The 141,031-nt window shown below is 47.9% G+C and overlaps 4 protein-coding genes, 1 long non-coding RNA gene and 1 pseudogene across 11 annotated transcripts; 1 reads left to right on the top strand and 5 right to left on the bottom strand.

Moving 5' to 3' along the window:
• Window positions 1–39,184: 39,184 nt before the first annotated feature.
• Window positions 39,185–46,259, bottom strand: LOC100994034 (putative serpin A13). The gene is made up of 5 exons (XM_055097558.2): window positions 45,231–46,259; window positions 44,297–44,896; window positions 42,453–42,723; window positions 41,115–41,235; window positions 39,185–39,668 (listed from the first exon to the last, which is right to left on the bottom strand). Exons 1-5 carry the CDS (start codon window positions 45,412–45,414, stop codon window positions 39,459–39,461), a joined length of 1,386 nt encoding a protein of 461 aa, XP_054953533.2. The 5' UTR covers window positions 45,415–46,259; the 3' UTR covers window positions 39,185–39,458.
• Window positions 46,260–47,795: 1,536 nt separating this feature from the next.
• LOC129393853 (uncharacterized) lies at window positions 47,796–72,425 on the top strand. The gene is made up of 3 exons (XR_008620967.1): window positions 47,796–48,052; window positions 67,756–67,931; window positions 69,590–72,425. It is a non-coding gene; the product is annotated as an uncharacterized LOC129393853 (long non-coding RNA).
• On the bottom strand, window positions 52,998–55,656 carry LOC100994619 (adiponectin receptor protein 1-like; annotated as a pseudogene).
• On the bottom strand, window positions 63,467–92,662 carry SERPINA3 (serpin family A member 3). Of its 4 annotated transcripts, none has more exons than XM_055097982.1 (8): window positions 92,611–92,662; window positions 90,614–91,814; window positions 89,262–89,383; window positions 75,054–75,204; window positions 72,432–73,082; window positions 68,052–68,325; window positions 65,029–65,179; window positions 63,467–63,909 (listed from the first exon to the last, which is right to left on the bottom strand). In XM_055097982.1, the coding sequence occupies exons 4-8, from the start codon at window positions 75,118–75,120 to the stop codon at window positions 63,706–63,708; spliced, it is 1,347 nt and encodes a 448-aa protein (XP_054953957.1). In that variant the 5' UTR covers window positions 75,121–75,204; window positions 89,262–89,383; window positions 90,614–91,814; window positions 92,611–92,662; the 3' UTR covers window positions 63,467–63,705. The 4 variants fall into 4 exon arrangements, with proteins under 4 accessions (XP_054953957.1, XP_014203155.1, XP_008956510.1 ...); XM_014347669.3 differs by having other exon boundaries at window positions 90,614–91,216; XM_008958262.3 differs by lacking the exons at window positions 89,262–89,383; window positions 90,614–91,814; window positions 92,611–92,662 and having other exon boundaries at window positions 75,058–75,147.
• A 1,686-nt stretch (window positions 92,663–94,348) lies between these two features.
• On the bottom strand, window positions 94,349–106,974 carry SERPINA5 (serpin family A member 5). Of its 4 annotated transcripts, XM_003832820.4 has the most exons (7): window positions 106,878–106,974; window positions 105,918–106,216; window positions 105,698–105,793; window positions 99,439–100,074; window positions 97,108–97,378; window positions 96,523–96,670; window positions 94,349–95,410 (listed from the first exon to the last, which is right to left on the bottom strand). In XM_003832820.4, the coding sequence occupies exons 4-7, from the start codon at window positions 100,055–100,057 to the stop codon at window positions 95,228–95,230; spliced, it is 1,221 nt and encodes a 406-aa protein (XP_003832868.2). In that variant the 5' UTR covers window positions 100,058–100,074; window positions 105,698–105,793; window positions 105,918–106,216; window positions 106,878–106,974; the 3' UTR covers window positions 94,349–95,227. The 4 variants fall into 4 exon arrangements, with proteins under 4 accessions (XP_003832868.2, XP_003832869.2, XP_008956511.2 ...); XM_003832821.5 differs by lacking the exon at window positions 106,878–106,974 and having other exon boundaries at window positions 105,770–105,793; window positions 105,918–105,988; XM_008958263.3 differs by lacking the exons at window positions 105,698–105,793; window positions 106,878–106,974 and having other exon boundaries at window positions 105,918–106,030.
• Window positions 106,975–117,443: 10,469 nt separating this feature from the next.
• Window positions 117,444–125,903, bottom strand: SERPINA4 (serpin family A member 4). The gene is made up of 5 exons (XM_003832823.6): window positions 125,536–125,903; window positions 123,220–123,885; window positions 120,109–120,382; window positions 119,064–119,223; window positions 117,444–117,955 (listed from the first exon to the last, which is right to left on the bottom strand). Exons 1-5 carry the CDS (start codon window positions 125,627–125,629, stop codon window positions 117,755–117,757), a joined length of 1,395 nt encoding a protein of 464 aa, XP_003832871.3. The 5' UTR covers window positions 125,630–125,903; the 3' UTR covers window positions 117,444–117,754.
• Window positions 125,904–141,031: the final 15,128 nt, after the last annotated feature.

Below are 141,031 nucleotides of genomic sequence, written 5' to 3'. Positions count from 1 at the left end.
TGGGCTCCTGTAATCCCAGCTACTTAGCTACTTGGGAGGCTGAGGCAGGAGAATCGCTTGAACCCCAGAAGCGGAGGTTGCAGTGAGCTGAAATGGCGCCACTGCACTCCAGCCTGGGCGACAGAGCAAGATCCCATCTCAAAAAAAAAAAAAAAGTGAAAATTATAAACAAAATAAAACAGCAGACAGCAGCAAAAAGCACAACCGCAGACACAGGCAACAGCAGGAAGGAACCTCACAGCTATTATGTTGAGTGGAAGAAGCAAGATACCAATGATTTCTTTACAAAATTATAAAACAAGCAACACTAACCTATGTTGATTGATGGTAGAACAGCAGTTGTCCTGGGCCAGGGGTGGGGTGGGAACCTGTGGAGTGTTAAAATACTTCTGATCTGGATCTAGCTAGTGGCTAAAAACTTAGGGAGTTGTAGGTTTAAGACTGTACACTTTACAGATTTTGGGGATGTTATACGTCAACAGAAAGTGAAAACAAAGTAGCAAAGAAAATAAGAGGGCGGGTGTCATGGCTCACGCCTGTAATCCCAGCACTTTGGGAGGCTGAGGCGGGTGGATCATGAGGTCAGGAGTTTGAGACCAGCCTGGCCAACATGGTGAAACCCCATCTCTACTAAAAATACAAAAATTATCCGGGTGTGTTGGTGCAAGCCTGTAATCCCAGCTACTTGGGAGGCTGAGGCAGTAGAATTACTGGGACCCAGAAGGTGGAGGTTGTAGTGAGCTGAGATCCCACCACTGCACTCCAGCCTGGGTGACAGAGCAAGACTCCTCAAAAAAAAAAAGGAAATATGCCCACATGTTAATAAAAGGGGTTACTTCTGAGGGATTCTATTCATGGGGAATTTTCCCATCTTTTTATTACTGTGCTTTAAAGATTTAAAATCAGAAAAAATCACCCTTAAAAGAGATTATCTCAACACTTGTGGTAAGGAAGCACAAATAACACACATATATATGCTTTGCAAAGTGCAAAATGTTTTAAGGACTGTCAGGTTTAAAAAAAAGAGGGGGAAGGTGGCAGGTGCAGTGGCTCACATCTGTAATCCAAGCACTTTGGGAGGCCGAGGCAAGAGGATTGCTTGAGCCCAGGAGTTCAAGAACAGCCTGGGCAACATAGTGAGACTCTCTCCCTGTATTAAAAAAAAAAGAATTGTCAGGTTCAATGTGTGTTTTAGGGAGATTTTTGTGAGTGTGCGTGGGGGAAGGATACTTGGTAAATCCAGATAAGAGCCCACTGGGCCCCAAAGGGCATCTTCCACTTTCCCAGTGGGGTGTGATGCCCATCTGATAGCTTAGAGGGTTCTCCCCGGTAGGGAGAAAACAGGACATTCAGGGCTACTTGATCCCAGCCCCCTTTTCTTTTTTTTCTTTTTTCTTTTTTTGAGATGGAGTCTTGCTCTGTCGCCCAGGCTGGAGTGCAGTGGTGCAGTCTTGGCTCACTGCAACCTCTACCTCCTGGGTTCAAGCGATTCTTGTGCCTTAGCTTCCTGAGTAGCGGGAACTACAGGTGCTCACCACCACGCCCAGCTAATTTTTTATTTTTAGTAGAGATGAGGTTTCACCATGTTGGCCAGGGTGGTCTTGAGGTCCTGACCTCAAGTGATCCACCCGCCTCAGCCTCCCAAAGTGCTGGGATTTTAGGCATGAACCACTGCCCCCGGCCACCAGCCCCCTTCTCCTGTTCCCTTGCCGTGTGACCTTGAGGAAGTCACTTTCCGCCCTCCCCATCTGTCAGATGTTCCTCTCGGAGCTCCCGAGGCTGCAGCCTCCCTTTCAGCCGCAGTGCTGGTGATGACCCCCAGGGGGAGGATCAAGGTTGGCTCCTTCCTAACCTGTCCCAGCCGTTCTCGGGTTCAGGCCAAAAGGGTGGGCCTGTGGGCAGGCTCTTGCCTGAGGGTCCCAGGAGCACTGGCATAAGGGTCGCCTCAGTTGTTGTGGCAGGGGAGGTGAGGTGGCTTAGGGTGTGGGCTGAGTCAGACAGAGCTGGGTGCAGGCCTCAGCTCACCGGTGACAGCCACATGACCTAGGGAAGCCCCTCTCCCGCCTGGGCATCAATCTCCTCATCTGCAAAGTGGTGATGACCGCCCCATCTTGCAGGGCAGTGTGACGATGGAGCGAGCGTCCACCAGTGGGGGTCCAGCCCCTGTGGGCTCTCTGCAGCAGAGGAGACCCCCTCCCTCCCTGGGCTGCTCGGGTTCCCCTCAGCCTAACTGAGTCCCAGAAAGACCAGCCAGTGGCTCTGCTTCCATAGCCCCCCAGTACTCAGTAGGTGCTCAGTAAGTGCTTGCTGAATGTGCCCAGAATAAAAAGCCAGGAGAACGAGCAGAGCTACCGCTGCTCCTTTGTGTGGACCAAGAGGAGGGAGGAAGAGGAGCCCCAGGCACAGAGCAGCCACACATCCTGAAAAGTGCCCTTGGCTTCCCTCGGACCCCTTCACGAGCCAGAGAAAGGGATCAAACAGCAGCTCCCCAGGGCTCCTCAGGCAGAGGCCCTGGAGCTCAGCCCCTTTCTCAGGCTTGAGGAGGCAGGGGCTTGAGGCATCTCCCATGGACTCATGTCTGTCTGCAACCTGCAGTGATGCCCAGGGCCTGGCCTTGTCCCAGGGCCCCAGAAAAGAGCCCGCTGCTGTGCTGCCATAGCCCTGGAGGCACTGCTGTCCCAGCGGAGGATGAGAACAGGCCTCCCAGGTGCCTGGGTCTCTCAGTGCATCATCTCCCCGAGTCCTCATAACCCTGGAAGGAGTCTTAGCACCACCATTTTACAGCAGCAGAAACAGAAGCACAGAGAGGTGAAGCAACCAGCCTAAGTCACACAGCTCAGGTTACAACCATGTATCTCCGGAGCCCATGCATTCACCTGCCTTGCTTTGCCGGAGAAACTCCTCTGGTAGAAGTTAGCTTCAATGGGCACAGACCGTGCTCTCTGAAACACTGGCCTGGGCCCACTGGGAATGTGGGGGAATCCAGCTGGGCCCCCCTGTAGGCCTGGATGTCACTGCCTTTGCTAGGGGTGCAGTATGGCTTTCGTGGGTCCTCTCTCCATAAAACATTCACATTTACCTTTTACAGTATCGTCGGTATGAAGACAAATATAACCCAGGCTACATCACAGTCATCATTTTCTTCTGATTTTAAAAGAAATTGAAGACATTTTGAGGGCCCGCTAAAAGTAGCATGGGCTCTCGGCATGGGGTCTACAGTGCCTAGTGGAGGAGTCGCCCTAGCATCAGGCACCCAGCTTGGGGTGAAGCCATGTGGACCCCACTGGGGTAGGCTCGGTGCTTGCGTGCTCTGCACATTTGTTCAGGTGTTTCATGCGGGTGCATCAGCCCCCCCTCGTGGCTGAGCAAGCAGGCTCTGAACAGTGGAGGGCCTGCCTGGGCCATGCATCTGGCGGCATCTGCTGGTCTCCCGCTCTGTGCTCTCTTCAGACCTGCGGCCCTATAGTGGCAGCTGCTTGCACTTTCACCCGACAAAACCCTGCTGGGGATGAGGCTTAGATATGAGGAACAAGAAGCAAGCACTCTGTCCTCGGAGGTCTGGGTGCCCAGAGCCGGGAGAGAGGCCTGGGGGTTGGAGTAGTCAGGCAGGCTTCCTGGAGGAGGCAGGTCTTGCTAGAGTGGGCAGCCAGCCACCAGAGGAGGGCAGCAGGATCAGTGAACACCTCCCCAGCTAATGACGGTGGGAGGACACTCCCTGGGGTTGCTTTCACCCTTCTGGAAATTAGGAACCATGTTATGGAGAAATACTTTCAACTCTGAACTTGTCCCCAAAGCAAGGTGGTGGGGGTGCTGCTAATTCAGGTAGTGAGTTCCCCGTCATGGGACATTTACTCATCAGGGGTCCTGTAGAACAGAGATTCCCAACGTTGGCTGCATGTTAGAATCACCTGGAAAGGTTTTCTAAACCCAGATGCTCAGGCCCCACCCTAAACCAATTGGATCGAAATGTAGGAGATGGGACCCAGACCCCCCTCAAAGTTTTTTTTTTTTTTTTTTTTCTGAGGCAGAGTCTCACTCTGTTACCCAGGCCAGAGTGCAGTGGCACGATCACGGCTCACTGCAAACCCCACCCCCTGGGCTCCAGCGATCCACCCACCTCAGCTTCCCAAGTAACTGGAACTACAGGTGCACATCAGCACACTCCTCTAACTTTTGTATTTTTAGTAGAGACAAGGTTTTACCATATTGCCCAGGCTGGTCTCGAATTCCTGAGCTCAAGTGATCAATCCACCTCGGCCACCCAAAGTGCTGAGATTGCAGGCATGAGCCACTGTGCCCAGCCCGCAGCAGTTTTTTTTTTTTTTTTTTTTTTGAGATGGAGTTTTGCTCTTGTTGCCCATGCTGGAGTGCAATGGCATGATCTTGGCTCACTGCAACCCTCACCTCCTGGGTTCAAGTGATTCTCCTGCCTCAGCCTCCCGAGTGGCTGGGACTGCCAGCACGCGCCACCATGCCTGGCTCATTTTTGTATTTTTAGTAGAGATGGGGTTTCACCATGTTGGCCAGGCTGGTCTCGAACTTCTGACCTCAGGTGATCTGCCCCCCTAGGCCTCCCAAAGTGCTGGGATTACAGGCATGAGCCACCGCACCCAGCAAATTTTCTGATATTTAAAAAAATAACCTTTTCTTTTAAATTGCTCATAGGAGGCAAGGATACTTCAGAAGCTTTTCCATGCTCAGAGCCTCTTACAAGTCATAATGTGATGCCAGCACACACAAGTGCTAGTGCAAGCATGCCCATGCATGCGATGACCACACATGATGTATATTCAATCAGCGTGGGCTCTCATGTGCGCCCATCTCTGCGTGCACTTGCATGGGGTGTGCACATGTGTGCACGTGTGTGTAAATGTGGTACAGGCAGAGGCGAGGGCCCTTCTTGTGTATTGCTGTGTGTTCCTGGACATGCACGAGGGTGCTGATGGAATTTGTGTGGGTGCATGAGCGTGTGGGTACGTGCTTTTCTGCCTACAGAGAAGAAATCTTTTGTCACTCACCATCTCTTAATTGCAACTGTAAAAGGCAGGAACTAAATTACTTAGAATGAAATACACAATTCTAAAGCTAAGCATGTGTTCCTTAACTCTTCAGGGCTTAGGCTTGGGTGCCTCTTCCTTTGTCTCCAGCCTTATTAATGCATTGGTCCAAACACTGAGAACAGTGAGCTCACATGTAATTGTCAATAAAGCAAACTGTGGAAAGTGGGAATCAGCCATCTCACCATGCCAGAGAGCAGCCTTCCAGACTACTGGGACTGGGAAGATTTGAGACTTCTGGTCGGCTAAAAAAGAATGAACATAACTAAGTGAGAGAGAGGGAGGAGGTTATTCCAGGAGGGCCGGGCACACAGGTGACTCTTCAGCTGGGAGGATCGCTGCCGTCTCAGTGTGAGAGCTGAGCTGTTCTTCCTCAACACTGACCTTTAAACTAGCTCCCTCTGCAGGGGGTCCTCCCTTCCCCTCTCCTCCTGGTGACAACGTTCCTCTAGCCTCATTGTAGGAGGCACTCAGGTGTCTCCTTCTTCAAACAGCTTCTTGAATGCCTAAGTCTCAGTGCTCCCCATTCCCGGTGTTTCCCTAACACCGGGAGAGCCTTCTCGGCCGCTGCCTCCTTGTTTGGCGTGTGAACTGGTGTTGAATGTTCTCAGAATCCAGATGGCTCACAGGGGTTTCGAGCACTGCTCCTGCTGGGGCTGAGGCGACACTGAGAGGGGGGCCTTGGCCTCCCCTGTGGCCGGGCCTGCTCCCTGAGACCTGCATCCCAAGGATTGCATTGCCAGCATGTGGGAGTGTTAGTGATGCCTGGGGCAGCCGCTCGCCCTGACCCGCCGTGTCCCAGTGACTGAGGGAGCCAGGTTGCTCTCTGGGTCTGGATGTGGCCCCCAGACCCAGTTTGTCCACCCCTGGCCTAGGTCGCGAGCATCTGTCCTTTTCCTTCCTAGCATCTCTGGTTCTGCTTCTTTTGGGCAAACAAGTATCCCCCTAGGGAACTACCCTTCCCCTCTTTTTAAGTATCTGGAGTCCATGGACTTCACTTGCCTGCTTGGCTCCAGTTGATCAGCGTGCTCTGCTCTCCTCCACACCCCTCTGCTGGTAATTGGTTTAGCAATGGACACCTGACCCAATGGGTGCCAGTGAGAGTTGGGAACTTCGTTCAGTGCTTGGCAGAAGGAGGCAGTCTTTCTTGCCCTGAGGCTGTAAGATGTGGAACTCACGCAGCCATTTGACTTCCTGAGAGGAAACCCTGGCACTGCCAGTGAGTGGCCACTGTGTGGCACCAGAGGTGCAAGGCAGAGAGAAGAATGGACGACGCCTTCTATCTGATGATGTCATTTGAGCCTCTGGATCAAGCCTCACCTGAAGCCTGAGGATCTTTGGACTTTTCAGTTATGTGAGCCAATAAATTCCCCTTATAGTTTAAGCTATTTGACCTGGGTTTTCTATCATTCATGGCCTCGCCTCTTAACTGATATATCATCCTTACGCTCTCTTGGGGCTGGTGCAGACCCGCCCTGCTGTATGATGATGGCAAGGGGCTCTGTAGGTTTGAGATACTTTGCAGTTGCTTCCTCAATGGTGTCTCCAGCCTCCAAGCCTCCAACACACCCTGCTTTCCTGGGCAGCCCACACATGGGCCCCTCCTGAGTCCCTGGGCCCTAAGCCAAAGCTCTGGTTTTTGCCTCCAACCAGGATTGAGCTTTGCCATGAGTGTTGGGAAGCCTGGATCCTCCAGCCTGTGAGCTCTAAATTCTGCAGCGGAAACATCTGGGCCCTCCGCTGGCCCCAGGGTGCACACCACTAAGTCTGCCATAAGTCACGACAGCATGTCGAGGGTTTTATTGCAGTTATGAATTATGGATATGGCCTGGGCTGTGCACTTCTCATTATTTTTTTCCTGCTGCAATTAAGCCACAAATCATACTTAAGAAATGGAAGGGTGACCGAATTAGTCAGGATTCGTTCATAATAGGCTGACCCTGGAAAAGTCATCCAGGAGAGGTCAGATGTTTGCCAGGTCCCAAGAGCACAAACTGGGAGACAAACAGTGTCTCCTCGCCCAGGTTTCCAGGCTAATGGACTTTGTGCATCTGAAAGGTTCCCGCTGTGTAGCCGCACAATTAACCCACTCGGTACCTTTATCCAGCCTCAGCCAGAAAGCAGAGAGACCCTAAGGAGACTGGATGAGGACTGAGGCTAACTTGGTCCTGCTTCCTGGACCGATAGCTGTCAGACTGAGGATCAGCTTTTTGATTTTGTGAGTGAGTAGATCTGAGGAATGAATGGGACCAGTCCCAAGAGCTGAGACTCTGGGATAAAAGGGTTTCTACCCTGCTGGAGTGAGTAGGTCTTTCCCATTTTTAAATTAACTTTTTATTAAAGTATAATATGTACATAGAAAAAGTGCACATCTGATGACTTTTCAGTCTGTGTAACTGGCAATCAGATCGATGCGAGAGCTCGCTGCTAGGGAGAAGAGGGAGACAGGCTTTCAGCCCTGAGGGGCTCACGTGGGGTCAAAGGATGCATAAATAGTGCTAACCCAAACGAAGCCAGGGTGCGGACGCACAAGCACGCTACCCTGTAGGCAGGACACACCCACACTATCATCCCCTGCTGAGCATCTGGACCTAGCTCTTGCATCCTGGGACCCGGCTGAACTTCCTGGCCCCCTGGCAGTTGTGTAGGTCAGGTGACCTGATCTGGCCAATCAGTGTGAGTGGGTACAACCCGGGTCACTTCTCGGGGAAAGACTTAATGGCTAGTCTGAGACTCTCCAAAGCTCTTTCTCCCTCTGCAATGGTAATCAGCAATGGTTGAAAAGGAGGCCACGGATGGGGGAAAATGTGGAGCAGAGCCCTTGGCTGGCCTCAGGGGACAGACGAATGAGCACTGTTTTCTTTTAAACCTCTGGGATTTTAGGGTTGTTCGCGTGGCAGAACCACGCATGTTTCTACTGACACACATCCTAGTTCTGCTCACCCTTGGGAACGTGTTTTCTGATAACTGTGATATTAGCTGGTACCCAAGGCTGGTCTTTGGGAGCAATAACTCATTGCATTTAGCAATTGCTGAAATCAATAAGATAAGTGGCAGCTGGTATCTTTATCTTCCAGCCACCGCAGTAAACATGCTGATGATCTACAATGCATCATCTCTGAGCCTGCCCCTCCCCATTCCCATGACCTAGCCAGTGATGCTGTCTCTTAGATCTGTTTCCTCTTCTCAATTCTTCATCCCCACAGCCACTGCCTGGGGTGAGGCCTTGCTGAGGACTAACCTAGATGTTGCAGTGGCCAAGGTGGCCTCTGCCTCCAGCCTTGCCCTGACACCTGCCCTCAGTCCCTCCCCCACATCACATCTTCCTAAAACACAAATCTGACCATGGCTACCCCACTCCACTTCCCTCCTTAAGATCCTCTTATGACCGTCTGGGCTTACCACAGACGGTAAGTGAGGCCACGCACCCCTGTGGTAACATAGACTGACTCTAAGGCCAGACAGTCTGTGTTTAATCTGAGCTCCACTGCGTGTCACCTGTGTGTCATTGAGAAAGTTACCCTCTCTGTGTCTCTGCTCCTTCATTTATAAAAGTGAGGCTAATACTAATAATAATGGATAATAATAACACCTACCTCATAGGCCATGGTGAATATTAAATGCGTCAGTTAGTTAAGGCACTTAAACAGTGTGTTCCAGTTATCTATTGTTGCAACTATAAAATACCCCAAAACATAGTGGTTTAAAACAATGACAATTATTTTATTATTGTCCTTCACATTTCTGGGGATCGATGGGGCTCATCTGGGCAGTTCTCATTTGGTCTCTCTTGGGTTTAGTCAGAACGTGGCTGGGGCTAGACTCATTCCTGAGCTTCCTTGCTTATCTGCCTGACAGATGATGCTGACTGTGTACTGGGGTCTGAGCTGAGTGTCCAGACTATAACACCCATACTTGGCCCAGACTCACTCAGCTGCAGCACCCACGCTTGACCAAGTCTTCCTTCCAGCATGGTGGCTGGGCTCTAAGACTGAGTCCCAAGAGAACCAGGCAGAAGTTGCATCCACTTTTAGGACCTAGCTTTGGAAGTCACATAGCGTCACTTTCACAGTAGCCACGGATTCACAGCCCTCTTGATGCAGGGGCTGTCAAGGTCACGTTGTAACAAGAGCCTGTGTGATGGAAGATTCTATTGCGGCCACCTTGGATAATACAACCTGTGGCACAGTGCCTGACAAGTGACAAGTGCTCAGTGAACGGTAGGGGTATTATTGTTGTTTTTTTAGAAATGCAATCTGCATTTGAAAGCTCAGCAGTGTGTGAAAGAGTTAAAGACAGAACAGCTGGGTGTAGGAAGGGCGTGCAGAAGCCCCCACTTCAGCCCTCAGGAAGCTCCATGAAATTGTCAGGTCTCTGCAGCACCCAACGGAAAGCCACTGGGCTCCAGGGTCAAGTCCAGATTCCTAGGGCTGCATATGGATGCTGGCACTTGGCTCCTGTCTGCGTCTCTAGTTCTAGCTCTTGTTATATCCCCACTATACCAATCAGAATTCTTGGTTACAAGCAATAAAACCCACTCTTGTGAGTTTAGAGAGAAAAGGAGATTATTAAAGGGTGTTAGCGGCTCTCAGACCCTTCAGGAGAGCCAGGGGTGCAGGCTTGGAGTCTCCTGGGTAGGAGCAGTGGCCACATTCCAGGCCAGTGGAGGGTCTGGTGCCTCTGCTGCTAAATAGGACGGGAGGCTGGTGTGGGCGATGGTGGACATGGCGGTTTACCCCTGGGATTGCAGCCGCCCTTGTAGGAGGGAGCCTGCAGGGCTAGTCCAAGAGCCGCCTCTGTCATCACACCACTGGCTTCCAAAATGAAGCCTCCCTCGGCTGAATCTGATTGGTGGACCCAAGGTCACATGGCTGTACCTTAGCTGTAGGGGAAGCCGGGAAAGAGCTGCTGGCTTCTACCTTGGGAAGGCTGGGGTTCCTAAGAGGGGAAACCTGAAATACGGGAAGTGTGTGCAAAGGCTCTGGGAAGTTAGGGAGCCGCACACAAATGTCCTCCGTTTCCACGTTGGTCCCTTTCTTGTCCCATGAAAGTTCTAACATCTCTTCGGTGGCCTGGCTCCCTCTCGTGGCTCCTTCTTGGCCTTGTTTCCTGGTAATCTCGGGTCTTCTTCCCTCCTCAAAGCTCTGCCTGCTTCCTCCTCCTGCCTCTCCTGTGTTTGCATCCCACCATCCCTATACAGACCTCCATCCCAGCATCAACAAAAGCCACCTGCTCTTATGCATTTTCATGTCTGTCCTTCCCCCAAACTGAGCCTCTAGGGCAGGCTACATCTTTTCCCTCTCTGAGTCCAGCATGCATAGCCAGGAGCTGGCGCACAGTAGGTGCTCTGCGCATGTGGGCGGAGGAATGAATGATGAAGTCCACATCACAAGGTCTTGTGCTCCCACCTCAAAGCCGGGGACCTGGAAGCACTCACTAGATGTGAAATCTGAGGCTTCTAAGTGAGCCCACATTTATGATGCTGATGTTCTTTTCAGTCTCCACAGAAAACAGTATTCCAGGAGCTTTTTCCACCTAGGATAATACTTGGGGCTCAAACCCAAAGGAAATACCCTGAAAGGAAATGGCAGCTGCTTCCTGGCTCAATAATGGTCTCTCGATTGAGGGGTGACCCTGCTTTTCTGGCTAAACACATTTTCCTCCCGAAGGGTCAGGGAGTAGGTAAGAGGCTCAGGCTCATCTGGTTTCCTCTTGATTCCTTCCGATGTCTCAAAGAGAAGGGCCATGCTGTTGGCAGGAACTAGGAGTGAATCTGGCACTCCATGAGTGATTACAAGTGAGGCCTTGGATATTTGCGTAATGAACCCAGAGTGCTTTCCACGAAGCTGTCAGGCAGTTTCTCCAGTTGACATAGTCTTCACATTTAATGGCAGATGACAGTGTTTATATAAAACAAAGGAGAACAAGGAAGACATATGGACACCCCCTCCCTGCAATCCGTCTCCCTTTCATTCCTTAGCTTCCATCTCCTTTAGCCTTCACTGCTGGGCACTGGGGTGGGCCAGGCAGGACTGAATTTGGGTTGATGCAGCAGATGTTCATGGCCTCCAGAGGCCAGTGATGCCTGCAAGCAGGAGACAGGGTTAGAGGACAAAGGTTGGCCTTAAAGGTGGGGAAGAGGTGGGGTATGTGTGTGTATACAGATGCAGTTATTACTTGTCCTGTAATTACTCCAGTGATGTCTGTCTACACCCTCATCTCAAAAAGTACCCCCTAGGCTAGGCACAGTGGCTGATGCCTATAATCCCAGCACTTTGGGAGGCCGAGGCGGGCAGATTTCCTGAGGTTAGGAGTTCAAGACCAGCCTGGCCAACATGGTGAAACCGCGCCTTTACGAAAAAATACAAAAATTACCCGGGTGTGGTGGCAGGCACCTGTAATCCCAGCTACTAAGGAGGCCAAGGCAGGGAGAATTGCTTGATCTTGGGAGGTGGAGGTTGCAGTGAGCTGAGATTGCACCACTGCACCTCCAGCCTGGGCGACAGAGCGAGACTCCATCTCAAAAAAAGTACCCCCAAATACAAGAACACCTAGAATTTAAAAAAAGCAATAGATACCTTTCAGTATCCCTGCCCCACATTCTCAATCCTTCCCACAAACCACCGTTGAGATTTTAGTAGTTATTTTACAAGACTTCTCTCCACGCCTTTATGCTCTTCTATGAACAGGGCTGCAGGTTTTCACAGGTGGGACTCGAGGATTCCATCCTAAAGCATCTGGATTTGCCCTTCCCTTGTCTCTATTACCCCAGTGATGCTCTACTTTTTTCCCCATCCCTGAGCGCTGTCTCCAGCAGGTCCCATGGCTTAGCTTTTTCTAGTCGCTCTTGGATAATAAAAAGTCCTCTGCCTACTAATAGTTAATTTATATATATATGGTGGTATGGTGAATGGGGTTTCTCTGGATGGATACAGGAATAAGAATGTGAATCAGAGATCATGGCTGCCTAACTGTCTGCAAGTCTTCGTGGGGAGCGTTTGCTAGAAACAGGCTTTGCATTTTGAAAAAAAATGAAAGATTCAGCAAAGTTACAAGAAATTGCCATGGAAGGAAAAGAAGTCTCCAATGTCACAGGAATCTCAATTCGCAGGTCGATGCCCCAGATCATTTGAAACCTATTTAACTGAAGAGGAGAGATTCAGGAAGCAGCTCTGAAAAGTTGACCAGCCTTTGCCTGAAGAAGAGTGTAGCATGATCAGGTTTGCTTGAAGGTCGGTGTCGCTGTGACCAGCCTCAGCCAGAACAATGCAGAACAACAGTGAACTCCTTTACCATCCCAAAGAAAAGTTCAAACATCAAATCAGAGAACCACAGAAGAAGAGGAACAGGTACAAGTTAAGCGTGCTAAGAAACAAGAATGTGAGAGGAGGAAGCAGGAGGGAGAAGCTCAAAGGCCCTACAAAAAGAAAAAGATGGGAATGCTTAAAGTATGGAGCCCAAGGCTGAGTGTAGCGGCCCACGCCTGTAGTGACAGCACGTTGGGAGGCCGAGGAGGGCAGATCACTTGAGGCTGGGAGTCTGACACCAGCCTTGTCAACATGGCAAAACCGCATCTCTACTAAAAAAAAAAAAAATTATAATACAAAAATTACCTGGGTGTGGTGGCACACACCTGTAATTCCAGCTACTTGGGAGGCTGAGGCACAAGAATCGCTTGAACCTGGGAGGTGGAGGTCGCAATGAGCCGAGATGGCGCCACCGATCTCCAGCCTGGGTGAAGGAAAAAAAAAAGAGAGAGAGAGAATAAATGAAGCAAAGAGACTAAAAAGGGCCAACCAAATTTGAATTTACAAATGGAGTATCTTCTTCAAAAAATAGAAGAAAAAAGTTAAATTAGACATTGTTCTTACAGGTGAAAATATCTGCTCTTGGATTTTTTTGTGTACACAACAGGTGCCTCCCAACAAAGAGCTAAATTTGTCAACATAACTGCATTGCTAACTCTACTAAATAGAAAGTGTGCAAATATTTTTGTTCTGGTAAAAAAAAAAAGCTTTTTCTTTCCTTTTTTAAATTTTATGTTTTATATTTTTAATTAAAATTTGTTTTTCTTTTCCTTTTATTTTGTTTTTTAGAGATGGAGTCTTGCCATATTGCCCAGGCTGGTCTCGAACTCCTGGACTCAAGCAATTCTCTCGCCTTGGCCCTCCCAAAGTGCTGGGATTATAGGCGTGAACCACCATGCCTAGCCGAAAAGAAAATTTTCTATATATGTTTCAAAAAATATTATGTGCAGGGTATGTATGAAAGCAGATTGCTGCTGGGGGTTAAAAACAAGTAAATGTTGAGATTTAACACTATGTTGTTATTTAAAGGAAATTTTGCCTACTTTAAAAGACAAAACAGGTGAGTTTTTTTTGTTTTAAACTTTCAACAGCCAACTATGAGATTCTATACATATTTCCTACATAAGCTAAATGTTGTTGGGATGGCTCATAAATAAAAGAGGATATGAATGAACTTAAAAAAATCCTTTGTTTAGTCCCGTGTCATAATGAAAACATTGAATTCCAGCCAAAGATAAACTTTTCTTTCACTCCTCTGGTGGGGGTGGGCCGGGCTGCTGCTTGTCTTTACTCCCAGCGCCTCCCCACTGCTCACCAGGCGTCCTTCCTGCTGCTCTAGGGTGTGGAAAAGCTCTGCCTGAGAGCACTCGAGGTCTGGGCTTGGCGGTGTTCACATGCACCCTTCTTGCAGGTTTCTTAGCAATCCCCGCACCTGAAACCTCCAGGACTTGCCTGTACCCTCCGCCTTCGGGCTCTGTCAGCCTGTGGTCCTGGGACATTCCATCCCTCCAGGTGCCTCTGTGCAAAGTCCCTTTCCAAGAGACCCCAAGCCAGCTCCTCTGGTGGAAGCTAAGTTGGTGGGGGCACAGCTTCATGCTTCCGACCACCCTCAGTGGAAAGACCGCTCAAGCCCTGTCCAGCCCTTCTTCCTCCCGGACACTTCTGCTGTCTGACACTTCAGGCTGGCAGCTGCCCTCTTGCCTTCATGTTTCCCCAGGCATGAGGCTGACACCCACCAGCCTCTGTGTGCACGGACACCAAGGGACACAGCTCTCCCAGGGTTACCAAGGCCCCCTCCCAGGGCTTGGGGTAAGGAGGGAGGATAGTTCCTTCATAGGGGCAGGGAATACCTTAGTAGTCCAACAACTGTCCCCAAGAGGTCCCCTCTCTCTTTGTCTCTTCTATTCAGTTAGATAGAATAGGCTGAGGGTCACCAAATGGGTTTTCTTGCACCATCTTTACAAATCCTGCATCAGTAGTCCAGCATCTCATCTCAGAATATGGGGAGATTTAGGGGCCTACTGTTTTACTATTGGCCCCTGGGGGGCTTCAGTGGACACTTGACACAGTCCCGTTTTAACCTCCTGAACATGGAGGTTAGGAGCTACGTGGCTTGTCCCGTGCACCCACTGGGTACACCACGGCAAGCACCCCCACCACACCTGCCCTTAGCAAAGCGAGCTCACTCATCTCGCTTGATGCTCCCGATCAATGTGTGGGGCATATGGGGACAGTTCATTTGGTCCTCATTTTACAGATGAGGATACTGAGGCTAGGAGAGTCAAGGAATTTACTCACGCACAATGGCTTGACTTGGACTCTGGTTCTCTGACTCCACATGCCTGTTAATGAACATTCATACCGGGCTCATTAGCATCCCCCCTTTTTTTTTGAGACAGGGTCTCACTCATATCGCCCAGGCTGGAGTGCATTGGTGCAATCTTGGCTCACTGAGTCTCAACTTCCTGGGCTTAGGTGATCCTTCTGTCTCAGCCTCTGGAGCAGCTGGCACTGCAGGTGCATGTCACCACGCCTGGCTAATTTTTTTGTATTTTTAGTAGAGACAGGGTTTCCTTATGTTGCCCAGGCTGATCTCGAACTCTTGGGCTCAAGCCATCCACCTGCCTCAGCCTCCCAAAGTGCTAGGATTACAGCAGTGAGCCACCATGCCAGCCAATGCCATTTTATGCCTTCTGTTTCCCAGGAGTTTCCATTGGATTTAGGACAGGACTCTTGGCAGGAATTATCATTGATACCAGAAGTGCCTTATCTGAGCTCTGTTAGCTGAGGCTCCCCTAAATCCTTGTTCTTTTGCAGTGGCACAAAGATATCAATAATTTAATTTATGCTAAATTGCAGAAACTTTAATGAACATGCATTTCAGTAGAGGAATTCAATAGGACATTGCTTAACCAAAAGGCACTTGGAGGCACTGAGGGGCTGCAGATGAACAAGACCCAGTCTTTGTCTTGGAGGAGGACTCTGTGTGACTGATCCTCCCTGAATCCCCTGAAGCAGGGAACCAGGTCCCAGGTTTACAGCTGAAGAGACTTGGGTCGAGAGGGGGTCAGTGCTGAGCGCCTTTGATCTGAATTAAGTGCTGAAGTCCAGCAACAATTCAGGCGCAGGGCTGGGAGGTGGATCCAGTTCTTTCTGCCTGTCCACCCCGGGAGCTCAGAGCCCAGTGCTGAGTGCTGGGGCCGCTCACCCGACATCAGACTGTCCCGCCCCAATTCACATTGCACCCTGAAGACAGCAGAAAAGAGAGACGGAAGAAATGGGTGTCATGTTGGCAGGGGTGGCCCAGCCCTAGCTGGGGGTGTGAGAAAAAAAATGTCACTGTCAGTCATCTCTCACCAGGGAAAGAGCCCAGATCCCTCTCCTGGCCTCTGTGTGAAGACAGACTGAACTGAAGAGGGCTTTGCTTGGGGCTGGGGCCTTGTTCCCTGTGTGACTGTGGCCACCACCGGGTGGCCACAGGGCTTATTGTACAGCTTTGTGTCTAGCCATAGGACATACACATGCACGCATCCTCCAGGCCTCTCTGGGGCTGGCTCTGACCAACTGCCTTCTTTCCCCCTCCCCTTTCTTCAAAACGAAACAAAACAAAAAAAACCCTTGCATTGCTTTTTAAATTCAGATTCCCTAAAACTTGAGGCTCAGAATGTTTACAAAACTGACACATCCGATGAACTTTAGGCTTTAGGAAGCAAATCTTTCTGACAGCGACGGGCTCTGGGCATTAAAAGAGCCTCTTTGGCCAGGCGTGGTGGCTCACGCCTGTAATCCCAGCACTTTGGGAGGCCAAGGCAGGTGGATCACCTGAGGTCAGGAATTCAAGACCAGCCTGGCCAACATGGTGAAATCCCGTCTCTATTAAAAATACAAAAATTAGCCGCCAGTAGTGGCGAACACCTGTAATTCCAGCTACTTGGGAGGCTGAGGCACGAGAATCGCTTGAACCTGGGAAGTGAAGGTTGCAGTGAACCAAGATCAAGCCACTGCACTGCAGCCTGGGGGACAGAGTGAGACTCTGTCTCAAAAATATCAGTCAATCAATAAATAGGCTCTTTAAGGTAATCGTGCCTGGGCAGGGCCTTGCCTCCAAAAGCTCCCAAATTCCTTGGGCATCAGATTGTCCTTATGAGAGTGTGAGTCCTGAAGCTGGAGGTCACACCGGTCCAGCTCCAGGCCCCGCAGAGCTATGTCCATGAGGGGGGCCAGGCACGTCCCCCCTGGCTCCCTCTGCTGGACCTTCATAGCAGGGGCACTATTGCACGTGCTGGCCCTGCCTGGCCACATTTTCCCTGGGTATCTACAGAGCACCCTCTAGGTCTTGGAGAAATGTCACCTTCTCCAACCACCTCCACCATCCCTCTCCCCTCATTCCCCGTCCCTCCCCCGCCCCCCTGCTATGGTTTCTTCATGACAGTCATCTCCATCTGATGCACTGTCTTGTCCTTCCCCTTCATGGTTTTCTTTGCTGCTTGTCACGCCCCACTAGGAGGCAAACACCCTAGAGGCAGAGGTGTTTGGCTGCTTTGCTCACTGCGGTATCCCCAGCTCCTAGGAAATTCCTGTTTTGCAGTAGGAGCTCAACAAAGACCAAAAAGTAAAGAAATGTATGCTATTCCAAGCCCCATAGATTTTCAGCTTTCTTGTGTCACCAGCCTCAGTGGCCGCAGAATTCCATCTTCTCCCACGTGTCTCCTATCTGATGTTCCAGGTGTAGATTCTCGGTGATGAGCACCTCCTCCCTGTTTGAGACAGGCTCTTTCTTTAAAACTGTGGACTTTAAAACGTTCTGTGTTACTTTCCCTTTAATTTTTTTTTTTTTTAGATGGAATTTCGCTCTTGTTGCCCAGGCTGGGTGCAATGGTGCGATCTCGGCTCACTGCAACCTCTGCCTCCCAGGTTCAAGAGATTCTCCTGTCTCAGCCTCCCAAGTAGCTGGGACTGGTCTCGAACTCCTGATCTTAGGTGATCCATCCACCTGGGCCTCCCAAAGTGCTGGGATTACAGGCATGAGACACCGCACGTGACCATCCTATTGGTTTATTAAACAAATTCCTGCAAGTGTAACAGTCAATGAAAGAAAAAACTTAAAATTTTGACAAATATTGTAAAAATTGGCCCCAAGGTCATATCCATTTACATACCCACCCAAAGTTTCTGCAGATGCCTGTTTTCCCATACCCTTTACCACATAACGTACTGCCAGTCTAGCTCATCAGATCTTTATCACTCTCTTAGATGAATCTAGTATCAATTCGTGGATTTCACTTATTGTGATCCTCTGCACTTAAACGCCACCTGTATTTGCTTTTCTGTGAACTGTTCATGTTCTTTTCTGATTTTGTGTTTTTTTCTGTTTCTCAATAATTTCTTAATAATTTGGAGAAGATTCTGTCTATATCAATATCTCTATAAGTATTGCTATAGCTATATCATCTCCTAGAATTGTGTTCTTAAAGTTTGTTACTTGTAACTTCATGCTACTTTTGTCATGTCAAATATTGCAATTTTATGTAGTTCAAATTATTATATTCTCTTTTATAGGTTTTGGATTTAGGATCATGGCAAGAAACACACATACACACACACAAATATATACAAATTTGTCCTATGTTTTCTTCAGCATTTTTAAAATTTCATTTTTTTGCATTAAAATTGTTACTTCTTCTGAAATATATTTGCATAATGAGGAAGTCAAAATTAATTTTCTCTGCATAGTTATATCATCCCAATAATATTGATTGAAAAAATGGATTTTTTTCTACTTTAACATGCCACATTTATCAGAGATTAAATTGAGGACATTTTAGCCTAAAAAACAATGAAATAAATGACAATGTAAAATATTAATAGATTTGACTACTATAAAGTTAAAATTTCTCTGCATCAAAATATGGTGTAAATAAAATTTATCAGAAGTCTAGTGATGCTGTAAAAGAAAAAGAAGAAAAAAATAAAATTAAAAAGTTAGAAAAAATGTAAACTTTTTTGGCAAACTAGGTCAAAGGACTAGGTATTTAACATATAAAGAACCCCTACAAATCAATAAAAATTAGTAATTGCATGGGAAAATAAGCAAAGGCTATGATGAAAGAATTTACTGACAAAATACAAAGGCTAACAAAGTGAAAAATTTTAAATTTCACAAATAATTAAAGAGCAAGTAAAACTTTCATTTTTGGCCTATGAAATTGGTCAACATTGTTTTGGAAATGATCACATTTCTGAGGCGAATAGAGTGAGGCAGGTATATTATTGATAGTGGAGTAAATCTATACATTTTGGGAAGGCAATTTAGCAGTATTCATAAACACCTTCAAAGTGATAGTCTTCTTGGATCTGGAATTCTATTTTTTGGGAATCTGTGTTATTGAAATAATAAGAACTATTAATTTGTGGAATAAGATAATATCCACAATACTTATTTATGATGGTAAAATATCTCACCCAACTCAATGTCCACCAAAACAAAGTTGCTTAAAATCAGTGGTGTGCTGCAGTTGGCTAGCATGGTCTCATGAGAGTTGATGGTGGGTGTTTCTTTTCAATGGTATATAGGTTCAGTGATGTTACATCACTATCTTGAAATTGACCTTGATGGAAGCATTTACACCAAAGAATCTGGCAAATGCTACAAATAGGGCTCCCCAGCCCACCACCCAAAAAGCCTGTTGTCAAACATTTGTCAGAACACTATTGCTTGATATTATATGATATCCATATGATAGACCATTTTGAATACGTAAAATAATTATTTCATGAAAAAAAGCCAAAATTGTATAAACACCATAATCCTAATTATCGCTAATAGCTATGTAATTTGTGTTTTATTTTTTACTTGGAAGCAAACCTGAAAAACATCTACAAAAACATAACAGATTTTGTTTCCAGGTAGTGATATTAGTGATGACTATTTCACCACTCTAATTTTTGAATTTTCCAAATATATACATTTTATTTTAATTTTCATTTTTTTGAAATGGAATCTTGCTCTATCACCTAGGCTGGAGTGCAGCGGCAAGATCTTGGCTCACTGCAACCTCCGCCTCCCGGGTTCAAGTGATTCTCTTGCCTCAACCTCCCAAGTAGCTGGAATGACAGGCTCCCACCACCATGCCTGGATAATTTTGTGTTTTTAATAAAGATGGGGTTTTGCCATGTTAGTCAGGATGGTCTCAAACTCCTGACTTCAAGTGATCTGCCCGCCATGGCCTCACCGTGCCTGGCCATCCAAATATATAAAATTTTATACTCAGAAACCAATTTAAAAAATCAAGCGGTCTCTTGGGGACATGTGTAGATTGTGATTTTGTTGAACTGGTGCTGAGGATTATTGAGGAGATTAGCAGAACTTGAGATAGGGAGGAAGACAAGGGCAAGCTCATTAAAGAGCTGCAGACAAATAGACTTTTGCTTTTTCTTGAATCACTCAAGTACTACACTCTTTTAATTGATATTGATTTATAATGTTTTACAGCTCAATGAAAGCTTAAATGACTATATTTTACCCTTTTTGAAAAATTGTTGGCTATTTTAACTTTTTAAAAGAGTAACTTTGTAATCACTTATGTCAAGTTATAAAAAACTTCTGTTGGTTTGGTTGCTATCGCATTAGATCTTCATTTAATTTGGGATGAATTGATGTCTTTTCCTTATTGAGTCGTCCTATCCGGGATCATGTTCTCTCCATTGTCTCAAATCTTTTATAGCCCACACTAAACCTTTATGTTTCTCTTCATATGGATTCTTCCATTATCTTTTTAGAGCTATTCCTAGGTATTTTATTTTTTATTGTTATTAAGGAGGGAACCTCTTTTTCTCTTATGTCTTCTCATCTGTAGTATATTAAAAAACTATTGACTTTGGCATATTTATTATGTATCTGGCCATATTATTGAAACTTGATTATTTTTAATAGCTTTTCAGATGGCTGTCTTGGGTTTTCTTGACATATACCAGCTGCAAATAACATGAATTTGTCTCTTCCTCCCACAATTATATATCTTATTTCTACTTTATGCAGAAGCGCCTCAGATGGGAATTCAAGGACAATGTTGACAAATGAAAATATCCCCTGGCATTCTTTTCTTTTCCAAATTTAAGCACAATATCTGAAATATGTCACCATGGAATGTGACATTAAGTTTGATGTTCTACTTTTCCCAATTTAAAAAAAAATTAGAAATTTAAATTGAGAATGAATATTAAATTTTATCATGTGCTCTCGTGTCATTTGTCAGGATCATTTTTTTAAAAATGGATTTTATTATATTAATAATTTATCATTAAACCACTTACCTTTCAAATTTCTCTATTTGGTTCTGGAGAACATTGCTATAAACGAATTTGGGTTTTTTTTGGCTTGCCAATACTTGTTTTTCTTTTTCTTTTCTTTTTCTTTTTCTTTTTTTTTCTTTCTTTTTTTGAGACAGGGTATTACTCTATTACCCAAGCTGGAAGGAAGTGACATGATCATAGCTTACTGCAGGCTTGAATTCCTGGGCTCAAATGATCCTCCTGCCTTAGCCTATGGAGTAGCTGGGACTACAAGCATGTACCACACATGGCTATTTTTAAAAACAAATTTTTTTATAGAGACAAGGTCTTGCCGTGTTTCCCAGGCTGATCTCAAACTCCTGGCCTCAAGCAATCCTCCCATCTCAGCTTCCCAAAGTATTTAGATTACAGGCATGAGCTGCCTTACCAGGCCCTTATTTGTTTTTACATTTATATTTTATATAAATGAGATACATGCATGTGGGTTTGTGTGTGTCCAAAGTTCTTTGCGTGTAGGTCTGTCCTAACATTTTGGGACCTATGAGACTATGAATAGAGGCCCTCGGATAAAAGTATAAATAGAAGTCACAAACCATATGTGTAAGCATTTAAGAGTTGTATACTGGCCAGGCATGGTGGCTCGCACCTGTAATCCCAGCACTTTGAGAGGCTGAGATGGGAGAATTGCTTGAAGCCAGGAGGTCAAGACCAGCCTGGTCAACATAGCAAGACCCCATCTCTATTTATATTTTTTAAAAAATTTAAAAAACGAAACAAAAAAAGTTGTATACAAAACTAAGGAACCACTAATTAACATGTGTTTTATCCTACCTTCTCAAATATACTTGTACAATGACAGAACAAATAATCTATAAAGCTGTGATTTTCATATGACTAAAAGTCGGCAAAATATTTAAGAAAAACTGAATCTAATTGTTATAGTTCATGTCTGGCTCTTGTGATGATGGACTGTCAAAGTTTGGATGAAGAATGTAACATATAAACACAAAATTCTTAAATTAGAATGTATTTATTTCAGACAGTATTTTACTCCTTCATTTTAGCAAAATCACTAATTATATTGCCATAATCAATATTACCACATATTATTTTCTAGTGACAGTAATGAGCTAAAAGATTAAAAAATAAAATAATTGAAATCAAAGTATACAAAATGTGAATATATTTGCATGAAAATGTAAATGAAAAATATAAAAATACGGAAAGTTAAAATTAAAAATACTTTCAACTTATGATTTTCCGAAAATATTTTAAATAATCTTTTATTAAATGAAAAATGCAAATTATATTAATATATAATAAATATAACATTTAAAATCAGTATTATTCATATAAAGCAAAATTTACTTGTAAATTTAATTAAATCTTATTAAATATTTTAATAACTATAAAACCACTTGCAATTTTACTGTAGTTGCCAAGGTGAGTAGTCCATCTCACACTTGATATGTGGTTTGTTTAGATCCATATTTATACAAATTTAGGGGTGACATGCATTCTTTAATGTGGAAAAATATTCCTCAGCTGTCATGAGCAACTGTTTGGGAATATTATGCTAATTTGTGAGTATCTCCAGAAGCACAAACTGTAACATAAAAAGAGGCAGGAAAATGAATGTGTGTACTTCTGGAAAATGACACATCATTATGTAAGAATCTATTGCATTCTTGCTATCTTAGAGGAACGACTTGGGAAGTCAAAGTATTTGTCTTTGCTCTTGCCCAAACACTCAAGCCTCCTCATATTCAGATTTTGTCTGCCTCCAAAATCAACAGAGACACAACCCACAATCCTTCCCAGCATCTGGACACACTTATCCTTTGTTTTGATGACACAGGCAAGAGCTGTGGAGGAACGTTTCTGTTTTCACGGGGCCTGAACTATGTTAGTTAGAGGACATGTTTAGGGTTGACTGGGAAGCCCTGAGCACCCAACCTGCAGAGACAGAGATGCCTGCCTCTGTCTTCTGTAATACATTTGTGTGTGTGTGTGTGTCTGTGTCTATGTATAAACACAGATATGTATATATATGTGTGTAGGCATGTAAATACCTATATGTATATATGTGCACGTGTTTTTATATGTAGTGTGTCTTGATGTGTGTAATTTATTTTCACATGGGTTAGCAAAAAAAGTATATACACACACACATATACACCGGGTGCGTACATGTGTGAGAGAGAGAGAGAGAGAGGAGACAAAGCAGTTGTGACAAAATGTTAATGACTGGTAAATCTAGAAGAAGAGTATACGGTTGTTGATTGTGCTATCCTTTTCATTTTTCTATGTATTTGATACTTTTTCAAAATAAAACAGGGGAGGAACATTTCACCTGCTTCCTCCCTCTTATTTTATTTGTAGCATGTGGGAAACTTCCGGTTTGATTTCAGCCCTTGCACTGAACAGAAGTAATGTTGATTTCCGCCAGCCCATGAGTGAGTATCTCTGTCCAAATGTTGGTCAGCCTCAGGGTTGGCCCCAAAGGCCTGGGTCTGGACCACAAGCTATGCCAAGGTACTGGGAACCCTGAGTTCTGCAGGGCAGGAGGAGGCCCCAGAGTGGCAGTGGGGCCTGGCGAGCGGGAGGAGCTGAGCTGTTGCAGATGCCTTGAGAATAGGCCGGGCAGCCAATTCTCCAGGGTGATGGCTTCTTGGGCAACCCGTTCTGAGCCCCTGAGGACTTGTGAGTGAGGCCGCTGCTCCACTGTGCGAGAGAACGCCATTGATGATAGGGTTACCATCAGTATAGGATTTTTTCTTGGTTTGGCAGCTTTTTACTTATTGTTCTACTTCCTGTTGAATTTCTTTGTCAAGACTCAACATTAAAGAAACATTTAAAAACAAACTTTGTATGCACTTGAAGGCATTGCATCAATGTGGCAGGTGGTTTTCCATCACCGCATGGGATAAAAATGTCATGTCATTGTTTTTTGGAAGTCATTTGGCATGTTTACTTTACTTTGGAGGAACTGAAAGAGAACGTGGTTTTTTTTTTTTTTTCTTGAAAATAATAGAAATAAATTTTCTGAGGCAACTCCTGTGTGCTAAGTCTGAGGGGATGGCATAGACATGAGGTAATAATAATAACGATAATAGTAATAGTTACATTTTATGGAGCCTACTATGTGCTAGGTTCTGTGTGAGACACTCTGTTGGATCTCATTTAGCACCCACAAAAACCCCTTGAGTCATGGACTCAGAAGACAGGAGGGGCTTTGAGAATATATCATTCCATTACTTGCCCATGAATAAATTTATAATAGTGGTTTGAAGTGATTAAACAGCCTTGGTTCTGAGATAGTAGTGCCATGAGGAAGTTCAATGTGTTACACAGGAAGTGTCAAAGAAGTTGCCCGGTAGCAATAAATTTTAGTTCCTTTTAGGAAGTGAAGTTTTTGTTTGTTTGTTTGTTTGTTGACAAATACGATAGATTCTGTAGCACTCCTTATTGGTGCTGCATGAGAGAAAGAGAGAGAGAGAGAGAGATGGAGGAAGGAGAAAAGAAAGAAAGGAAGAGAGAGAAAAGGAAAAAGGAAACAAAATGAAAAAAGAAAGATGAAAGCAAGCAAGCTAGAACAAACCAGACACACATCAGAGAGACCAATAAATCAGGCAACACCATCCCCAAAGTTTTAAAAGAGACAAGGAGGAGGCATACAGTATGACGAATTTGCTGAGTGGATGAATGACAGCAGTATGCTAGTGCACTAGGGCTGCCATAAAAAGCCCCATGGACTGGGTAGCTTACACAACAGACCTTTACTTCCTCACAGTTCCGGAGGCTGGAAGTTCAAGATCAAGGTGTCAGCAGCATTGGTTTCTTCTAAGGGCTTTCTCCTTGTCCTGTAGATGTCCATTGTTCTGTAGTGAGTAGGTCTACGCAAACCTACCTCCAAAGGCCGAGGGAGCTGAGAGGCTGAAGAAAGAGGCTGAGAAACCCAGTTTCTCAGGAAAAAAAAGTTTAATAAGGACTTATGAACAGAAGCCATGTCTGAAATGGCTATGAAATGGTGGACCCACACCTGCCCTCCATAAAATGCCCTTTATGTGGCAAGCTTTCAGGGTAAAACATGTGCAGCTGGTCATGCCTCAGACTTTTTTGCCAAACTAGTGACCACTGGGGAGATTATGAGGTTTATCTATGCTATGGGAACACCTTAGTATGCAGGAGTAGTTAAGCATCCACCTTACATGGTTAGTTTAGTTGAGATTTTGGTGCTCCAAGTGGGCAAATCAGAGTCTGTATTACCCTTCTGGACACCATACTGGGTCAAAAATGTCCACAGATGGGAGTGAGTGGGACCAACATAGGGGATGGAACTAAGAGAATGGGGGACATATTGCATCCATAACCAAGCACATATATTAAGTGCAGCATTGACCCAGAGGACCTAGGCAGAAAGCAGAAGGCAGACGCTGAGTAATGGAGTGGCAGAAACGCCAGCTCAGAGCAAGTAGGTTCAGCCTGGTGGATGAAACAACTTGAGAGAGTCATATGGGCGGAGGAGTTAATGTTATGTGAATCAACAGGGTTAGATGTCAGAAAAGCAGCATCTTCTGCTTTGTATCATCATCATCATCATCAATGCAGATACTTATTTTACCCTACCAACTCAGGTATACAAGAAATGTTACATTTTGTTATGTTTTTGAATTTAAATTAATCTGGCTCTGAGTCCCCATCCAATTGGCTGGAAATTCATAGTCATTCATTATCAGGAAATGGGTATGGGAGGGTATCCCTTTTTCCTACATAGTTTAAGATACAGGAGACTTATTTGAGGCTTATTAAATTTTTTGCTTTTGACCAATTCTTCTGTCTTATGATGCTTCTGGGAGGTTCCTTGTCCATATCTTTATTGTCAGAGTTATGCTGCCTGATTCTCCAGTGTCCATTTTAACAAGAATCCCTTGTTGCCATCTCAGCCTCTTGCCAGGGGCAGTTTAAAAATCTGTGTGTCACCCTGCCATGCCTCATTAGAGGGAAAGAAGAAGTCTCTGGGAAAGCTTTCTTTGCAGTTGAGTGCAGTGGCTCCTGCCTGTCATCCTAGCACTTTGAGAGTCCAGGAGCTCAAGAACAGAGACCCTCAAAAGAGAGGGTCCTCTGTTCCTGGATATGGTTGTGTCTGTGTGTGACTGCTGGAGCTGCTGCAGCCATCTGGCATCCACAAGGGGAAGCAGGTTGGCACCCAGAGGCAGGCAGTTATGAGATGAAAAGATTCACCAAATCATTATGCAAGAAAACATCTTTCTATTGTTAAACCAGTTTGTTTTTGGGTTTTCTATTACTTGCAGCCCAAAGCACCCCAACTGGATGCTGTGGGTTCTGTGATGGCAGATGGCTCTACTACAGTTGTGGCAAGCTTGGAAATGGGTGATTTTTCTGAGGTAAGGGAACCCAGGCCATCTGACAGCCTCTGAGTGACCAGTGAGCAGGAAATAGGTCCTCACTCCTAGTGGAGCCACAGAGCACCACCTCCTCCCCAGCCTTGGGAAATCTACCTTTCTTTCTTCCTGCTCTTCCTTCTCCCACCTCATTTCTCCAAGACCATGACTTTCTGAATTCAACCTTAAAATACAAACACTCCTCACCCCTCTCCCCACTGCCAAAGAATAATATAAAACAAACTTAGACCAGGTTACTTCTTGGGAAAGGTTAGGGGAGATGCAAAGGTGGCAAAACCTAAGTTTGTATGTCAAGAAATCACCCTGCCACTCTAACTGTGGTTACAGCTGTGGCTTAGAGCACTACCTGCTTTAACTCTCGTACCAGCTCTTAGGAAGTAGGTGCTGAGAGTGTATCCAGGAAGCTTGCTTTTGACCACGAGCTCCTCCACCTCATTTCGAGCCATCTCTAGTACATCTTCAACAAATGTTTCTTGAGTCCTGGATTGAAATCATTCAGGGAGACCCCAAACTACTCCTTCCTTTGCGTGGCAGCTGGACCATTACAAAGCTCTTCTGCTTCCAGGTCCTGCATCTTCCTACAAGTCCCCTCGAAACCAATCAGGTCCTTCTTTCTCATGACAGATAGTCTGGACAAAGACTTCTCCCACCCAGAGCATCCTCTCTGCACCAGGAGAAGCATTCCCAGGGCCTTATTCTTGCCTCTGTAGGGCTCATGATGCTGCCAATGAACCAGTGTTTCCATAGGAAACTGCCACAGTTCGAGGTTCTCTTGAGGCTCACAGATCAAGAAATCCTTTGAGGTGACCAGTTTCTCTCTCCAGCAATGCGAGATTCAGTAGCAATGACCCTTTCTTGGCTTATGCTTGTCAGCTCAGCAAGGAGTGGGCCTGAGTTGGAGGCGGCCTCTTTAGGGGCAATGTGGGAGGATCTAGATTTGTTCCAGATTCAAGTTTCCCAGCAAAGGGACTGGGAATTTCCCAGCAAAGGCTGATGGGAGCTTGTCAGAGAGCAAGATTACCTGGCCAGGGCAATTAATGAGACACACCTTCCAAGAGAAAGACAATGTAACGACATTTTGAATATGATGAATTCATTCTGGAATGTATCTTGGAAGCTGGAGGCAGGTTGGGAAGGCAAGAAATTAATGAGATGAGGTGCTTCGTGTAGGGTGGTGGATGAGGTGCCAGTGGAAAGTGTATGCAGGCTGCTGCATGATAGGTTTCCAAAAAGATCAACTGCATGATTCAAACCTCATCATGTCATCCACAGACAGGCAGGCACTTAGAGAAGGAAAGAGTTCTGTGTGGGGAGACAGAAATCCCGGGATTCTTTCTGCGTAAATCCCTAAATGAAGCATGGATTCAAATCTAGATCTTCCTGATTTAAAGCTTCTTCTCAGGCTGACCCAATGTACAACTTTCCCAGAATATGCAATGTAGGGCTTGGTGGACCTTTGAGAGGGAGGCCCAATTTTGTCCCCCACCCACCATTGGAGCATCATAGATAGCTGATGTGTCATCATCACCCTTCCCAAGTGATCCTGGGTTGGTAATTCTTACCATGAAATGACTGAGTTTTTGTTTTTGAGACAGTCTCACTCTGTCTCCCAGGCTGGAATGCAGTGTCTCAGTCTCAGCTCACTGCAGCCTTGCCCTCCTGGGCTCAAGCAATCTTCCCACCTCAGTCTCCCAAGTAGCTGAGAATACAGGCATTCACCACCAGGCCCAGTTAATTTTGTTTATTTTTTTGTAGAGATGGGGGTCTCACTATGTTGACCAGGCTGGTCTCGACCTCCCGGAGTCAAGTGATCCTCCTGTCTTGGCCTCCCAAAATGTTGAGATTACAGGCATGAGCCACCATGTCTGGCCTGAAATGAGCAGTTTAGAAGAATAGAAAATTCACCTGGACAAAGACCTTTTTAAGCTTTCTCTGTTGGGAAGGAAGCTGTGAGTGAAATCTTTATAGGATCTTCTAAGATAAGAAGACACAAAACGTGATTGCCATTGTGGAGCAATTTGACGGCTTTAATCAAGGCAGGGAAACCTCTTGGCTGAAATGGAATTAGAGTTGACCTCTTGAAAAAATTTTGGTCTTAAATTTTTCTAAAGAAATGTCTTTCAATTCTGAAATATACAAAACTCAATGCAGTGGGAAATTATGGCCAAATGCCTTGAAACTTCTTGGTATGAGATTTCAATTGCATCTAGGGTTACATAATTGTTTCCAATACTCACAAACACATAAACACTTAATTTCATTTTCTGATGGATCCTAGCTGTGGTCTTGTGCTGGGAAACTCTAGAAGGGCTAGTTACATTCAGAGAGATTTTTCATTCTCTCTCTTATTTAAAGTTGTTCTTTAAATAGGTAATGTAATTTTTAAATAGGTAATGTAATTAATATGGTTCAAAATTCAAAATTCATTAAAGGAATACAGTAAAGTCTGCCTCCAAATCTCTCCCAGGCACCCAGGTCACTTCCCCAAGGCAAACACGTTATAAGCAGCTTGAACTTTTTTTCCAGAAATATTTTATTCACATATAAAAGGTAGCATAATATTCACTCTGTTCTTCACTTTGCTCTTTTGGTGTGTTTAATATTTTACGGTGGTCTTTCTATATAAGATCACAAAGAATCCCAAAGAGTTTACTGATTCTTTTTGTCTGCATCGTATTTCATCATATACATGGACCATTGTTATATAAACAGCTGTTTATTAATGAGTATTTGAGTTGTTTGCTTTCTTTTTACTTTGTTTCTTTTTTAAAAATAATTTCTTACCTTTTTTTCCTGCAATTTCAAATGATGCTGCAATGAATACTCTGTATATATATTATTTCTCACCTGTATAGATTTACCTATGGAATAAATTCTTAGAAATTGAATTTCTGGGACAAAGGGCATATGCGCTTATTTTGAGAGATATAATCAGACATTCCTCTGTGGAGGGATATCTATATACTTCCCCAAGGAATATATGAAAGTCCATGTTTCCCACACTCTTATCCATACAGCATGCCTTTTTTTTAATCTTCACCAATCTGACAGGTAAAACAGGATTTCATTTGTAGTTTAATTTGCTTTTCTCCTAACTTGAGTAAAGTTGAGTATATTTTTATATGTTTGAGAGCCAACTTATTTTCTTTATTATGAACAATCAATATTTTTGCTCATATATATAAATTATATATATATATATACACGTAGGATGATTAATTCCATATATTTGGTTATACAATATATACATATATGCAATATATACTATCAAATATATGGAATTAATCTCTTTTTAAGCTGTAAGTATTTCCTTCAGTTTTTCCTTTTATTTTCATTCTGCTTACCATAGTATTTGTCGTGTAGAATCTTAAAAAATTTATACATACTTAAAAATATTGGAAAAAAATGGCCTTTGGGTTTTATTTCTTACGCATTTCTTACTCCAAGGTTTTATTTTATTTTATTTTATTTATTTATTTATTTATTTTTTTGAGACGGAGTCTCGCTGTTGCCCAGGCTGGAGTGCAGTGGTGCGATCTCGGCTCACTGCAGGCTCCACCCCACGGGGTTCACGCCATTCTCCTGCCTCAGCCTCCCGAGTAGCTGGGACTACAGGCGCCTGCCACCTCGCCAGGCTAATTTTTTATATTTTTAGTACAGACGGGGTTTCACCGTGTTAGCCAGGATGGTCTCGATCTCCTGACCTCGTGATCCGCCCACCTCGGCCTCCCAAAGTGCTGGGATTACAGGCGTGAGCCACCGCGCCCGGCCTCTTACTCCAAGGTTTTAAATGGTTCTCTGGTAACTTCTAGTACTTTTAGTTTACGTTGTCTTTTATTTAAATCTTTGATGTCTATGAAATGGGACTGAAATATGATGCTGTGACTGCATCAGTTAGGATAAGATGTTTTGTGCTGCAGTAACAAAGAATCTCCACATCATCATATTTGAAATAAACAAAAGCTAACTTCTTACTCATGTTCTCTGTTCATTTTTTATTAGCAGGGGGCTTAGGGACCCAGGCTGACAGAACACATCACTGGGAACGTTGTTGGTCACTGCAGGAGAGGCACAGGGAGATGGTGAACCATGCCCTGGCTCCTGAAGGTTTCCTCCTAGAAGTGACATGCTCCCCCCATATTTCATTAATCAAAGCAAATCACATGCTGAGAAGGAGAGGAACACTGGAATCCTTGTAAACAGTTCCAGTGATTACTTACAAAAATTATGGATCCAATATTTCATTTCCACATGACAACTTTATTGTCTCAGTTCTAGTTAATGGCAAATCCACTTTTTCTCCACTGTTTTGAAATAACTTTTTGTATAATATTCTAAATTCTACTATGTATCTGGGACCATTTACAGATTTCTTATTTTGTTCCATTGATCAGTCTTTTTATTCATGTGCCATCTAGTTTTAATTATCCATTATATAATTAATAAATTATAATTTTATGATTTATAACTTATTAGAGGTTTCAGAATATGTTTTGATATCTTATATGTCTAGCCCTCCTCCAATAGTCTTTTTTTCCGATTTTACTATTCTTGCTTATTTTGTTTTTATATGCATTTTAGATACATTTTGTCTAGTTAAAATCATTTCGTCTCTCTCTTGTTTCAGCCTGTCCACCTCCCACCCCCAGTGTGTTTGTGTATGTGTGTGTGTGTGTGCGCGCGCGCGCGCGCGCGTAAGACCAAGAATACTTACTGATGTTTCTATTAAGTTCCTGTTAAGTTTATATCCCAACTTAGGAAGAACTGACGTCTTTACGATGTGGAGTATTCCCATCCAAGGTTACAATGTGCCTTTTTATTTGTTCAAGCATTCCTTTTGTTCTTTTGCAGCTTTTAAAATTTTTCCTCTGCCTAGAGCTTGCATAATTCTCAAGTTTGTGCTTAGTATTTTATTTGCCATCATCACTGCTATTGTATAAAAAGCAGTCCTTCCTTTTTTCTTCCTGCTCCTCCTCCTCTTTCTTCCTTTCCTCGTCCCCCTTCTTCTTTTTCTTCTTCTTCTCCTTTTCTTTTTCCCTCCTATTTCGTTATTTTTTTGTATATGTGAAAGCTGTTAATGTCTCCAATCTTTTAAAAAAAGTATTAAACTGAAGGCAAAGATAGAGTAGAATGGGCATGACCCAGTGTCAACATAAGGGTAAGTCAGAGTTGCCCAAAGACAATTTCTTTCTTGTATTTAACCTATAGATATTGTGGGACAATACATTTCAGCTGTATGGCTACTGTTTACAAAATTAGCTTATTTGAAAAGTTGGCAAGATGGAGACAGGCAGTTTAATATTAAGAAAAGAAAGGCATCGCATTTGAAAACTCCCAGCTGCAGCCACATCAAGCCTTTCCCAGGCAATGAGACGTCACTAGGCCAGGGACCTAACTCAGTGCTCCAAACACATGAGGTGCTTTTCAGAGACTTTTGGAATCAAGCTCAGTCCAGCCACAGAGTTTCAGAACTGGGAAGGGTTTTATAATGAGCTAGAGCCGTGGTTCTCAGTTGCGGTTGCACAAGAGAATTGCCAGAGAACTTATGCAAAACACGGATGCCCTGGCCCGCTCCAGAGCAATGATGTCAGAGACTGTGGGAGTGAGAGCTGGGGTCAGTCTCACTGCAACACCTCCCAGATGACTTCGCTGCGGAGCCTAGGTGGACCCACTGCCTTAGACCCATGTCCTGGCTGAGCACATGACAAGACAGTGGGTGAGTGAGAGAAGGGAGCTGTCTGTGGTCCTGTAGCTAAGCAGCACGACGTCTCCAGGGTCTCCAGGGTCCTCTGTGAAGGACACAGCAGCTGGTGCCTCCCCAGGCTGCCTGTGCCCCACATGCTCCTAAGTGCTTCGGGGTTAGTGACTCGTTTTACTGTATCAACAACCCCATGAAGGAGGCTGTAGTATCCCAGTCCACAAGGGAGGGAGGAAGCCATTTCCGCAGCACGCCCAAGGTTACACAGCTAGACAACGGCAGCATTCAGGCAAGAACCCAAGGCCCCCTGACTCAGAGGCCCATGTTCCCAGGCCAGGTTCTTATCCACCTTGTCATGAGGTCTGGTGACATTAACAGCCACTTTCTGCTCCCTGGGAAATAGTGAGTTATACAATATGATCATAGGATGTTTTAAATTTAAAATATTTTTAGCAGCTCAGTTAAAATCTTTGGCCAGGGTTGGTGGCTCCAGCCTGTAATCTCAACACTTTGGGAGGCCGAGGCGGGCGGATCGTGTGAGCTCAGGAGTTCGAGACCAGCATGCGCAATGTGGTGAAACCCCGTCCCTAAAAAAAAAAAATACAAAAATTAACTGGGTGTGGTGGTGCATGCCTGTAGTCCCAGTTCCTCAGGAGGCTGGGAGGATCACTTGAGCCCAGGAGGCAGAGGTTGCAGTGAGCCAGGATGGTGCCACTGCACTCCAGCCTGGGTGACAGAGTGAGACCCTGTCTCAAAAATAAATACATAAATAGTAAGTAAAATAAAATCTTCAACAACAGATTTGCCCAGCTTGGAGCAGGATGGGGACTTTGATACTCCCAGCAGGCCCCCTCTGCCCCATCGTCCTCCGTGGTCTTCCCCTCAAGCACTGTTTGAAAAGCCCAGGGGCAGATGGTCTTGGGATCTTTCCCCTCTCTAACATTGGGTGGTGAAGACTGAAGGAGAAAATGTATGAGAAGAATTCGTAATCCATTCATCCGCTGACGGGCATCTGGTTCCCAGTCTTGGCTCTTGTGAATAATGCTGCGATAAACACGGGGAGCAAATGTTTCTCCTAGATCCTGCTGTGAATTCTTCTGGATCAATATCCAGAAGTGGGGATGCTGGATCATGTGGCAGTTCTATTTTTAACATTCTGAGGGACTGCCATACTGGTTTTTCTAGCAGCGACACCATTTTACCTTCCCACTGACGGTGTTCAAGCGTTCCAATTTCTTCACCACCCCACCAATATTTTTTAAAATAATGGTCCCTAACAAGGTGATACTTCTTTGTGGTTTGATCTGCGTTTCCCTGGAGATGAGTGATGCTGAGCATCTTTTCACATACCCGTTGGCCATTTGTATGTATTCTTTGGAGAAATGTCTCTTCAAGTTTTGTTTTGTTTTGTTTTGTTTTGTTTTGTTTGCTTTGAGACAGGGTCTCACTTTGTCACCCAGGCTGGGGTGCAGTGGCGTGGTCGTCGCTCACTGCAGCCCTGAACTCCTGGGCTCAAGTGATCCTCCTACCTCAGCCTCCCAAGTAGCTGGCACTACAGGCGTGCATCACCACACCTGACTAATCTTTTCATTGTTGGTAGAGATGGGGTCTTGCTACGTTGCCCAGGTTAGTCTCAAACTCCTGAGCTCAAGTGATTCTCCCACCTCAGCCTCCCAAAGTGCTAGAATTATAGGCATGAGCTGCTGTGCCTGGTCTCTATTCAAGTTCTTTACCCGTTTTTTAATTGGGTTATTTGTGTTGTTTTTTGCTATTGATGGTAGGAGTTCCTTATGTATTTTTGATATTAACCCCTTATCAGATGTATAGTTTGCAAATATTTTCTCCCAGTCTGTAGATGGCTTCTTCACTATATACATATGATCAATTATTATTGGGCCTTTAAAAAAAAGGAAATCCTGAAATATATGACAATGTGGATGAACTTGGGGGACATTATGATGAGAGAAATGAGCCAATCACAGAAGGACATGGACTGCATGATTCCACTTATGTGAGGTTGTAAGACAGCTGAACTCATAGAAGCAGAGTAGAATGCTGGCTGCCAGGTGCTGGAGGGAGGGGGAACTGAGGCAGTGTGATTCAACAGATAAAACTTCTAGTTATACAAGATGAAGAAGTTTTAGAGAGATGCTGTGCAACCTCGTGCATGAAAACAATCCTGTATCGTGCACTTAAAAATTCGTAAAAGGGAACCTGAGCAACATAGTAAGATCCCATCTCTACTGTTTTTTTTTTTTAATTGGCCAGGTGTGGTGATGCACACCTGTAGTCTCAGCTGCTTGGAAGACTGAGATAAGAGGATCGTTTGAGCCCAGGAGTTTGAGGCTGAAGCGAGCTATGATCCCACCACTGCACTCCAGTCTGGATGACAGAGCGAGACCCTGTCTGTGAAAAGAAAAATTATTAAAGGGTAGATCCATGTTAAATGCTTTTACAACAATAAAAGAAAAATCAGAGAGAAATTTGGGGGGATTGCTTTCCTTCACAATGTGTTTCCTCCAGAGCAGATACAAGCTTTTTGTGTTTTACTTTGACCTACCTGGGATCCAGCAGACAGAGCTCCCTTTTGGAGAGCATAGAGTCGGCAGTTCTAAAGGCCACATTTTCAGGGCTCTCGGGTTACCCATCTGGCCTCTCCTAATGAGCCTGTGGGCATCTGGGGCGTGTGCAGACCAGCCATATTGGACCACTTTTCTCTGCCACCCCACCCCCACCCCCCACCCCCCACCCCCCAAGCACAGGGCCATGGGGGACACGGATGCCAAGCCTGGTTTGGTGAGATTTTCTCCAGCAGGCCCTGTCTGCCCTGCCCTGCTTGCCCTCCCTCCACCCAGTCCTGGCAGCTGCAAGGGGACCTCTAGACCTGCTAAGTGACAGGGCTGTAGAGGCGGGAGGGGGGCAGCTCTAAATGGCCTCTGGAAACAATTTCTTCTGCTCCGCTTTGGGGGCCTGTGAAATGTTCTCTCCTGTCTCCCGGCTGCCTTCCTCGGCGCCTCCCCGGGCTCCGCTTTCCCTCTTTCCCCAGGCCGCTCTGTGTGTGTGTGTGTCTGTGTGTGTGTGTCTATGTGTGTGTGTGTCTGTGTGTGTGTGTTTCTGTGTCTCTGTGTGTGTGTCTGTGTGTGTCTCTGTGTGTGTGTGTCTCTCTGTGTGTGCCTCTGTGTATGTCTGTGCATCTGTGTGTATGTCTCTGTGTGTGTGTGTCTCTCTGTGTGTGTGTGTGTCTATGTGTATGTCTGTGCCTCTGTGTGTGTCTGTGTGTGTTTATGTCTGTGTGTGTATCTGTGTCTCTGTGTGTGTCTGTGTCTGTGTGTGTGTGTGTCTCTGTGTGTGTGCCTCTGTGTGTGTGTCTGTGTTGTCTGTATGTCTGTGTCTCTGTGTGTCTGTGTCTCTGTTTCTGTGTCTCTGTGTCTGTGTCTCTGTGTGTGTGTCTGTGTGTGTCTCTGTGTGTGTGCCTGTGTCTGTGTGCCTGTGTGTGTGTCTGTGTGTGTCTCTGTGTGTGTGGCTCTGTCTGTGTCTGTGTGTCTCTGTGTGTCTCTGTGTGTGTGTCTGTGTGTCTGTGTGTGTCTGTGTGTGTATATGTGTGTGTGTCTGTGCGTGTGTCTCTGTGTGTATATCTGTGTGTCTGTGTGTCTCTCTGTGTGTATTTCTGTGTGTGTGTGTGTCTGTGTCTCTGTGTGTGTGTATGTCTGTGTCTGTGTCTCTGTGTGTGTGTGTGTGTGTGTGTCTCTGTATGTCTTACTGTTCCTTTCCTTTTCTCCCCCAATCTCTCTTCTCTGCTCTATTATTAGAACAATCCAGGTTTGCTGGCGTTCCAGCCAGCCAGGCCCTGATCACCCACTGCCTTCGCGCCTAAAAGATCCAGAGGTGGCTCAGACATGGTTCGATCTGCTGCAGGCATGAAAGGCAGAGACTAAAACCAAAATGCATGACAGAGAGGGCTCAGGGCTCAGAAGAGGTGTGGAGGGCGCTATGAGACATCACTTCCATGCGGGAGACTTGGAAGAGGAAGTTTCTTAGCCTCTCTGTCCCTGAGTTTCCCCAATTGTCGAATGCAAGGAGCCCCCACACCGAGTTGCCATGAGGACTGCATGAATACATGTCATGTTCTGTAACAGCACCTGGCAGATGGGGGACTGAGGCTCAGAGAGAGAAAGTCACCTCCTCAAGTTCACATGGCTCATGGTGGCATCAAGTTGCACCTGGTACCCCCCACTGCCAGGGTCTTTCTGGCATGCTACCCTGCTTCCTTCATCCTTTGCGAACTGAAATCTGTCCTCTGGGCCCCTCTGTCACAGCTGTAATTGCCTTGCATTCTGGCTGGTTGTGCACGACACAATCCTCCTCTCTCTGCCATGGGCTCCTTGAGGACAGGGATGGCGTTGGCACTCCTGTGTGCGGCAGGATCTCCTGTTCCGATGTTGCCAGTGCTGCTGGTGTGCTTTCTTGTCCCAGGTGGTGGGCCAGCCTTTGGGCTTCCTCGTTTCAGGAATTTGGAATCACAGGACTGAGAGTCACATTGTCAGACAGCTAACAGCCCCCTCCTGGCTTTGGTATTGTGGGCACCTGGGTTCATGCCAGGGCATTGGACCAGATCATCCCTCACAGTGTGAATGGGGAGCACGGGGTTGGCCGGATCTGAGAGACAGAGGGGACAGAGTCCCTTAAGCCAGGGAGGGAGGAGGAAAGAGCATTGAGTTACCAGCACTTCATCCCCTCACAGAGGCCCAGGTCGTGACTGAATTTGAGCTGTTGTTTTCCTTTTCTAATCACTGCCTACTGCCCACCTGCCCCAATAGGCATTTGAGTTTGGGATCCTTTCATTGGAAACCCTCACAAAACAAAAGGTAAGACACCTGTTTTCTTGTCCACTGGGGCTGCTCACTCCACCTTCTCAGGGGTATTACCCCCAGTGGCTCCAAGACTGCCCCCTTCTGGGGGAGGCTAATTTTATTGACTCATTGGTACTTCATGGGCACCTTCTCATTGGAGAGGAGAAAAAAAAAACAAGTTTTATCTCTTGCAAAAATGTAGAATGCAAAATGAAGGTTAGGTGGGCTCATGCAGGCCTGGCTCCTTGACCAGCACTCAGCATGGTTCCTTGTGCCTGCCTGCTGTCTTTGGTAAGGCTCTAGGAGGGGCATCTAGTGAGAGCCAGGTGCAGGGCATTCCTCCAGGCGGCCTTGGATGATCCAGTTCTCCCCCACTTCTTTCTCATTTGTAGTTCTCAAGAATAACTGTAGCATGGGCTGGGAACACAATATCCTGAGATAGGGAAGGACTGGCCAGAACAGCCCAGGCTCTGTTCCCATCCTCCCTAGAAACATGGTGTCCTTCAACACTTTAGCCCAGCAAGTCCTGTTGCCCCTGGGTGTAAAACCCAGTGCTACGGATTGCATATGGTTTGTCTGGCCCCACCATGTCTCATGTCGAGGTTTGATTCCCAATGCTGGAGGTAGGGCCTGCTGGGATCCTGTTTGGATCATGGGGGGCAGATCCTTCATGAATGGCTTGGTGCCATTTTTGTGGAAGTAAGTGAGTTCTCACTCAGTTTCCGAGAGCACCAATGTTAAAAAGAGCCTGGTGTAGCCTGACCAACATGGCAAAATGCCGTAAGAAATTAGCCAGGCATGGTGGTATGTGCCTGTAGTCCCAGCTACCCAGAGGCTGAGGTGTGAAGATTGTTTAAGCCTAGGAGGTTGAGTCTGCAGTGAACTGTGATCATGCTACTGCACTCCAGCCTGGGCAACAGAGCAACACTGTATCAAAAAAAAAAAAAAAAAAAAAGAAAGAAAGAAAGAAAGAAAGAAAGGGCCTGGTGCCTCCCTCCCCTCTCACTGGCTTCTGCTCTCCCACCATGAGATCTCTGCACATGATGGCTTCCCTTGTCTTCCACCATAAGTGGAAGAAGCCTGATGCCCCAAACAAAAGTAGATGCTGATGCCATGCTTCTTGTACAACCTGCAGAACTGTCAGTCAAATAAGCTTCTTTTCTTTATAAATTACCCAGCCTCAGGTATTCCCATATAGAAAAACAAACAGACTAAGACACTCAGGGTGGGCTGCCTTCTGGGGTTCCTCAGCTGCTGTGCAAATGGAGCCCACGCAGATAAGACCCCATGTTCCCCAGGCAGCTTTCCTGAGCCTTGGGGACCCAGCTTGCAATGAATGCTAGGCTTCTGTTATCCTTTGCTGCCCATCTGTCAGTAATAAACCCACTTCATGTAACTTGTGTGTGGGTCTCACTGGACTCAGGCAAGTTGGTCACCAGTGCACAGTGAACCTGCTTTGCACCAGATGCAAGATTTGGTCTCAGATGTGCCTGGCCCTAAAGCTTGTGTGGGTTCCTTCTTTTGTGCAGTTGGAAATCCAGGAACATGAGCCAGCTGACAGCCAAAGTCACAGTTGCAGTAACTTACATGGAGGATGATATGGTTTGGCCCTGTGTCCCCACCCAAATCTCACCTTGAATTGTAATAATCCCCATGAGTCATGGGAGGGACCTGGCGGGAGGTTTTTCCCATGCTGTTCTCATTATAGTGAATAAGTCTCATGAGATCTGATGGTGTCATAACGGGCAGTTCCCCTGTACACACATTCTTGCCTGCCGCCATGTAAGACATGCTTTTCTTCTCGTTCACCTTCCACCATGATTGTGAGGCTTCCCCAGCCATGTGGAACTGTGAGTCTATTAAACCTCTTTTATATATATATATATAAATTACCCAGTCTTGGGTATGTCTTTATTAGCAGCATGAGAACAGACTAATACAGTGGGTACAGACAGTTACAAATACCCACTGTGTGTCTAGACTGGGCAAAAAATCTTCAGGATACTCATTTTTCCCTTTCTACTCACTAATAGGTAACCCTAAAACAGGCTTTGTCTGTAGGCTTCAAAAATGTGTTGCTCATATTTTTCTCAGCCCCACACATAGATTAAGGGGCCAGTGCCACTTCCCTGCCCTGCAGGCCACACCAACTTAACCTCTCTGAGGATAATGGGGGCAAGTGCATTTAACAACCTGCTGCTTAACATGTAGCCACTCTACCAGCAGCCTCAGCATCACTGGGACCTTGTGAGAAGTATGGGACCTCAGGCCCCATCCCAGACCTGTTGATTCAAAATGTGCTTTTTAAAAAGACCCACAGGGAATTTGTGCATATAGTAAAGTTTGAGATTCATTAATTTAGCAAAATGGATAAGACTGGAATGCAGCTTGCCTGCTTTCTAGCTCAGTGAACTTGAGCACGTCTCTGAAATTCTCTGATCCTCGGCTATGAGAAGGGTTGAATCATAAGAAGTTGCCTTTTTTTTTGTATCTACAAAATATAGGTACAACCCAAATATAAGCAATTTCATATGGTTCAACCAAATACTTATTTTGTTGGATTGTTGTTGTAATTCATTTTAAAATGAGATAAGAGATAGAAAGCATTTGGTACATAGTAGGTGTTTGCTCAATGGTAATTACTGCCTGTGTGCAGGGAGAACAGCCTTGATCACCATTACTATCCTTACCCACTTGGTTCCTGTGGAAACCAAGCAAAAGAACTCAGGTATATGCAACTTTTCCTTAAACTTGAGGCTGTAATAGAAGCTCCCTGCTGTGTAGGCCATTCTGCTCTCTCTGAGTCACCCAGCATGTCTGATGGGGCGTTATCCCAGTGGGTTTACAATCTTCCCCAGAAAAAGCATGCTTCCTGTTTCCGTGTGGAAAGTCATCACCAGGAAGGGCCGACTGAACTCAGTGCCTGGAGTGGGTGGGAAGTCAAGGTCTGGGCGAGGCCCAGGGGTGAGCTGAATGCTGGTGGCTGCAGCAGCTTCAGAGCCCTTCTCATCCAGCGTCATCATGGCCTTATGAGTGACCTGCAAGGAAAATTCTAGAATCATCAAGCCACCCATAGGAAGGACAAACCAGGCCTTTATGTTGGGACCAATTTTTTTTATTCTGTTACTTAACCCCATATGTATCCATCTATTCACTTACCCAGTCAGTGATTCTGCTAACTACCCTTTAAAAAATCCACTATTCATCTACTACTCTTACATACTCCTGTCTGACTGTTGTCCACCCATCATTGATCCATTCAACCAGCCAGCCAGCCAATCATACTCCACACCCTCTCAGCCATCTACTTATCTCTGCATGCACCACTCATGTATTCACATACTTGTCCATGCACCACTCACTTACCCACCCATCCACGCATCATCCATGCACCTTGCTACCCATGCATCTTTCTATCTATGATTCCAGCTATTCGCTATTCACCTATTCATGCATCCAATCACCAATCTCCCCACCTACATCCATTTTTATGGCTGGCATCTGCATTATGCTGGTTGCAGTATATTTTGAATATCACACCAGCATCTATCTGTCCATCCACCCATTTCTCCATCCATTCATCCATGCATTCATCCAACTACTCTTTCACCCAACCATTATTGACTTATTCTTTCATTCACTTCATTTTGCTAATTTATCCTCTCTCATTCCATTACTCGTGTATTCATGAATTTATTCCGTGTGCATTTATTGAGGACCGATGCTGTGCACTCCACTGTGCCAGGGATGGTAGGGGATAGAAACATGGATTGGACTGACTTTGAAGAAGCTCATCATTTGATCGGGAAGATAAGACAGGTAAAGGAAGCAAGAGTGGAAAGTTATCAGGAGAGATTTCTTTCTGCTTTGAGTGTGGGGGTGAAGGATAAGAGCAGAGAAACCTTCATGGAGGAGGTAACATTTGTGCAAGGCCTTGGGGAGAACGTTTTGGGTGGTTTAAAAATAAAAAGTCTGAGCCAAAGTAAGAAGGTGAAAACTGTGGGGGCATGTAGGACGCCGTGAAGTTCAGTCGAGCAGGACACTATGAAGAGTAGGAGACGTAGTCTGGACAGGAGGGTGATGACTAGATCATGGAAGACTTGGAAACCTTCAGTTCCCTGAGGACCAAGCTATTCCCCATGTTCCCTGTCAGTCTTTTTTTTTTTTTTTTTTTTTTTTTTTTTAACATAGCTTGTATTTTAGGTCTAAAAGCATGAGTGACCTCCCCAGGAAGCATCCTCTGCACTTCCAACGTGGGGACATGATTTGCATATTTACTGCCTTCCCTTTCCTTATTTCCTTTGGGATCCCCAGTGTTTTAACAAAGCAGGTTGCAATCATGGAATAAATGCAAGGAAGCAAATAGCAACTTGCAAAGTTAAAGGAAACAGCGTCTCCTGTCTTTAAGGAGGTCCTGGACATCTCCCTCCAGTGTTCGTCAAAAGACAATAAGAGGCCCTCTGAACACACCATCCCCAACTTACTTTAGAAATGTTCAGTCCAGGCTGCCCAGGGAAGCCTCCACCCACAGTCACTCGTGGGAGGAGCATCTCCAGTCTGCAGGTTCTAGAAATGGAAAATTTGGGGAAGTGGAAATCGAGTTCTCTGTGGAGAGACAGAAATTGGGTTGCAGTAGAGATCCTGAAACAGCCTCTCACCTTCTTCCCTGCCTGGGGTCCCTCTGCCCCACACACCCCCTCCATCCCATTCTCTGAGGGGCAGTGGGTGACAGCTTTCTAAAAGGCGTACCATCCCCAATTCACCTCAGTGTGGGAAGTGGGTTGTAACTACTCTGACATGGAAGCCCTATGAGGAAGACACTGTTATTCTCATGTGATGATAGCAGATGATACGATGATGTTCCCAGGAACACTTAGAGGGCACACCTTGCCTGTTCTGGGGATCCGTCAAGCCTTCACGGAGCAAGTGATAGCTCTGCTATGCCATGAATAAAGAATAAGAATCCCAAAGAGGGCTGGGTCAAGAAAGGGCACGCCAGGACGAGAATTTGCACACACAAAAGACCGGGGCTGAGGAACAGCCTGGCAAGTTCAGGAAACTGCAGAGAGCACAGTAGGTTCCAGGAATAAGCATGGGGGAGTTGGGAACACAGAAAAAAAGGCTGAGGAGGGAGAAGGCTGAGACTGGGAGAGGCCAGAGCACCAGGCTCTTAAACAGCGTGAGGGGCCAAGGGAGCCCATGACAGGTGACAGTGTCTGCAGCAGAGGTGGGACTGGAACCAGCCTCCAGACTCCTGGGCCAGTGCTCTCTCCAGTCCTTCCTCCCCAGGACCCAAACTGATATCTTCAAGGGGCCAATGACAGTGTCCTGGAGAGTGACAGAGCCCTGAGGGGGGACAATACCATGGAGGTGACAGCATCCCGGGGGGTGACTGTGTCCCTGCGGTGATAGTGTCATGACAATGTGTTCTGGGGGTGATGATGCCATGGGTGGAGGGTGATAGTGTCCTGAGAGCATTAGTGTCTTGGAGGGGTGACAATACCTGTAGGGTGGCAGTGTCCTAGAAATAACAGTGCCTGGGGAATGACAGTGTTCTGGGGTGTGACGGTACTCTGAGAGGGTGACAATATCCTGAGGGATGACAGTGTCCTGGAGGTCAGATGTCCTGCGTGATGTAACAGCATCCTGGGAGAGAACAGTGCTTTGAATAGGGACAGTGACCTTGGGTGATAGTGCCCTGGAGATGACAGTGCCCTGGGGTGACAATGCTTTTGAGGTGACTGTGCCCTGGGGACACTTTACGGTGGCTGAGGGAGAAGGCGAGGCCCGGCCTCCCCGGGGCTCTGCTGTGTGCAGGCTACCTGGTCCTGAGCAGACTGTCCCACTTAATCAGTGTTTCAGGCAGCAGGGCATCTTCCAGCTGCCTCATCTTGCCCCTGTTGGGGAAGATGAAGAAGGTGGTGGTGTTCCCAGCGCGGTCCATCCGCAGCACAGAGCATTGCAGCTTACGGTAGTGCAGGAAGCGGTGGCTGGCCTTCTCCTTCATCATGGGCACCCACACAGCGCTGTGCTCATCTACAAATAACTCCTTTGGGCTGGTGGCACGTGAGTCAAAGGGCTTCATCCACTCAGCTGAGGGGAAGAGCAACACGGACGTCATCCTTACAGACAACCGAGAACGGGCTTGGGGTTACCCTTCTGGCAGCTTGTGGGAGTGGGGAAAGCACCCTGGATGCTGGAATCTTGGAGTCCACACTCAGGAAGCCAAATCCCACTCACTAACTCCCTCCTGAGCGGTCCCTTAGTACCTGTGTGGCCCTGGGGGCTGAGCCCGGAGCCTCCCTGAGCTTCTGTCTCCTCATTTGAAAATGATCAATACTATTAGAAACTATTACAATAGTGTAGCAAGATTACAATCACATAAACACAAATGGTCTCTCATCTCCTTAACCTCTCCTGGAGGTGGTTAATTTTTAAGAAAAAATGTATCACTGTGGCACATGCTTCTTGAAGGTAGGTGTGGATTTGAAGGCTAGGCCCTGCCTGGCTTTGAAATCTAGGGCAAGTTACCCGACTTTGCGTCAGTTTCTCATCTTTCAAGTGGACACGATAATATCTATCTTGTCAGGTTGTGATGAGAATTAAAAATTAAATATGCACAGAGCCGGCATGTTAATAAGAACTTCGTAGTCAATATGTGCGTGTGTATATGTGTAACCATGTCTACAAATTAACACCATCAATAGTCATAGATGCATATTTGAGTGGTGCCTTACTGGCGCAGGCAAATAAGCTTTCTTCTTTTTAAAAAATGTGTTTTCTTATCTGTAAAATGGGAACATTGATCTTAGGCATATCTGCTAAGATGGTCCGTTTCACCCAAGTGAGAGAGTCAAGGGAGATTGTGGGGTACACACGCTTTGAGACCCACAGAGCACTGTACAAATGTGAGAACTGAGTTCACCTCCTGAGTCCTGAATGAGAACAAGGGGATAACAACACGCGTCCCCCTGCCTGCCCCCAAATGGCCACCATGGTGTCAGTATGGTCTGACTATTAAACTAAGCCAGGCATTAACAGCGGTGGGTTGAATGTCATGACCGTATTATTTAAACACACACAATGGTGGGGACATGCAGCCTGTTCGCTCTCTTGGAAAAAATTAAGGACTTTAAAAAAATTTAGGATTCTTCCTGCTCTAATCCATGCCTCCTAAGGCCTGCCAGAGGAAGGAAATTCAGGTTCCTTAATACAGTGGTGGCTTCTAGAGTTGCTCAAAGGGAAGCTCAGCCTTCCATTAGCAGAATGACCTGTGTGGGGAAGGGAGGCGAGCTTCTTCAAACGCAAAGTCATGGGTCTTGGACTTACTCCACTGAAATCAGAATCACTTAGGATAGGTACGAGATACCTGCATTTAAGCAAACTCTCTAGAGAGTTCATATGCACATTAAGTTTGAAAAAGTCTTCTTTAAAAACAAACTCTTCCAGTATCATTAACACAGAGAAGGGGATGAGTTCCCTGTTACGGGAGGCATTCAAGTAGAGATATCAAGGATTCAGAGGCAGACACTCACCGAGTGTCATCTATATCCAAGTCAGGAGGGGACACTTTCCAGATGCTGTGATGGGTGGGGCTAGGGTGTGGTTGGAGCCTGGGTTCTGGGATTCTGAGAAGGAGATCTGCATTGGGCACACACGCTCTTACCTCTGAGGAGCATGTGATTCACCAGAACCACTGTGGTTTCACTGCCGAGGTCCTTCTCCCAGGCCCCGAGCTTCCCCTGGGTCTGCTGCTCTGTGTATTCGTCAATGTGTTTTTGGGCCTCCTCTAGGCTCTGGTTGGCCCTCGCGCCCAGGCCGCTGAACCTGCGCTGGTCCATGGTCAGGAGGAGCCGGGGACCCTGCCCACGGAGCCTCAGCAGCAGATCCCAGAAGCCTTCCTGGATCTCCGCCTCAGGCACCATGGTGAGGGTGAACCCCAGGCCCTCCAGGAGTTGGGTCCTGCTGGCCACTGGGGCCCCCCGAGAAAGCATGGCCAAGGCCAGGGAGATGCTCACTGGGGAGAAGAGAATGTTCTCCCCGGGGGCGTTCAAAGCCAACTGTCTGTAGAGGTTGAAGGCAAAGTCTATGTTGCTCACAGAGATTTTGTGGCAGGGCAGGGCAGGCCCAGGGCTGCTGTCCTGGGGGCCAGAATGGATGAGATCAGAAGCTTCTTGGTCAACCAGGGCCACACAATGAGCCCCAGCCATGAGCACAGTGACCAGCAGCCACCACCGAGAGGCCTCCATCCTCTGGGGTCCTTGGTCTGAAAGCGGCGTGGCAGAGAGGACAACAGCAATGTCAATGGTAATGATAATGATAATGTGTGATAGTCACCAAGTGTCTGCCCTGTCCCAGGCACCCCGCAAATACTTCAAGGCTCCCCTTGCGTCTCCTGGGGGCTCCCTTCCCATGCCCTCCTCCCCACCCCTCAGCTTCCTGCTCACAAACAGACACGGGGGATCTCTGGACAAAGTCAGAGCCCCTCCTCCAGAGGACCCTTCTGTGAATCCTGGCTGCACCAGATCCCAGATCTATGACCTCGGGCGATTCACTTAGCCCATCTGAGTCCCACTTCTTATCCCTGACCTTAGACTTACAGGAAGCTGTGAGGAGGGGAGGGCCAGGAGGTGACTCATGGTACAGGGAGGAGTCCAGGGCTGGGCTCATATAAGCCCAGCACCTCAGGCAGGTGGCCTTGCCTCTCAGGACCTTGGCTTCCACTCTGTGGCATGCTGCTAAGAATCCCCACATCACAAGGTTACAGAAATTCAAAGCAATCATGCATGGAGCACACTCAGCCCAGGACCTGGCACAGAGAGCCCCAGGAGTGGCAGCGGACTTGGGGCCTCCCTTCCAGTGGTCTGACTCAGCATGCCTCCATGGAGTCTGGAATCCATTTTGGCAAGGGCCTGAGCTGGTCCTGGGCCCCACTTAGGGAACCATTGTGATCCTTTCAACAGGTAAATCAGATGCTTTCACTCCCTGCTGGAGACTTCCAATGACCCTATAGCAACTAAGAGAAATCCTGTGTTTCTCACCACATCTTAGGAGGCCCTACATGACAAGGCCCTGCTAGCCTTTCTCACCTCCTCCTTTTTTTTTTTTTTTTTTTTTTAACAGAGTCTTGTTCTGTCACCTAGGCTGGAATGCAGTGGCATGATCTAGGCTCACTGCAACCTGCGCCTCCCAGGTTCAAGCAATTCCCCTGCCTCAGCTTCCCAAGTAGCTGGGATTACAGGTGTGTGCCACCATATCCAGCTAATTTTTTTTTTGTATTTTTAGTAGAGATGGGGTTTCACCATATTGTCCAGGCTGGTCTTGAACTCCTGACCTCAGGAGATCTGCCCACCTCAGCCTCCCAAAGTGTTGGGATTACAGGCGTGAGCCACCGCACCTGGCCTCTGACCTCCTTCTGACCATCCTTTCCCTCCCTCCCTCTGCTCCAACCATCCTGGCCTTCTTGCTAGTCTAGAACTTACCAAGCTTCTTCCTGCTTAGGACCTGCGCTCTTGCCATTGGCTGCCCGGAGCAGCCTTGCTCTCGCCCTTTCCACAGCTCGCTTCCTTCCTTCACTCAGTTGTCTGCTCAAAGGTCACCTCCCCAGAGAGACCCCACCTCTGCCCTTGCCACCCTCACCCTGCCTGGTTTTTCTGATGCCCATCTGGCATGATAGGACATGTTTGTCTGGTTTCCCCACTAGAAGATAAGCTCCGTGAGAGCAGATACTCTGTCTCATGCCTGGTTCATTCCTAGTGCTCACTCAACAATATTTGTTGAAAAAACCAATGGTTCATGGGCTAACCTTTGGGGGGCCTCCTTCTAGGGCTTCAGCCTTTACCTAGAGCACAGGCATTTTCCTGCCTCTCTGGGACCTTAACACTGGAATTCCTAGCTTTCTCTGCCACAAGTGCTTGGCCTCGCATGTCCAGTCTAGGCTTGGGTTAATAACTGACAGAATCGACCATCATCACGACCCCTTGTCCTGCCTCTGATTTTCCATGGGACCTCGGACAGCCCTGGGCCTTTCTGAACCTGAGCTTCCTCATCAGTGTAAGAAACAATCAGCTCAGCCTCAGCCTCCAGGAAAGCCTCCGTTCCCCGTGATTTACTTATCGACAGAGAACCAACCATCTCCATTTGCCCATTTGCCCATTTGCCTGGTAATCTGCTTTGGTGAATATCTTGGTTTTGCTGAAGTTTGCACTTTCATTCTCTTATTATATTTAACCTGCGTTCATTCACTCATTTATTCATTGAACAAACATAGACAAAACGTCTGCTACATGTCAGGACTTGAATTGTATGCTGGGGACACAAGATGAGTGAGACACAGTGGCTCCCTTGGGGAGGCTCAGGTCCTGTAGGACAGACATGCAGAGACCTGCGCAGGGTGGCGTGTGCTCCATGGCCAGGCTGGTGACAAGCTGTCTCGGGTCCAGTGTCCTGTCCACGCTCACATTCTTTAGGTGGGGTTCCACTGTGCCTTGCTGGTGAGGGTGTAGATGGAACCTAGCAGCAGCAGAGGCTTCCTCTGAGGCCCCAAAACTATGGAGCTTTTGAGCAGAAAGGATGCCCTGGTCCAACCTGGGCTCTGGACAGACAGGAACACTGAGGCCCCAAGAGAAGCTCGTTCATGTACTCGCTGACTCACTCACTGAACCAGTATTCAGCAGTCAGGGCAACAGGGACTGGCAGCCTGGGCCCTGCCTGGAAGGAGCATGCCGGTGATCGCAGGGAAATGTGGGGAGCTGATTACAGCTCAGTGAGGAAAGGGCGATGGCAGTTAGAGGTGAACTGCAAAGGGTGAATGAGGAGCCTGCAGGAGGCATGGAAGGTGGAAGTTCCTGGAAGGTTTCCTGGAGGAGGTGGCACCTGAACTGAAACTGGAAGATGGACCAGGAGAGAGGCAGGAAAGGGGTTTGGGGGTTTCAGCAGAGGCAAGAGCATGCTTGAGGCCATGCAGGCAGGGTGAGTCAGCACCACTCCAGATTGTTGCCTATATGCACAGCGCCTGGTGCACAGTGGGCATGTGAGTGTGTGTGTGTGTGTGTGTGTAGGTGTGTGTAGCATGATGATATAACTTGTGAAAAGTTCAGCAAGTCAGCTGGGGAGCTGGGGAATCTAGCTCCACCCACAGCCCCCAACTCACCTGAAAGTCAATGCTTTCCGTGAGCTTTTGGAGGAGCTGGGGAGATTCGGCAGGTTTAATGGCCCTTGAAAAAGTGCGTCCCTGCAGGGAGGGTTGTGACGGGCTGGATTTCTGGGAGTAACACAGACTGAATAAGGCTGCCCTTGGCTCAATGTCCACCCTTGGCAAAAACCAACAGAGGAAAGCAATCTGCCCTCCATTAGGGTGATGTGGAAATCCTTGAGTGGAGAAGAAGGAGCTGCGGAAAGTGGGCGGTACCCTGGAATTGCGGTGGGTGCCCTGGAATTGCGGTGGGTGTCCTGGAATTGGGGTGGGTGTCCTGGAATTAGGGTGGGTGTCTTGGAATTGGGGTGGGTGTCCTGGAATTGGGGTGGGTGCCCTGGAATTGCGGTGGGTGTCCTGGAATTGGGGTGGGTGCCCTGGAATTGCGGTGGGTGTCCTGGAATTGGGGTGGGTGTCCTGGAATTAGGGTGGGTGTCTTGGAATTGGGGTGGGTGTCCTGGAATTGGGGTGGGTGCCCTGGAATTGCGGTGGGTGTCCTGGAATTGCGGTGGGTGTCCTGGAATTGCGGTGGGTGTCTTGGAATTAGGGTGGGTGTCCTGGAATTGTGGTGGGTGCCCTGGAATTGGGGTGGGTGTCCTGGAATTAGGGTGGGTGCCCTGGAATTGCGGTGGGTGTCCTGGAATTGCGGTGGGTGTCCTGGAATTGGGGTGGGTGTCCTGGAATTGGGGTGGGTGCCCTGGAATTGCGGTGGGTGTCCTGGAATTGGGGTGGGTGTCCTGGAATTAGGGTGGGTGTCTTGGAATTGCGGTGGGTGTCCTGGAATTGGGGTGGGTGCCCTGGAATTGCGGTGGGTGTCCTGGAATTAGGGTGGGTGTCCTGGAATTAGGGTGGGTGTCTTGGAATTGGGGTGGGTGTCCTGGAATTGGGGTGGGTGCCCTGGAATTGCGGTGGGTGTCCTGGAATTGCGGTGGGTGTCCTGGAATTGCGGTGGGTGTCTTGGAATTAGGGTGGGTGTCCTGGAATTGTGGTGGGTGCCCTGGAATTGGGGTGGGTGTCCTGGAATTAGGGTGGGTGCCCTGGAATTGCGGTGGGTGTCCTGGAATTGCGGTGGGTGTCCTGGAATTGGGGTGGGTGTCCTGGAATTGGGGTGGGTGCCCTGGAATTGCGGTGGGTGTCCTGGAATTGGGGTGGGTGCCCTGGAATTGCGGTGGGTGTCCTGGAATTGGGGTGGGTGTCTTGGAATTAGGGTGGGTGTCCTGGAATTAGGGTGGGTGTCCTGGAATTGGGGTGGGTGTCCTGGAATTGCGGTGGGTGTCTTGGAATTGGGGTGGGTGTCCTGGAATTGCGGTGGGTGTCCTGGAATTGCGGTGGGTGTCCTGGAATTGCGGTGGGTGCCCTGGAATTAGGGTGGGTGTCCTGGAATTGTGGTGGGTGTCCTGGAATTGCGGTGGGTGCCCTGGAATTGGGGTGGGTGTCCTGGAATTGGAGTGGGTGTCCTGGAATTGCGGTGGGTGTCCTGGAATTGCGGTGGGTGTCCTGGAATTAGGGTGGGTGTCCTGGAATTGGGGTGGGTGTCCTGGAATTGGGGTGGGTGCCCTGGAATTGCGGTGGGTGTCCTGGAATTGCGGTGGGTGTCCTGGAATTGGGGTGGGTGCCCTGGAATTGTGGTGGGTGCCCTGGAGTTGGGGTGGGTGCCCTGGAGTTGGGGTGGGTGTCCTGGAATTGGGGTGGGTGCCCTGGAATTGCGGTGGGTGTCCTGGAATTGGGGTGGGTGCCCTGGAATTGCGGTGGGTGTCCTGGAATTGCGGTGGGTGTCCTGGAATTGGGGTGGGTGCCCTGGAATTGCGGTGGGTGCCCTGGAGTTGGGGTGAATGCCCTGGAGTTGGGGTGGGTGTCCTGGAATTGGGGTGGGTGTCCTGGAATTGCGGTGGGTGTCCTGGAATTGGGGTGGGTGCCCTGGAATTGCGGTGGGTGCCCTGCAGTTGGGGTGGGTGCCCTGGAGTTGGGGTGGGTGTCCTGGAATTGGGGTGGGTGTCCTGGAATTGCGGTGGGTGTCCTGGAATTAGGGTGGGTGTCCTGGAATTAGGGTGGGTGTCTTGGAATTGGGGTGGGTGCCCTGGAATTGCGGTGGGTGTCCTGGAATTGCAGTGGGTGTCCTGGAATTGGGGTGTGTGCCCTGGAATTGCGATGGGTGCCCTGGAGTTGGGGTGGGTGCCCTGGAGTTGGGGTGGGTGTCCTGGAATTGGAGTGGGTGTCCTGGAATTGGGGTGTGTGTCCTGGAGTTGGGGTGGGTGCCCTGGAATTGGGGTGGGTGTCCTGGAATTGCGGCGGATGTCCTGGGGGCAGGTCCCAGTTCCACCACTTTTGTTCTGCCTGACACTCCCAGGCCTCAGTTTCTTCCCTCGCCCTCCTTACTGCTCAAGGTTGACAGGAAAGTTAAGCCTAGTGATATACATAGAGGTTCTAGCAAAAGGCTAAGCAAATTGGAGCAATGCTCTGCCCTCTTCTGGTCACATTCTTTTGCCCAACACACATTATGGACACTTAACTGTTGTGTCAGACACTGTGCTCATTACAGGAGCACAAAGATACCAAAGTCATAGTTCTTGCCTCCAAGGAGCTTGGGTTATGATATTTTTAAATGTCATAATTGCTTTTTCATTTGGGCTCTAATACTTTTTAAGTTGTAATGGCTAGTTACAATGTAATGATTACTTCTTCAGGAAAGTCAATAGAACTTTCCCCTTTAATGCAATGTGAACAGAAAAGTTAATACGTACTCAATAGAAAGTGTTTGCAAAGCCTTAGCAAATCAAACGCTTTGTGTTTCCTGGGCTGGCTTGGAGGCAGGGATGGCACAAGGTGACCTGCAGATTGAGTGCAGATAAGATTCACAGGAGATAACAGGTTTGAGCCAGAACTAATTTTCTTCCAGCTTTGCTTGTTATTACTATATTTTTGCTCTGCTTATCCACTGTCTTGACATCAATAGCCACACAGTCACCTCTTGTTGACTTCCTAAAACCTTCAATTCTTGATGTTCACATCAGGGATGGCACAGCAGGAGTCTATTATAAGATTCATTGTATTCATTCATTCACTAATTCATTCATTCATTATGGAATGCTTACTGCATCTGAGGATGATGCATTAAATACTGGGGAATAAGGCACAATCCTGCCCTCAAGGATTTTTTTTTATTTTAATGGCTTTATTGAGATATAATTTATATATTATACATTTCACCCACTCAAAGTGTGCCATTCAATATTTTTAGTATATTGACAAAATTATATAACCATCAACACAATCTAATGTTATTTATTTACTTATTTACTTATTTATATTTCAATAGGTTTTGGTGGAACAGGTGGTGTTTGGTTACATGAATAAGTTCTTTAGTGGTGATTTCTGAGATTTGGGTGCACCCATCACCCAAGCAGTGTACGCTGCACCCTATTTGTAATCTTTTATACCTCACCCACCTCCCGCCCTTTCCCCCAAGTCCCCAAAGTCCATTGTATCATTCTTGTGCCTTTGTGTCCTCACAGCTTAGCTTCCATTTATAAGTGAGAACATACAATGTTTGGGTTTCCATTCCCGAATTATTTCACTTAGAATGATGGCCTCCAATTGCTGTGAATGCCATTATTTTGTTCCTTTTACAGCTGAGTAGTATTCCACTGTATATATATACCCCAGTTTCTTTATCCACTCCTTGACTGATGGGCATTTTGGCTGGTTCCATATTTTTGCAGTTGCTAATTGTGCTGCTATAAACATGTGTGCAAGTATCTTTTTTGTATAATGACTTCTTTTCCTCTGGGTAGATACCCAAGAGTGGGATTTCTGGAGGATTTTTTTTTTGTTATGGAAAAATGCAAACATACACAAAAATAGAGAGAATGGTATAATGCACCCCTATATACCCACCAGCAGCTTTAGTTATTTTCAATATAAGACCAATATCATTTTTTGATACCTCCCAATCTCTTTCTTCCTGTGGAATATTTCAAAGCAACTCCTATAAAATATTTCATTTCATGTGTAAAAATTGGGAAAATATCGTAATTGTAATAGCATGTCACACTTTTAAAAACAATAATTTCTTAATGTTATCAAGCCATTAACTGATTCCTAATCATTTTTTTCTTTGAATGCCAAGTGTATTCTGTACTTTCTTTTATTAACATCACAGTCTTTGCATCAAGATACATAGCCATGATAGCAGATTTCTTTTTAAAGCTTAGTATTAAATATTAAATATCTTTCCCCATTTAAATTTCACATTACTCTGCCAAGAAAAAACAAATTAAAACTCAAGTTACTTCAAGCCTGGACACACTTCCGTGATTATCTGGGTTGTGTAAGAGTTGGAGGCTTTATTTTTCCTGCTATGTAAGCAGATTCAGGCCCTAGAAAGATGGGATCAGGTTATACAATTGCTTTTGAAAAGTGTGCTACAAAAATGGATGGCCTGGTATAAGCCAGGATACAAAGTAAGGATGAGGGTAAGGGAGGGACATTTTCTTCAAGAAAAAAAGCAAATTTCTCAAGAGTTCCACTCTATAATTTTCCCAAAACGGTTGGGGTAAAATCTCAACATGAGGTTCAAAGTACTGTCTCTGTAGGGGCTGGTAGTTGCTTTGCCAAACAGAGCGACTGCCGAGGAGGGGATGGCTAAGTTTCACCATGCCCCATCCTCGGCTAGGAGAGTGGAAATGGAAAGTGTATTGCCCAGTGGGTGTGAAAGTGGGCTGAAGCTTGGTTGGTACTGAAATCTCTAAGAGTTTCTTCTAGAAACAGACAACTCAGACTCCTCCTCTCACTTCAGTGAAGAAGTTATTTTTAAAAAGCACCTGGGCTGGGCACAGTGGCTCATGCCTATAATCCCAGCGCTTTGGCAGGCCAAGGTGGGTAGATCACTTGAGGTCAGGAATTTGAGACTACCTTGGCCAACATGGTGAAACCCCATCTCTAGTAAAAATACAAAAATTAGCTGAGTGTGGTGGTGCACACCTGTGGTCTCAGCTACTCAGGATGCTGAGGCAGAATTGCTTGAACCCAGGATGCAGAGGTTGCAGTGAGCCGAGATGGCACCACCTCAGTCCAGCCTGGGTGACAGAGAGAGACTCTGTCTCAAAAACTATAAATATAAAAATAAAATAAAAGCACTTGGGAAGTTCCTCCTCCACCCCTCAGATGGGAAGGCTCAGAGAAGGGAGTCATCAGTGCAGTCACCTTCTCGGCTGTAATGGAATTCCTGAAGGTTGGAGACCCCACAGAAGTGGACAAAGGCCACCGTCACCATGAGGACATGGAAAATCTGCTGAGACTGGAACCATATGTCAAATTTTCCAGGAAAGAAGCGCTCAGGAATTTAAGCAGCATAAAGGCCAGCTCTGGTGATGTACATCACAGCCACGAGGAAGAACCAGCCCATCTGGCCCACTGTGGTGGCCTTGACGAAGCCCTCAGCAATAGGAAAGTGCATGGTGGGCACAATACCGCTCAAGCCAAGTCCCAGCAACACCCCTGCCCTTGTCTGTCGGTGCTTAGGAGTGACAAACCGGTCCCACTGTCACAATGATGGCAGAGATGCCCAGGACGCAGACGATGGAGAGGTAGATGAGCCGTGGCTGTGGCGAGCAGTAGAAGGAGTAACAGAGCCAGGGGACGAAGCTCCTTATGAGCAGTGGAGCAATCCCTGAATAGTACAGTTTGGAAAAAGTCTGAGAGACTTTCTCTGAATGACAGTAGACAGTGTGGATGAGCCAGGAGAAGCTGAGGCTAGAGCACTGCACCCAAAAGGAATATCCTCCAAATCACCTTCTTCTGTAGAGGGGCCGTGAAGTACATATTTGGTCTGAGCATGGTCAAGATTTCCAAAAAGAGAAACAGCACGAAGCCAAGCAGATGTGTCCGGCTGCTGCCGGTTTCTGTATGGATATAGAAGATGCTCTTGAAGCAAGCCCAGAAGGAGGACACGGGTTGTCTATGGCCATAGAGCAGACAGTCATTGTCCTGCAGACAGTCATTGTCCTTCAGCCAGTCAGGGAGCCCATCATATTGATGGTGGCAGCAGCTTGTCTGGAGCTGCGGCTGCCGGGATGCCAGCAGCACGGGGGCGGGGCGGGGCGGGGGAAATGCCCGGCCAGGGGTGCATGCTCTGTGGAGCCAGTTGGGGCTGGTAACAGTAGGGAGCCCTGTCCCCTACTGAATTGGTGGGGTGGGACCCCCATGCATTCAGGTGCAGCTGCAGCCGCCCATCCTCAACTCCAGACCCAGGCATCTCTGTGCTCTTGGGGACCCAGGAAGCTCCTTGCTCCAACAGGCTTTAAAGTGCCTGCTTCCACTCCTGGTGTCCACTCCAGGGTGGAGCAAAGTTGTGGCCGAGCCCAGGTGCTGTCACAAGCCAGGTGGGTGTGTGCACACTCAGAGCAGTGCTGACATGCCAGCCCCCTGCCGCCTCAGCACCCTCCGGACTTTGAGCTCCAACAAGCACAGGAGGGAGGTCAAGGGGATGCTGAGGGAGGCTTGAGGTGGGTCTGCAGACACCTCTCATCACAAACAGCTGGAGTGCTGTGGACAGCATGTTAATGGCAGGAGGCAGACAGTTTGCTGGGCTGAAAGTGGTGGATCCCCAGTGAAGCCCCACCTTCAAGCCAGGGACAGGCTGAAGCCTGGGGACTGGGCTGCCAGTTCTGAGTGGGGTTCCGTGGTACAGAGTGAGAACTTATGGTGCTTTTTCTGGGCCTGCCTATGACCGCCCATGGACCAATTCGCATGCACTTCCTCCCTTCTGAACCTGTACAATTCCTGGGCTCAGCCAGACTCCAAAAGATGTCAGGACAACCTGTCTGTGGAAAGCAGCTACCCACTGCATGTCTCCTGAGAGCTGTTCTGTTGCTCAGTGAAGCTCTTCCATGCCTTGCTCACCCTCCAGTTGTCCATGTACCTCATTCTTCCTGGATGCAGGATGAGAACTTGGGACACACCAAATGGAGGGACTAAAAGAGCTGTAACACAGAGCTGAAACACTTCCCACTGCTCACCACGTTGTAGGCAACAAGAAGGAGAGAATAGCTGATCCCTTTTGGGGAGCCCAGACCTAGGGGCATTCCAAGTCAGGGCTGTGACACCCTCTTTGGGGCTCTTTGGTTCCTCATGTCTCCAAGCTTCCGGGTGCCACCATGCTCCCCTTGTCCAGATGTGGGCGCCCATAACAGAAGCCACGTGTGGTACATCTGGTCCAGCCACAGCCTTGCATGGAGCCATCACCTGTGCCAGTGCCTAGAGCTGCCCGCCCCGCCACAGCAGCCAGCATGCCTGGCTGTGTGCAATGGCCAGACCCTGCACTCACTAACTCACATGCCCTTCTCCACTCTGCTCCTGGCTCGCCCTTGGCAGGTGTGGGATCCAGGCTGATAGTGTGAGCTGAGTGCAGCCTGCTGGGTTGAGTGGATGGAACGAGCCCAGCAGACACAAACAATACTCAGGCATTAGGTGCTGCTGGCCACAGAGGTTTCTGGCTGGCAAAGCAACCCCTTCCCCCCAAGGATCCCATGACAATATGGGATGACCCTCCAGCATCTGTCCCACTCAGACCTTGTACACAAACTCCTCCATCTTCTCCATGGTGTGGTGGGCTTGCAGGGGAATTGTCAGTGCCCGCACCTCCTCCTCTTCTTCCTGGGGCACTGGGCATGTTTGCTCTTCTTCAGCTTTGTTTGGGTTGGTGATTACCCATTTGCCCTTCTCTTGTAGCAGGGGTCACAGTTCAGAGTTCAGCCAGTTCCACCATGTCAGTTTCCCTGTTACTGGCAGGAGCCCCATTCCTATGCCACCACAGACCCTTTGTGAGAAGACATCTGGCTGGTACCTCGATACCCTGCAACTTCATCTTGGGGAAAGGTTGGGGTCTCTCAGCCCCAAGGGGCAGATATCTCCCTGCGATGGTAGAAAAACCAGGCCAGTGGGCATGAACCGGGTCATGATGCCCCACGCTACATCCCGTGACACTGGAGGTGGCCTGCGGCTGAGATACCCTGATCCTCAGTGTATCCCCATGCCAGAAGAGGTGTGTAACTGTGACCCTAATTGTTTTTTTATTGTTGATTTGTTTCAATTAGAATCCAAATAACTTCTATATATGACATTTAATCTCTCTTTCTCTCTAATTGAGGTAAAATTCACATTACCTAAAATTAACCTTTGTAAAGTGTTCAATTTGGTGACATTTAGTACATTCATGTGTTGTGTAACCATTACCTCCATTTGGTTTCAAACTATTGTAATCACCCTTAAAGGAGATTCCTTACCCATTGAGTAGTCATCCCTATTCTTTCACTCCTTAACCCTGGACAACCACTAATCTGCTTTCAGTGTCTGTGAATTTACCTGTTCTGGATGTTTTACATAAATGGAATCATACAATATGTGGCCTTTGTGCCTGGCTTCTTTCACTTAGCATAATGTTTTCAAGGTTCATCCACATTGTAGTGTGTGCCCGTGCTTCACTCCTCTCAAACAAAGCTGGGTTTGTTAAACTCTCTGAGCAAGGGAGAACACCATCTTGGCAGCTCAGTAAAGTCTTGAAAGAGGGTAGTTAAGGGAAATACAGGGTCTCATGGGCTGAGTTACTCTATGGTGGTTTCTGAGTGATACTTCGAAAGCATGGCCAGGATTTGTAAACTAAGCGAGTAGTCAGTGTTTTTATCTATGAAACCCATGAGTCTGTCTGGAATTACTCTTAGAAGCATTTGCTGTGGCCTTGCCTTGGAGCACATGGGTCTGAACATGCTGCTCTCAATACATTCTGGACCTAGGCAGTACCTGTAACAAATCATGGTTGGGTATAGTTTACCTGTTTTGCACATACTGGTTCAGTTTGCTTTGCAAGTTGTGATTTTTGTTTCATTTCTTATTGGGATCAACAATTTTGGCCAGAGAGGATGCTCTGGGTATCTGGGGAGAGGATGGTCATCAGGAAAGGGCTGTTGAAATGCACAATGGTCAGTAGGGTTTTCTTTGTAGAGAATTGAAGCTTAATTCCTCTGTGCCCTTCTTGGCCACATCAATCACAGCCATAAGCAGCACCTGTGGGCCCAAGAGGGCGTCATGCATGTTTCTGGTGTGGCAGAGGCTGTGGGCGGTGGAGCTGGGGTTGTGGAACCCAGCCAGGTCTTTGACGTGTCTTGTTATTATTATTCTTTGTAATCCACCTGATGGTCCTCTAGAGTAGACGCTCTCCCATCATTCAAGAGCAGAGGCAGTAACAGTGATGCCAGGTAATTTGGCTAAAGTCATGTGACCAAGATCTGAACTGGACCTTGAAGGTTTGCTGACTGAAAGTCACTATGGGGAGCTGTGTGGCAAGAGGAAGGGCTCTGAGAAGAAAGGGGGAGTAAACAGGAGAACCAGCTGCATGGAATTTGTGGGCATTGTTTCCCCATTTCCCAACTGGTAGATCTGTGTAAAATGGATGTTGAGCAAGTGGAAGGAAGCCTTTCAGCAATATATGAATCATCCCATGTCTTCAACCTCAATGCACCATGCTCTATTCAACTTCAAAGTACCATCTTATTTCCAGACACCTCTATCACCCATCAGCTCCTCTTGTTATGGCTCCTTGATGTCCCCAGCCTGGAATATGAAAATCCCATCATTTGAATGACTCTCTGGTCAATATTTTCAGATATATTTATTTTTCCTTGTGTCAGCCACTGATGGTCCCTCCGTCCTGTAGCCAGGGGAAATTTTGGCTCCAGTAGCCACTTGCAGTCTATCCCCTTTTTGTCTATGTCTGAACTACCGAGTATACCTAGAAGCACACAACTGTACAGGCTAGTGACACAGTAGTCTCCAGCCCCCAAGGGACCCTTATTAGTGACTGCTAGAACATCGAGGTTTCCTGATGTGTCCTTGTCTCCCCTCCTCCAGACTTCTGGGTTTTATGCTTCCCCATGGTGGACTCAGCAGATAACATCTCTTTGTATGGCACAGGGAAAAATAGAAGTCATTTGCCAGGGGTGTCCTCACATTTTTGACAAGAAGAAATCCTGAAATCCATCCCTCCTGCCCAAATTTCCCTACTGAAGTTCAGATCCATAGAGCCCATTCTCTATTGGACTTCTCTTCTTAGATGGCCTACAGACATCTCCAACTCCACATGCCCACATGAGGACTTATCTTCTTCCTGCACAAAACGTTATTCATTCTGTAATGCTTAGCTCATAGAATGGCATGTGGATTTCAGTTCCCCAAGTTCCCGACCCAGCAACTTTGCTTCCTTTCTGTCCCCCACACAATCAACCATGAAGTCTCATCAATTCTGTCTAATAAATATCTCTCCAATTAGTCTCCTTTCCTCTCTGTCCTCTCCCAATTCCTAGCTAAGGCTGAACCTCTTGGTCATTCTGCTTCTCTTCTTTTCACCAAATCCACACTCAATACTGTATCCATCCTTCCCTGCTCAGCCACGGTGATCTTTCTAATGAAACTTAATCAAAACAGCTCCCCGTGTATAATATTCACTGTGGCTCATCACTCTTTGAATAAACTCTGAGATCCTTAACATGATTTACAAAGCATGGTCTTGTTCATGTTTTTCTCTTTAGCTCCACAGATGACCGTGGTTCCCTCAAACATCAGTTATCCAGAACATAGGATCTTCTTCTAGCTCCGTGGACACACTGCACTCCCTCTCCTTTTCTGCTGGTACATCTCCCTGGTGTCTCCTCTTCACTGTACTGGATTTTGCATTTGAGGACAGCTCTTCTAGGAGACCAAACTTGACTCTTCTAGTCTGGGGTTGATTCCTGCCCTCTCTGGGCGTCACGTACCCCACTCCTGAGGGCTGCTGTCACATCCGTGTTCAGTTTTCTGTCTTGCTCAACAAATTGAACATTCTATGAGGGCAAATTCCAGGTCCACTTTCTTAACCTCGGAATCCCCAGGGCCAGCTCCGGGCCTGCATTAGGAGGGTTGGCAATTTGCGTGGGCTGAATGAGAGAGTAAGTAGGTGTCTTTTATTGGGTAAGTGCCTCTCAGGCTTGGACTTCACTTCTGGTTAGTGAGGGAGGTAGTAAATCAGGACAGGTGCTGTCTTGTCCCTGAAGCTAGCGTCAGGAAGCCATTTAAGGGCAATAGCTAGTGACCAGCAGGTGGATGGGCCCTCAGCCCCCAGGGGAGGTGGAAGAATGAAACTAAGCCCCACCCTCACAGATCTGGGGCCCAGACGCTCCCTTAAGGGAGGAACTCAGTTTTCAGCCAGCAATTTCCAGACCTAAGTCACAGAAGGGAATGAATGCTGGGCTGTGGTAAGGCTCCTTAGACACCTGGACTGAGGTCAGGAGGGACCGGGGGCAGGAGCTGGGCAGGTGGGCAGGTCAGAGCCTTGTCCAGTGCAATGCCATCCAGCCTCAGCTGAGTGACGAGAAGCCATGCCAGCCTGGAAGAGGAGTTAGTTCACATGGAAAAGATCATCTCAGGAGTCTTTAAATTGCTGTCAAGGGAACGTTCAGACTCAGGAGCAAGCATTTCAGTGACTTGCTGACTTCTTACACACGGATGCACACAGGCATGCACACACTGTCATGGTTTCCACTTTACGGTTGAGAAAACTGAGAGTCAATGTGAAAAAATCCTCTTTGGGGGGAAAAGTAGCCTTTATAGTTCATATGGCACTTCTAACAGGTCATTCTTGGACCTCCTAGGGACCCCATCTCCCCATCCTCAGTCTTCCTCAGTGATCAGCTCCCTCTGCCCTCATCTGTACCCCCCAGTGCTGGTCTCAAGTCCATGACGTCAACCCTTCTGTAGTCTGTACCTCCAGCCCCCTTGACTCCTGTCCTTCTGATCAGCAGTTGGCCTTCTTGAAGCCCACAAAGGGGCTGGTAAGAATGGAGAAATATTCCACAAGCGGGGGATTCCACAACTGTCTGTAAAGCCTGGAACCACCAAGAATTCCTGCAGCTGGATCTCCAAGGCGCTCATCAGTGAGCCTGGCTGAACTGCCGTGACACCGTGGCCCACTCTGTGTCCCATTTTGTGCCTTTTCCTGCCCCAACCTGTGGCAAATATCACTAAGCAGGTGACTTTGCCTCCTATACTAGGAATCATCAGAGTCATTGGAGGAGAGGAGGTCCCACCCGATCCTACCAAGAAACACACACCCTCACCAGCCCCCTCGCCAGGCCCTGCCTGCGTTCCCATCACAGTGGAATCCTTGATCCTTGATCCTGGCCCTCCAGCCCTCCACCTGTTCCCTTTCCAGGGATGCTTCATGCAGCCTGGCCCACTGCTAATTCTGCAACTCCAAGTTGAAGGCGATGTCAAACCACCTGTGAACTGTAACTTAGAATGGTGTCAAACCACCTGTGAATTGTAACCTGAGGAGTTGTGCCACTCTGCGACCCTGGTTGCTTGTCACCCTGCCTCCTGAATCCTTTCCATGGTTATGAAAGCTTGCTCAAGGCTCTCACATCTGTCAAGCACTGCAGCTAACTTCAGCCTAGCACTCACTACCAACCACCCTCTCTCTCACCTCCCCTAAAGGCCAGTCTCTAAATAGGCATTTGCACACTGTGAAGGGGTGGCCTGCCCCTCCACACCTGTGGGTATTTCTAGTCAGGTGGGACGAGAGACTGAGAAAGAGAAATAAGACACAGAGACAAAGTATAGAGAAACAACAGTGGGCCCAGGGGACCGGTGCTCAGCACACCAAGGACCTGCACCGGCACTGAGTTCCCTCAGTTTTTATTGATTATTATCTTCATTATTTCAGCAAAAAGGAATGTAGTAGGAGGGCAGGGTGATAATAAGGAGAAGGTCAGCAACAAACATGTGAGCAATAGAATCTATGTCATAATTAAGTTTAAGGGAAGGTACTATGCCCGGATGTGCACGTAGGCCAGATTTATGCTTCTCTCCACCCAAACATCTCAGTGGAGTAAAGACTAACAGAGCAGCATTGCTACAAACATGTCTCGCCTCCCACCACAGGGCGGTTTTTCTCCTATCTCAGAATTGAACAAATGTACAATCGGGTTTTATACCGAGACATTCCGTTCCCAGGGGCAGGCAGGAGACAGTGGCCTTCCTCTATCTCAACTGCAAGAGGCTTTTCTCTTTTACTAATCCACCTCAGCACAGACCCTTTACGGGTGTCGGGCTGGGGGACGGTCAGGTTTTTCCCATCCCGTGAGGCCATATCTCAGGCTATCACATGGGGAGAAACCTTGGACAATACCCTGCTTTCAAGGGCAGAGGTCCCTGCAGCTTTCCGCAGTGCATTGTGCCCCTGGTTTATTGAGACTGGAGAATGGCGATGACTTTTACCAAGCACACTGCCTGTAAACATTTTGTTAACAAGGCACATCCTGCACAGCCCTAGATCCCTTAGACCTTGATTTCATACAACACATGTTTTTGTGAGCTCAAGGTTGGGGCAAAGTGGCTGGGGCAAAGCTACAAATTAACAACATCTCAGCAAAGCAATTGTTCAAAGTACAGGTCTTTTTCAAAATGGAGTCTTTTATGTCTTTCCTTTCTACATAGACACAGTAACAGTCTGATCTCTTTTTTCCCTACACGCTGTCTTGCCTTCCCTCTCTCCCTCTCCTGCTCACTCTCCAGCCCACTGTGGTCCTCCCTTAATTCTGCTAACATTGCACTTGTGATCCCCGAGTGGTTTTAGATCACTAAATCCCACAGACCCATTCATTCCATTCATTCATCATTTGTCTCTAGGTTTTCTCCCCTCTCCCCTGGATAAGTATCTCCTCTTGTTCCTGCGGCGACCGCTTTCGTCCTGTCCTCTTGTCTCCTGCCCCACGCTGGTGACTTTCCTCGGTGGGCTGCCCTTTCTTAGCCAGTCATTGAGGTTCCCCTTTTCTTTTCACTCCATGGCACTCATTTGAGGGGACACCCTCAATACTCACTTGCCCATCCCAGGGGAGGATCCTGAATGCTTCCCTCCAGCCCAGATTTCTTTCCTGACTTCAGCCTAGCTGCTTCCTGAACAAGCCCCTGGGGTGTCTCCCAGGAACCTCAGACATGGGAGGTTCAAATCTGAATGTATCGACTTCCCTTGCCAGCAAGCCCCTGCTGGGTTTCCTATTCAGAGAACTGGGGATCACCCAGGTGCCCAAACCCAAATACAGTTATTCTCCCTTCCACCCCACCTGCAATCATAAATTCACACCCACTCTCCTCAAAGCCTTCCAACAGAATCATCCCTGCTGTCCCTCCTCAGCTCTGGCCTATTTTGCCCCAGTTCCCACAGAGCCCCCTCGATGTCCAACCCACATCCTTGTCCTGGGCTATGAATCACTTTTCTACTCAGCAGCCAGAGTCCTTCTCTAGTGTGTAAAGCTGCTTCCATCACCTCTGTGTTTAAACTCGCTTAGAGCTCCCTGTGGCTCTAAGGAATCACTTGGGAATCCTTGCCAGTGGCCAGCCCTTCTGCAGCCCACCAGCTCTGTCATGGCACCTTCCTCTCTGTAGCCCCTCAGCCTCTCTGCTCTTTGCCCCAGAGCCACCCAACTTCTTTTGGTTTCTTGAATGCTACCATTGCTCTTTTTCCCATCTGAAGCATTGTCCTCTCTGTTCACTTGACCACCTTCTCTTTCCCTGACCTCAGCACAGAAGTTGCCTCCTCCAAGAAGCCTTCCCTGACTTCCCAAACTGAATTTGGTGCTCTCCCTCAGCTTCCACAGACTTGTTTCACCATCTATTTGCCATCGGGTTGTACGTTCCATGAAGGCAATCCCTACGGAAATCACTTTGTGGTTAAGAGGGCGCCTCTGGTGTCAGGAGGGTTGGGATAACATTCTACCGGCAATAATTACTAGCTCTGTAGCCTTGGGAAAATTACTAAGCCTCTCTGCACCTCAGTTTCCTCATCCATAGAATGGGACTGCTGAGAGCATTTATCTCATAGGGACGTGAGGAGGATTCAATCGGCTATTTCAGGGAGAGATCTTAGCGGATTGTCTGGCATCAAAACCTCAAGTATTGAGCTGTTGTCAACATTATCATTGTTGCCTTTGTGATAGAGATTGCAAGGTGCCTGGCAGCCTCGGTTAAATGCCTGACTACACGATTGCTTTATTGCAGTTGTGCGCGGATGGCTCATTTGTCCTCAGCCCTGCATTCTCGTTGTTGAGGGAGATCATTCACAGAGCCAGGGCTAGGAACTGGTGAGGCAGTTGAGGGGCTCCATCTGGAAACCCAGAAAGTAGCTACTTCCCCCAAATTGGGGGTGCTAAAGGGCAGAAGAAGGATGTCACATGATAAAGCCCTGCACAGCTGCAGGAGCGAGGAGTCCGGGGGCTGTGCCAGATGTTGTCAGGGCTAGGAGCTCTGGAAAGAGCCAGGTGGAGCCTGGGCCCTGGGGGTGGAAGGAGAGAAACTGAAAGTGGGCACCCAGAAGCCTGGGGGGCAGGAATTGGCCTTAGAGCAGCAGGGTCCCCTCCCAACCCTGGGCCTGAGGTCTGGGCGAGCTTGGCCACAAGCTTAGGTGGTCCTGGGCAGGCTGCTGCAGCTGAAGGCAGAAGGAGCCCAGATCTTGGGGTGGAGCTGAGCCTGCATGGGAGCTCAAGGGGCTTGTCTTTGGGGCACAAGTAGCCTCAGGGGCGCAGAGTCTGGTAGTCAGCATGGAAAGGCACAAGCAACGTGTCCAAGGAAATTATTTATTGCTGTCAGGAGGCGCAGGACCCTCCAGACTGAAGAGTCCATGGGCCCCTGTGCATGTGGGAGCTACACAGGGAATCACTGTCACCTTCCAAGGATAAGCAGACAGGACCACACATGCCATGGTCACTCGGTGCACAGGGGCCAGGCTGTGCCCAGAGACCCAGGCATCCAGCTTGCATTCCAAGTTCCTTACTGAGAGCCCCACTGCTTGATGGCAAGCTCTAGGCTTGCTTGGGATTGGTGACTTTGCTCATGAAGAAGATGTTCTGGGTGTCTGTAGGGACAATGATCATCAGGAAGGGCCTGTTGAAACGCACAATGGTCCTTGTCTCCACTAATGCGGAAAGGAGGGTGATTCTGACTGCTGTGGCAGCAGATGCTTCTGTGCCCTCCTCAAATACATCAAGCACAGCCTTATGCACCACCTGTGGGGACAGCAGAACATTACACATGGGAAACACAGATGCGCAGGAGTTCAGCGGCCTGCCTGTGTGCCACTAAGGGGACTAATGTGCATTGAGCACCTAGTGCTGGCCTGTCTTTGTGCTGTTGAATGTTTGCTCCTCCCAACTCCCCTGCCAACTAGTTTTGCACAGTCCTGATGCCTAGATGTGCAAATGGAGACCCAGATGCTGAGTATGATTTGCCCAGAGCCATCGAGGTAAAGAATGGAGCACCTCATATGCATCCCTTTCTGTCTGAGTTGAGAGTCTATTTTGCCCCCAAAACAGCCACTACTGTTGGGAGGAAGAGCAAGAGCAATGTAAAGCATTTTTCTTCCAAGCAACATCCCGGCAGCTCTTGACCACAAGCAGCTGCTGCAAGAAACCTCCTCAGCCAGGCCAGCATGGCTTTCAGCATCTCTCGTGCTGTAGCTTAAACATCCTTGGGGCTTTCAAGTACTTTTCATGGCCTTGAATTCCTGAACCATACGGGTCTGCTCCTCTACACACAACCCTCTCTTACTTTGCTGTTTGAAAGGTGGAGTGCGGACCTCAACCCAGTGCTGTGTGAGCACAGAGGGCAGACAAGAGCAAAAGGCTGCATGGCCACCCTGCCTTGGCACCTCTGCTTTTAGTAACACAGGCTGAGTGTCCCAAGTAGTCTTCTCTCATACTCTGAGCATATTTTCATTACAATTGCCAGATAATCATTGTTATTACCTATTGGCATTCCCTGTCCAGCCAAGCACTGGATACTAGCCAAGAACGATCACTACATTTTACACATGAAAAGCTGGGGGTGGAGGACTTTAATTGTTTGCCCCCATGGATAGTAAATGGTATAGTGTGGAATGGTGTCCATGGCTCTCTGATTCCAAGCCTGGGTGACATTATGTTGTAGAGGCTCAACCCCTAACACGGCAGGAGGAGCTGGGCTGTAACCTAGCTCTTCTTGGCTTGGGGGTGTCCCAAGCAGGGTGAGTACATAATAAGAAATGCACGTGCATTAACCCAAGTTCAAGAGTACCCAAAAGTCCATCTGGCCTTCACCAATTCAAATTCGGATACAAAGGTTGAATTGACCCAAGTCTAAAGACTCACCTGGGAGACTACTAGGTTCCTGGCCCCTGTGATCCCTGACAGGTCAGCCTTGCTGGTGAAGGCTTCCTCAATGCCCAGCTGGAGAAGTATGTCTTTCAGGTTATAGTCCCTCGAGATGGAAAACTTTGGCAGGTAGAGCTCACCTCTCTCTCTAGAAAATGAGAAAAAAAAAGTATCTGAACCTCTGCTGATCAGTACCTACCTGCCTCCCACCTCGCAGAATGGTCTTCCCTGGTTTCCTCTACAGTCACCCCCTTCTGATTGGAAAATAAATAATCTGTTCCTCAATTTCTTAACCCCTGTCTTTACTCTTCTTATTCATTAATTATTCCTTCAGATCTGCAAGTGTGAAAGTCTCCAGGCAGCACACTAAGCCTGGAGTTGTGGCCCTGCTCGAGCCTGGCCCTGCCCTTTCCCTACAGCTTGCAATGCAATTGAAGCACCTTCACACCAGCAGGGACCCCTGAGTGTGTTGAGAGCCTGGGCTGGGCCAGCTGCAGTGGCTGCATGGCAGCCTGCTTCACGGGGGCACCAGGAGGGCTTCCTGTAGGAGGTGGTGTTGAGGCTGAGTCCCAAAGGCAGGAAAGGAGCTAGCTAGGTGAAGAGGTGGGCAGGAGGCAGGTGGAAGAACCTGGAAGAAGGTGGGAGCAGGAGGAGTTGCTCCACAGGGCAGTGGGTGATCTCAGTGTTTCAGGGAGGAGAGTAGTGAGGGATGAGGTGGGCCAGGAGCCAGAGGCAGGTCAAAAAGGGCCTGGGGGCCTCTGAAGAGTCTGATTGCGTTAGAAGAGCTTTGGGGATCCTGAAACAATCAATTGGAGGTTCCCATCTTGCCTCACCAGTGGGCACTGTCCCTCAAGCCAGGTGTGGGCTGGCATAGAGCAGGTAGCAAGCTCCTAGAGGCCCAGGTCACACCCCCCACCTGCAAACTCCCCCTCCCTTAGTTTATAGCCCTCTTAAGATGCCTGTCACTGTCTGCCTGGTCTTACAATTATACAGGAGGCTGTGTCTTCCATTAAACTCTGAGTCCCATGAAGGAGGAAGGTGTCCTATTTCTATTTTTATTCATTCATTCATGTGTTTGTCCGTTCATTCCATCCTTCATTCAACAAGTATCTATTGAGCATTCTCTGTGGGCCAGGAGTGTGTGGACACATGTTTCCTCAGCATTTTGTAAATCAAAAGTGTTTGGAGAATTCTTTCCACTCAAAATTATTTGCTGAGCCCCTGCTCCCTGGTGGCTATTTGGTGCTAAAGGAGGAAGGAGTCTGGGAGTAAACGGATGGGTTGGGTAGGACCCCCACGTTCTGGGGTCTCCTGGGATCTAGAGTGAGGAGGAGCTGAGGGTCAGGCAATCCCGAGAGGTGTCCGGCCTTCTGGACAGTGGTTGGGGCAGGGGTTGCAGCCTCAGGTTAGTGTTGAAGCAGCTCCCTTGGCCTTAGTGGTTTATTATGGCTTCAACATACAATACCTCACCGGACTCTCATAATCACCCAGTGAAAACAGGGGTGGTGGGGAAAGGACACTCCTTTCTCTTCAGGAGGTAGCTGAGCTCCAGAGAAGAGCAGCGACCTGCTCCAGGTCACACCAGCCACCACGGTCTGAACCCAAGGCTGGTGCTCCTTCCTCTCTACCCCACACAGCTGCCCACATGCACTCCCTGGGCCCACTGCAGGGTCTGGGCCCGGAACTACTGCTCCTCCTCACTGTGTCCCCAGGAAATCGGTCAGCTCAATTCCGTGTGTCCCAGCAAGTTCCTCTACCCTCAGATTTATCCAGAACTCAATGACTTCTCACATGCAAGCCTCCCTCCTGGATCCCAGCCACAGTGGGCTCCCACCTCATGTCTGTGCCTGGTTCCTGCGGGTGTCACTGACTCCATACCTGCTCTACAGTTATTCTCCTCTCAGCAGCCAGGATTAGTCTTTTAAAACAACACTCGGATCGCAGCACTCCTCCAAACCTCCTGATGGCTCTCCATTTCACACACAGGAGGAAGGGCAAGGTTTTCTAGGGGTCTACGTGGCCCTACCTAAGCTGCTCCACCCCTTTGGGGACTCCTGACCTCTCTCAACTCTCTCCTCACTCTCTCTGCTCCTGCACCATGGTGGAGCTGAAGTACACAGGCAATGCCAGTGCACTCTTCATCCTCCCTGATCAAGACAAGATGGAGGAAGTGGAAGCCCAGCTGCTCTGGCCTGACTCTTCTTTGACCACATCAAGCTCACTTCCACCTCAGAGGCTTTGCGCTGACTGTTCCCTCTGCCAGGAATGCTTTTCCCTAATATACCAACATGACTCCACCCCTCCCCTCTGTTATATGGATGCTCAAACATCACCTAATGGCTACTCTATTTAAAATCACGAACTAACACAAGTTCCAGTTTTCCTGATCCTTTCATCCTCCTCTACTCAATTTCTATCCCCTTACTCAATTTCTCACCTTCTAACATATCAAGTAACTTATTTGTTATATTTATTTATTGCCTGTCCCCTCTCCAATTACAAATTAAGCTCCAGGAGGGCAGGGAATCTTGTGTTTTATTTGCTGATTTACTCTCAGGGTGCACATTAGTGTCTGACACATAGTAGGTGCTCAGTTAATCATGCAGCAAATGCTGAGCAAATGAATAAATATAGTGGTTCACCAGTGCAGAACTAATTCTCAGAGTCCATCTCACTGCAGCCCTCAACTGATCACAATTCCTTCTGTTTCTCTCTCCCTTCAAGAGATTGAGACCAGGAGAAACCATGCATGAGTGTTTGGGACTGTGCAGAAGATTTCTCATGACTTAGAACATGCTGGAGTCAGAGGAAGCCTCAGCCCCTTGTCCTGTCTGATGTCATCGTCTTAAAGAAGAAAAAGAAAAATCAAGCCCAAAGCCATGCAGGCAGCATAGGGCAAAGTAAGTGTAAATTCCACCTGTCCCTGTATGAGTTCTCCCACCACCGTGCCCTTGTCCCTGGACACTGGTGAGACCTTGATGTGGAGAGATGTGGGGTCTTTGGGGGCCAGGAAGAATCACCTGAACTCCAGTGAGTCTCTCCACCGCTTCAGGGTCTCTGGGAGCAGCATGGCTTCCACTTCCTCCATCTTGTCTTGATCAGGGAGGATGAAGAGTGCGCTGGCATTGCCTGTGTACTTCAGCTCCACCACGGTGCAGGACAGCTCCTCGTCCCGGAAGTAAGGTATAGTCAGGTGATGCAAACTCATCATGGGCACCATTACCCACTTTTTCTCGCTCAAGTAGAACCTTGACTGATGAGTATCTTGGGGGTCAAAGGGCATCTCCCATTTGGCTGAAGGTGGAGCAAGCAGTTGGAGAAGGTGTGAGTGCAAGGGTCACCCTGCTCGACCCTGCTTCCCCAGCAGTGGAAGTGCCCAGAGTCCCTCATAGGAGTGACCCTGCTTTGGTTTAGAGAAGTAGCTTGGCAAGAGTAAAAGTTATTGGGGGTGAGGGAGAGCCCAGCAGGCTTAGATTGGGAAAAGGGCCACAAAAGAAAGACCTAGTTCCTTGTGCTAAATGAGAAATCAATAGGAACTGGGGAATAAGGAGTGCAAGAGAGAAAGAAGGTTTAGGGAAAGTGGGGGAAAGAGGCATGACAACACGTGGGAGGCTGGTGCCTGAGGAGAAATGGGACAGCCTTTGTTCCATAAAAGGAAAAATGTCTCATTAGCAATTATTACTCACTGGTATTACAGGGATGTGAACATATAACAGTGGCTTGTGGGAGGGCTTTGGGTGGAAATAAGAGGAAAGAGACTGGGTTCTGTATGTGAGTTGGTGAGGGCAGACAGAAGAGATGCCAATCAGTGTGAATGAGGGGAGGAACAGGAAGAACCTTAATGGAAGATAGAACTCAGAGCCAGGAGAGACCATGGGAATAAAAGCCTAGGGACACTTGTGACATCTTAGAGGATAGCGGTGTTGGACATCACAAAAGCCATGAGCTAGCTATGGTCCTTAGCTCATATCTAGCTCATGTCCACCTCTACAGACCATGAATATTCAGCTAAGACTTGCCCTGGATTCAGTGTCTGTCAGGCCGAGGATTCAACTGTGGGTGTTCTGACTCTGAGGCTGCCTAGGCTCTCAGTGTTGCAAAGGTAAAATTCCATGAAACTGCCTCTGGTACCTCTAGCTATCACAAACATGAAATGCAGCCTGACTCCTAGCCAGACTGACATAACTCCTCTCACTAAAGGCCTATTTACCATAGTAAAGAGAAAGAGAAAATCTTCAAAGAGGTAGAGGTAGAGGCAGAGGGAGGAAAACTCCACCTTATCTAAAAAGGAATAAGGATGAAAATGACAGCAGACTTCTCATCAGAAACTATGCAAGCAAGGGAAGAATGGAGTAAAATATTTAAAATGTTGAAAATTCCATGAAACTCATTCTTTGGGAATCATGACATAGGCCCATGATTTGCACGCATTTAGTTGGGTACAATTATTTTCCTCCCCTAGAACAGGGGTCAGGAAACTATAGCCTGTAAGCCAATACAGCCATAGCTTATTTTTGTGTGTACCTAAAGCTAAGAATGGTGCTTATATTTTTCAAAGGTTGTAAAAAAAATGAAGAGGAAAGAGAAGATGAAGAAGATGCAGAGGAGGAAGTCAAAAAGAAGAATCTGCCCTCATGGGGACCACACAGCCTAAAATACATACTACTAGGCCCTTTATGGAAAAAAATTGTCAATCCTTTCTCTAGGTTGTGGGCTCCACAATCTTTCACCTCCATTCTTGGTTTTAGGAGATGCTTGGTAAAAGCTCATAAAGTCACAAACGGCTTTACTTTAGGGGTTAAAATGAGGGAGCAAAAGGAATTTTCAAATGGGCCCAGGTCAACTTTGAATGTTTAATTATTTGCTTTTCTGGACTTCATGTCTCCTACCTAACAAATGGCAATACCACCATCCACCTTTCAGAGCTGCTGCGAGAATTAAATGAGGTATTACATGTGAATGGCTGGTGAGAGTAGGTGCTCAATAAATGGGAGCTTCTTTCCTTTCTTTCTTTATTTTGGTTTTTCTTTCTGTAATTGCAATGAGAGCCAGCTTCTGGGTGGCCCTACATTCTCTTGTGCCCTCATCTTCCTTCTTGACACTTCCCCACCTTTGGGCTTTCTAGGACCAAAATAACTGTCCATCATTCCTTTCCCCTCCCCAAAGACCATCTCAGCTTCTCTGGTCCCTGCAGCCTCCCAACATGGAATGACTGGGGACAAATGTAATTGTAAAGATCCCTTGGAGAAAGGACCCATCTCAGGGTAGGAGATATTTCAGTTGAACAGGTGTCCCCGTTACCAATTGCAGCAGCCATTCAGGGGCTTCTGTGGCCTCCATGTGAGGGCAGTGCCATGGAGCACCGTCCCATATTACCCAGGGCACCGAGCTCCTTTGGGGCCTTTCAGCTGGCCAGATCTCCAGCATGGGTCCCTGCCAGGAAGATGGGCTGCCTCTGGGGACCCTGACTGCTGCCTTGTATGCCAGAATGGGGAGAGAGATAGGTTTGGTGGATGAAATCACCACCCAAGCTCTACAAGCCTTTAAATCTTCTCACATCTGCTCCCATCTCCCCCCATTTCTGTCTGCCAGCCACCAAGTTTTCCAATTTTGCCTCCTTAACATCTTCTGACATCCTCAGCTGTTCAACTGAGGGCCCGAATGTCTGGTTAGTCTAGTGTCTTTAGTATCTGATCTCTGCTTGACTCGACTTTCTCTCTGCTGTAACGGCCTTCGCTTCTTATTCTATCTGGATTTAAGAGAAAAGACGAAAACCGTTTTCTAGGGAAAATCTTCCTTTCTTGAATTCCCATCTTCTGCCCCTGGTTGGATGCCCCCACCCCCTTACTTTCAGCTGAATACATAGTTCTAGCATCACTGGGTGAGTCAATCCTTGCATGCTCTTGGGTCCAGTGGGTGCAATGGAAGAGGAAGAGCAGAAAGGGAGGGAACAAGCACTCCAGGGTTCTGAGCTGGGACTGTCTCAGCCCGAAGCTCTTGCATGCTCGGTCCCCTCCACCTTCCACAGGGCGGCCCCAGCAGTGACCAAGCCCCATCACATACACTGTATGTAAACCAGGCTGAGGCAGGGAGCAAAACTGGCACCTGGAGAGTGAGGAGAGGTCAACAGAGGAAGGGGAGGGGCCCTGCAGGTCTCCACTCCAGGAGAACCAGAGCACTGAACAATGAGGGGGGTGGGAGCTTCCAGGGGAGGCTGGAGACATGGGGCCACCTCCACTGCCCACCTGTTTACCACCTGCCTGTTTCCCATTGTTAGAGGCAGGTGGGGAGGGGAAAGCTAGGCTGGCTACTGTGTCCTGGAGGGGACAGTCCTAGCATAGGGCTAGGTAGTAGGAGGCGAGAACATGGGAAACTCAGAGAACAAATGGCATGTGAGGCGTGGAGTAGTCTTAGAGGGAGATCTGGATCCACGCCTTCATTTACAGATGAAAACCCAGGCCCAGGAGGGGAAGCGGCTTGCCCAGGAATCAACCAACAGCTTCCAAGCAGGACTCTGCCTCCAAGCAGCTCATGTCTCCAAGCACCTTTCCACCCTCTGGCTCAGTGATCACTCTTTGTGTCCCTATCTCTTTTTTTGTCCCCATCTGGACTGTGGGCTCCAGGAGGCAAAAGCTACCTGCTTGCACTCTGCCCCTTCGGAGCTTGCAGGCTGAGGTTTGCATTGGTTGAGTTTCTATCAATGGGATTGGGCACTGGACCAGTTAGAATCTAGCAAAGGGTCATGTTTTGTATACTGCCCACCCTTGAGGCTCTTCCCTAGATGGGAACAATGCCATTTCTGCCCTCATTTGTTATGTGTCAGTGACATATTTTTTAAAATAATTAAAGATGATAGCAGAGTAGAATCATAGAATCTTGGGGGTGGCCAGGCTCCTTGGGGATTATCTTGCCCTGTGAAGATGGCCCCAGCCCCACCTGGCCACCTCCAGACACCAAGGCCCCTGGCTGGACCATGCTCCTCCCACATGTGCAGGGCAGGAGCCCCAGGTGCATCCAGACAGAGGGGCTTCCTGGCCTAGTCTAGCAGCACCCCTGCAAGGAGGGAGCTGTAGCTCCTACGCGCCCTGGAGTGGTTTGAAAGGAGAGCTCCTTCTTTCTGTTTGCCGGACAAGTTTAAATCAGAGTGAAAAGCACCACACTGACTCAGACCAGAGGCTGATGGGCTCCACTGCATTATGTCTTGGAAGGACAAACTGTAATTTGGAAAAACCCCACAGAAGACGTCGATGCCTATGGGCAGGGTGGGGCCTTGATGCTCATGCTGCCCCCACGCCATGGGCACTTTCCTCTACAGTGGTTTGCCTAATAACACCATTGTTGAGTCAGGACCGAAACAGCCCTCAGATCCAACTCTTCTGAACCCCAAGCCAGGCACTCACCTTTAAAGAAAATGTAATTCACCAGGACCATCATTGTCTGCGAGTCAAGGTCCTTGATCAGATCTGTGATTTTCCCCCTAGTTCTATTCTTCACGTAGTCGTTGATGAGCTTTTTAGCTGCAGCTGAGTCCTGAAAGTCAGTGGCAAAGGCCTCGGAGCCATACAGCCTCTTGGCATCCTCCGTGAACCTGTCCAGCAGACTGAGTTGCTCTTCGACAAACATGGCATTTCCCATATTCAGCTGCAGCTCGTCGCTGGACTGGTTGAGGGTGCGCAGGAGGTGCTGGAAGCTCTGGTGAATTTCTGCCTCAGAAGTCTCTGTGAGGTTGAACTTGAGGCCTTTGAGAATCTCTGTCAGGGTGGTATTATGGGCCCCCAGAGACAGGAAGGCCAAGGCGGTGGAGATGCTCAGTGGGGAGAAGATGACATTCTTATCAGGGGCCTTCAGGACTAACTGCTTGTACAGGCTGAAAGCGAAGTCCACGTTGGCGGAGGCTAATCCGAGGTCCACATGTGTCCCTCGGTCTTGGTTCTCCTGGGTCGGATTCTCCTCGTCAAGTGGGCTGTTAGGGTGGCAGAGGACAGCAGGGCAGAGCCCAGCCACCAAGAGCCCCAGAGCCAGGAGAGGTAACATTCTCTCCATTCTCAACTCTGAAAAGCAAAGCTCCTTTAAGTCTCAGAGGGCCAGATGGAGCCCCGACCACCTCCCGCTGCCCTCCACCCAGCCTGCGTCCTGGTCCCTGTTCTGCTGCCTCTTGCTAGCTTTGGAGCCTCCCTCAGGTAGGTGCTCTCTGGGGCACCCGACACACATCACTCTGCTTCATTTCACCCTCTGAGGTAAGTACCATAATTGTTGCCATTTTCTTGCAGTGGAAAAGCTGGGCACAGAGCGGTGAGGGGGCTTGCCCAAGATCATACAGCAAACAGGTAAAGGAGCCCAGTGGGCAGCCAGGTTTGCCTGGCTCCTTGGTCTGTAAGCTGATGGGGGGTCCGAGGTTCAGTCCAATCAGAATGCCTGCTCCTCTCCTCCTGCTTGGTGAGCAGATCTCATCCTAGGGGATTAGAAAGCAGGGGCTCCCTTCCTCCATTCCCCCAACTGCCACCAAAGTAGAACCCAGGGATGAAGGAGCCCCGGGAAGAGACAGAGGCCACAGTGACTCTCCCAGCCTCTAGATGTCACGTGGTGTGGCCTCCGCAGGCCTCCACGATGTGGTGCTGGGTGGCAGTGAGGGTCGACTGAGAGAGGGAAATGAAAGTCCCTGGTACAGTGTCTGGAGCCTCGATGGCCCTGATAATGGTTGGCAGCAAGACCAAAGAAAGGCAAATGTTCTTCTCTGCCCCTGCCAGGTTGCCACGTGGTGTCTGTGTCCACCATAAGCCTGGAAGGGCCTCTTAGTGGGGAGAAGGCAGAGAGGGCTTTGGAGTCTCCCAGACTTGGACTGGGATTTTATTTTGGCCACTTTTGATTGCTGTGTACTGGCAAGCAGGTGACTGTACATCTCTGAACCTGTTTCCGTCTCTGCACAACCTGTTAAGTGGCTCGGGTGAGATAAATGATGAAGGCACCTGGTTCATATTAGATGTACCGAGCAGTCACCACCTCCCATACTACCCCTTTCCTGAAACTACAAGCCAGAGAAGAGCCATGAGCTACTGCACAAGAGACCCTGGAAGGGCTGAGTTCCAAGCCGGTGACCGCAGCAAACAAGATTATTCACCTTCAGCCTCCGCCCACTCAGTCCTAGAATTCAGAAGAGAAAAGGGGCAGCTTGGGTGCTGGGGAGAAGAGTGGGGAAGAGAGGCGATTGGAAGGGAGGGGAGGGGAGAGAGGTAGAGAGAGGAGAAGAAAAGGGGAAGAGAGAGTGGAAGGAAGGGAAGGAGGGGAAGGAGGGGAAGGAGGGGAAGGAGGGGAGGCCAGTGGAAATGCCTTTGGCCAAGCCCAGGGACAGAGGCACCTTGTTTGCTTCAACTGTTCACTCTCAGGCTGATGCAATCATTTCTCTGGATAAATGTTAGACAATATTTTTCTCCAGAATTATTTCAGGGGCAAAGGCTTGTCTTTTCTGTTTGGGCAAGTTGGAGGGCTGGCTGTTTCCCAGCAGTTTGTCTTTTCTGTTGCTGGACAGAGACACAGCCCATCTGTCGACTTGGCCAGGGGTCCTTTTGGGGAAGTGGAGCCCCCGAGGCAGCCCCATGGAGACCCTGAAATCATGGTGAGGCCTGTGGCCTCTGCTCAGAGGGACCTGCTGCAATAATCACATCTGCCACATGTTCTGAGAGCTGCACCCTGCTCCAGGCAAGGGGACAGCACCTCTTCCCTGAGGGTCAGATGCACAGCTGACTCGAATCTGAATCTGTAAGTATCAAGGCAGAAATGACCATAGAGGCCCCAGGGCACCTCCACCCTTTGCAGGTGTGAAAACCCAGACACAGAGGATGCCTCTAAAAAAGGCACAGGGAATCAGCGGCAGCCGAGAACACACCCCTGGCCCCTAACGCCTGAGTACACCTCCTCCTGGCCTCTGCTTACCCCTCACACTCCACACACTCCAGGCTGCTGCCTAAAACTCTCCTGGAAAAACAGATTCCTCCGCTCCCAGGATGTAAAACATCATGGATTACCTGCCTCAGGGAGCTGGATGTAGCTGGTGGATTCCAAAGCCGTCTGTCTGGAGTAGTGGATTTTCATGAATGCTGAGGCTTATTTATTCCTGCACAGAACTCCTCCCCCTGCTTGGGAAATGCCAGGACAACCAAGTGTTCTGTTCTCGGACTGGAAATGACCAGATGATAATTTCTGGTAATATGGGCTTGTTAGATCTACTCAAATAACCTGGTTATGGGAATAGCTCTAATCTCTTCCTCCAAAGGTCAAAAAAACACACAGAAAAAATCCTTTGTTGTATTAGTTTTTATCTGCTTATTAAATACTCATTGAAGAACACGGAAAAACTCAGAGAATGTAAAGAAGGACTTTGGAAAATATCCCCCAGCACTTTACTACCCAGAGAGGACCCCAGCTAACATTTTGGTGTATTTCTTTTTTATTTCTTTTTATTTTTTATTTTTATTTTGAGACAGTCTTGCTTTGTTGCCCACGCTGGAGTGCAGTGGCGTGATCTCAGCTCACTGCAACCTCTGACTCCCGGGTTCAAGCAACTTTCTGCCTCAGCCTCCCGAGTAGCTGGGACTACAGGCACACACCACCACGCCCGGCTAATTTTTGTATTTTTCGTAGAGACAGGGTTTCACCATGTTGGTCGGACTGGTCTCGAACTCCTGACCTCGTGATCTGCCCACCTCAGCCTCCCAAAGTGCTGGGATTACAGGCATGAGCCACCGCACCCGGCCACATTTTGGTGTATTTCTAAAGCACTTTTCTTTGGTGTCTCTGTGTGTGTGTGTGTGGCTGCATGTGTGTCTGTGTGTCTGTGTGATGTGAATGTCCGTATACAAACCTAGATATATTTTTAAAATACAGGACTCTATTTCTCTGTGGATCAGTTTGCATTTTTGGCACCCCTTCACCGACCCCAGAGAGTAGGGCACCTAGAGAGGGGTGTGGAGGGGAGCTTTCGGGGAGCACAGGTGTTGTGAGGAATCCCTTGTCCTCAGGCTCTGTTTCTCTGTGGGGGCCTCCTCGCCTTGGCCTCTGTCCTGCTGAGCCTCTGCGATTGGTTCACCCCAACAAGTGGTTGTCCCTCCTCCCCGGCCTTCAGGTATCCTTGGGCCTCTCTCCTAGCTAGTCTGGGGTCTTTCTTTGGCTCATGAAAAAGAAAAAAAAAAAAATCCTGGCCGGGACTAGTGGCTCATGCTGGTAATCCCAGCATCTTGGGAGGCTGACGTGGGCAGACCACCTGAGGTCAGGAGTCCATGACCAGCTTGGCCAACATGGCGAAACCCCATCTTTACTAAAAATACAAAAACAAAACAAAACAAAACAAAACTAGCAGGGCATCATGGCGCATGCCTGTAACCCAGCTACTTGGGAGGCTGAGGCAGGAGAATCGCTTGAACCCAGGAGGCAGAGGTTGCAGTGAGCCAAGATCACGCCACTGCATTCCAGCCTGGGCAACACAGCGAGACTCTGTCTCAAAAAAAAAAAATCCTTCCTCTTGATTCCTCATGGTCACAGTCCCCATCCGGGATAGCCCTGACAGGCCTCTCTAGAGGGCGTGCTTTGGAGGCCACCAGACCAGTGGCGAGGTTCTAGCTCTGGCATGAGCTGACCTGGCTTGAATCTCTGATGTCTGACTCACCAACTGACTCACTTCAAACAAATCATGGGAAATCTCTGCAGCTTAATTTCCTCGTGTCTAAGATGCAAGGCAATATTCCCTGACAGAGTGGTAATCAAGATGAAATGAAATGATATTAAATGTACACTCTACGAGGACAAGATTTTTTGTTTGTCTGTTGCGATAGTGCGGCATCTTTAGAGGACTTACATATTTGTTGACTGTAAGGCACTAAGATGACCAATAACTGTCTGGGCCCATCTTCCTTAAATGACTTTCAGGCTCCCAGTTTCAGAATTGAATATGTGTGTGTGTGTGTGTGTGGGTGTGTGTGTGTCTTTATATATATCCCTCTCTCTCTATGTGTGTGTGTATATATATACATATATACGTATACACATATATAATATATTATATATATTTTTATATATATTTTATATCTATCTATCTATCTATCTATCTATATATATATAGAGAGAGAGAGAGAGAGAGAGAGAGAGAGAGAGAGACTTGCTTTGTCACCCAGGCTGGAATGTAGTGGCGCAATCATTGCTCGTTGCTTACTGAAGACTCTGACTCCTGGACTCAAGATATCCTGCCGCCTCGACTCAAGATATCCTGCCGCCTCAGCCTTCTGAGTAGCTGGAACCATAGGTGCACAACGCCATGCCTGGCTAATTTTTAAATTTTTATTTTTTTGTAGAGGCAGGGTTTCATTGTGTTGTCCAGGCTAGTCTTGAAATCCTGGCCTCAAGGGATCCTCCCACCTCAGCCTCTCAAAGTGCTGGAATTACAGGTGTGAGCCACTGTACCTGGCCAATACATATGTTTAAGTTACACAGAATCCTAAATAAATAGTGGCTAAAATGAGACTGAAGTTCATTTCCCTCTCCTGCAGGTCCAGCTAGAGGCAGTGGGTTGATATGGTGCCTCCACGTTGTCAGAAACCACGTCCTCCTGTCTGGTTGCTCAGCTGCCCCTCCACGTCTGTTTGTCTAGGCTAAGATGGCTCACTGCTATGTCCACCTTCCAGTCCATAGAAAGGGCCACAGGGGAAGGGAAGGGCACACCCTTTCTTTTGAAAGGAATGCCTTGAACATTGCCTGTTATTCCCACTTGTGTTCTGTTGGCTGGAGTTTTGTCCCATGGCCATACCTAGCTACAAAGGAGGCTGTGTAGTGCAGTCAAGATTCTAGGTAGCCACCTCCCAGCTAAAAATTCAGAGTTCCATTACCATGAGAGAGACAAAGAGAGTGGACACTGGGGATGACTAGTCATCTTGCCTCAGAGCATTACCTGAGTGTTCTCAAGTTCTCCGGCCTCAGAGCATCATTTTCCTTCTTTCTTTCTTTTCTTAAATTATACTTTAAGTTGTGGGGTAGATGTGCACAATGTGCAGGTTTGTTACATAGGTATACATGTGCCATATTGGTTTGCTGCACCCATCAACTTGTCATTTACATTAGGTATTTCTCCCAATGCTATCCCTCTGCCAGCCCCCAACCCCCCAACAGGCCCCAATGTGTGATAGTCCTCTCCCTGTGTCCATATGTTTTCGTTGTTCAGCTCCCACTTATGAGTGAGAACATATGGTGTTGGTTTCCTGTTCCTGTATTAGTTTGCTGAGAATGATGGTTTCCAGCTTCATCCATGTCCCTGAAAAGGACACGAACTCATCCTTTTTCATGGCTGCATAGTATTCCATGGTGTATATGTGCCATATTTTCTTTATCCAGTCTATTATTGATGGGCATTTGGGTTGGTTCCAAGTCTTTGCTATTGTGAATGGTGCCGCAATAAACATACATGTGCATGTGTCTTTATAGTAACATGATTTATAATCCTTTGGGTATATATCCAGTAATGGGATTGCTGGGTCAAATTGTATTTCTAGTTCTAGATCCTTGAGGAATCGCCACACTGTCTTCCACAAAGGTTGAACTAATTTACAGTCCCACCAACAGTGTAAAAGCATTTCTATTTCCCTGCATACTCTCCAGCATCTGTTGTTTCCTGACTTTTTAATGATCCCCATTCTAACTGGTATGAGATGGTATCTCATTGTGGTTTTGATTTGCATTTCTCTAAGGACCAGTGATGATGAGCATTTTTTCATATGTCTGTTGGCTGCATAAATGTCTTCTTTTGAGAAGTGTCTGTTCATATCCTTCGCCCACTTTTTGATGGGATTGTTTGTTTTTTTTTTTGTAAATTTGCTTAAGTTCCTTGTAGATTCTGGATATTAGCCCTTTGTCAGATGGATAGATTGCAAAAATTTTCTCCCATTCTGTAGGTTACCTGTTCACTCTGATGATAGTTTCTTTTGCTGTGCAGAAGCTCTTTAGTTTAATTAGATCCCATTTGTCAATTTTGGCTTTTGTTGCCATTGCTTTTGGTGTTTTAGTCATGAAGTCTTTGCCTATGCCTATGTCCTGAATGGTATTGCCTAAGTTTTCTTCTAGGGTTTTTATGGCTTTACGTCTTACATTTAAGTCTTTAATCCATCTTGAGTTAATTTTTGTATAAGGTGTAAGGAAGGGATCCAGCTTCAGCTTTCTACATATGGCTAGCCAGTTTTCCCAGCACCATTTATTAATTAGGGAATCCTTTTCCCATTGCTTGTTTTTGTCAGGTTTGTCAAAGATCAAATTGTTGTAGATGTGTGGTGCTATTTCTGAGGCCTCTGTTCTGTTCCATTGTTCTATGTATCTGTTTTGGTACCGGTACCATACTGTTTTGGTTACTGTAGCCTTGTAATATAGTTTGAAGTCAGGTAGCATGATGCCTCCAGCCTGGTTCTTTTGGCTTAAGATTGTCTTGGCTATGCAGACTCTTTTTTGGTTCCATATGAACTTTAAAGTAGTTTTTTACAATTCTGTGAAGAAAGTCAGTGGTAGCTTGATGGAGATAGCATTGCATCTATAAATTACTTTGGGCAGTATGGCCATTTTCACGATATTGATTCTTATTATCCATGAGCATGGAATGTTCTTCCATTTGTTTGTGTCCTCTTTTATTTCGTTGAGTAGTGGTTTGTAGTTCTCCTTGAAGAGGTCCTTCACACCCCTTGTAAGTTGGATTCCTAGGTATTTTATTCTCTTTGTAGCAATTGTGAATGGGAGCTCACTCATGATTTGGCTCTCTGTTTGTCTGTTATTGTATAGGAATGCTTGTGATTTTTGCACATTGATTTTGTATCCTAAGATTTTGATGAAGTTGCTTATTGGCTTAAGGAGATTTTGGGCTGAGACAATGGGGATTTCTAAATATACAATCATGTCATCTGCAAATAGAGACTTGACTTCCTCTTTTCCTAATTGAATACACTTTATTTCTTTCTCTTGCCTGATTGCCCTGCCAGAACTTCCAATACTATGTTGAATAGGAGTGGTGAGAGAGGACATCCTTGTCTTGTACCAGTTTTCAAAGGGAAGAGCATCATTTTCTTTACAGTTGAGCTGACTTAGTCTTAACCTCCATCCAATGTGAAAGCAGAAAATTTTTGACCTTCTGCAGGTCCTACTGAGGATGCTTTGGAGGACCTGCAGAGGGTCAAGAATTGTTCTGGGTGCCACTGGTCACCTGGAGCTCCAGGCGGATGCCCCAAGGCCACATTTACCCCATTCCTGACCTTCTCCCAGCCTCTTTTCTGGGCTCTTACAAGTCTTCATTGGTCTGCTTTTCCCCAGGCATCGGTACAGGCCCTTCCTTCGGTTCTGCAAGCACCATTCATACAAGGATGGCATGTGTCATCGTGGACTCCCATGACCAGATGAAACCACAGGGCAATTAAGACAGAAAAGTGAAGCAACACTAAGGCCAAATCATACTCTTCCAGGCCCACTGCTCTTCCTTTTTGGAACAGCCCCCTGTGGGTCATCTCCCCACCAGCCCGTGGGCTGCAGGATCACTGGAGCCTGTTTGCCTCCCAAGTCAGCAATCCCTTGAGAATGTTCTCTCGTCAGAATCCAGGGCACTCCTACTGTTTTTTGGAACCCCACAAAAGGAAGCAAAGAGGAAATGAGGAGGATACTAGGGTCTGAGGAGATGCTCCTGCCTTTGAGGAAGAGAGCTTTGACATCCTTGCTGTACAGCAAGTGTGATTCAGGGACCAGTAGCTGCAGCAACACAGAGGAGCTTGTTAGAAATGCTAATTCTTGGGGCCCAGCCCAGGCATGCTAATTTAGAATTTGGATACTAATAATAACCCCAGGTGATCTGTGTTCACCAGAAAGCCTGAGAAGCTCTGCTTCTTAGGCTAAGCAGAAGAGCAACCTCTGTAGGAGGTTCCTGCCTTTAGATTTCCTCTGTCTCCAGCTCCCTGGGTTGGGATCTGCCCTGCCTCTGCATAATGTGGCTTCAAGCCAGGCTCTCCCAGAACACACTGAGGGCCTTGTCCAAGGGCAGAGTTCAGCATCCACTCCAGAATAAGAACAGGTGCAGTGGATTTAAAATAGTATGTAGGCCGGGCACAGTGGCTCATGCCTGTAATCCCAGCACTTCGGGAGGCCAAGGCAGGTGGATCACCTGAGGTCAGGGCTTCAAGACCAGCCCAGCCAACATGGCAAAACCCCATCTCTAATAAAAATACAAAAAAATTAGCCAGGCATGATGGCACATGCCTGTAGTCCCAGCTACTCAGGAGGCTGAGGCAGGAGAATCTCTTGAACCCAAGAGGCAGAGGTGGCAGTGGGCTGAGATCGTACCACTGTACTCCAGGCTGGGCAACAGAGCAAGAGTCCATCTCAAAAAAAAAATTAAAATAAATAAATAAAGTGTGTATTTTTATTTGTCCTATACTTGGACTTTATAGGTTACCAAGTGCTTTTCTATACATTGTTCATTCATTTATTTTTTCCTTTATTCCACAAATATTTACAGAGTGATTTTATGTGCCAGGCATGATCCTAGGCACTGGGCATCCAGCAACAAGCAAAACAAATAATGCTCCCACTCTCAGGGTGACACTGTCTCTGCAGTTTTGGGACAGTGGCCTTAATGGAAGGGAGCAGGGCCTACATTCCAGGGGTCCGCAAACTTTTTTCTGTAATGGGCCAAATAGTAAGTGCTTTAGACTTTGATGGTCGCATATGATCTCTGTCTCCTCTTCTCCCCCCACTCCTCTTTGTCTTTCTCCTTTTCTTCCTTCTTCCTCATAATCTTTTAAAAATGTATGAAGCTTAGCTTGTGAAATATATAAAAGCTATCTGTTTTGGGCCTGGGTTTGGCCAGTAGGTCTAGTTAGCCGACCCCTGGACAATCTCCTTAAGCAGCTCTGAAGTGATCAGATACATATGGAGTCCAGAATACTGAATAAACACCCTTACTGTTTTAGCTCAGGCTCACATTATAGCTTCAAGCCTATGCATTGCCCCCAGAGGTTTGAAATGCAAGTTAATTTCGTTGCTTCCATCCCACCTCTCAACTCCATCCTGCCCTACTTGAAATTGCAGGGAGCCCCTTCCTGATTGAAATCTTCTCTTTCTTCTCTCTGGGAAGCAGAGTCCCACGCAATGGTTATCAATCTGGGGGGAGGACTCCCAACATGTCCCCAACACTGTGCACCTGCCTCACTCCTCAGAGAGGACTCTAAGCATCTTGCTAATTTCTGCTTAATTTCCTGGATGTGGGAGGAGGTTTTACACAAACCCAGTTGCTAGAGTATGAGTTTGATGTGACAGAATACTATGCAAGCCACGCAAACCAACTTCATTACAGATATAGGCAGCAAGAATCAACAGACGCCTAGGATCCATGGTGAACCAGTCCCCCAAGGCTCAGGAAAGCTGCCCCAGCAGATGGGGTCTTGTTTGCATGTGCCTCACTTTGCACCACAGCTAAGGGGCCTCAAAAACACCCCTCCCTGGGTTTTATATCTCAGAAGTCACTTGGATGGCTGAAAACAAGTTTTAGGAGGAATGAAGACAAAGCTCAGATTGTTCCTGATATTTTCTCCTTGTCTCAGGGCACTGCATTCTTAGCATATTCTACAGTTATCCTGAGAGCTAAGAGTTGGAGGAAGGAGAGCCAAGGCCAAGGCCATCTGGGGATTGCTGTCCTGTACTCTGCATCCCCCACAACCTCTTGATCCTGCTAAACCCTGCGTCCTTTCCCCATACCTCCCAGTAGGTGCAGAAAATTCCCTAGGCAGAACATGTGCTGGCTAACGAGTATTTTGACATTGCCATGGCTGACTGTCTCCTCTCTTTGTATAGCTTGTATAGCTCCCATCTCTGATGATGTTGAAAAAAATCTCTGCCCTCTTTTTTTTTTTTGAGATAGGGACTCACTCTGTAGCCCAAGCTGGAGTGCAGTGGTGCAATCTCACCTTATGTGCAGCTTCAACATCCTGGGCTCAAGTGATCCTCCCCCCTCAGCCTCCCGAGTAGTTGGGATTACAGGTGCACACCACCATGCCCAGCTAATTTTTGTAATTTTTTGCAGAGACATGGTTTCACCATGTTGCCCAGGCTGGTCTCAATCACCTGGGCTCAATTGATCCACCCACCTTGGCCACTCAAAGTGCTGGGACTACAGGCATGAGCCACCTTGCCCGACCTCTGCCCCTTCTTTTATCCTAAGTTTTCTTACCAAGCTTTGGTCTGTGTCAACCTCCAGGAAGGGTAGTAGGAAGGAGGAAAAAGCTTCCTATGTCTAATCATGTGATTTGCCCACATACCCCTAGCTGTTAAATGCAGGAGCTGTTGGAGCTTAGGAAAGACGAATCCAATGCCAAATCCAGACTCTCACCACCGTCCCCTGCTCCTTCTTTAAAAATGAAGGAAGGCATTTCCATTCTTGAACACAGGAGAGAAAATGACATTTTCACAGGCTTTAGGGTTGATGGCTTTTTAAGGCTTTGGTTGTCTGTAGATCTGTGTAGGGAAAGATTTTCTTTACTGATTGGGGTCTCAGCTGAATGGGAGTTTTGTCCACATTGGTCACCACCCTCTTCTTTGACTGTGGATGGGTATAGTCCTCTGACTTAAAATGGACACAGGGGGTCAGCCTATGGTGAGATTGAAAGTTCACTCTGGCTTTTGGGAGGTCAGGGCCAGGGGCTCCAGGGGACTATTTCTTTTCTTTTTTTTTTCTTTTTGAGATGGAGTCTCACTCTGTTGCCCAGGCTGGAGTGCAATGGCATGATCTCAGTTCACTGCAATCTCTACTATCTCTACTTCCTGGGTTCAAGCAATTCTCCTGCCTCAGCCTCCTGAGTAGCTGGGATTACAGGTGACTGCCACCACACCTGGCTAATTTTTGTATTTTTAGTAGAGACGGGGTTTCACCATATTGGCCAGGCTGATCTCAAACTTTTGACCTCAGGTAATCCGCCCACCTCAGCCTCTCAAAGAGCTGGAATTACAGGCTTGAGCCAGCAGGCCTGGCCTCCAGGAGACTATTTCTAAAGGTCAGGGAATCTGGTGGAATGCAGGAGTGGAGATGGCAGAGGTAGTGGGTGGCACTGGCCTTTGGGACCTGTGTGAGTGTGGCTGTAGTGCCTGTCTCAAAAGTGAAGAGACTAAAGATCCACATCAAATGTTCAGCCTGGGACCTGGGACAAGCAGATGCTTAGTCCAAGGCCTAGTGACTCTCACTGTCCCTGGACTGGAGTCACCTTGGTACACACAGAGTCCATCAGACAATGGAATTCTGCAAGCTTGATCACTGTGATGCTGCTTGTGGTCTTCACAGCTATTGCCTTTGTGGTGCCACTCTTGATTCCTAAATGCTGACTTGGTGCAGTGGGCTAAGGAACACCCTAGGAAATGGGTTGTGTCCACACATGGGCTGGGACTGCAGATAGGGAAGAGTGTGCTTCTGGGGCATAACCAGCAGGAGCCCAAGCACAAGCGTGCCCACCTGCATGGGAAGGTGAGGCGGAGAGAAACCAACGCTGGTGCCTTCCAGAGAGGCAGGGGCCATCCAAAGAGTGTCACCCACCAGGGCTTCTTTTGCAACATGGCTTTGCCACATCTACTTGCTGGGTGACTTTAGGGCCATAACTTTACCTCTCTGAAACTCTTTTGTCAACCGTAGCTCCTTTAAGAATTCTTAGGAGGCTGGGCTCAGTGGCTCATGCCTGTAATTCTAGCACTTTGGGAGGCTGAGGCAGGTGGATCACCTGAGATCAAGAGTTTGAGACCAGCCTGGCCAACATGGTGAAACCTTGTCTCTACTAAAAATACAAAAATTAGCCCTGTGTGGTGGTGGGTGCCTGTAATCCCAGTTACTCGGAAGGTTGAGGCAGGAGAATCCCTTGAACCCGGCAGGCAGAGGTTTCAGTGAGCTGAGATTGCGCCATTGCATTCCAGCCTGGGCAACAGAGCAAAAACTCCATCTCAAAAAAAAAAAAAAAAAGAATTATTAGGAAGAAGAAATAGATACTGACTGACACCAGCAGATCCAGAGAACCCTGAGAAGGCCCCACCTTCTCTGTGGAAGGCCAGAGGACTCTGGTCTCTGTTAGAAAAGGATGGAGTCAATAGCCTGTTTTTGCCCAACACCTATGCTGCTCTCTGGCTGGGTTCGTGCTGGCCTGGTTTGGAGGCTGCTGGGGGAGATACTGGCTGCAGATTTGAGGCAAGATTTGCAAATTTCCTTCAGCACAGCTAGGCCTTTGGCTGTGTCCCTGTATGGATAAGAGGTGCCTGCAGAGGGTTTGGCAAAAGCAGGGAGAACTCCTGACTCTGTTTTGAGGGTTGCTGAGTCATCCCTTCCTCCTTGGTGTTGGGTCCGTTCTCCCTCCGGGAGGGAGTGGCTGCTATAGCTTGCCATCCCTGGCTTCCATTTCAGAACAGCTGCACGCTGCATGCTGCATCTCGGAGTTCTGGCAAACCAGGCCAGCCCCCACCCCTTACTGCCTAGAGAACCTCACACATGTCCTAATTCCTCTGAGCCTCAGTGCCTTTTCTGCATGTGAAATGAGACAGAAATATCCTGCTCACTCACTCGTTCATTTATTCCTTCAGCTAGTCCATCCATTTTTTAAAACATTAATAATCTACTATGAGGGCAATTACTCTGCTGGATTCTGAGGTTCTAACGCTCTGGTCATTTTACAAATGTGTCCACAAATGTCTGATACCACTTCCTTGAAGAGATAGAGCTTAATTACCTTCTCTCACATTGGACTGGACTTAGTGACTTCTTTCTAAGGCAGAAGGGGTGGGGTGTCATTTCCGAGATTGGGTTATAAAAAGACTGATGCTTCTGGCCAGGCGTGGTGGCTCAGACCTGTAATCTCAGCACTTTGGGAGGCCGAGGCAGGTAGATCACGAGGTCAGGAGATCGAGACCATCCTGGCTAACACAGTGAAACCCCGTCTCTACTAAAAATACAAAAAATTAGCTGGGCGTGTTGGCGGGCGCCTGTAGTCCCAGCTACTTGGGAGGCTGAGGCAGGAGAATGGTGTAAACCTGGGAGGCAGAGCTTGCAGTGAGCCTAGATCACGCCACTGCACTCCAGCCTGGGCGACAGAGTGAGACTCTGTCTCAAAAAAAAAAAAAAAAAAGACTGCTGCTTCTGCCATGGGTTCTCTCTCTGTGTCCCCCTCTCTCTGTCCCTTACTCTCTCTGTCTTTCTCTTTTCCCCTCTATTTTGTGCTTTCTGTCTTTTGTCTCTCTCTTGGTCCTGGACATTCAACAACTGTCTGTGTCTCTGTCTCTATCTCTCTCTCTGCCTTTCTCTTTTTTTCTCTCTCTCTTTTGTGCTTTCTCTCTATATCCTCTCTCAGTCCTGGACACTAAACAAACAAGCCTCTCTCTCTCTCTCTCTCTCTCTAAGTCACATTTGAGCAGCCCTGTGAGTAGCCCACATAGGGAGGAACTGAGACCTTCTACCAACAGCCCCACAAGTGAGCCTTCTGGGATTGCCCTGGCCAACAGCAATCCTGGATTCCTGACCCTCAGGAACTCCGTGAGATAATCATGGGCTATTTACTCTGCAGCAGTAGATGACTAACACATTCCACAGCTCCCGTCCTCTTGACTCTCAGGAATCATGGGAAGTGGGTAAGGAGGGAAATTTGAGGACGAAGTAAGAAAACCAGTCAATCTCATAATACAATCTGTGCCACATGGCTGACGCCTTACTACCTTCCTCCGCCTTCCTTCTACTTAAGCAAATCTGCCTCTCCTTCCCTCACTTCCGGAGGCCCAGTGACATAGATGATGGTCATCATAGCTGCTCTGTTCTTTATGCTTAAGAGCACATGGAATCCACATGAACACCCACTGAGGCGGGTCCCATTACTCCCTCAATTTTAGATATGAGGAAACGGAAGTACAGGGAGGCGGAGCTCATTCCCAAGGCCTCACCACCACTGCTGGTAAGTGCCAAGCTGAGCCAGGATTCTGAACCAGGCAGGTTGGCTTCGACGTCCACCCTCGTTCCTTCCCTGCAAACACAGCTCCACTCCCAGCTGACCTGTGCCCAGCCTGGCCATGAAGACACAGTGACCCCAGAGATAAGGAGACACCCTCTGAAGTTGCCCAGCTGGGGAAGGTGGAGGCCTCCTGACTCCTCTGGCAGTCCTCTGTGCCAGCCCTGGAGGGAGCCTGGGTTTTGCATCAGAAATAACGGGCTTGCGTCCTGGCGGTGTGGATGATCACTCGTGCTTCTCTCCTCGCCAGGACACAGATAGGCTTCTGATTTTAGGGTCGAGGGGTTGTGCCTGCTGCATTTTACCTGTGGCTCTGTCTTTATCAGAGGTCTCTGGTAACTAACATTTTGACCTGGGATTTTGACACAGGGGCCTCCTTGGCACCTGTCCTTAGCTACCCTCACATGGAGCATTGCCCCCAGATAACCCCCTTGACTTCCTCGCTTGCTCTTTTGCTCCTTCTCCTGCTCCTCACAGTCATTCAGCAAGCAGGAAGTGAGTGGGTGGTGCCTCTTCTCCTGGCTCAGCCTCCACCTCCCCTCGGGGCCCCCAGCGTGGGGCTGGGTCTCCCCCTCCACATCCCTACTCCCCACCTCTGCTGCCCACGTGGGTCCCAGCCTGTCTGGCTGCACCCTCAGTGACCTCTGAGCTGGTACTTACTTCCACCCTCACCCCACCTGACTGTTTTCTACGTGGCCACCAGGATATCCTTAAGAATATGAGTCCTTCAGGTTACTGGCCAGTTTGAAGCACCCCTACTGGCCTCCCAGTACCCTGAGGCCCAACCGCATCATCCCCAGGTCCAGAAGACCCCCCTTTCTGGACTAGCCCCACCATCTCTGCAACTAGGATGCCCAGGAGCAAAGTCCCCTACAGCCGGACCCTCCCTGCAGAGCTCACCTTTGGCCAGGGGAGGGAGAGGAGCTCTAGGAAAACCTGCAGTAGAAAAGCCTCTTTGTTACTCCCAGGCTGGCTACTCCTGGCACAGGTTGCAACTTCCCAGACAAAACTGTGTGAGTCAGCTCCTCTGCAGTGAACAAGGCGACCTCACAGAATGTTCTGTCTCAGGCTTCAGTTTGATGCAATCATGGATAAGGCAATCCTTTGTTATGCTCCTGGCCCTCATATTATGTAGCAGGAAGCCTCCCAGGGTCCTTCCTTGTGGCCCTGACCCTCTTCTGACCCAAGCCCCAATCCCACTGCCAGTGCAGTGCCTGGACTTTCCTGCTGTCCCTGGGACTTCCCGCATCTCTGCAGGGAAGGCTGTTGGCTTCTGGCCATCGGAGCAGCTGCTTCTCAATCATCCCTGTTCCCTACAGGTAGAATTGTCAGATTTAGCAAACAAAAATACCTCACAATTCAAAGGCCATGGGTACTTTGCTAAAAAGTTACTCATTATCTGGAATTCCCACTTCACTGGGTGTATATGGCCAGCACTTCTCCGCCTGTGGGGCATGCCCAGCGCTTGTGTGTGGTAGGGGTCCCAAGCTCAAGGACTTACAGAGTCCTAGGCAGCAGCTGAAGACTTGTAGAGTCTGAGATATCAACGTGGGGACGAGCATGGGGAACTCGCCTGGGCGTGCGTGCTTGTTACCTGGTGAGTGCTCTGCAGTGATTGGAGGAATGAATACTTACATAGCTAAGAGCCTCTGGTCCTGTTCTAGGAGGAGTCTGAGGACCACCCTCCAGCACGAAAGCTAGGTGGGTGGCACCACAGGGAGCAGGGGGAGTAGGGGAGTTCCTTGGGCCTGAGCGTCCGGGTCACAGTGCACTGAACAGGACAGTCCTGCCCTCTCTTGTACTGTAGGTGGCAAAGCACCAAAAATCTGTGTGCATTTGAATCCCGAGGGGGAGCTTAAAGACTCTGTGTCAAATATTCTGATTTATCTGATCAGGGCCAGGAATACGTATTTTTAACAAGCTCCTCAAGTAACGTTAATCAGAGTTTGAGAAACACTGCTATAGGGAGGTCTCAGGTCATAGCTTTTTTTTTTTTTTTTTTGGCCTGGTCTCCCCTGAGCCTTCAATAACGCTGTAACATCGGCCTCATTACATTCATTCCCCCTGCATGGCCCGAGAGGTGGTCATGTGTGTGTCTGCTTGCGATCACCCAGCTTAGGACACGGGGCAGCAGAGACTCCACCCACTCTCCATCCCCACAGCCTTGTACCTTAACATTTGTGATGGATCAAGATAAGGATCATTTACCTTGATTATCCTGATCAAATCCACATGCTTCAGAGCAGCCCTTCTGGGAGAGGCCGGGAGAGAAACAGAGACTTCTGCTTAGTGGAGACACCGCTCTGGGGGTCCTGACTCAGGTTCTTCCTCTGTCCATCGGGGACAACAGGGACCACATGAGTGGGGCAGAGAGGGTTAAACGGGGTCGCGCAGGGAAAGTGCCTGCCCTCTCCCCACCCCAGCAGGCAATGGGTGCTCAGCTCAGCACAACCAGAGGTGGTAGCTGTGTTAGCCACCCAGAAGCCACAGTGCTCCAGGAGGCTGTGTGTGTGTGCACAGATGTGTGAGTAGCAATCCAGATGTGTGCAGGAACAGCTGGTTAACTGCACTCTGCATGTCTACATAAAAAGTCACCATCAGGAAGGGCGTGTGGATGCCCATACTAGGTTCTCCTGGGAGTCAAAAGTGTCTTGTGTCTTGTGTCTGTGGCTCCTGTGTGTGTTGTCACCTTAGAGCCCCTTACTCCCACCAAGGTGGTCTTGGAGAAGGGTGGCAGAGAAGGATCAGTACTGTAGACCTGCTCTAAGGACGCTGGAGAGGACTGGAGATGTCACCTGCTTCCTGTCCCCCAGCCCCTGCCCCAGGTGCCTCTCAGTTCACCTCTGCATTAACTCAGCCAATGTGCACAAAGGGCTTAGGCGAGTGCCAGACACACGGGACGCAGCCTCCAAGTGCTGCCTGTTATTATTACTGTTACTCCCATCTCAGCACCCTACTCAGTGTCCTTGTGGCCAAGGAAGGGATGGGCCTCCCACCCCACCTTCTCTTTCCCTCCTCAGCTGCTGCCACAGGCGCTGTCTCTCAATTTTGTGCACAGCACTCCCATTTTCCCACTTCTGAGACTCACAGTGTCTACACCTGATTGTCCCTCAGAACTCCGCTTCAATGGCACCACCTCAGGGAGCCCCTCAGGGCCCTGGCTGCAGAAGGTCCTCCTGATTGTCTCTCTTAGTGCCCCGTTTTCTTCCTTAACTGGTCTCCTGCTTCTGCCTTTGCAATTCCCAACCCCACTCATGTGCCCTCCCCTACTTGGCTGTTTTTCTTTTTGAAACATTTTCTTAAAAAAAGGGGGTGCAGCAAACCACCATGGTACATGTATACATATGTAGCAAACCTGCATATTCTGCACCTGTACCCCAGAACTTAAAGTATAATTTAAAAAAACTATTTTAAGACAGTTTTGGATTTACAGAAAAGTTATAAAAACAATACAGAGAGGTCCCATATACGCTCTCCCTGCTTCTCCTAATGTAAATGTGGACAGACCACACCATGTTCCTCAGAACTGGGAAGTGGACATTGGTACAGCCTGGACTTACTTGGGTTTCACCAGCTCTCCCACTAATGTCCTTTTCTGTCCGAGGATTCTACATTGCATTTAGTCGTCATGTCTGCTTAGTTTCCTCCAGCCAAAGATGATTTCCCAGGGTTTCCTTGTCTTTCAAGACCTCGACACTTTTAAGTAGGAGTGGTGGGCTATTTTGCCAAATGTCCCCGAACTTGGGATTGGCTGTCACTTTCTTGTGATTAGACTGAGGTTCTGGGTTTGGGGGAAGATCCCACCAAGAGGAGGCAGCCTGCTCATGACGCCATATCGAAGATAATAAGATGTCAGCACTGCTCACAGCTGGCGATGCCAACCTCGATCCCTTGGCCAAGGTGGTGTCTGCCGGGTCTTTTGGCTGAGATGTCGCCATGTTCCACTTTCTGTGCTCCGTTTAGATGACAGCCTCATTCCACAGTACTTGTCATCAAGTGACATGCAATCCATTTTACTTTTCTGTTTTATTCTTCATTCTTTTTCATCATGTTATCTTGCCACATTATAATGTCTCCTCTACAAGGGCAGGGATTTTTGTTTTCTTCATTTTTCTTCAGCACTTGGAAGAGTGCCAGGCACACAGTGGCCATTCAGTGAATATCTGTGGATGGATGAATTGTTGTCATCATAGTTTGTAGTTCTGTTTATTTGTTTACCTGGTTATTGCTGGGGTCAGTGTCTGCCAGGCTCACTCTTATCATTGTGCTTGCACTAGCTCCATGCCTGGATTTCCACTAGGCAACCCAGGAATAGCCTTTGGATGGATGAGGTAAGTAAGCCCCACAGTCAAGTGTAGGCTGGCCATGGCTGTTCACTGTGGTGGGAAGTTCTTCCCCCGAAGACCAAGGTCATTTTGTAAAAAAATCTGAGTCTCTGCAGGGAGAGGTGGGAGAAGGAGTCCTGGGCCCTAACCTTGTATTACTTCTCTGCATTCTGATTACAGCTCACAAGAGGAACTTTTAGAATCCATATGGCTAGAGAGGAAAATAATGGTGGGCTTTCTAAGAACAAGAATGATCTTGGCAAGAGCTGCAAAAACTCAAAGGGCAGAGGGGGGCTGAGTGTGGCCTCTGCTGCAAGTCATTGATGCGTTTCCTGCATTGAAGCACCGTGCTGGGGGTCATTGCAGCCTGTTTAACTCAGCATTTCTTTCTTCTTTTTCGTTTTTGCAGCCTGTTCAACTCAATTGTCACACGTTCCTGGGTGCACAAAATGATAGAGGAGTTCAGAGAAAGATCGACAGAAAGAGAGAAAGAATGAAGTTCTGAGAGGTCAGGACATTTTTTTGTACAAAGGAGGACACTGAGCTGGCTTTGAAGCATGAAAAGGGCCTCCCAGACAGTGGATGTGGGAACAGGTGTGGGATTTCCAGGCAGACAGACCGACTGGAGACGAGTGTGATGTGATGAGCTGTGGAGTGTAGGGGATGTCACAGGACATCACTCTGGATGGATGGCTGTTCCTGGGGTGTCCACTGGGAACCAGGCATGGCACTAGTGCAGCTGTAATGATAAGAGTGAGCCTGGCTGAGTTGCGTCCTCCCAAAATTCATACACTGAAGTCCTAACCCTCAGTATTTCAAAATGTGACTGTATTTGGAGATAGAGCCTTTAAAGAGTTTATTAAGTTAGAATGAGGTCATTGGGGGGCCCTAATCCTATAAGACTGGTGGAGATGAGGAGAGGAGAGGAAGTTAGAACTCAGGCACATGCAGAGGAGGACCATGTGAAGACATAGGGAGAGGAGAGCCACCTGCAAACCAAGGGGAGAGGCCTCAGGGAAACCAGCCCTGCACTTGCCTTGATCTTAGATTCAAGCTCCAGAATCAAGCTTGAATCAATTTCAGCAACGCTAGCAAATCAATTTCAGCAAATCTACTGCAGCCTCCCAGACGAGGACACTGTTTTGGCAGCCCCAGCAAATTAATACAGTGGCTGTGAATGAGGGTCCTCAGGGGAGTAGTCAGGCCTATGTGTGGCCGTGACCTGATTTTACCTTGCAGGTGAGCTCGTTCCATGGGAGGGCCTGGTGGGTTTTGGAGAAGCATCTGTGGATAGAGGTGAGCGTCCTAGGAGGGCTGCATGGAGGCAACTACTCATGTGCAGACAGGAGGGTGAGGGAGAGAAAGGGCCCAGGGGACACTTGGAATGTGGAATGGATGACCAAACTACCCTGAAATTGGGATGAAAGAGATCAGACAAAACACTGACCTCCCATTTAGGATCTCTGTCACTGAACCGCCGGCACGGCCACCTCCCTCCTCCTTGTCTCCTCCACATGCCCTGTGCAGGCCCAGACTGAAGTTCTGTGGGGACCCATACACTCCATGGCTCACCACATCATGCTCATCTCCAGCCAGTCCCTCGGCCTGGAGGTCTCACTCCTTTCCCACATCTGCTAGGTGAAGTCCTTCTCACGCTCCAAAGCCATCTTAGTGTCCCTTCATCCACGAAAACCTGACTCCTCAGAGGTTCATGCTGTCTGTCCATCTCTCTCTGAGCTGCTCTACCATTTTGTGCACCCAGGCTTATGTGACAATTGAGTTAAACAGCCTGCGATGACCCCCAGCACAGTGCTTCAATGTGTGACACGCAGCAGAGACCACAGTGAGCCCACCCCCGACCCCCCACACAGGAGCTGCTTTGTGACTGTTTGCTGAGTAAAGTTTGGACAGTGCTGGACGTTGACCTTCTGTGTGAGACACAGACAGGGCTTCCCTGTGACCTTGGACTGGCTGGGTAAATTCCAGAGAAATATTTGCCAAGACAGGCAAGGCATGATGCAAGGGAAAGCACACAGGAGTGCATGACCCCACGAAGGGGCCCCGTCGTAAAGAGCCACCCTGAGCCCACAGCACAACTGCAGAGAAATGTCTGAGTCTGATTGCTGCCATCTGCCCTGCCACCAGCCCGCACATGTGCGATCTGGGCTCTCAGACCCTGGGCCCTCACTGTCACCAGCGTGGGACCCTGGGAAAGCACTTATGTTATTGCCTGTAAAATGGGAACAATAATAGAACTTGCTGGGTTGTCAAGGGATGGGTGATATCACAAGTGCAAAGCATCTGTCATGGGCTGGTGCATGGTGGGGGCTCAGTACTTTGGGGGATGGACAAGGTTTGGGGTCCTGACCTTGTTACCTCTAGTAGGCACTCATCTCTGATACAGTCCAGACTCTAGAATCAGAGGGTGGGGCACAGCCTTATGGAAGCATGCTTAGAACATGCAGGGTGGGGTGAGCAGGCGCACAGAAAATCAGACTTGGGTGCAGCAAAGGACTCACTCACCCACTCATTCCATTCTTGAGTATCTAATCCTCTTCATTTGGCACATGAGGAAACACATGGTGCTTGGTGAAGGGAGGGAGGGAACTTACCTGGCTCATGGGGGAGCTGGTGCCTGAGATGCCCCTGAATGAAGTTTCTGCTCCTGGTCATCTCTCCTCCACAGCACAGAGCACAGGACTGAGTGTAGGCCTCTTGGTCGCACTCCCCCTGCCAAATTCTGGCTGCACCACTTAGAAGATATGTGGCTGGGTAAGCCACCTAGCCACTTCAAGCCTTGCCTTTCCCATCTGTGAATAACAGATGGGATAACAGTGGTGCCTTTCTTCATGGGAGTCTTATGAGGGGCAAATGCGACCATCCAGGTGAAGGGCCAGGCACCCGGCCTGGAGCATGGTAAGCTATCAATGTCACCATTCCCAGAGCTGCCTCCATAAAGACAGTTATAACCAGTGTTTGCAAAATGCTTTATTGTTAATGCCAACATAGAATTCAAAAAGTTAGTCATTGGCACCTGCAACTGATACTCTACTATTTGCAAAAGGCTTCCCTTCTTCCACTCCCAGCCAGGCCCATCAGATTATAACTATATCCACAAAATGATATAATCAATCATTAAATGGGCCATTTCCACCTTGATATCCAGATGTTTTTCTTAAAGGATGAATGGCACTTGAGTGTATTGAAATCAACCACGAATGACAGGGCCCACCCCAGCCTTTCTATATGATTTCAGGAGTTCTTGGGTCACAGCAAGAATCTGATCCTTGTATACAGAGGGAAACTGAGGTCCAGAGAGGGAAAGTGTTGTCCCAATGTCACACAGCACGTTAGGACTGAAACAGTAGCCCCATTTCAGACTCCCATTCCAACATTTTTCCCATGCAGGATGAATTGACAGTTGTTGCTGCTGATAAGTGTGGGACCAGCCTTGGACCTGTGCTTCCTGGTGGCCCTCATCCACTGGAACATCCCTCCTACTGAGCTTTGTGGCACTGAGCTGGGCATCAAGGGCCAGGACTCTGGACCTCTCTTTGCCACTACCATGCTGGTGAACTTGAGCAAGTCATCCAGCCTCTCTGGATCTCAGTGCTAATCTTCATTGATGAATAGTGACGGCAAGATTGAATGTTCTCCACATTTCCCCAAGGCACCTGTGTGTTGCAGTCGTGTGGGTGGAAGCAATCATCATAGAGTAATATTATTTGTAATGCCTCATTAGTCAACTAAACCTGTGTAAATCACTAGCTACCAGCATACAGATGGGCCATAGCATAGCCCCCTTCATCTCCCACCCTGAGGCCTGTAGATTTCAGGAGAAGCCCCACCTCAGGGGCGGTTCACTTTGCCAAGGAAGAGGATGTTGTTATCCACAATGAACATCAGAAAGGGCCTGTTGAACACTAGCCTCTGAGAGTTCAGGCGGGCCGACCTGAAAGTGAAGATTGTCCCCGTGGCTGCCGCTGCTCTGGTTCCCGACTCGTCCACCTCCACCACAGCTTTGTGCACCATCTGCAGGGGAGACAACAGGCGTCACCAGGCCACCAGGGGCGGGTGAAGTCATCATAGCAAATGGCAAAGCTTCTGCCTATGGGCATCAACCTCTAAGTATCTGTTCAACTGAGCCATGGAGCAAGTAGGAAATGGAACAATGGAGCAGCTACTCTGCCCCAGGCACTGTGCTGGGGGTTGACTTCGCATGTGTCTGTCATTGAATTCTCATGGCATCTTTGAGCAAGGCGTAATTCTTCAATTTTATAGAAGAGAGAAAGGAAGCTCAGAGAGTCAAGTATTTTTTGGAGATCACATAGCTAGGAAGTGCCTTCTTAGTTTTGATTGTTTAAAACAGGACTCCTTAACTCAAGGAACAGTGGTGGATATGGCTTCCCATTACATGAAGGATAAGACACAAAGTGAAACTTTCGCTACTTGTGGGAAAAGAGAGGGAGAGGGAGAGAATAGAATAGAATAGAATAGAATAGAATAGAATAGAATAGAATAGAATAGAATAGAATAGAATAGAATAGAATAGAATAGAATAGAATAGAACAGAACAGAATAAAGGAGTGGAGTGCAGTGGAGTGGACTGCAATGGAATGGAGTGGAGGGGAGGGGAGTGGAATAGAATAGTAGAGAGTGGAGTGGAGTTGACTGCAATGGAATGGAATAGAATAGAGTAGAATGGAATGGAATGGAATAGAATAGAATAGAGTGGAGTGGAGTGGAGGAGTGGAATGGAGTGGAGTGGAAGAGTGGAGTGGAGGAGTGGAATGTAGTGGAATGGAAGAGTGGAGTGAATGAGTGGAGTGGAGGAGTGGAGTGGAGGAGTGGAGTGGATGAGTGGAGTGGAGTGGAGGAGTGGAGTGGAGGAGTGGAGTGGAGATGTGGAGTGGAGGAGTAGAGTGGAGTGGATGAGAGGAGTGGAGGAGTGGAATGGAGTGGAATGGAATAGAGTGAACTGGAGTGGAGTGGAGTGGAATTGAATAGAGTGAACTGGAGTGGAGTGGAGTGGAGTGGAGTGGAGTGCAGTGGAATGGAATGGAATGAAATGGGGTAGAGTAGAATAGAAAGAATAGAACAGAATAGATCTCGGGAAGCAGATGCATAGGAGCTTCTGAACCCACCTCAGACACCTGGATATTTGAGTGGTTGCTGATGCCGGACAGATCAGCATGGGAGGTGAAGACGTTACTGATCCCCAGATTGGGGAGGACTTTCTCCAGCTGATAGGAGCCCTCAATGGAGAATTTGGGAAGGTAAAGCTCGAGCTGCCTGGAAAGGGAAAAGGAGCTTTCTTAGACTGTTCTGGGGCATTGGCACACTGAGCCTCACCCCTTGGCTTCATAATGCACTGGATTCTTAGTTTTGATGGTTTTAAAAAAGGACTCCTTAACCCAAGGAACAATGGTGGTTATGGCTCCTCTGGCCTCTTTTCTAGGATGAGCCTCCCCTTGCTCTGGACTTGGACGTGGGCTGCCCAGAGGTCTCTGCCCACTCTGGCACCACCCTAAGGAACCCAGTTTCCAGCTCTTGTCCCTCCAACTGGGCTAGGCCCCCAGGACCTGGATGTCAAAGGATGCCTCTGGGCCTGGAGGCAGCTCCTTGGCTGGGTGAGTCCTTCCCACCAGTGCTGTGTGGCCCTGGTAGGGCGTGTGTGTCTCCCTGGGGCTGTGTGGGGTTAGGCTGGCCCTGGGGTAGTCTGAAAGTACCTCTTTTTGAACATCTTAAGCCACTTCCTCAGCGTTTTCTCACTCAGTCCATTCTCCACCTGCTGCATCTTTCCCTCACTGGGGAGAATGAACAAAGCCGTGGCATTGCCTTGGTAGGGGACCCCCACCACCCTGCAAGAGAGGTTCCGGTCCAGGAGGTAGTGATAGTGATCCTCGCGGCTCATCATGGGTACCCGCACCACAGTCTCCGAGGTCACGTAGAAGTCTTGCTCTTGGGTGCCTTTGTGGTTGAAGCTTGTCTCCCACTTAGCTAAAGATGAAAAAAGGGAAAAATGAAAAAGAATTTTGTGTCAGAATTAGAAATTCTCAGCTGCAAATAAAAGGAGTGAAGACAGTAAAGATAGCCAGCAGAGACCATCTTTATGGCAGCCTCAGAGCAGTGACTGTTGAACCTCTTGAATATGAAGGCAAGTCTCTTTATAACATTGGGCACATTCTTGGACTTTTCGTGGGACTTTTCCTTCCACATTTGCAAAACAAGGAGGTTGGTTTTCACATCTTCAGAGGCCCTGGACCCCTGATGTTCTCTGATTCTCTAACGTTTTACTCAAGACCAAATCTCCAAGTGAAGAGGGTGAAAAATGTGGCTGGCTGTGAATGCTACCTGATATCTGGGTGAGCTTCTCTGTTTGCACTTTCATTCCAATATTTTGATTTAAATTTTAGAAAGAAGTTAGTATGGATCCTGGAAATGAATGGTTTTTCCCATTGGGAAGTCTTCAATGACCCTTCTCTGACCTTCCTATGGGAATTTCTGAACAAAACGCTACAAGTGATTGTTTCCAACTTCTTTTATTTTATTTTATTTCTTTTTTCTTTCTTTCTTTCTTTTTTTTTTTTTTGAGATGGAGTCTCGCTCTGTGACCCAGGCTGGAGTGCAGTGGCGCAATTTTGGCTCACTACAGCCCCCACCTCCCAGGTTCAAGTGATTCTCCTGCCTCAGCCTCCCAAGTAGCTGGAATTACAGGCGCCCACCACCATGCCTGGCTAATTTCTGTATTTTTTTAGTAGAGATGGGGTTTCACTATGTTGGCCAGGCTGATCTCGAACTCCTGACCTCAGGTGATCTGCCCATCTCGGCCTCCTAAAATGTTGGGATTATAGGCGTGAGCCACCACGCCTGGCCTGTTTCCAACTTCTTAATCGTTATCGAAGGAAGACCCCAGTCAATACCGTCCTTAGCTTATTTCCCAGCTGCCCTCAGCAATCTGGTGTAATGGGCACTGCCCTGCACCAGGGGATAGGAAATCTCAGAGTCCAAGTTCGACACTCACTGCTGTGGTCTCAATGTTTGTGTCCCCACATTGTTCATATGTTGAAACCTAACCCCCAAGGTGGTGGTATTAGGACAGGGGGCCTTTGGGAGTTGATTAGGTCATGGGGGTGGAGCTGTCATGAACAGGATCGGTGTCCTTACAAAAGAGACCACAGAGAGCTGCCTTCCTCCTTCGAGCAAGGATATACTAAGAAGCCACTCTCTATGAACCAAGGAATGGGCACTGCATCTGCCAGTGCCTTGATCCTGGACTTCTCAGCCTCCAGAACTATGAGAAATATATGTTTGTTGTTGCTAAGCCACCCAGTTTATGGTATTTTGTTATAGCCACCCAAATGGCCAAAGATACTCATGATCTGTGACCATAGGAATGGGAGGTGTTAACAATTTACCTTCCTTCGCAACCCTTCCCACCCTCTCCTCTCCTCTCTTCTCCTCTCTATCCACTCTTGCTTTCCCCAGGGTCAGCAACTGGCAGGAGCTGCAGAGGCGAGCAGGAATGCTTACAAGGAGTGTCGGGGAGATAAGCAGAGGTCAGCTCTTGCTGAGGAGTCAGGAGGAGGCATTTCAGAGGAACAAGCATTTGTCTGAGGGAGTCTTGGCCTCTATGAGGGCAGAGGGGCCAGGATCTGGGGGATATGGGGGACTGGGAAATGCCCTTTAAGCCCTTCTGGGGTCCGTGTCCTGCCCTGAGTGGCTAAGGTGTTGGTGTCTTTGCCATAGTGGCCACAATGGGTTCATGCTTCAGAGCCTGTGTGAAAGCTGGGGCTTCAGATGTCCCCAGGGGCCCAAAGACAGCAATCAGCTCTTCCTCCATGGAGGAAACAGCATCTCAGCCTCACTAATCCCATCCACAGCAAGAAGGCATTCATCTTACCTTCTCTGGCTGCTTGTTTACTTAATTTTTCTCAACAGGCACCCAAAAGAACTTAATGTACTCCCTGTCTTTTATGTATGTGAGGGAATTGGGTATTCTTTAGATAAAAGCAGCAGAAAAGCCAAAGAAAGTGCAGGTTTGGGCCCAAGGGCCTTACCTTTAAAGAAGATGTAATTCACCATGATCACGACCGCATTGCTATCGAGGTTCTTAAGCAAGTCCACAATCTTGCCCTTCGTTTGCTTTGCCACATAATCATTGATCTGCTTCATGGCCCCTGCAGAGTCCCTAAAGTTGGTGGGGAAAGTGTCTGCCAGGTACAGCGTCTTCATGGCACTTACGAAGGTGTCCTGCAGGTCCACCACCAGGTCGGTGAAAAGGGCATTGCCGAGGCTCAGCTGGAAGCCATCTCTGGGCTGGTTGAGTTCCTGAAGGAGCTGCTGAAAGCCTCTGTGCAGCTCCTCCTCTGAGCTTTTCTGGAGGTTGAGGCCCAGGCCCTCCAGGATCTGCATCTTTGTGCTGGACCCAGCCCCCAGGGAGAGCATGGCCAGGCTCATGGAGATGCTCACAGGGGAGAAGAAGATGTTCTGGCTGGGGGCAGCGGAAGCCAAGGCCCTGTAGAGGTCGAAGGTAAAGTCCCTTCTGCTGCTGGGGGCCACCGTGGCACCTACATGGAGGTCCTCGACTCTCTTCTTCATCTCCCGGGGGTGGTGGCGGTGAAGGGAGGCCCCCTGAGGGCTGAGAAGCACCAGGCACAAGAGGAGGAAGAGCTGCATGGTGGCTGTTCTTTGTTCTGAAAGGGAAAGAAGGTGTCCTCAGAGAGGGGTGGAGCTGGTCCAGGTGCTGACTTTCCAGAGATGTCCCCACCCAACACTCAATGGGTATGTTTCGTCCATTCAGCTTCAAAGAGAAGGGATGGCACCCCCAAGACTGGGCATGAGGGTTTACACAGGGTGGCAGTGGCTCGAGGACAAGATTTAGGGATGACGGGGAGAGGAAGGAGGGAGAGGAGGTGCAGACCCAAGGCAGGGGTCTGGCTGCCAGGGCAGGAATCCTGTCTACCCATCCACATCAAGGGACACATTTTGGAGGATGGGATATGGAGGGAGAGGGTTCCCTCTGCTCTGCTCTGTCTCATCAGCATCTCGAGGTTACCAGGGAACTAAGCTGCTTCCATGTGAGCTTCTGGCCTTCACTCTGGTGTCCTGGTTTGGCACATGGCAGGGCGCTGTGGTCCTTCTATGAACTCAGACCAGCTACATGCCTGGGACCATCAGCACTGCTGGCCTTGCCCTGTTCATTCAGCAAATGCTGAGTGAGTGTCCACCCTGGGGTAGGCAGAATACCAGTATGCAAACTGTCCCCTTCTCCTTCCCCCAGGGGCTGCTCCATGCCACCCTTGTCCCACAGAGAGACACCTTCCCCTCCTAAAGGAATTCTGCCTGAACCTCTTCATGTGGACATCCCCACCGTCCTCCTGTTCTGGCTGAATTGTGCCCCCAAAATGCATATGCTGAAGTCCTTACCTTCAATACCCCAGAATGTGACTATATCTGGAGATAGGGCTTTTAAAGAGGGGACTGAGTTAGAATGAGGTCACTAGAGTGGGCCCCAACCCAATATGACTACGTCCTTACACAAAAATTAAAAAGAGGAGATCAGGATAGAGACATGCACAGAGGGAAGACCAGGTGAAGACAGGGAGAAGGCAGCCACCTGTGAGCCAAGGAGAGGGGCCTTGGAAGGAACAAATCCTGCTGGTGCCTTAATCTCAGACTTCCAGCTTCCAGAGTTGTAAAGAAAGAAATTTCTGTTGTTGAAGCCCCCTAGCCCCTGGGACTTTGTGACGGCAGCCCATGCAGGCAAAGACATCTTTTCATCTTCCAGATAAGGAGGCACTCATCTTTGTCTCTAGCGCTTCTCAGGGAGGCCTTTGTGGGGTCTCCCATCACTCCTGACGTGGCCTTCGCCTTCAGTCCTCCTTTTCCTCCCTCCACTTCACCCAAGAGCCGTTCCTGTGCCCGTGCCTCCCCATCTGGCTACGGGTAGAAGTCTTGCCTCCTCCCTCCGCAGTAGGAAACAGCCCAGGCTCTGAAGCCGCTGCCTGGGTTCAAATCTCAGCCCTGCTGTGTCCTTGTAGTGTGATTTTGGGCAAGTCAGTTACACCTTGAGCCACTGCTCCATAACTGTAAGATAGTGATAATAACAGCACCTACACCATGGGGTGCTTGGGGGCACATGCTATGGAAGTGTGAGCAGTAGGCATGGCAGTTTCCAGCAAAAGCCCCATCTGAGGCCTCCATATTCTCAACTGTACCATAGGGTACATGCTTTACACACACACACACACACACACACACACACACACACGTGTCAGCCTGACAGCACCCGGGCCGGCTAATTACCAGGTGCAGAGGGCCTGTCTGGCTTCTGATGTGAGCTTTGCCCTGTGTGTCGCCTTGGAGGGAATCCCTTTCTGCTGGGCTCTCTCCATGGGCACAATGTCATCAGTGACCCCAGATCCCCACCAGGCAGGGGCAGCCTGTCACAGCATCCCGTGACCCAATTAAAACCAAACTCCAAAGGGCCCCAAACAGCTGGGTGGGAAATCCCTTGCAGAGTGGCCGTGGGGCTCAGCAGTGGAGAGAGAATGGTCTCAGGAATTGGGCAGTCTTGGACTTCAGGCCTGTCTTTAAGTGAAGTTGAATAGCTCCAGCAAGTCACCCTTGCCAGCCCAGCCTCCAAATTGCACCCTGAGCTCCCTCCAAGAAGGAGGCTCATGTAGAAGTTTCTGCTTGCAGAATCGAACCCGGCACCAAACCCAGCAGCCACAGCAGTTGGGCGCATTGCCCGCACCCTCTTTCAGGCACTGTGCCAACTCCTTCAGCCCTGCACCACCCAAAAAGGTACATCTTGCTGCTAGCTCTATTTTACAGATGGGTAATCCGAGGTTCAGAGAGATGGAGTCGCTTGCTAACACTGGCAAAGCTTGGACTCAGACTCGGTTATCACTCCGACTCTGCAGAGTCCTGCCTGCTCTGCAGAGTCCTGCCTCCTCTTTTCCTGGCTGCATCTTCCTGATTTTGAAATCCCTGACTTAGTAGCCACCAACAATAGCCCTAATCTGCAGATAATGAGTGAGCAGAGTCTGGGCCTCCCCCCACTGACACTCCCTACCTGTTCCCACCGTGGCACTTGCCTGGAGAGCTTTGAAGGACATGGGTGGGTGGTTTAATCTCCGGCTTCTCTAAATGAGTCTATTTTATAGCACAATATGGTCCCTCCTGCCAAGGGTTGGAACCAGCCATGTATGGAGATGCTGCTAAAGAAACAATGTGGCTCAACCCCCCGCAGGGTCACACTGAGCTGATAATTTCGAGAACAGCTTCAGAAGCAGAGGAGTTTCCTTATTGGATACAGCCCAGAGGCAGCTGACCAGAGAGTCTCAGTGAGGCCCTGGCCTCCATTCTCCCATCTATGCAGCTACTAGGTCACCCTGGGCAAGCCTCACCCCCTCTGGGCCTCAGTTTCTTCATCTGCAGTCTGCCATGTGTTGTGGACACCCCCTCAAGACCCCGCCCCCTGCCAAGCACTAGAGATCCGATGGGGAGGAGCTGCTTCTCCGGGTGTGCACTGAGTCTCCCCCAGGATCTGTTTGGAGAGGGCCCCAGGTTCACTTAGGCTCTCCTGGGCTACATGTTTGAGACCCAGAAATCTTGCTCCCTCTGGGCCAACTCTCTCTACTTTTCAGTAAAACCACTAATTATTAAAGACATACTAGACACTCCATAAATATTACTATGTTTAACCTTCACCAAAAGTAAGCTCTCTATTTTACAGAGTTTTCCAAAAGTAAACTCACTCTATTTTACAGATTGAATAGACTGAGGCTAAGTGAAATGGAATAGCTTGTTTCAGCTACTGAGTGATGGAGCCGGAATTAAAATCCAGGTTCCTCTGACTCGTGCACAGCCTGTCTCTGAGTGGCTCTGAGGAGTGATACCTCGTTCCTCCTCGACCTCACCTCCTGGTATCCCCAGGCGGTTCACCTGTATTAGCTCATTTATACTTCTCTACAACAACATGGAGTTAGTATCATTATCCTAACAGTGCAGAAGAAACAGAGGGTCAGAGAGGTCCCTTCAAGAGGCAGTGGAGTCCTCAGTGCTTGTTTTACGTTTCTTAGTTTCAAACCCAGGGTTTGCCATCGCACTCTTGGGCCTCTGGTGGAAATATATGGCTTTGACAGAGACAGGTGAAGCCCTGGGAGCCTCCCATCCCCCAGACCAGCCTCTACTGAGTGCTTTGAAAGCTTGATTGGTTTGCCCCTCTCCTGGTCCCTGGCTTTAGTGTTTCTGCAGAGGGAAGAGAGAGGATCAGTCATGTTCATCTGTCATCTCAGGCCAAGGTGAATTGAGGTGGGAGGTGGTGGGGATGTGATGGGTAGGCCCTGGTCAGTCTTCCCGCTGGCCCCCCACCATCCCTGAAACCCAAATCTGCTGACTGATATTTCCCGTGTTGGGCAGTGAAGTCCTGCCCAGTTCTACCCTGGACTCAGCTGTGGGAATTGTGTTAGTGAGGACGGTCTGTCCAATATCTTCTAATTACAAAAAGGGATGTGAGGCTTGGAGCCCAGGCAGAGATGAGAGACAGTCACAGCTTCCTCTAGATCCTAAAGACCCAGGAACAGAACTTCCCAGAAGAAGTAATCTTGACTTCCTGTTCCACTCCAGCCCATCAGCAAGGCTTGTCCGTTCTATCTCCAAAACAGGTCTTAAAGCTGCCGCCTCTCCCTGGCTTTCTCACTGCCCCCAGTGGAAGCTCCCACCATCTCCCCCAGGGCTACCCCAGCAGCTTCCTTTCTTTGCCCTGCAAGGCTTTCTATATACAGCATATAAAAGAATCTCCTTCAATCATAAATATGGTCACAGCGCTTCCTCGCCTAAGAAACTCATGGCCAACTCCTGTGTTTCAGATAAATGCTAAACTTTGATTTGTGCTCTAACCCACTAGGGCTGCTGTGACCTGGCTGCACCTGGCCTGGACCTGCTCTGCCCTGGATCACGTGATACCCCCAGGCTCACTCTTCTTTTCCCAGTTTCTCAACCACAGCAAGTTCTGTCCTAACTCTGGGCCTTTGCATACCTTCCCTCTCTACTGGAACCCTCCCCCAACCTTTCTCACTGAGGCCAACTTCTGCATAGGCTGCAGGCCTTTGCTTAAATGTCACTTCTTTGCAATACCTTATCACACTGGACCTTTTCCCCTTCCACGGCTATGCTCTGGAACGGTCCCTTGACTCTTTCTCTCAAAGCTCTTTCAATTACACATGTGCCTTTATATATGCATTTGTCATTGACATTTTTCATTCCGGCCTCTCTCTCCATGGGACCCTCATTTGTGCTGCTCTCACCTTCAAGAGCTTGCAGTCATGAGAGATGCTCCATAAACCTTTGTAGAATGAATGAATGAATGAACTGACCCGTCTCCTTCTCTGTAATTCAGAGACGTTAGACTGCAAGCTGGACACTGAGCAGTGGAAAAAGCCAGGCTGGCCACCCAGAGCTGAGCTCTCCCCGCCCCGGGGCTCACTTGCCAGGTGACCTTGAACAACTCCCTCCCTGTCTCTCAGCTCTGGCTTCCTATTATTTCTTTATTAAAACCACTTGATTGAGACATGACTGCTATTCATAAAGTTGCACATATTTAATGTCTATATCCTGACAAGTTTGGAGGTGAGTCTACATCTGTCACTTATCATCACTGTCAGCACCATGAACACGTCCGTTACCTTCAGGCATCTGCCGCCTGTATTCTTCACGCTTCGGTTTCCTGATCTATGAGCAAGGACACTGGCCCAAGGAAGCAGTTTGCTCTTGTATTGCTGCATATCTGGCCAAAAGCCCTACCTTCAGAAAAACTAAAAATTCTGCTTACTTTATTTCTACATTTTGTTCATTTAACAAACTGCCAAATGGTTACTGTCTCTCATGAGCAGCTGTCATGACCAGCCTGGGTGGCAGCCTCCAGGCAAGATGCCCTTATCTCAGGGAAGCAGATAATATTGGATCATTGTTCCTGATTTCTAAAGACTCCAGGCACAGAAAACAACAGAAGCTGCCACTTACTGAGCACCTCCTATCCAGCCGACATTTTGTCCCCATGGCCTTATTTCAGGGTCTCTCAACCTTGATCCTGTTGACCTTTTGAACAGGATGATGCTTTGTGATCTTGTCCTGGGCATTGTGGGATCATCAGCAGCATCGCTGGCCTCTAGATGTCACTAACCCCCACCCCCCTTCCAGTTGTGGCAACCAAATGTGTCTGCAGACATGGCCAGATGTGCTGAGTGAGAGCACTCGCTGTATTTAATCTTCAGTCACACCATCCAGAGGGTGTAATTATTTCCATCTTACCTATGAGGAAACGGAGGCTCTGCCAGAGTTAGTGTGGAGCATAAGGTCACAGAGCTCGGGGGACCCACTCACCTCTGCTGCCTTGGATACCTGAAACTGCAGAGATGAGACTCCTTCAGAGCTTTGCAGCCCCCAAACCCCAAAACTCTAGAGTCCATCCTCTCCTCGCCTCACATGCCCTCAAGCCCTCGGGACCTCCCGTTGAGGCATCGGTACTTACTGTGTCCCGTAGCTGAGCGTGCACACAGTGGAGGTGGCAGTCCCTCGGGCTCAGAAAGGGCAGAGGGCTGGCTGGATTGCAGCCAGCATTTGTCACTGACCACAGCCGGCCCTGTCTCCACCCCTCCCTGGCCCCGCCCCGGGACAGCCCCTTCCTTTCCTGGCAGGTTTCCAGGCAGCAGGCCTGCCTGCAGAGGCAGCTGCCTGATCCCGAGGCTTTGACCACGATGCCCACTTGCTGCCCCCGAGGCCTTACGCCACCAGCTGGGCCATCATTTTCCTGGAATGGCATGGGCACTCCTGAGAGACAAGACCAAAGAGCCTCCCTATTGTTGGCATTCCAGAGACAGGGAAAGGGACAGCTCTACCAAACCCTCTCTTTTTCCAGGTTCTATTCCTTGGTTTTCTGCAGCTAATTTCTTGTAGATTAGGGGGGGCATATGCTTGAACCTGAGAGCTCCCCACAGGCCTGCTATGCTGACTGGGTCATAGATCCCAACAGTTAGATTCTAGTGGAAATGAGAGGGATTGAGAGTCTCACCATGCCTGCAATGAATGGGTCACTGTAGCCAAGCCTGTGATTGCACCAATCACTGAATTGGGGCTCAGAAGAATGAAGGGAATTTTCAAAGTCATGCATTTAATTAGGGGCAGAGTGGGGTTGGTGCCTAGGTGGCTGACTCCCAGGCCAGTGCTTTTTGCTGAGAAAGGAGTGGATTCAGGATTTCTATGGGCTTGGGTAGATTCTCCCTTTCTACTTTGAAATCCTGGTTCCCTAACTCAGCCATACACTCTTAAGAGCATTTCCAAGACACCAGTGCAGAGTGCTTTCTCAAGCCTGGTTATGTTTCTAAGGTCCCCTTGCCTGGGGGACATGGTGTGTTGTGCATGGCCATGATCATGGAAGGTTGTGTGGCTGCAGGTGGGGTGCGGAGTTGGTAGAGCAAATCAGAGGTAATACCTGGAAAGTGATTTTGATGTTCAGCAAACACTGTCCATTGACAACCTTTAAGACATTTCCTCTTCCTTCTTCATGGTTTTGGGGCCCAATTATGTGGCTGTTGGATATCCACAGAAATAATAAGAACTAGTATTTATTCACACTTTTAAAAAGACCACCTATTACACCAAGTGCTTTAAACACATTATCTCTTTTCATCCTTACAATAACCCTTCAAGGGAGACACTGATCTCAGCCCAGTCTAGAGATGAGCACTGGGTGTCTAGAGCTAAGTCCAGCTACTACTACATCTCTAGAAGCAAGCACAATACCTACTGGGTATCTAGAGGAAACACAATCACTACTGGGTATCTAGAACTAGGCATGATCATTTCTGGGTATCTAGAAGCAGGCAGGATCACTACTGTAGGATATCCAGAAACAGGCGGGATTGCTACTGTAGGATATCCAGAAACAGGCGGCAGGATCACTACTGGGTATCCAGAGGCAAGTCCCACTACTACTAGGTATTGAGACCTTAGTTTTTGCTCAGTGCCCTCACAGTTCATTCCCATTGAATTGGAGAGAAGACAGAACCTAGCAGGTCAGGGAATCAGCCCCAAATCCCACAGTTAGTAAGAAGATGCTCTAACAAGGGAACCTGAGTCCCCTTTTTCTAGGTTTGACTTTCTTCCCATTACGCCATGTAACATGAGCAAGAGTCCATTATCTCATTGACCTAGAGATCCCTAAACCATATCTACAGGATGGAAATCAGCACTGCATACCAGTTATGGGTGAGTAATGGAACCCCGAAGATATCCGTGTCCTAATACCCAGAACCTGTGAATGTTATCGTTCTATGACAAAAGGGACTTTGCAGATGTGATTAAGTTAAGGATCTTGAAGAGATTGTCGTGGATTATCCAGCTGGGTCCTAATTACAATCACAAGGATCCTTGCAAGAAAGAGGCAGGAGATTGGAGTCAGAAGAAGGTGATGTGATGGTAGAAGCAGGAAGGGAAAAGTCAATGTGATGTCGGAGCCAGGTGCCAAGGAGTGAGGAAGCTTCTAGAAGCTGGAGAGGGAAAGGAATGGATCCTCCCCTAGAGCCTCCAGAAAGAGTGGAGCCCTGCCAATATCTTCATTCTAGCCCAGTGAGACCTCTGGCCTCTTCAACCATGAAAGAAGAATTTTGTGTTGTCTGAGCCACTGTTTGTGATAACTTCTTAGAGCAGCCATCAGAAACTAGTGTAACACCGCCCAAATGGGTTCCAGATGAAACTACTTTGGGAAAGGTGGTTAGCCCACCTTTCCTGTGGGCCGTCTCCAGCCTGTGTGTGCTGTCTGTGCTCTGACCACCCACGAGGGAAAGACATCACATGCCGTTTCCCAAGCTTACATCTTAAGGAATGTCTTGAGAATTGGGGGAAAGTCTGAGGTAACTCATGACTCCCACTGCCACGCAGAAAGAGCTCTGAAGGAATCAGGACTGAGAGTGGTGTGTTTTGAAAGGAGAGATTTGGAAGGAGTCTCGGGGGCATGGCACCCCAGTGTATCAGTCTTCTCTGGCTGCTGTAACAAAATACCTCACACTGGCCTGGCTTAAACACACACTGGATGTCTTAAACAATAGAAATATATTTTCTTACAGTTCTGGACGCTGGAAATCCAAGGTCAAGGTGCCATCAGGGTTGGTCTCTGGTGAGGGCTCTCTGACACTTGTAGATGGTTGCCTTCACTCTGTTCGCCCATGACCTCTTCCCTGTGAGCCCACACTGGACACACACACACACACACACATACACACACACACACACACCCCAAGAGAGGGATTGGGCAGAGGAAGAGAGCGAGCTCTCTGATTACTCTTCCTCTTCTTAAAAGGGCACCAATCTTATCAGATTAGAGTGCCACCCTTATAACCTTATTTAACTTTAATTACCTCCCTAAAAGCCCAATCTCTACAGTCACACTGAGGGCTAAAACTTCAACATAAGAATTTGCGGGAGAAGCAATTCAGTCCATAACACCCAGGGTGACTGCCTAGGGTGGGCCAGTGGCTAGAATATGAGAATTTGGTGTCCTAGAGCCTAGCAGGGCATGGGAAAGGATCAAAGTGGGGAGGTGGTTTCTGGGAGAAGGGCAGGGAAACCAATGTTGGCCCCTGTGATGCCTTGCCCTGCTGAGCACAGGTGCTCCTCTGCTTGGCCCTCAGCCTCCCTGCCCTCTGTTCCATGGTACTGGGCCTCATGGGGATTGAGTGAGACCAGTTCAAGAGCCTACAAGATGTCACTCAGGGCCTGGCTGATGCTTCTGCTCTGAAGTGGGGCACTGGTCTTAATTACTAGTAGGGTGACCAACCATTCCAATTTGCTGGGACTGAGGAATTCCCGATGGTGTGGGATATTCAGTGCTAAAACTGGCAAAGACCTTGGCAAACTGGGATGAGTTGGCTACTCGAGTCATTAGGCTCTTGCCTTGTTCTGGGATCCAGCCTCTAACTCCTGATCTAGGTCTTGTGTCTTAATAACTTTCCCATTTTTCTTGTCTTCTCTTCTCAGTCTTTGTGGGGCTGTCAATCTTGCCTTAAACATCTGCTATGATCCTCCTGTAATCAGCCACCATGCTTCCCTCTGCCCATCATCTGTTTGCCTGCATGAGCTAAAGCATACTGGTACTACCTTTCTTCTACCATCCTTCCTTCCTTCCTTCCTTCCTTCCTTCCTTCCTTCCTTCCTTCCTTCCATCCATCCACCCATATATTCATCCATCCATCCATCCATCCATCCATTCATCCATCCACCCATCCATCTATCCATTTTTCCATCCATCCATCCATCTATCCATCCATCCATCCATCCATCCATCCATCCATCCATCCATCCATCCATTTATCCATCCACCCATCCTTATAGCCTTCCATCCATCCTTCCTTCATTTCATCCCTCCAGTATCAATGTTTATTGAGATCTAACCATGTCCCAGAAAACACCCCTGGCCTCAAGAAGAGAGATCAATATCTCACTAGATGAACTAAAGATAGAGAGCCGATGCTCTGACACATGTCTCCACAATAAAGACACACAGGGAGGAATGGTCCATTCTCCCATGGTTGGAGAGAGGAATGGAATAGGAAAAGCTTTGTGAAGGTGGTGACCTTGGATCTGGGTTTTTGAACCTTGTCTAGGTTTTTATCAGCCCTGGCTGGGTGGAGAGGAGTGAACAGACAGAATAGCTTACAGCACAGCAGTGGGAGGCTGCATTTTGGGCTGAGAGAACCACAGGAGTGATAGCAGTACAGGCTAAGGGGGTGGTGGGTCACCGGGAGCCCGTCAGAGAGGAGGAAGGGAGGACAGCGAGAAGCAGATCAGGGCCAGATGGAAGGCTTGGAAGTCCTGCTGGGTTGGGAACCAGGGTTGAACTTCATTCTGTAAGTAAAGGAGGGATAAATTATCTTGGGCTGTCACGGGTATGGTCACCTGGAGATCAAGACAGGACCAAGTGACACTGCTGTGATAATCCAAGCGAGAGATGATGGTGGTGTGGGCCAAGGAAGCGGGGGTGAGGCTGGAGAGGAGGAGACACATTAAGGAAGGAGAATGGACCTGGTGTGAGCTGAGGGGTAGGTTTTGGAAGCCTGTATGGAGTATGATGAGTTCAGTTTTGGACCTAGTGAGCCTGAAGGGCCTGTGGTGCCTGCTGGCAGAGATGACACAGGTGAATGGGTCTAAAGAGAGATTTGGAGGCAAGAACAGAGACAGGAACTAAAATGAAGGAAGCACATGGGATCAGGGGTGTCCTGGGGCAAGGAGAGGACAAGAGAAGAGGATGAAGCATAGAACGCTGAGACCCTCGGCATAAGCCTGAGCAGAGAGGGAGAGAGCTCACAAAGGTGATGATGGCTGGGAAGGAGGAGGACCAGGGCAGAAAACAAGGGAGGACAAGGGATGTCACTGTCAGTGTCAGATGCAGCAGAACATTCAAGTAGATGAGGATGGTCACTGGTCCATGGAATCCACCAGGGTGATCTGGGTGGGAAGGTGGGAGCAGGAGCCCAGGGCCAGCAGGCTGAGAAGTCAAAGAGATGGTCAAGGCAGATTGCTTCTTGATGAGAAGGCTGGGAAGGAGGTGGGGCAGAGGGAGCTGTGGCTTGGAAGGAGGGACTTCCCAGGTTTGGGGGAAGAAGCTGAAAGGGAGGTTAAAGGTGGTTATTAATGGAAGGAGACTCCCCCAGGGAGCAGGAGGCCAAGAGAGCACACAGCTGTGTGTCAAGAAGAGCAACACCTGTTCTTATGAAATTGGAGGAAAAGAGGAATGTTAGTTTGCTAGGGCTGCCATAATTAATCACCACAAACTGGGTGGCTTGAAACAATAGGAATTCACTCTCTCACAGTTCTGGAGGCCAGAAGTCTGAATCATGGCAGAGCCACGCTCCCACTGAAGTCAATCACCCCAGGAGAGCTAAACACTTGAGCGGGTTGCTCTGAGGATGTGCGAACTTGGCTGGCCCCATTTGGTCTGTTCTCCAGCCCTGCTCAGCAACTCTGCAGCCAGAGAGCCAGCCAGGGCTGGTGAGGGCTGACCTCCGCTGGCTTGATGGGGCAGCCTCATTAACTCAGTCTTGATAGGCTTAGGCCTTGGCTTAAAGGCAATTGTGTCCTTTCTAGACCACATGGTTGGCTTCACGCCCAGTTCTTGTCAAATCAGCATTCTTCTTTCAGAATAGCTGTTAACCCCACCTAAGGACCAGGTAGGTCATGGTCAATTTTTTCCATTGACATCAAGAGCAACAAGGAGCTCTCGCCTCCATAGGTGAGTTTCATGCCATAGATTATTATGTAACAATGTTGAGCAGAATGCCTTTAAATGGGGGCTCTTACTGTCTCACCTGCCTGGGCCCCATCACTGGCAGCCCACTTCGTCTGTTTGGGTGACCTGCCCAGCTCTGGCAGGCATACCAGTCGTCACCCTTGTTGCACAGCACACAGTTGTTACAAAAGATGAATGAGATAACAGCAGTTAACATTTGTAAGGCACTAATGCTGAACCACTAGCTTAAGTGCTTTACGTACAGGAACTCAGCAAACACCCACGATAGGTTTATGAGTTAGGTATTGTCATCTCCATTCCATAGGTGAGGGAACTGAGGCACAGAGAGACCACCCAACTCCCTCACCCAGTGTTATGGGTTGAATTGCCCCCAACCCTCCAAATTCATGTGTTGAAGCCCATACCTGGAGCACCCCAGGATATGACCTTATTTAGAAATAGGGTCCTTGCAGACGTAATTAGTTAAAATGAGGTCATAACAGAGTAGAGTGGGCCCCTACTCCGATATTACTAGTGTTCTTTTACAAAGGAGGAATTTGGCCACCAGCAGTCACGCAGAAAGAACACCACAGGAGGAGGAAGGCAGAGATTGAGGTGATGCTCCTACATTTAAGGGACATTCAAGATTGCCAGAAAACCTTCAGAAGCTGGGGGAGAGGTGTGGAATAGATTCTTCCTCACTGATCTTAGATTCCTGGCCTCCAGAACTGAGAGACAATGTATTTCTGTTGGTTAAACCACATCATTTATGGTCCTTCCTTAGAGCAGCACTAGCAAACAAATACACTCAGTAATTGCTGGATTTCAGATTCAGATTTAAGCATCCTGGCTCCAAAGTCCAGGTTCTATACTTGGATGCTTGCGGCCTCTTCATACCTCCTGGCAAGCACTCGGCACCGTGCCTTGCTCATTGCAGGTGCTCAGAGCACAGGAGCTGTTCATATTAGTTCTGCCTCTTCTTCGATAAAGGCCCACTCCCAGGCAGTCAGGGATGAAGCAGACTGGTGTGCCCTTCACCCACTCCATGGAGTCAGAAGCCAGGGGCTCCCAGGTCTGTGTCTTCAGCGGATCCCATGTCCATCCTCCCATTTCCACTGCCGCAGCTGCAGTAGGTCTCTGTGCCCAGAGAACACTGCCATGTACAGGTGAGGAAATTAAGACCCAAACAGGTAAAGCGATTGCCCCACAGCGCATTGTTAGTGAAGAAGCTGAGACTGCAGCCTTGTCTGAATCCAAATTTTACACTGGGGAGGTCCCTCTGGCTTCCTGGCTAGCAGCCTGTGAAACTGTGACATATTAATAATAAGAAATATACATTTAGTCTCTGGCTCGAGTACCTGAGACAGTGCCTCTAGCATCCTTGTAGATAGGGGTACTAAGAGAATCGTTTGTTTAATATTTGGTCTTTGACCTGATTCCCGAGAGCTTAGTAATTTCCAGAGTAACAAGAGCATCTGATGAAGAGCTCCTGGATCCCTTGCAGTTTCTTGGGTGACAGGAACATCTTTTTTCTAGTGAAGCAAGTCTTGGTGGGCTCCTGGGTAGGCTCATAAAGAATCTGGTTACCAGGGAAACCAACCATGGAATTAGAGGGTTGGAGCTTTCAGCTCACCCCCCTCCTCGTGACCTCCTGAGATGGGAGAGAGGCTGCAGGTTGAGTTGGTCACCAGTGGCCAATGATGTAATCAATCATGCCTATGTAATGAAACCTCCATAAAAACCCCAAAAAGGACAGGGTTTGGGCACTCTGGGGCAGCTGAAAGATGGAGGCTTCTGGAGGGTGGCACACTGAGGGAGGACATGGAAGCTCTGTGCCCAGTACCCTATACCTGGCCCTCTGACTCTCTTTTATCTGGCTGTTCATCTGTGTCCTTTATTAATAAAATAGACCAGTAAGCGTAAGTGTTTCCCTGAGTTCTGTGAGCCCTCCTAGCTAATGAACTGAACCTGAGGAGGGAGTTGTGAGAACCTCACTTTATAGCCAGTTGGTCATAAAGTATAGGTGACAGCCTACTACTTGCAACTGGCATCTGAAGTAGGGGCAGTCTTGTGCGACAGAGCCCTTAACCGATGGGATCCGACATTATCTCCAGGTAGATAGTGTTGGAATTGAATTGAATTGAGCTGCAGGACACCCAGTTAGTGTCTGCTGGACAATTTGGTGGTTGGAGAAATCCCACACACATTTTGGTGACCAGAGGTGAACTGTAGTGTTGAGAACTTGAAAAAAAGTTTGTTTTCTCCTATCTCAAACATGGCCAAACCCCACTCTGTAACTAGCTGTTGAATGAAAGAATGAAAAACCGAATAAACCCACGCTGCATTTCTCTACACACCAATTTACTAGAGTCATGCAAACTTGTCACCTACCACTAGGCTACATCACTGCCACTCACATTGGCTTCCTCTGCCCTTTCCCCTAGTTGCAAAGTACAGAAAGACTTTGTTTTCCTGCTGGAAGATAACTTCTGAACTCACAAACAGGCACGGTTCCTCCGAGCACTCACTGCTGCTGTTGAGAGGCCTAGCTCTCTAGTGGTGTAACAAGGGCCACACAAATGACAGACCCCACAGAGGAGCAGCAACGGGAAAAGTGGACTCAGGCACTGCTCTAAAGAGGCAAGATCTCCTGCATAAAGTCTTTTTAATTTTTATTATTTTTTTTAATGCTCCAAAAGGGCATTTTGAAATCTGAGGAGCTGAACTAAATATTTGCCCAATCAATTCCAGGGCCATGTCAAGGGGTGGTGATGCAGAACAAATAGCTCGGTGACCTTGCTTCTGGCTTAACCTTTTCTATTCATTCATTCATTTATTCATTCATTCATGCAACAAATATCAGTTGGGCCTCTCTCATATCCAGCTGGCACTGGGGCCAGGTGAGCTGAAGGAATGCAGGGTCAACAGGTCCCCACCTTTGAAATGTCCTATCTAATAGGGATGGTGGGGGTGGGGGCAGACATTCTTATAAGGTCAACCACGTTTGATGGTGGTATGACAGTCTGCCTTAGGGAGGTGAGTGGTATCTGTGAGATCTTGAGAGAGTGCAGACTCTTAGAGGTAGGACGCTATGGGAAACCTGGGAAAACAAGACTTTCTGTGACTGCAGCCACTGGGTACATGAGAGCAAGAGGAGGAACTGAGGCAGAACAGGCAGGGGGTGACCAGATCAGGGAGGGCCTTGACTATAAATAGAGGCCTTTGAACCTTATTTTGTAGGCAATAGGGAGCCATCAACTATTTTTGAGTAGTGGAGGGTTGAGCTTAATCAGAATAAGGAGGCTTCACTCTCAAGGCTGAATTGAGGAAGACCTGCTTCCTTTCTCTCTCCTTCATCACTTCGGGGCTGCGGTCATTCAACATCACCACGCCCTGCCATGCTGTTGCCATAGTAACCCTAGACCTTGGCCTTCTTTCAGGTTTGTCTTCCACCCTGGAATCCACTCACCCATGTACCTCTTTAGGGACAGAAGAGGGGGCGAGTCAGCCTGGGCCTTTCTTCATTTCTTGCCTGGTTGTTGAAAAACAGAATCCAACTTCCCAGAAGGCACAGGGGGAAATGAATCACTCTTTGAGCTAGCAGGCTTGCTTTTGGGCCAACAAAATCAAGGGGTACAAAGGAGAGCGTGCATTCCCCTGAGCCCCAGAGGCCTTGGGTGCCCTCAGGCATTTACTGGACAGCTTCCCTGAGTGAAGCCCAGAGCTGGTATAACTAACTCAAAATGGCCTTGCCGGGCAATTTCCTGTATGGAACATTTCCTCGTCAAGTTCTCATGAGGCTGCACTCATGTCCAGCTCAGGGCTATATTTTAGGGGCAGGAAGGGAGAGGAACGCTTTTGGGCTTTCCCCTTCCATCTTCCTCCCTTCCGCAAGGACTTTTCCACTGTACAAGAGTAGTCTGTCTACTGCTCCAAATATCAGTTTCCTGGTTTCCTGGCAGTGAGCCTATTCCTGTGGTTGCAGCGTTATTTGGGCCAGGGATCCCCATGTCACACAATTACTGGAATATTTTGGCTCTTAAACAGTCATCAACACTGGAGGCCGCTCTCCGGCCTGTTCCCCTGGTCACCTTCTCCTTGGTGAAAATTCCGTGTTTGTGACAGTGAGATATCCTGCTTGCCAGAGCTAAGAGCCTGAGACAGCTGGGTCTTGTTCTGAAGCCCATGACTGAGTTTTCAGTATCGGCCCTGGGCCTCCTGGACACTGAGCAAGCACCCTGGAGTGGACGTGGCGAGCAGCCATGATTCCCAAAGCCTAGAAGATTCTTTGAGCTGGTCCTAAAGTAACAGCCCCTAATCTTTCAGTCCAGGACAGACTCTGAGGGGAGATTCTGCCCCCAATGGATCTACCAAGAGAGGAGAGCTGAGAGCTGAAGTCTTATTTGGAAACTTCTAGAAGATCAGTTAGGAACTTCAGGCGCCAGTGTGGTGAGAAGGGCCTATAAATCTTCTGCCTTTTTGGAACTTCCCCTTGCGGGGACTCAGTGTCAATTTTCCTGAGTAGCGAAAGTGGCAATGTGAAAAAGGTTTGGGGTCCCCAGATGGCAGTGGGATTTGGTGGAGAGAGACCCCCAGCTCAGAGCCTGTGGTGGCAGCACTGACTGTCAGGGCTGCAGGAATGAGGGCAATAATAATATAGCTAATGTTTGCACAGCACTGTTGTGAGACTTGACATATACAGTCACTGTTTAATCCTCCCAACAGCCCTATGAGGTCAGTAGCGTTATCATCATCCCACTTTATAGATGAATATACTGAGGCTCAGAGACGTGAAATGACTTCCCCAGGATCACACTACTAAGGAGCACAGCTGGGACTTGAACCCAGGAATTCTGGTTTTGAACATGCTGGCAACCTGGACGCCACCGAGTGGGAGTGAAATGGCCTGCCTGGGAGGAGGATGAGCAGCTGATAGGAAAGCGTGTGGAAACTGTTGCCCTGGCCCTGAAAGCACAGGGTGAGCTAGGCCGAGGAAAAGGAAAGGAGATGTCCTTCCTGGCTGGACCGTTCCCAGCTCTAACTGTCCCGAGAACTCCGTGTCCATGGTCAAGGGCTGGAGATAATGCTGGAGCCCAGCTGCCACTGATGTCCTGGCCATCAGTGGCCAAGAAAACCACAAGGTCCTACCCAGAGAATTGCATTTGCCAGAAATCACCGAGGCTAAGGGCAAACAGAACCACATCTCATCCACCTGCCTTGCCCTGTGGAGGGGGTGGTTTATTCTCACAGACTCTGGGAGGATCCACCCCACATACTCAACCAGTCTGAGCTGGACCACCTGGGCCAGAAAGGTGGGGAAACTGAGGCCCAACAGGGTGAGGATTTGCCTGAAGATCCAGAGCACAGAGCCTGGATGTAAAAGCAAGAGTCTCTGGGTCTGCAGTGTGCTCTTTGGCCGCAGCCATTGTCCTGGGAGAGACACGGGTCACATCTCTGTAGCCACAGGAGGGGACAGTGCCTCACTGGGCTCTTCTGACCAGGTCCCCGTGGAAGCCGCCCTGGTGGTGTCTGCCCTTCCGTGGCTTTCTCAGCCCCTGCTCTGGAGCAAGGTACCAGCCCTGCCTGAGGCAGCTGACTGCCCACACCCAGTCTCCTTTCCATAAATCTGGATAACCTACTGGAACAGGACTTGGAGCTCTCATACCTTGTGTCTGGGACCAGGTCTGCCAGGGGAGTCTGGGGCAAACCCAGGAGGGCCAGGCAGAGGACGCATTTACTGAGTGTCTACCACGTGCGAGACACAGAACCAGGGTCTTCATGGCATCGTGTTGTTTACTCGGTACAACCACCCTGTTGTGAAAAGGGCCCGCCCCCTTTCCAGAGGCAGAAACTTGCTGCAAGAGGTTGGATGCTCTGCCAGAGGCTGCACAGCACCAGGGTGTGGAATGTCCAGGCCCTGCCCATCTCAGTGCCGCTCCCCGCTCCCTGCCGACCAGCACCTGCTGTCCTGGACTCCTGGACCTTCGGTGTCATCCTTGTCCCCCACTCTAAACACAGAGCTACTCACTCCCAGCCCTCCCCTGCCGCACCCTCCTGCTTGCAACAGATGAGCAGCCCTGGGAGGGCTATGGTTTCGTGGGGTCGACGACCTTGCCCAGAAAGAGGACACTCTGGGTGCTGGTGGAAAAGATCACCACAAGGAAGGGCCGGTTGAATCGCAGGATGTGGCGATTGGTCTGGGCAGAGAAGAATTTGATCGCGAAGCTGGTGGCTGCTGCAGCCTCAGTGCCAGCCTCATCCACGTCCAAGGTGGCCTTGTGGAAACTCTGGGAGGAAAATTACAAGCATTATCTCCAAGCCAGCAAGAGAGGGGGCCTGGACAAGACTGCGAGAGCCAGAAATTGCTAGGGAATAACATTGCACATAACAGCCTGCAAGGCCATTTCTTGGGGATAACACAGCAAGAATTTCATTTGGGCGGATTTTTGGGCTAGAGACCTCCTGCCACACACAATCACGGTAGCTCTCATTAAATGAGCACTTGCTCTGTGCCCGGGGCTTTGCATGCATCTTATTTGATCTTCATAGCCATCCTAAGAGGTCAGCAGTATGCTGTCCATTTTAGAAGTGAGGAAAATAAATTCGGAAACTAGTACCCCTTCAATAACCATAAGAGGAAGAACCGGAATTCAAGCTTGAACCCAAGGCTCTACCCCCTCGTGCACTTTTCTTATCAGAAGTCTTGAGTCTCTTTCTCTTATCTGCAAAGTCTCCCTAATACAGACGCACCCAATGCAGCCTCACCTGTGTCTCTCCTCTCTGTTTCCTCTTTTTTTTCTTTTTTTATTTTTTTTGGAGATGGAGTCTCACTCACTTTGTCACCCAGGCTGGAGTGCAGTGGCCTGATCTCTGGTCACATTGCAACCTCTGCCTCCCAGGCTCAAGCAATTCTCCTACCTTAGCCTCCTGAGTAGCTGGGATTACAGGTGCCCACCACCCGCCACCACACCATTCTAATTTTTGTATTTTTAGTAGAGTTGGAGTTTCACCATTTTGGCCAAGCTGGTCTCGAACTCCTGACCTCAAGTGATCTGCCTGCCTTGGCCTCCCAAAGTCCTGAGATTACAGGCATGAGTTACCATGCCCGGCCCCTCCTCCATTTTCTATCATTGCGTTTATCTCTCTATGAAGACGTTGTGTCCCTGACTAGACTGGGAGAGCTCTCTGAGGGCAGGGGCTGGTTCAACACTATATCTCCAGCACCTAGCACCACGTCCAGGGCTGGTTGATTGGTGGATGCTGATGCCTGTAGATGACTGAACACACTCAGGCTCTGAGACTCCATGTGGCAGCTTGGGAGCCCCATCGCCTGGCAGCTCCCATGGGCACTGCCCTACCGAGTTCTCTAGGGATTGCTGACTGTTGACGACTTACTTTGGATGCCTCCAGTTTTTGCTGTTTGGTGATGCCGGATAAGTCAGCCCACTTGGAGAACAGATCCGTGAAGCCCAGCCTGGGCAAAATCTGATCTAATACATAGGAGCCAGAAATGGAGAACTTGGGAAAATGCAACTCTAGCTTCTTGTAAAAATTCCTGAAAGGGGCATTGAGTTAGAACATTAGATTAATGAACAAGCCAGGATCCCTGCTGGGCAGAGCCCTCCTTGGTGGCCCTCTCTAGCTGGCTCTATTCCATCTGAGTTCTGTCCCCACAAACAGCTTCGGCTCAGACCACCTCCCACAAATGGATGTTGAAAGGCCAGGTTCCTTTGTACCCAGGCCCTGCTGTCTGTGGGATCTCCTGTCCTTGGGAACCCCTCTTCAGAGGTTGCTTCCTGTGGGTGTTCAGGTGCCCAGGGAGACAGATGTAAGCCTCGCCAGGTGGCAGTTTTGCCTTTGCCTCTGTTATAGCCCTGTGGGTTTTATTCTTTTTGAACCAGCTAATTTCTTTGGATTGGAGTCTCTCCATCATGAAAGTTGTGTGAATTTTCTATCCACATGTGCCCTTGGGCTAGGATCCTTTTCTTATATATGGTTGAAGACTTTTTCCAATCATAACCAGAGTGATGGGAAGCCTTCCTATTAATTCCTTGGGTAGGTGGATGGAGTTTTTTTGAGTCCCACTATGGCAGCTTAGTCAACCTTCTGGGCCAGAAGGGCTACCTCTTCATTGCACAGAGGTAACCCCCCAGAGAGGAAGAGTCACTTGACCCAAGTCTTGTGCAGTGGAAGAGCTATGTCTAGAGCCCAGGACTCTGAACTCCTACTGTGGTTCTTTTTTGCCTAATGAGGGGGAAGTCATATTTTAAATATAACAGGAGAGTTCATCATTTAAAGGAAGCCCATGGAAGGTCTCAGAGCAAGTGAGAATTCTCTCATAATTTGGTGATCACTCTCTATTTTGGGGCACTGTCTTTCATTAGAAAGGTACATTTGATGGATAGTACTGTAGATTCAGCCCCCATAGCACACTGGTTACCTCTTCTGCAACAAGTTGTTCCACCTCATTAGCATCTCTGGAGTCAAAACCTCCTCAATCTCCCTCATTTTGCCTTGGTTAGGGAGAATGAAAAACACGGTTGCGTCTCCTTTGTAATCCATCCGTAGCACCGAGCAGGGCAAGTATCTGTCATGAAGATACCAGTGATGCTCCTGGTCCTGCAGCATCATGGGCACCCGGACTGTTGTGTTCTCATCAACATAGAAGTCTTTGGGAGTGGTCCTTGAGGAAATGAATGGTTTCTCCCACAGGGCTGAAGGGAAGATGAAAAGAAGGTACAGGACATCTGCAGGCCACAGAGCTAGTCCTCCAGCCAGGGAATGCCATCTGGTGTTCTGAGCTACAGAAACAGTTGCTCCAGATCCTGCCCTATGAGCCCATCAAGGTGTCCCATTTTGATCATTCAAAACCTGACATGCCTGGGGAATGGATCCCTTAGGCCTCATTTAAATTTTAAAATGAGAGATAGCAGAGGATGTTCATTTTCTAATATGTGAGTAGGATTGATAGAGAAGAAACAAGAGGTGCTGGAAAGAGGGGTTCATTGTTAGGTGAGCATCCTTGAGAAGGAGAGAGGAGATGGCAGAGTATGAGCAGAGGGGTCAGCCTTCCATAAGAGGTGGGTCACTACTGCCATGATGAGAGGAGGGCATCTGAGCTTGTGGGTTCAAATGCAGGGAGGTGAGTAGATTTGGAGGTGAGAAGATTTGGAGGTGAGTAGATTTGGAGGTGAGAAGATGAGAGATTTCCTGTTTAACTGATTCCGTTTTCTCAATGAAAAGTGAGACAAGATTGTTAAGTGAAAGTCATGAGTGGGGAGGACATTTGAGAAGGACGAATCTGTTATTATAGTTGTTTTGGAGAGTGGAGATATGTAGGTAGGATTGCTGGACAGTGTAGAGATATCAATGAAAATTTGCATTCACAAATATCAAGTGAGACCATCAGCCCCGTTGGATGTTTTTCCTCAACCACATTCAGCTTCTGGGTGCAGATGTAGACTAGTTAGACCTTTAGGTTTAAGCAGGTTTGCAGCTTTGGAGGGTAAGTATGATAGAGGGAGGGAAAACCAAGGAAGTTAAGAGTTCAGAGTGTTTGCAAGGAAGTGACCATAATGATGGCCATGGAATCGCTGCAGTGTGAGGAGGGAAGCAAGGACAGGAGGCGATGTGCAGTGAGGTGGTGGCAGGTAGGGTGAATGGACTAAGGCCTCCATGCCAGGAATTTTAGTCCAGGGAATAGCAAGGGATCTGGGATTCTAACCAATGTCTTCCTGACAGTGAAACCCATACTACTGTTTCTCTTCCTTCCTTAGTTAATTTTTTTTTTAAGTTTAAAAGTTTTGTTATTTCAAAGCAAAACTTTTTTTTGGAGATAGAGTCTCATTTTGTCACCCAGACAAGTGTGGTGGCAAAATCTCAGCAACCTCCACTTCCTGGGTTCAAGCGATTCTCCTGCCTCAGCCTCCCAAGTGGCTGGGATTACAGGCATGTGCCATGAGGCCTGGCTAATTTTTTTTTTTTTTTTTTGTATTTTTAGTAGAGGCAGGGTTTTGCCATGTTGGCCGGGCTGATGTTGAACTCCTGATTTCAATATCCACCTGCCTTGTCCTCCCAAAGTGCTGGAATTACAGGTGTGAGCCACTACGCCCAGCCTCAAAACAAAGCTTTTTTAAAAAAACTTTTCAATGGTGCATGAAAATTCCACATGCAAATTACATGAGATGACTAATTTGGCTGAATCATTAGGCTGGGATTTGCTCCCTAGAATTTTGTTCCCTGTAGATTTTGGGTTCACGCTGGTTAGAACTGTGAGATTTCGAAGTAGATTGCTCTCTGAAGGCCCTGGTAGTCAGATATGATGATGGTCAGACTCAGCAGTGCTCTGTGTGCTCCAGTTTGCCCTGCTTGTCTCCAAGCTCATTTCCCAAGTCTAACCCCACTAAACAACAGCAGCCCCAGGCTACCACCAGAAACTATGCAGTGATGCTCCCCTCCATGGCAGCACTCTGATGGCTGGTTGAACCTGGCATATAGATTCCCCTCTAAGCTCTGACTTGTCCGCTTACATTGGCAACTTTCTCTCTGTCCTTCCAACTCTTCTTTCCTCTAGACCTTCACTTTCCCAGCCGCAATTGTGTGGGGCCTAATTCCTATAATGATCTCCTTACCATTGACTTGAGGTGGGTCTCCTTCTCTGATGAAACCCTGGCTAATACACACTGTACAAAGTTGTTTGCACACTGCAAAATCAACTGTGTGGACATATATGTGTGTGAATGGAAGGTGAAGAAAAGATGCTAAAACATTAACATTTGTTGCCTCTGAGTGGTAGGACTAGAGATTATGTCTACTTTCTCCTTTATGCTTTTACATATTTTTAAAGCTTCAAAATGAGCATTGTTATCATTAGATGAATTATAGTTGCTATTTATTGAGTACATAAAATGGTCAGGGGTCAAAAAACCAAAAAGTTTATAGAGATATTAACTATTTTAGGCATTGCAGGTCATTCAATCTCTGCAGTAATGAATCAACCTGCCATTGTAGCATGAAGTCAGCCACAGACAATACATAAATGAATGGGCCTGGCTGTGTGCCAATAAAACTTTATTTACAAAACCAGTGGCTGAACACATTTGGCCCATGGGCTATAGTTTGCCCATCTCTTTAGACCCTTTTCTAAGGAGTATATACATGGGTTAATCATTTGATCCTCAAAGCCAACCTTTGAATTAGAGACTTGTCTTATCCCTGCTTTGAGCAAACAAGCTGACTTGTTTGCACTGTTGGTAGAGGCTGAGCTCAGATATGAATCCAGCAATTCAACTAATGATCACTGGCTATAATGCATTTTATACATTATTTTTATGAAGAAAATATGTCTAAAGATAGGAAGGAATGGAAACCTCAATACTACAGAGTCTTCAACATACAACATTCTCACATTGCATTCCCTGAGGGTCGCTCAACCCTATCAGACACAACGTTTTTACTTACATTTTTGTAAAAATATATTTAACCAGTCAACAAATTAGTGGGTTGGAGGCGGTGGTGTGGATTTAGCATATACCAATGATCTGACTCTCACCTTTGAAGTAAATGTAATTCACCAGCACCATCAAGACGTCCTTCTTGAGCTCACTGACCAAATCCACAATCTTCCCTCGAGTTTCCTTCTTGACGTGGTCGTTGATAAGCTGGATTGTGCCCACAGTGTCGTAGAAGTTGGTGTGGAAGAGTTTAGCCTCATAGACGGCCGTGGTGTCATTCAGGAATTTTGCAAGGAACTTCAGGTTGTGGCTCAGGAACAGAGCACTGCCCACGCGTGTTTCCAGCCCATGGCCGGGGAGGTTGAGAGTGTGCAGGAGGTGCTGGAAGCCCCTATGGACATCGGACTCAGACAGCTCGGTGAGATTGAAGCCCAGGCCCTCAAGGATCTGGCTGCGGCTGTGTGAGCAGGCCCCCAGGGAAAGCATGGCGTAGGCCGCCGAGATGCTCAGCGGGGAGAAAAAGATGTTCTTCCCCGGGGTCTCCGAAGCGATCAGGTAGTAGAAGCGGAAGGCAAAGTCAGCATTGGCAGGGGCTATCTTGAGGCTGGGGGAGCCCTCACCTGTCTCCAGAATCTGCTGGTGGGAGCTGTTACTGCAACTCTCACCATCATGCTCAACGTGCAGCTGGCCATGAGAAAGGGCCAGTAGTCCAACCAGCAGGAGGAGCAGGTAGTCGATAAGATGCATCCTCTGCACTCTCAGGCCTATGGGAGGGAAGAGAATGCCCAGGAAATTCCCCCAGCAGAACACCTGGCCCTACTGAGAAGGCTGGCAGTGGGCCAGCACCCGGAGATCGTGAGTGACACCCTCAACTCCTGCAGATGGGCTTGTGAAAGGCAATGTAACACCCACCACCTTCCACATATATGGTGACAGCAACACTATTGGATGGCAATGTTTTAGACTTACAAGGCACACTCCTTGTGTCCATCATGTCATTGTGTTTCCCACCTGTGTGAGCTCTGCACAGCACTAGACTCCATTCTCACCCAACAGAGCAGGAAATGAAGACTCCCAAAGTGACTCACCCAAGTCACCTACCTAGCACATATCCCAGCCAGAACCCACATCCCCAGACTCAGGTGCTGCTTCTCCCACACTTGTCGTTCAGATGAGTTGATTTCATTAGTGCAGTGATTTTGCATGGAGGATGGCAATCATCAGAGTTTATTTTAGGGTCTGCTCCACAAACATCTGTGGAGTGCTTTATATGGTTTACAAACCACTTTCATGCCATTTAGTTTGACCCTCCCACCCCTGTAGAGGTCAGTAGAACTGGTCTTTGTATTGTTACCCCGTACAGACAAGGACATGGATGTTTAATAAGTGACCTGCCCAAAGTTGCGGGGATAGAATTGGTACCCGTTTCATAATGAACATCTGTCCAAGAAAGGATACTCCAGTTTCTCCCCCAAATCTGCTCCTGCCCCATCAAATGGTCCCACCAGTATCCGGTTGTCAGGCCAAAAAGCTTCTAGGCTTCTATCCACCCACAATCCATTTAATCCACTTCCATGACCTGCAGGGTTGGGTTTTTTTTTGTTTGTTTGTTTGTTTTTTTGATACAGGGTCTCACTCTGTCACCCAAGCTGGAGTGCAGTGGTGTAATCATGGCTCACTGCAGCCTTGACTTCCTGAGCTCAGGTGATCCTCCCACTTCACCCTTCCAAGTAGCTGGAACTACAGGCATGCACCCTTCCAAGTAGCTGGAACTACAGGCATGCACAGCCACACCCAGCTAATTTTTTATAGAGTCGGGGTCTCACCATGCTGCCCAAGCTGGTCTCCAACTCCTAGACTCTCCTGTAGGTTCTTCAGCCTCTCACCCCCTCTATTGCTATGATCGTCAACCAGGGCTCAGAAAACTTTTTCTGCAAAGTGCCAGATAGTAATATCTGCGGTTTTGCAGACCACACAGTCTCTGCTGCCACTACCCAACTCTGCTGTGGCAGCTGGAAACAGCCACAGACCGGACATGCATGAACAGGCGTGGCTGTGTTTCAGTGAAACTTCACTTACGGACACTGAAATGTGAATTTCATATTATTTTCCTGTGTCACAAAATGATGTTCTTCAATTGATTTTTCAACGCTTTATATATTTATCTTTTATACTTATCACTTATATTTTATATTTATATTTTACATCTTGCATTCTTAGCTCATGGACAGTAGGACGGATTTGACCTACAAGCTGTGGCTTGTTGACCCCTGACCTAGACCCTTGCAGAAAGCTTCCTAGTCTTTCTGCTCTCTGTTCTCCACTCAGCAGTTGGAGGGATCATTTAGAAACATACATAGGACCGCATCACTCACAGACACACCTCCCCTCCGGCATGAGCTCCCCAAGATCACCTGGATTGGCAGCCAGAAGACCTTGGCCCTCAGTCAGTGCCGCCCTGTACCAGCTGTGTGTCCCTGGGGGAGGCTTTTCTGGGTCTCCGGGCATAGTCACCCACCAGTGCCCATGGACCCTAGGTCGGGGCCTTTCTAGCCTGAGTATTTCTCACCTCTAGCAAGAGTGACCAAGTGTCCCAGCTTGCCTGGGACTTTCCTGGTTTTAGCACTGAAAATATATCCCAGAAGAATTCTCAGTCTTGGGCAAAGTGGAACAGTTGGTCACCCTCCCTCTAGAGTCTCTCGTCTCCATTGTCTCAGGGGGTTACTCACGGCACAGTCTGTCCTGGAGTGGACCCCCTGGGTGGCTGTCTCAGCTCTGTCTTATCAAGCCCAGGAGGACTGGTCAAACCAGGCCTTCTCAGTACCACCCACTCTCTCCCGACCGGGTAATTATTAACAAACAGGCTACGGGTGCAGCATTGCCTCAACAAGGAAATCTCACCAGAAGTTGGTTCACCCCCTCCCAAGAAGACACCCCACTTCCCACCTGGGGAACCCCAAGAGGGTTCACTTCTTCATGTTTGTGCAGTGCATGGAGGTTCGCCTGGCCCTTGCTGCTCCCCGAGGGCCCGGGGAACCACTTGGAAAATCTGGTCTCCAACCAGCCCCTCACTAGCTGTGTGAAGTTGAGCTCATTTACTCCCTCTCTGAGCTTCAGTCGCCTACCTCCCTCCTACAACATGAGGGGCTGGATCAGACAGGGGGCAGCAAGCTCCAGCACCTTCATAGATCAGGTAAGGAAGACTCCATGGTGCCATGGTGGGGAATGGTGGGGATGTGTGGAAGTGAGAGAGCCAGCTCTCTACAGGCCAGGCAAGACCCACCTGTGGGCAGGGCCTCCAGTTTGCAATCCTGGACTCTGTGATTTCTGAGGTTAGAGTCCACTGAGATCTCATAGGTCAGACCATAAGGACAGTACATCCCAGGGCAAGGGTGGCATGGGGTGGGACCAGGAACCTCCTTGGGCCGGGTATTCAATTTGCATTTTTCTTCTTTAACCATGGAATTGAACTTGTTCTCTCCCCAGTAATCAGTGAACCCCTGCACCCTTGTAACCTTGCACCCTTGCACCCTCCTGGGGCAGCCATTTCTCAAGCTATGTGGGGAAGGACTGCAGGGAGCAATGTGGCCCTGGGTGCCCTGACTGAGATGACCTTGACCATTCAGGCATCCTCTAGCAGACTTTCTGGATGTGTTTCCAGGTCGTTGGGCCTTAAGGTAAGTGAAATATACACCACTGAGCAGCATAGTGGGCTGGGAGCCCTGAGCGATGTAGACACGGGGATGGCAGAGCAGGCACAAGCACAGCCCTGGAGCCAGCTGGCCTGAGGTCCAAAATGGGTCAACACCAGGACAAGAGAGGAAGCTAGCAGGTCAGGCAAAGTGAGAGCTACTGTCTCAGTGGATTCTCGCTTTCCCTCACTCATCTCTCTCTTTCCCTTGCCTACACACTCTAGGTGTACTAAGCTTGGCCCATTTTACACATGAGAAAATGTAAGCCCGGAGACATTGTTAGCTCAGATTCCAGAGTCAGGGTCTGCACCGGGGCCACTGAACATGAAGCCCATGTTCCTTCCCAGCATCTGCTGCTTCTCCACGTGGACAGACTTTTCCTGCCACCGGAATAGCAGCTGCTGCTTTGCTTACTGCTGTACCACGCGCTAGGGCAGAATGTGGTGCAGGGGACATGCTCCATGGATGCTGACTGAGTGAGTCAATGAGTGAAAGATGGCCACGGATTTTTGCTCTGATGGATGTGAAAATACATTATTCCCCTTACAATGGTCTACAGTCTGGGGTTTTGCTTTTTTAGTCTTGCTTCTTCAGTGAGTTGGGGGCTGATGCCACAGATTCCAGGGGTTAGCGTATGCTTGGCTGCAGCCCAGGGGATGGACAGCTTGTCCCTGCCATGAGCACACAGTCACTGCCCTTTAGTTTCTGGCGTCTGCCCCTGGGATGTTCTGGACAGAGGTTGGGCTTTGGCGTCAGACAAGCTCCCTCACTGCTGAGATTTGTGACTTTGGGCAAGTCACTCCACCTCTCTGAACCTCAGTTTTTCACGTGTCAAATGAGAAGCAATAATCACTAATCAGAAAACTGATATTAAGGGCAGGGGGGCAGCACTCTTAAATGTTCTGAGCCCCGTATTAATCTTAATGGGTGCTTCCTTCTTCCCTTCCCATCCCAGCAGTGGTGGACAGCCAGACTGTCTGGGTTGAATCTGGACTCCACCACTACTTAAGTTACTTAACTCTGCCTCAGTGTCTTCATCTGTAAACTGTGGGTAATAATTGCCCCTAAATCTCAGGGTTGTCAACAAGATCAGTAAACTGACATCTGTAAAGTCCTAGAATAGCATCTGGCCATAGTGCGTGCAGTGGAAGCGTGAGTTAGTCTGTCGTATTATTTCAGATGGGTTGTACATTACTCATTTATCCCCAAAGGTGTACACATGGCTGAAACCATGTTGTTAAACTTGTTTTGAGTTGTGGTCCTGATTATCTCAAGAAAGCTTTGAACTCTCCCTGAAATATGCACAGATGTATGTTTTACAATTTAGGGAGATTCTTCAATCCCATGAAGTCCATGCAGTCCCTGTGGGCTAGGGCAGTTATTTTTTCCTGCAAAGAGCAGGCCCATATAAAGGAAAGGTGGAAAGAACACTCAGGCATGTAGTGGGAGCTACTGACTTGGACCCTGCAGGAGAAGGAGGGAATGACGGCAATTGGTGTGGCTGCAGGCTGGGCTCAGTTGCTAGCTCCAGCCTCAGTCCTGCCTAGCAGCCTGGCTGCTTCTTGTCTTAAGGTCTCTGGGAGGGCTTCAGGATTGTTGAACCCTTGCCTGTTACAATTTGAAGGCCAAGTGTTTCTTGTTAATCATCTGTAAGGTCCCAGAGGACAATAAATTGTGTCACAGTCATATCTGGGCACATTAGAACAGGCCTGGCCTATAGAAGATGCTTAACAGAAGTCAGTCATTGAGTGAATGAATGAATGAATGAATGAAGAGATGGCAAAGGCCCTGCTCAGAGGTGCTGCTCAGGTGTTCCAGTGGCAAGCTCCTAAAATCTGCAACACTCTTGGCAAGTACTGATTTAAGGAAGCAGGGATAAGTTGCCTGACCAGGAAGGCCAGGGTGGATGTGGGGAAGCAGAGGGCTTGACTGCTTCTCTTTGCCCCTAGGAAATACCACTGGGCCAGATGGGGCAGCTGCTGTGACACCATTGATGTCCCCGGCAGGGAGCCGCTTTTTCCAGCATCCCAGAAACTGCCTGAACTGTGCTGTAGGCATGAATCCCACTCCCTGACACCCTCCTCTGCTCCACTGCATCCTAAATTGCAACCCAGCCCTTTCTCAATGGCTGTCTTGGTCTCCCATTCCAGCACAGGCCCCACTTATGCTGCCCTCCTGCTAACTGCTCCCAATCCCCTTCCCATTCCCTGGATTCCAAATGGAGCCAGGAATTTAATCTGCCCTTAAAAAGGCTGTCCTTGTTTTGAATTTGATTGGAAATGTAATAATAATGGTCATCATGGAAAATATGGGAAAGTAAAAAAAACCTGGAGAAGAAAATAAAATCATTTGCAAACCTGGTGTTCAGCTTATGACTAGATATAATTGGTTTCCTTCCAGTCTTGTAAGAAATGGGTATGTGCTCATACAGAACAGCAACAACAAAGCTCTTCCAGTCTTGGTTTGGATGGATGTAGGAAGACTATAGATGCTACAGTCCAAAGAGCGCTCCATGCAAAAATTCCAGAGTAGATGGTCAAGAACAGGTCTCCTGATTCTTAAATGCTTTACTCATGTGAAAGAGGACTGAAAGGTGTTGAGAGGTGGAGACTGAGAAGGAATTACAAAGAAGAAGGAGAGAAGTGCTTCCCCCATGTTATCTTAAGAGTGCAGAGCTTCAACAAAACACTCATGCAACACAATATGTATCCCTGGAGTTAGAGGGGCTCAGGGGACTGGGGCTTGATGCTTGCCTGGAAATGCTAAAAGGTGTAGGTGGGCTGTTTAGACTCTCTAGGAACTCTACGTCTAATTATCTGTCCCTCTCTTAAACTCATGATTTTCTATCTGGCTTTTAGATACATAGTTACACAGGATACACATACGTCCTACTTATGTATGGCTGGGAAACAAGCCACCCCAAATTTAGCGGCATAAAACAATGGCAGTTGTTTGTCATTATTATTGCTATCTCTACAGTTCTGGGGGTTGACTGGGCTCAGCTGGGTGGTTTTTGCTCAGGGTCTCTTATGAGGTTGCAGTTGGACAGGAACTGAGACTAGAGTCATCTTGAAAGTGGATATGCTTTCAGACTACCACATATGATGTCCCTGCTGGACTATGGGTTTTTAGGAAGCAAGCACAGTGTTTTATTCCTTTTTCTTCCTGAATTTGTGTCCTTCCCTCTAACTTTCACAGCTTAGCACATTGCTTAGCACAGAACAAGTCCTATGTTAGGGTCAGTTGAATAAAAAACAATAATTAGACTTCATTCAGGATCATCCTGGTGGATGGGAGGCAAGACTAGATTGCAGCTCTGACTCGGATGGACAGAGCAGCATGCGGAGGCTTGCATGGTGAATTTTAGTGTCAGAATGACTTCAAGAACAAACCAGGAATCCTGAGAGGACACACAGACCCTCTGAAGGAAGTGGACTGCTTCTGCAGGACCCAGGAGACCCCCCCCAAATACTGTGAGTATCCAAACTGTGGAAATGGGAAAGGGAGACTTTCTGCTATGAAACACACACCCCCACTGGGGAAAATGAAGGTGTAGTTTGTGGGAGAAGTTTCTGACCTTACCTGGAGCTGAGTCAATTTAGAGAGCCAAGCGAAATACAGGGGTAGAGGAAGCAGCGGGAAAGGCCCTGGGAGCTTGCTGGATCTCAAGCAGGCCATTCCTGCGTGGCTCCACAGGAGCCCTTTGGGAGGGTGGCCAGAGGTGTGGGGGAAAATGCCACAGGAAAGAGGAAGTCTCCAGCTGAAATTTGTAACAATGTGAACAGGGCAAGAAGCTTGCTGGCCAGAACTCGGGGAAGGGTGCGAATCCAGTGTGCCGACTCCACAGGTGCGGGAAGAACCAAAGCCCTATTCTTTCGCAGTTGGGAGGTGAGTAACCTGGGGCAAGTTCCCAAGACCTGCTCGCCCACTGCCTGGAAACAGACTCAGGGCTGTTAGCAGGGGCATGGTGGGAGTGAGAATGGCCCTTCAGATTGTTTGGGAGCTGGGTGGGGCCTGTGACTGCTGGCTTTCCCCTACTTTCCTGACAACCTGCATGACTCAGTAGAGGCAGCCATAATCCTCCTAGGTACATAACTCCATTGACATGGGACCCTCACTCCCATCCCCCACAGCAGCCATAGCAAGGCCCACCCAAAGAAAGTCAGAGCTCAGACACGCCCAGCCCTGCCCCTCGATGGGCCTTCCCTATCCACCCTGATAGCTGAAAACTAATAACATATACTCTTGGGAGTTCTGAAACCCCACCACCACCAGTTCCTTTCCATACTACCACAGCTGATGCTCTCTGGGAAGCGCCACCTCCCAGCAGGAGGCCAACCAATACAAAAATAGAACGTTAAACCACCAAAGCTAAAAACCCTCACAGAGTTCATTTCACTCCCCTGCCGCCTCCACCAAAACGGGTGCTGGTATCCATGGCTGAGAGACCCACGGAGGGTTCACATCACAGGACTCTGTGCAGACAAACCCCCATACCAGCCTGGAGCCGGGCAGACTTGCTGGGTGGCTAGACTCAGAAGAAAAATAACAATCACTGCAACGTGGCTCACAGGAAGCCACATCCATAGGAAAAGGGGAGAGTACTACATCAAGGGAACACAGTGTGGGACAAAAGAATCTGAACAACAGCCTTTAGCCCGAGACCTTCCCTCAGACAGAGCCTACCCAAATGAGAAGGAACTGGAAAACCAACGCTGGTAATATGACAAAACAAGGCTCTTTAACACCACCCCCCCGCTCCCCCACCCCACCATCACCAAAATCACACTAGCTCACCAATAATGGATCCAAACCAAGAAGAAATCCCTGATTTATTGAAAAAGAATTCAGGAGGTTAGTTATTAAGCTAATCAGGGAGGCACCAGAGAAAGGTGAAACCCAATGCAAGGAAATCCAAAAAACAATACAAGAAGTGAAGGGAGAAATATTCAAGGAAATAGATAGCATTAAAAAAATCAAAACTTCAGGAAACATTGAACACACTGATAGAAATACTGACAGAAATACAAAATGCTCTGGAAAGTCTTACAATAGAATTGAACAAGTAGAAGAAAGAAATTTAGAGTTTGAAGACAAGATCTTCAAATTAACCCAATCCAACAAAAACAAAGAAAAAAGAATAAGAAAATATGAACAAAGCCTCCAAGAAGTTTGGGATTATGTTAAATGACCAAACCTAAGTATAATTGGTGCTCCTGAGGAAGAAGAGAAATCTGAAAGTTTGGAAAACACCAGGTAACATTTCCAAACTTGCGGGAATAATCAAGGAAATCTTCCCCAGTCTTGTTAGAAACCTAGACATCCAAATACAAGAAGCACAAAGAACACCTGGGAAATTCATTGCAAAAAGATAATGACCTAGGCACATTGTCATCAGGTTATCTAAAGTTAAGACAAAGAAAAGAATTTTAAGAGCTGTGACACAAAACCACCAGGTAACCTATAAAGGCAAACTTATTACATTAACAGCAGATTTCTCAGCAGAGAAATCTACCAGCCAGAAGGGATTGGGGCCCTATCTTCAGCCTTCTCAAACAAAACAATTTTCAGCCAAGAATTTTTTTTTTTATTATTATACTTTAAGTTCTAGGGTACATGTGCACATTGTGCAGGTTAGCTACATATGTATACATGTGCCATGCCGGTGCGCTGCACCCACTAACTCGTCATCTAGCATTAGGTATATCTCCCAATGCTATCCCTCCCCCCTCCCCCCCCCCACCACAGTCCCCAGAGTATGATATTCCCCTTCCTGTGTCCATGTGATCTCATTGTTCAATTCCCACCTATGAGTGAGAATATGCGGTGTTTGGTTTTTTGTTCTTGCGATAGTTTACTGAGAATGATGGTTTCCAATTTCATCCATGTCCCTACAAAGGATATGAACTCATCATTTTTTATGGCTGCATAGTATTCCATGGTGTATATGTGCCACATTTTCTTAATCCAGTCTATCATTGTTGGACATTTGGGTTGGTTCCAAGTCTTTTCAGCCAAGAATTTTATATCTAGTGATATTAAACATGATATATGAAGGAAAGATACAGTCTTTTTCAGATAAACAAATGCTGAGAGAATTCACCACTACCAAGGCAGCACTATAAGAACTGCTAAAAGGAGCTCTAAATCTTGATACAAATCCTGAAAACACATCAAAACAGAACCTATTTAAAACATAGATCACACAGGACCTGTGATACAAAAATACATTTTAAAAAGCAAAAACAAAAACAAAAAAACCAAAGTACACAGGCAACAAACAGCACAATGAATGCAATGGTACCCCACATCTCAATACTAACATTAAATGTAAATGGCCTAAATACCCCACTTAAAAGATATAGAGCTGCAGAATGGATAAGAACTCAGCAACTAACAATCTTCTGCCTTCAAGAGACTCACCTAACATGTAAGGACTCACATAAACTTAAAGGGGTGGAAAAAGACCTTTAATGCAAATGGACACCAAAAGCAGGCAGGGGTACCTATTCTTATATCAGACAAAGCAAACTTTAAAGCAACAGCAGTTAAAAGAGACAAAGAGAGACATTATATAATGGTAAAAGGCCTTGTTTAACAAGAAAATATCACAATCCTAAACATGTATCTACCTAACACTGGAGCTCCCAAATTTGTAAAACAATTACTAATATATCCAAGAAATGAGATAGACAGCAACACAATAATAGTGGGGGACTTTAATACTCCTCTAACAGTACTAGACAGGTCATGAAGACAGAAAGTCAACAAAAGAACAATGGATTTAAACTATACCTTGGAATAAATGGACTTAACAGATATATACAGAACATTTCATCCAACAACTGCAGAATCCACCCTCTATTCAACAGTGCATGGAATTTTCTCCAAGATAGACCACATGATAGGCCATAAAATGAGCCTCAATAAATTTAAGAAAATTGAAATTATATCAAGTACTCTCTCAGATCACAGTGGAATGAAACTGGAAGTCAACTCCAAAAGGAAGCTTTGAAGCCACGCAAATATATAGACATTAAGTAACCTGCTCCCAAATGAGCATTGGGTCAAAAGTGAAATCAAGACTGAAATTAAAAAATTCTTCAAACTGAATGACAATAATGACACAACCTATCAAAACCTCTGGGATAAAGCAAAGGCTGTGCTAAGAGGAAAGTTCATAGCCCTAAATGTCTACATCAAAAAGACTGAAAGAGCACAAACTGACATTCCAAGGTCAAATCTCAAGGAAGTAGAGAAACAAGAATAAACCAAACCCAAACCAAGCAGAAGAAAAGAAATAATCAAGATCAAAGCAGAACTAAATGAAATTGAAACAAACAAACAAAAAAACACAGAAAATACATGAAACAAAAGCTGGTTCTTTGAAAAGATAAATAAAATTGACAGACCATTAGCAAGATTAACCAAGTAAAAAGAGAGAAAATCCAAATAACCTCATTAAAAAATGAAACAGGACATATTACAACTGACACCACTGAAATACAAAAGATTATTTGAGGCTACTATGAACACTTTTATGCACATCAACTAGAAAACCTAGAAGAGATGGATAACTTCCTGGAAAAATACAACCATCTTAGCTTAAATCAGGAAGAATTAGATACTCTGAACAGACCAATAATAAGCAGTAAGATTGAAATAGTAAATAAAAAATAAACAACAAAAAAAGCCCAGGACCAGATGGATTCACAGCAGAATTCTACCACATTCAAAGAAGAATTGGTACCAATCTTTTTGACACTATTCCACAAGACAGAGAAAGAGGCAACCCTGTCTTTCATTCTATGAAGCCAGTATCACCCTAATACCAAAACCAGGAAAGGACATAACCAAAAAAGAAAACTACAGACCAATATCCCTGATGAACATAGACGCTAAAATCTTTAACAAAATACTAGCTAACCAAATCCAACAACATATCAAAAAGATAATCCACCATGATCAAGTGGGTTTCATACCAGAGATGCAGGGATGGTTTAACATACACAAGTCAATAAATGTGATACACCACATAAACAGAATTAAAAACAAAAATCACATGATTATCTCAATAGCTGTAGAAAAAGCATTCGAAAAAATCCAGCATCTATTTATGATTAAAACTCTCAGCAAAATCGGCATACAAGGGACATACCTCAATGTAATAAAAGTCATCTATGACAAACCCACAGCCAACATAATACTGAATGGGGAAAAGTTGAAAGCATTCCCTCTGAGAACTGGAACAAGACAAGGAGGCCCACTCTTACCACTCCTCTTCAACATAGTCCTGGAGGTCCTAGCCAGAGTAATCAGACAAGAGAAAGAAATAAAAGGCATCCAAATTGGTAAAATGGAAGTCAAACTCTCACTGCTGACGATATGATCGTTTACCTTGAAAACTCTAAAAACTCCTCCAGAAAGCTCCTATAACGGATAAAAGAATTTAGCAAAGTTTCCAGATACGAGATTAATGTACACAAATCAGTTGCTCTTCTATACACCAAGAGCGGCCAAGCAGAGAATCAAATAAGAACTCACCTCCTCTTATAATAGCTACAAAAAAGGTAAAATACTTTGGAATGTACCTAACCAAGGAGGCAAAAGACCTCTACTAGGAAAACTACAAAACACTCCTGAAAGAAATCATAGTTGACAAAAACAAATGGTAACACATCTCATGCTTATGGATGGGTAGTATCAATATTGTGAAAATGACCATACTACCAAAAGCATTCTACAAATTCAATGCAATCTCCATCAAAATACCCCCATCATTTTTCACAGAATTAGGAAAAACACTTCTAAAATTCATATGGAACCAAAAAAAGTGCCTGCATAGCCAAAGCAAGACTAAACAAAAAGAAGAAATCTGGGAGCATCACACTACCTGATTTCAAACTATTCTGTGAGACCATAGTCACCAAAACAGCATGGTACTGGTTTAAAAATAGGCACATAGACCGATGGAACAGAATAGAGAGCCTCGAAATAAACCCAAATACTTACAGCCAACCGATCTTTGACAAAGCAAACAAAAACATAAAGTTGGGGAAAGACACCCTTTTCAACAAATGGTGCTGGGATAATTAGTTAGCCACATGTAGAAGAATGAAACTGGATCCTCGTCTCTCACCTTAATACAAAAATCAACTCAAGATGGATTAAGGACTTGAATCTAAGACCTAAAACTATACAAATCCTAGAAGATAACATTGAAAAAACCCTTCTAGACATTGGCTTAGGCAAGAATTTCATGACCAAGAACCCAAAAGCAAATGCAATAAAAACAAAGATAAATAGTTGGGACCTAATTAAACTAAAGAGCTTTTGCACGGCAAAAGGAACTGTCAGCAGAGTAAGCAGACAGCCCACAGAGTGGGAGAAAATTTTCACAATCTATAAATCTGACAGAGAACTAATCCAGAATCTACAGTGAACTCAAACAAATCTGAGAACAAAACAAACAATACCATCAAAAAGTGGGCTAAGGATATGAATAGACAATTCTCAAAAGAAGATATACAAATGGCCAACAAACATATGAAAAAATCCTCAATGTCACTAATGATCAGGGAAATGCAAATCAAAACCACAATGTGTTACCACCCTACTCCTGCAAGAATGGCCATAATCATAAAATCAAAAAACAGTAGATGTTGGCATGGATGCGGTGAACAGGGAACACTTCTACACAGCTGGTGGGAATGTAAATGAGTATAGCCACTATGGAAAACAGTGTGGAAATTCCTTAAAGAACTAAAAGTAGAACTACCATTTGATCCAGCAATCCCTCTACTGGGTATCTACCCAGAGGAAAAGAAGTCATTATACGAAAAATATACTTGCACAAGCATGTTTATAGTAGCACAATTTGCAATTGCAAAATCATGTAACCAACCCAAATGCCCATCAATCAATGAGTGGATAAAGAAACTGCAGTATGTATACACAATGGAATAGTACTCAGCCATAAAAAGGAATGAATTAATGGCATTTGCAGCGACCTGGATGAGACTGGACACTATTATTCTAAGTGAGGTAATTCAGGAATGGAAAACCAAACATCGAATGTCTTCACTGATAGGTGGGAGCTAAGTTATGGGGATATAAAGGCATAAGAATGATACAGTGGACTTTGGGAACTTGAGGGAAAGGTGGGAGGGGGGGCGAGGGATAAAAGACTACAAATATGGTGCAGTGTATACTGCTCAGGTGATGTGTGTACCAAAAGCTCGCAAATCACCACTGAAGAACTTACTCGTGTAACCAAATACCACCTGTAGCCCAATAACCTATGGAAAAAAATAATAAAAATAACTACAATAATAACTGCAACAAAACCAGATCCTATCTGTGGAGATTTTGCAATGTGCTGGGTCTTGTCTTTGATGATGTAATGACATTAAATAATCCTAGGAATCCTAAGAGACATGCTTTGTCTTCATTAAAGAGAGGAGGTGATGGAGGCCCAGGGGCGCTAAATATCTTCCTTGAGGTCACACAGCTCCTATATGGGAAAACTGAGATTTGAACTCAGAAATTTCTGGTCCCAAAGTCCAAGCTCTTCACCTATGCCTTTGACTAGTACTATTAGAAAGGAGATTTAACCTCAACCAATTGTGCAGCCAGCCAGGGAACAGTCCCAACCCACACTTTCCCCTCAAAGATCATTAGGTTTTCTTCTTGGGTTATGTGGGTAGACTGAGCCCCCTATGGGCCTGCGACCCTGCAGGAAGCTGTGCGTCTCCCAGCGAAATTCTGCTACCCTGAGGCCACACCCACAGTCACAGAGGCCACCGCCCCATAACACCACCGAGGCACTAGGATACCAAGGAATTCAGCTGCTTTTTGCCTAAGACCAACATTCCTCAAAATGTGGCCCTGGAGTCCTCCATAAGAGAGGTACTCGTTAATTAATTTATTTTTGGGACAGAGTCTTGCTCTGTCACCCAGACTGGAAGTCAGTGACACGATCTTGGCTCACTGCAGCCTCAACCTCCCGGGCTCAGATGATCCTCCCACCACAGCCTCCAGAGTAACTGGGACTACAGGCATGCACCACCACGCCCGGCTAATTTTTGTATTTTTTGTAGAGACGGGTGTTTCACCGTATCACCCAGGCTGGTCTGGAACTCCTGGGCTCAAGTCATCCACCCACCTTGGCCTCCCAAAATTCTAGGAGCCACTGTGCCTGGCCTAGAAGGAGTTATTAAAAGCAAAGAATCACAGGCTTTCCCCCAAGTCTCTTGAATCAGAATCACGGGTGTGGGCGTGCAGGGCGGGTCTGGGGGGCCTGCACTTTAATGCTGTCCCCTAGCGGGTCTTAAGAATCACCCACGGCCTCAGGGCAAGCGTTTGGCGGGGCCTGGTCTCTGCAGTTTGAATTGTCACCACCAGAGGGCGCGCCTCCATTTCTTAACTGCACTGGCACATCCTCTGCCTTCAGGCGCTCCTAAAACCCGTGCCCTGGGGATTTGGGTGGGAAAAGGTGGCTTTTGCGTTTGGAAACACAGGCTTAGTCCTCTACTATTCTGAAAGTGTTAATGCTAGCTCATCTAGCCAAACACCCCCTCTTACGTGAGGGTTAGAACTTGACTAAGGCAAGTTAATGGAGGAGCTGGGCTCAGAAAGATTCGCAGCAGCTGGGTTCACATCACACAGGCCCCTTCTTCTCCTGAGCTCAGACTTGTCGAAGGTTGGAGGAGAAAGAGAAACAGCCGCTGGCCCAGTGGGGAGAAGACTTCAGCAGGACCCTGAGTTCATTCCTTCATTGCTTCATGCACTCGTTCTCAGCTACTTACTGAACTCCTGCTGCAGTGAGCAAAATCACCCTATTTTGGTTGGCGGGAGCAGCTCCTGCAGCTACACAGTGTAGGTGGGCTCTGAAGCGTAGAGCAGGAGCTGGGATTGACTGCAATGGGGATTCGCTGGCTGGGGGAGGGGGCCTTCAGGAAGGGTTTCCTGGGGAAGGAGCATTTGAGCTGAGCAGAATGACAAGGAGGTACCAAGCGTGGAACAGTGTTCCAGGTAGGGGAACAGCATGGGCAAATGTCCTGTAGAAGTACGGAACATGGAATGATGATGGCTGTGCCCGGGGGCCAGGGTACATCCAGGACACAGACGTGAGCAACCTTGACCTTACAGAGCAGCAAAGACATGATGAGGCAGCCCTAGGTGAGGCCACAGGCCGCAGAGCAAGGGGAGGGAAGGGGAGATAGGGGCAAGCGTCATGGAGAAGGGGGCGTTGGGTTGATCCCGGTTTGGTTTGATTTGAGGACATTGATTCTGGCCATGCAGAGCGGGTATCACCATAGCCATGAGGATTTTCTAACTGATGCTGAGCTGATGATTTCAGAAGGTGAAGATATTTCTGAACTGAGGAGAGAGGGAGGGGATGGGGATTTCTGTTCTTCGAGGGCCTGCTTCATCCTCCAAACCCTGTCCCTCTGCCCACCATGGCTCCAGCCCAGCCTTGCCGCCCTTCCCACCCCAGGCTTCCTGCCTACACTGCCGTCTCTGTGCAGTGCTGACCGAAGTCCAGGTTCAGAGCAAACACCTGACCTTCTGCCCTGTCCTTCTCTAGCCCTCAGCTCAGGGTCTCCTAGGTCTCAGTGCTTTGGAGCTGTTGTGGATTGTAGGGTAAAGGGAGGAGCAGGTTTTCTAAACTGTTGTGTGGCTATGAAGGACTTGGCAGCAGGCCCTTGGAATGCAGTCTGACTCCGTTTCTTGATGCTTGGCTGCTGACAGCTTTTAGGCTTGGTTCCTCCCTCTCCCCTTTCTACCCCACATCTGGGCCCACTGATGGGATAGCCCAGTGCCTCTCAAACTGTGCTTGGGAATTCTCACCCCAGCCCCCCCCACTAACCACCATAAAACACCAAGACAGTCAGTCTTCTTTCCTTGATTTCTCAAGCCATGTTCAGAGCACCTTAGGCAACCTGCCCTGCTGTCCTGAGAAGCCTCATAGTGTGAGCATTAGGTCTTGCTATATCCTCGGGTGCATGTGTGTTGTTGTTGGTCTCAACATCCAGATCAAATTTGAGTGGGAGGTGTCCATCCTGCCCCTGGGTTGCAATCACCTCCCCTCTTCAGGATCTGCCCCCGATATCTTGCACAGTCCCTAAGGCCATGGCCGGGCCTGGGCGTCTTTCCATGTATTAGTCCATTCTCATGCTGCTAACAAAGACATACCTGAGACTGGGTAATTTATAAAGGAAAGAGGTTTAATGGACTCACACTTTCACATGGCTGGGGAGGCCTCACCATCATGGCAGAAGGTGAAGGAAGAGCAAAGTCACGTCTTACACGACAGCAGACAAGAGAGCATGTGCAGAGGAAGTGCTCTTTATAAAACCATCAGATCTCCCTGAGACTTACTCACTATCACGAGAACAGCACAGGAAAAACCCACCCCCATGATTCAGTTACCTCCCACCGGGTCCCTCCCATGACACGTGTGGATTATGGGCGCTACAATTCAAGATGAGATTTGGGTAGGGACACAGCCAGACCATATCAGTCCCCCAGGCTGGAGCTAGCAGCACACCTGAATGATGGGCCACTGAGTCCCTGTCCTGGAAAGTGAGATTTGGAAGTGAGGAAAACAGTGAGCAAGAGTCTTGAATGCTGAGTTGCGGTTGCAGCAGAGCCTCAAAAGACAACCCATAGCCCCCTGCGGCTGAGTCCCCAGAGCTGGTTTCTCTGTGATCCAGTTGTTCCATGCTCCGTGAGACTCGCCCACAACCTGGCAGTCCTTCCAATATTTTGTTTGTTTATTTGTTTAAGCAATCCAAAGGGTCTCTAAGATTATGTTTTTGTAACCAAAAGAAGTATAACTAGCACAGGTATTAGCCATATTTCACAAGTTGGGCTGACACTCTCCCTCAATTTTGTCCTTAGTATTACTTTCCACAGCAAACTCATCCTTTATCTTAGTCCATCATTGTGCTTAGCCTTTTTGTGGATAATTATAATCCTCCAATTAGTGGCACTGAGTGAGGCCTGATCCTATGGAGTATATATTTATCCAAGTCTTTTTGGTGGGATCTGGTAAGGGATTTGTCCCTGTGGTAGATGAAATATGGCTTCAAGGCCTTTGCTGCTCTTCCCATAAAAGGTGGAGTCTATTTCCCCTTCCTCTGAGTTTAGACATCAGTTGTGGCTTGTCTTAATAACATGGGACAGAAGTGATGCAACGTGAGGCTAAGCCTTA

Source organism: Pan paniscus, chromosome 15 (genome assembly GCF_029289425.2).
Source record: "Pan paniscus chromosome 15, NHGRI_mPanPan1-v2.0_pri, whole genome shotgun sequence".
Taxonomy (NCBI): Eukaryota; Metazoa; Chordata; class Mammalia; order Primates; family Hominidae; genus Pan; species Pan paniscus.
The sequence above is the reverse complement of the archived record's forward strand: the minus strand, read 5'-3'. Positions and strand labels throughout refer to the sequence as shown.

Excerpts from the sequence above, each read along its gene's own strand:
- LOC100994034 (XM_055097558.2), bottom strand. The coding sequence starts at position 45,414 with ATGATTGCTTTGAATTTCTGTAACCTTGTGATGTGGGGATTCTTAGCA. Across the intron at positions 42,724-44,296 it reads GAATCACATGCTCCTCAGAG|CTGAGTGGATGAAGCCCTTT; the intron begins GTAAGAGCGTGT and ends TCTTCCCCTCAG. Across the intron at positions 39,669-41,114 it reads CTGGACTGAACATTTCTAAA|GTCACTCATAAGGCCATGAT; the intron begins GTAAGTTGGGGA and ends TTTTCCTTGCAG.
- SERPINA3 (XM_055097982.1), bottom strand. The coding sequence starts at position 75,120 with ATGAAAATCCACTACTCCAGACAGACGGCTTTGGAATCCACCAGCTAC. Across the intron at positions 73,083-75,053 it reads CATCCAGCTCCCTGAGGCAG|AGTTGAGAATGGAGAGAATG; the intron begins GTAATCCATGAT and ends TTTGCTTTTCAG. Across the intron at positions 68,326-72,431 it reads GAATTACATTTTCTTTAAAG|CCAAATGGGAGATGCCCTTT; the intron begins GTGAGTGCCTGG and ends CTCCACCTTCAG.
- SERPINA5 (XM_003832820.4), bottom strand. The coding sequence starts at position 100,057 with ATGCAGCTCTTCCTCCTCTTGTGCCTGGTGCTTCTCAGCCCTCAGGGG. Across the intron at positions 96,671-97,107 it reads CTTAAGATGTTCAAAAAGAG|GCAGCTCGAGCTTTACCTTC; the intron begins GTACTTTCAGAC and ends TTCCCTTTCCAG. Across the intron at positions 95,411-96,522 it reads CAAATATCCAGGTGTCTGAG|ATGGTGCACAAAGCTGTGGT; the intron begins GTGGGTTCAGAA and ends TCTCCCCTGCAG.
- SERPINA4 (XM_003832823.6), bottom strand. The coding sequence starts at position 125,629 with ATGCCCGGAGACCCAGAAAAGCCTCCCCCAGGGACACACAGCTGGTAC. Across the intron at positions 123,886-125,535 it reads TCTTCTGGCTGCCAATCCAG|GCCTGAGAGTGCAGAGGATG; the intron begins GTGATCTTGGGG and ends TCCCTCCCATAG. Across the intron at positions 117,956-119,063 it reads AAAAACTGGAGGCATCCAAA|AGTTTCCACAAGGCCACCTT; the intron begins GTAAGTCGTCAA and ends TTTTCCTCCCAG.